Source organism: Mytilus trossulus, chromosome 7, assembly GCF_036588685.1.
Source record: "Mytilus trossulus isolate FHL-02 chromosome 7, PNRI_Mtr1.1.1.hap1, whole genome shotgun sequence".
In the NCBI taxonomy this organism is placed as follows: Eukaryota; Metazoa; Mollusca; class Bivalvia; order Mytilida; family Mytilidae; genus Mytilus; species Mytilus trossulus.
In genome coordinates, this window is record NC_086379.1 from 1,508,042 (window position 1) to 1,652,220 (window position 144,179).

General features: G+C 31.5%; 3 protein-coding genes across 5 annotated transcripts; 1 reads left to right on the plus strand and 2 right to left on the minus strand.

The window, feature by feature from the left end:
• Window positions 1-12,123: 12,123 nt before the first annotated feature.
• LOC134726087 (ankyrin-3-like) lies at window positions 12,124-42,001 on the minus strand. The gene is made up of 5 exons (XM_063590486.1): window positions 41,874-42,001; window positions 33,061-33,781; window positions 31,719-31,948; window positions 31,111-31,207; window positions 12,124-16,995 (listed from the first exon to the last, which is right to left on the minus strand). Exons 2-5 carry the CDS (start codon window positions 33,287-33,289, stop codon window positions 13,991-13,993), a joined length of 3,561 nt encoding a protein of 1,186 aa, XP_063446556.1. The 5' UTR covers window positions 33,290-33,781; window positions 41,874-42,001; the 3' UTR covers window positions 12,124-13,990.
• An 8,116-nt stretch (window positions 42,002-50,117) lies between these two features.
• Window positions 50,118-77,084, minus strand: LOC134724474 (mitochondrial Rho GTPase 1-A-like). 2 transcript variants are annotated; one of them, XM_063587504.1, is made up of 21 exons: window positions 76,758-77,084; window positions 75,350-75,408; window positions 74,808-74,889; window positions 73,908-73,951; window positions 72,580-72,633; window positions 71,960-72,070; window positions 71,522-71,572; window positions 70,147-70,248; window positions 69,567-69,608; window positions 68,432-68,488; window positions 64,443-64,551; window positions 63,741-63,861; window positions 63,195-63,279; window positions 62,435-62,580; window positions 61,775-61,869; window positions 60,840-60,931; window positions 59,872-59,994; window positions 58,963-59,088; window positions 58,200-58,396; window positions 57,506-57,574; window positions 50,118-53,246 (listed from the first exon to the last, which is right to left on the minus strand). In XM_063587504.1, the coding sequence occupies exons 1-21, from the start codon at window positions 76,798-76,800 to the stop codon at window positions 53,129-53,131; spliced, it is 1,926 nt and encodes a 641-aa protein (XP_063443574.1). In that variant the 5' UTR covers window positions 76,801-77,084; the 3' UTR covers window positions 50,118-53,128. The 2 variants fall into 2 exon arrangements, with proteins under 2 accessions (XP_063443574.1, XP_063443575.1); XM_063587505.1 differs by lacking the exon at window positions 57,506-57,574 and having other exon boundaries at window positions 76,758-77,083.
• A 23-nt stretch (window positions 77,085-77,107) lies between these two features.
• On the plus strand, window positions 77,108-109,646 carry LOC134724475 (uncharacterized). Of its 2 annotated transcripts, none has more exons than XM_063587507.1 (9): window positions 77,108-77,212; window positions 92,486-92,676; window positions 98,994-99,136; window positions 103,068-103,248; window positions 103,853-103,959; window positions 106,641-106,781; window positions 107,586-107,666; window positions 108,096-108,305; window positions 109,070-109,644. In XM_063587507.1, the coding sequence occupies exons 2-9, from the start codon at window positions 92,622-92,624 to the stop codon at window positions 109,184-109,186; spliced, it is 1,035 nt and encodes a 344-aa protein (XP_063443577.1). In that variant the 5' UTR covers window positions 77,108-77,212; window positions 92,486-92,621; the 3' UTR covers window positions 109,187-109,644. The 2 variants fall into 2 exon arrangements, with proteins under 2 accessions (XP_063443577.1, XP_063443578.1); XM_063587508.1 differs by lacking the exon at window positions 77,108-77,212 and adding an exon at window positions 86,852-86,971 and having other exon boundaries at window positions 109,070-109,646.
• The last annotated feature ends 34,533 nt before the right edge of the window (window positions 109,647-144,179 follow it).

The following is a 144,179-nucleotide window of genomic DNA, read 5'->3' on the forward strand; positions in this document are numbered from 1 at the left end:
TTGCACAATACTGTACAAAAAGAGGGACGAAAGATACCAAAGGGACAGTCAAACTCGTAAATCTAAAACAAACTGACAACGCCATGGCTAAAAATGAAAAAGACAAACAGAAAAACAATAGTACACATGACACAACATAGAAAACTAAAGAATAAACAACACGAACCCCACCAAAAACTAGGGGTGATCTCAGGTGCTCCGGAAGGGTAAGCAGATCCTGCTCCACATGCGGCACCCGTCGTGTTGCTTATGTGATTACAAATCCGGTAAATAGTCTAATTCGGTAGGTCAAATTCATGAAAGGGAAGGGGATTGTAGTTACGACGTAAGGAACATATCCGATATCTTTTGTGAAACGGTTATTCCATAACGGTCAACCAACTCGTGATGGCGTCCGTAAAATTTACGAAGAGATGATTTCAACTTCACCATTTGGAACTCTTGGTTTAATAGCTTCCTTGTGAGCAGTAACCCTCTATCAAGAAAATCGTGATAGGAAATGCAAGCACGGGAATATCGTATCAATTGGGAGATATATACCCCGTATGCAGGTGCTGCTGGAATGTTGCTACTTAGAAATGGAAAGTTCACAATTGGAAAGCTGAAATCATCTCTTTTGTCGTAAAGTTTTGTCTTCAACCGACCCTCATTGTCAATTTCTAGATTTAAGTCAAGATATGAAGCCGACTTAACTGTATCTGTAGTATCCTTTATCTCCAATTCGATGGGATAGATGCGATCCACATAGTCACCAAATTTTGAATTGTTTAGTGAAAGAACGTCATCTATATAGCGGAACACTTACTTCTTATCTTTCTTCCTAAGAAGTTCCTGCATGAAGTCAGCCTCATAATAATAAAGAAACAAGTCAGCAAGTAGAGGGGCACAGTTTGTTCCCATTGGGATGCCGGCAGTCTGTTGAAAAACACGTCCTCCGAACGTAACAAATATGTTGTCAATCAAGAAATCAAGCATCTTGATAATATCGGTTTCAGAGAATTTTTTGTTTGAATCAGAATGATTCTTTACAAAGTATGATTTATCCCTCCCTAAGACAAGATACTTGTATCTACGTTGACCATTCTTTTTTATGAAGCAAAGTAATACCAACTCTTTTAATTTGTCTTTTAGTTTGGAATGTGGAATACTTGTGTAAAGAGTAGAAAAGTCAAATGTTTTAATACTGTTACAAGATGAAAGAGAATTAGATTGTATGTACTCTAAAAGATCTTTGGAATTTTTAAGTATCCACATCTGATTCACGCCACCTCTAGAATAGGCAGTTTCACAATAACTTTGAAGCCCGTCTTTGATTGCTGATAAAATAGATGTTAATAATTTAGAAAGGGGTTTCGTGGAGCACTTGGAAGACCCAGCAATGTTAAGGTCACCGGTAATAACGTGGCCAGCAGGATTATATGTGAATTGGGAACTAGCACAAGTGCAATCAGGAGGTTTAGACTTGAAGTCGTCAATATCGAGATCCTGCAAAACGCGTTTGTAATTGAAAATTTTAGTTGCAATAGGTTTGGTATAGGTATAAGAAATTATAGGTACAGACTGGTCTTTGAAATAAGGAGGTATTTTCGATTGAACTAATTTATGATGAAGGATATTGCCTAGGTTGACGCCATCGAGACCTTTGTTGGCAAAGGAAAGATTTAGAAAAGATCTTTTCTTTACAATTGAAGATTTCTTGCTATTGCTGAATACTGTGCAATTGAAAATTTCTTGCTATTGCACAATACTTAATATAATAATTTTGAATCCTGATTTTGACCAACTTGAAAACTGGGCCCATAATCAAAAATCTAAGTACATGTTTAGATTCAGCATATCAAAGAAGACAAAGAATTTCATTTTTGTTAAAATCAAACTTAGTTTAATTTTGGACCGTTTGGACCTTAATGTATACCAATTTGAAAACGGGACCAACAATTCAATATCTACATACACAGTTAGATTTGGCATATCAAAGAACCCCAATTATTCAATTTTTGATGAAATCAAACAAAATTTAATTTTTGATCCCGATTTTGACCAACTTGAAAACTGGGTCAATAATCAAATTCTAAGTACATGTTTAGATTCAGCATATCAAAGAACCCCAAGGATTCAATATTTGATGAAATCAAACAAAGTTTAGTTTTGGACCCTTTGGGCCCCTTATTCCCAAACTCCCAAAATCAATCCCAAGCTTCCTTTTATGGTCATAAACCTTGTGTTTAAATTTCATGGATTTCTATTTACTTATATTAAAGTTATGGCGCAAAAACCAAGACAAATGCTTATTTGGGCTCCTTTTAGGCCCCTAATTCCTTAACTGTTGGGATCTCAACTCCCAAAATCAATCCCAACCTTTCTTTTGTGTTCATAAACATTGTCTTAAAATTTCATTGATTTCTATTTGCTTATACTAAAGTTATTGTGCAAAAATCAAGAATAATGCTTATTTGGGCCCTTTTTGGGCCCCTAATTCATAAACAGTTAGAACCAAATCTCTCAAAATCAATCCCAACCTGCCTTTTGTGGTCATAAACCTTGTGTCAAAATTTGATAGATTTCTATTTACTTAAACTAAATTTATAGTGCGAAAACCAAGAAATGCCTGTGTGGGCCCTGTTTGGCCCCTAACTCCTAAACTATTGGGACCAAAACTTACAAAATCAATCCAAACCTTCCTTTTATGGTCATAAACCTTGTATTTAAATTTCATAGATTTCTATTTACTTAAACTAAAGCTATTGTGCGAAAATCAAAAGTATTCGGACGACGACGACGACGACGACGCACACGACGACGCCAACGTGATACCATTATACGACCAAAAAATTAAATTTTTTGCGGTCGTATAAAAACTAACTGACATTTAAAACTTTTTTATAATTAAGAGTTTTCCAGATTTTAAAGACGCTTTATATCAACAATAATTGTCTCTCGAGTTTCCTGGATAGTGCGATTAGAGCCAAAAAAGGTAGAGAAAAAAAAGATCATTTGAATGACTTAAATAGACATGGTTTCTCTTTTTTATATTGATTAGACCGTTGGTTTCCCCGTTTGAATTGTTTTACACGAATATTTTTTTAGGACCTTTATAGATTGTTGTTCGGTGTTAGCCAAGGCTTCGTGTTGAACGCCGTACCTTGACTTAAAATGGTTTACGTTTATAAATTGTTACTTGGATAGAGAGTTGTCTAAATGGCACTCATAGCACATCTCCCTATATATATTTAAAACTAAGTATAGATCTATTATATATTATTTATCAAATTGATTAATGAAGTCATTATATAAATTTGGACGCAAAATTTTTTAACGTGTTCGAGTATTTGTTCAAATGTATGCCTTGTCATCGACCTGATTGCCTTTGACTGAACCGTCTATCTTTTTATTCTATACCTTAAAATACGCCATGGGTTTTACAGTTATTCAACGACAGCGGCGTAGAATAACAGAGAAAGACAAATTGAGCTATAATGAATTCATTTGTGTGTCTATCAGTATCAGTGAAAATAATTTATTCCAAAGCATTTTTTTCCCTCTTTAATGTACAAATCATCACTACAAAAAAACTTGTAATCATTATGATTAGTTAAAATAAAAAAAGATGTGTAATCGTCTACGTTCAAGATCCTTTGCAATATACATTTCTGTTCTATATAAGGATTGATGAACAGTAGTAAAATTTCTTGTGAAAGAGAATACCTTTAATCTTAAGTTCATGATAATAAGTATAAACTTTCTTTTGGACGAAAAATAAATCGACTGAGTTTGACAAATCACATTACTGTTTTCCTAAAATAACGATATCGATATTTATTTGAGTAATAGTTTTAGGCGTTTTCGATGAAGGTATATTCAGAAAAGAGCTTTTATGTTCTAAATTCACTCTGTTCAAACGAACATGAAGTATTTATGTGCTAAATCTCTCTAGATTTTTGTAAAGCATACATATCTGAGCACATTCAGATATGTACCTTTATACGATAAAGGCATAATAGAAAACTAAATACATATTTAGGTACTGTTAGGCCCAATGATCACCATCTTAATTTTAATAACTATAGATCCAGAGATCACAATATTTCTAATATCAAACACCATTAACAGTTCATGATTTGAACACGGCAACTATGCATCTATGAAAACAAATCCCGGTTTATAAACATCACACAATCAACAATACCGATAAAAGACAGCAACCAAACATCAACAAAATATATACAAAACACATTAATTCTTACCATACAACTTCAATACATTAAAAAACAGATTTCTTAATGAAAATTAAACTTCAATACAAATGAAACGTACGATAATGGTCACTGCCCAAACCTCGATAGTTAAATCTCGTGCAAACTTTCATTATATACTGACCGCCAAAACCGGTTTACAACTATTGTTAAAACACAATAGAGTAAATTACATACTACAAAAATCATACGCGAACCGCACATAAATATATTTAACTGTAGTCAATGTCGATTAGTGATTAAAATTGAGTATAAGTGTATGGAGCTAAAATAAAGTAAGTGATAGGAAACAAAAAAAATCATCATTTTCAATATTTATAAAGGGACATAGTTCATGAACGGTAAACTTGACTCTACCCAATGTTGAACTTGATCCATGTTAAGTGAAAATATGCATTATCCCCCGCCTCAGACTATTGCTAAGCTACGGTAAATTCTGCAACAAGCATGGCGAGCAGTTCTACACAGTATTAGAACATTTCTAGCATTCATGGCGATATGTGTAGTCGTATTTATGAGATATGAGGTCATAATTGAGGTCGAATTGGAGATAAAGGATACTACAGATACAGTTAAGTCGGCTTCATATCTTGACTTACATCTAGAAATTGACAATGAGGGTCGGTTGGAGACAAAACTTTACGACAAAAGAGATAATTACAGCTTTCCAATTGTGAACTTTCCTTTTCTAAGTAGCAACATTCCAGCAGCACCTGCATACGGGGTATATATCTCCCAATTGTTACGATTTTCCAGTGCTTGCATTTCCTATCATGATTTTCTTGATAGAGGGTTACTGCTCACAAGGAAGCTATTAAACCAAGAGCTCCAAATTGTGAAGTTGAAATCATCCCTTCGTAAATTTTACGGACGCCATCACGAGTTGGTTGACCGTTATGGAATAACCGTTTCACAAATGATATCGGATATGTTCCTTACGTCGTAACAACAATCCCCTTCCCTTTCATGAATTTGACCTACCGAATTAGACTATTTACCGGATTTGTAATCACATAAGCAACACGACGGGTGCCGCATGTGGAGCAGGATCTGCTTACCCTTCCGGAGCACCTGAGATCACCCCTAGTTTTTGGTGGGGTTCGTGTTGTTTATTCTTTAGTTTTCTACGTTGTGTCATGTGTACTATTGTTTTTCTGTTTGTCTTTTTCATTTTTAGCCATGGCGTTGTCAGTTTGTTTTAGATTTACGAGTTTGACTGTCCCTTTGGTATCTTTCGTTCCTCTTTTTTCATACATAGTACTTACTCTAATGATACCCGACGTTACTCTTATTGTGATAATTTGATTTATCTTGAAGTAATTGGCTGTCCTATTCTCTTACAAACAAACATTTTGAGTGAATATCTTTACTTTAAAATAAAAAATAAAACCTTTACTACGAATGGGATGATTTCGTCTTCAAAATAGTGACGTTTTGGGAAGCTGAAATGATCACTACGTAAATTATACGGAAGCCATCACGAGTTGGTTCATCGTTATGGAATATCTGTTATATAGTTGATATCGGATATGTTCCTTGTGTCGTAACTTACCATCTCGTTACCGTTTCACGAATGTGAGATACCGCATTATACTGTTTACCTTTATTTTTAGCGATTATGTCTGTTTGTTTAATTCATGCATCACTATCAATATTATTCAATTGGACGCGACTGTCGTTCAAGTGAGAGGTTTAGCGCTGTAAAACCAGGTTTGATCCACCATTTTCTACATTTATAAATGCTTGCACCAAGTCACGAATGTGACAGTTGTTGTCCATTTCTTTGTGATGTTTTTTTATCATTTTATTTTGCCTTGTGATTAGGGACTTTCCGATTTGATTTTCCCCTGAGTTCAGTAATTTTGTGATTTTACTTTTCTAGTAAGTCCATTCAAAATACATGCATTGATATTCTTAAAAATATATTAGTAGTATTTTTTACTTTTTGAAGAGGTTATTTTTGGGATATGAAAAATTATGTGAGTTTTGCTTGCTTTTCTGGCCCTTTCAAATATATTTACAATAATGAATTTCCGGTACTTTGCACAATTGTGTGGAACAGATGTTTTTGTAAATGATTTATTGGCCGTAAATGTTCATAACTTTTTGATGTTATATTTGTTATTCTCGTGGCATTTTGTCTGATGCTTGGTCCGTTTCTGTGTGTGTTACATTTCAGTGTTGTGTCGTTGTTGTCCTCTTATATTTAATGCGTTTCTCTCGGTTTTAGTTTGTTACCCCGATTTTGTTTTTTGTCCATGTATTTATGAGTTTGAACAACGGTATACTATTGTTGCCTTTATTTGACAATAGAGTTTATCGACAGTTTGTTGGTACGATCTGAATAGTTAACACATGTTGACTATTGATTTTGTATCCAGTGTGTTGCATGTATGCATAACAGACTCTATACCGTTCGACGCACAAGGTCTCTCTTTTATGGGGTCTACTAGTATTTGATTTTCTCAGTTTTTTTGCTTGCTTTAGTAATTTATACCTTCTAATTAAAATGACAAAATTCGAACATCAGTTGACTACTTTCACCTTTATTTTCACCTGTCTTTGCTGATTTGGAGAGCTTTGTACGCAGAAACATGTTCATCATGAATCATTTTGCATGTGCCAGATCGAAGTCAGTAGCCAGCAATCCAGTGGATATTGTAGGTTGAAGGAACAAATCAGACTGTTGAATTGTGCGTTTTGATCTATTTCAATTGTTCAGGCTGAAAACGTGTATATCCAACTATACGGTTACAGGTTTGCTCATTGTTGAAGGCATTACAATGACCAATAGCTGATTTCGTTCTCCGATCTCTGGTGAAATTTTTTTTCTGTTGACAGTTATACTACTATTATGTTTATCTATAAATAATTCAAAAAAGACAATTTGGCATCTTTTCAATTGAAATAGACTAGTCACCCTTTCTAATTTTTAAAATGGTTTTGTTAAAAGAGTATACCAAATATACAATACTAGATGAACATCAATATGTTTTTTATCCCTCCACTACATTCGTCATATACAAAAAAATGTTTGAAATTATAATTTGAAACTTTTGCTTACTGTTTAAAATCCAAACACACATATTTATTAATAGTTCAGAGAAAATGAACACCATACTAAACTCCAAATTGTACACAAGAAACTAAAACTGAAACTAACAAATGCCAGAGGCTCCTGACTTGGGGAGGCGCAAAAATGTGTTGGGGTAAAACATGTTCTTGAGATCTCAACCCTCCTCATTATACCTCTAGCAAATGTAGAAAAGTAAACGCATAACAATACGCGCATTAAAATTCAGTTCTAGGGAAGTCCAAGTCTGATGTCAGAAGATGTAACCAAAGAAAATAAACAAAATGACAATAATACATACATAACAACAGACTACTAGAAGTTATTTGACATGCCAGCTCCAGACTTCAATTAAACTGATTGAAATATTATGTCTTCATCATATGAATATCAGGCACAATCCTTCTCGTTATGGTTTAGGATCATACCATTATAACATATATATGCGAAGAAAATAACCCGTGTTATGCCAACAACTGTTTTTTTAATAGATGTGTTTAGTTCCAATGCAACGACCCTAAAGGTGAATCATTAAAACAGTATCGTACCTATATCCCTTGTAAATAAGTATATGTAAAGGTTTTGTTAGCTTCTGAGGTGAATACTGACATTTGTGTGCTTGATAAAGAATATTTCCATAAAAAAAATGGATGTGAAATACCTAAACGTATTAGAAGTCTGCATGTTAAGCTATATTTACGAATGATAAAATTCGCATCTGATGCAGCAAAAAGGTACCTTTTATGTTATTACACCGATGATAAAATTCAGTAAATGTTTTGACTAATTTGTGATATCGAAAACCTTAATGTAATAATTTTCAGTAATACATACATTTCTATCTAAAATATTGTTACATACACTAGCGAATCGTACAAGTTGAGATATTTAACACCGTAAGATGCTAACAAGGGAACGACACCATTTAAAATGGACAATTAACGATAGGAAATGAATAATAACTGTTCTCAAAAGAAGCTATTATGAATTGCAGCTGTTATTAGGGTATTGAATTCTATACACACTGATTTCGTAGGAACTGACCAATATTTGGAGTCATTATACATTGTAACCTTTCTCAAGTGCAATAATATAAAAGGTACCATTTTGCTGCATCAGATGCGAATTTTGACAATGAATGTCTTTTTAGATTTTATCCATGTACTGTGAATTTAAAAATTTTAAGTTATTTGGGGAACATTTTTAGTGTATAAATTTTAATTGACTCCCGTCTGGACGATATCTGTTGAGTAGGTGTTCCATAATTAGAAGGATTTACGTATAGAAGAAAAAGAAGAAGAAGATGCCCAAGACCAAAGTATTTGAATATACAAAGCTTAATAATAAAAAGGTTGAAAACCAACAAACAAAAAAGGACAAATAAAATAGCTTTTTCTGAGGTTTGAGGGAAATGGGAAGGGTCAAACCCATAGCCTAAAAGTACTTCACCTATGTAGCTATTAAGCTACTTCTGGTTGTTCCTCATACCTTATAACAAAGATTTAAATGAAGGTTGTTAAAACTTAAAGAATTTGATGTTTTTCTTGATGTATTTTAATGAAATGATAACACATCGTGGGTATTTTGTTTGGTCATTTTTCATTTTCAGGTATTTCATTCCAGTTTAACATAAGACGGCAAGTCGGAAGTTTTAAAAAGTTCAGAATAACTGGTAAGCCATTTGTTTTTATTAAGCAAGCTCTATGTTGTTTATTTATTATATTTATTAAATTACGTAATTGAAATTAACCATTATTTCAAAATATGCTTGCTTTGGTGTTGATATTGTATATTAATGCTTACTTACTGATCTCCACATTTCAAGTTCAACACTTAGACAACTTTTGTCATGTAACTCTGAAAACTGTGCTTATTGTATTCCGGTGGTATGTAATGACATCATCATACGTGTGCTATCATAATGTTTACTGAAAAACCTCATGTGTATTTCTAACTGATAAAAGGTTTTCACTATAATACATTTGGAAAATTGGCACTTCGTTGCCCTTTAAATATATGATACATATTAAATTCACAGAAAGTTAAGAATATTTTCTATAGTTGATTTCCCCTGGTAAAACAACTTAAGTATCTTAAAAAGTTTTATGAAATCTAATTTGTGCATTCATGCAGCAGACAAATGTTTTGAATGTTTTAAACCTGGTCTGTCTATTGTAATTGTAGGTTATCATCACATGTTATATCCATATTACGACATACTACTTGAATAATGATACTTAGTGTAAACAATATTTTATTAAAATCAAAGTGCTGGATAGCACCTCTGGAAAGTTTGCAACTTTAGCTGTGTATTATTCTAAAAAAGGTTATAGACGTGTATTATTTCAAATATGTATTTCATCACAGCTTTGATGTTTTAAACTAAAAAGTTTTGATATTTTCTTATGATTGCAACCTTAAACTGTCATGACTGTAGATCTAAAATAATGAAATATACATGCAGAAAGCTCTGTTAATTTCTTTAAGTACCCATGCCATGTCAACTTCAAGGGCCTGCGAATTAGTATTCTATTGGTTTATGTCCTTCATATTTGTATTTAACACGTAAGGTTATTTTTTGTTTGAATTGTTCCATATGTTTCATATCGGGGCCTGTTAAAGCTTTCTACATGTATATGGTACAAACATTTCTCATTATTGACGACCTTTATTGTGGCGTATAGTTATTAATACATTTTCATTCTTTGAACTCTTTTTGATAGCATTGGTTCTTTGCAAAAAATACTGCATCCTTACTTATAAATAAGACAGTTACAGTAACTTAAATCAATACGACTGTAAAGAAAGTGAATTTATATTAAAGGCTTTTATCAAAAATAGGGAACATGTCCATTGGACTCAAATGATGCCCTCGCTAGCATTAACGTTATAAACTCATGAACTGTAAATGTGACACTACCAAAATTTTTACTTGATCTGAATTATGGATTAATAAACATTGTGTATTCATTCTAGTTATACAGTATTGTGCAATAGAATTGTAAGATCTTGACATTTGTTTTGTGTCAGAAACCAATATGTTATGTCAACAATTTGATCGCAATCCAAATTCAGAGCTGTATCAAGCTTGAATGTTGTGTCCATACTTGTCCCAACTGTTCAGGGTTCGACTTCTGCGGTCGTATAAAGCTGTGCCCTGCAGAGCATCTGGTTTCATTTGTAACAAAGCACAACCCTAGAGCAGTAAAAATAAATCAACAATTTCAAACTTGATCACTGTTTGTGGTAATGAGAATTGTGTATAAGTTTCAGAACATTTGGTTAAGACAAACTATACTTAAGAGAACAGAAACTTAAATTTCCAGCAACTTTTCTTTTTGTAAAGTAGCATTAAACACTAGAATGTAACGCAACAAAAATTCAAACTTGACTTGTGAATTGTGGTTATAAGCATTGCGTATCAGTTTCATACAATTTGGTTCAGGCAAACTAAAGTAAGAGAACAGAAACGAATTTTGGGATATATACGGAGGTACTTATAAGTAAGGGAAGAATGTACATACTAACAGAAGAACAAGGATAAAACTCAATACGGTGGAAGCATAACAACAGCAGTATGACCACATGAATAAAAGGTTTATATACGCTAGATTCATATTTTTTTTGTTGTAAGCCATTCGTTTGATATATTATGGTAATCATTGCCTCTGTGTTTGGATGACAAAGCAATTGAATTTCTATTAAATAGGGCATGCTATGCACGTGTTTGTCTGTAATTTATATAAATTTTGAGGTGAAATGCAGCCATTTAAGCCAAAGGGTACACATCATCATAATTTCATGAACCTTAATCATTTCTACAGCACTTGTCTTCATACCCTGAGCTATGTTATTCAAGAAGTAGATGCTGAACTGGTTGCTTTTAATATGGATGCTATATGATACGAATTTGCGATAATACACCAGAGGTGGCATGGTATGATGTAAATCATTGGAAGAAGACTGAAGAATTGACGTTGGGTCAATGTTTTTCTGCTGTCAGTTTGATCCACTTGAGCATGCTGAACGAGTGAAGGCCCTTATATCCACATTGGAATGTATTTAAATAACGGAATTAAAAGTTTTCAAATGATTTTTGGCATCAAAACCTTTCGACAAAAACAATGCATTTTAAAATTATTCTTTTTTATGAAAGCCGGTACCGTATTTACCTGTACTCGTCCATTACTGAGACATTAGACATTAGACATATAATTATCGAGTATTTTATATTCTATTATCTGTGTTTTGTTAAACAAACCTTTATCACTTGTCAATTTATCCAACGGCTTGCACCTCATTCCCGATTTTTTCGATACTCTCGGGCTTTTACAACGTTTACGTACGTACATAGTAAACAGGTGAAAGTAGAGCGGAAAATGTTCATTCATAAAGTTTTTCAAAATGACGCAATCTGGCGTAGATTTCTTGTGATTTTCACTTCAGCGTATGGCAGATCCGCGAAGTAGTGTTTGAGATACTCATTTTCAAAATGAAGTTAAATTCATCTGAATCATCGGTGAACATTCAATTCTTTTTTATTAAAGCTGTAATCTTTTCAGTCAAATGAGAAGTCACTCAAAATTTTGAAAGAACCTCCCAAGAATTAGAATTCAAACACTAGTACTAGTACTAAATTATCTCGGATCAGAATAAATGGCGATAATCTGTCACCATAAGTTTGAGGCCGACGGCTATGGAAAGTAGCAATAGCAAGCTATAGCAAACTTTCCAAAAAATACAAATGCACTTTATTAACACATTCCAAAAATAGGATTTCAAAACAAGCAATAAATACTAATGTTAATCTTATTCCTTTTACCAATTATACTTGTACACATGGTATTTATAATAAATAAATATAGCGACAAAATGGTCATTGCTTTATAGTGCTAAACAACTTTATGTTCTTTCAGACACTGACATAAATATAGATTAGTACAGAAAGTCATACCGATGAAGATCACACAACAATATTTGAAAAAATTAGAACTATATTGGTCAATATTCATAATGCGTCTCTAATTGAGGAGCTTAAAAGATTTGCGTAAACAAAAAAAGTTTTTAAAAAGTGACGGAGCTTAATCATTTGTGTTGATTTGGAAAGTAGATGACTATTGACTACAGTGGGACATATAGTGACAAAATATAACCTCCCCTGTGGATACGGAGAACTAGATCTTCTCAATGTTTGTCTCATTTTAGCAAGGACGCTATCAACTATCGATTCATGGTAAAACGTACTGGCAAATTGTAAAAATAGAAATAAATTAAAACAAAAACAGAAAACTTCCAGTCATTTTTATTCTTTTCCATCTTAAATATCCCACAATAAGTACAACAGGCTATAGATTCTCAGAATAAAAATGGTCAAAAATGATGCTACGCGAATAAATTTCTAGAGTATCAATTTCAATTATTTATTTTTTACTATTTTTATACTTCTCTTACACATGCTCAGCTAGACCAGAGAAAGTCAGGAACAATTCCATAGGAATTGATTGATTTGTTCATAATTATAAATTAACAGTCCTGGTTTTTATGGTGAGTTAATCGTTAAGCAGCAAAGATTTTGCCTTTTAAAATTAAGTTCTAAGCAAAAGCAAGAATACCTTATACCGATGTATAAACATTGAATTTGAATAGATCGTGAAGACAACAAATACGCGAACAAAACTCGTGACGACCATTTCTCAAAATGTGTATACAAAATAGAAGAATGATAACTTCTTTATAAAAAAAACGTTCTTTTTGATTTTTTAATCTACACAGACAGACTTTTGTTATGTATATATTCACGAAAATCAATAGTTTCCATTGAATATACATGTAACATCAACAAAACGTTGAGCTCGATATCTAAAAAAAATAAGCATACTTTGAAAAATTGAAACATACAAAGGACTTTTTGAACACTCAGAAAATTGGTGATTTGAATGAACTTTCGATTTTCATGTACATATTTTTTTTCAAATTTTTCTATCAATATGCAGCAAAGATAGACAGTTTTTAAATTTCAATTCCGAAAGCTTCTTAAGCAATTATCTCGCTAAATACTACATATAAAACATCGTGTATTTTCATGTATTAATTATAACACAGTTTAACAAATGATTTTTCTGTAAAAATAAATGTATAATTATTATTTAGAAATACTTTCTGATCAGTATCAACACCTGTATTGTTTTATTTTGGAATATCTCGAAACTATTATTAGAAGAATGAATTTTTCTTTCACTGTACATCCCACTAGAATAAATGTGTAAAAACTATGTAGCTATCAAATGTATAAATCTTTTAAGAACTTATCGTGTGAAAAGTATTTTTTCACCACAGGGAGCCACATCACGGAAGGATTTTTGGTGTATGCTAAATTACGGAAACACGAATCTCGCTTCGTACCTAGAGAATTTAACCACACTTGTGAAAATGTCTCAGCTGCGAAATGAGCTATCAAACACATCCAAGTTTACGATATGGACTGAGCTACAGAATAAAACGTAACCATTATCGCCTATGGAAAATAAATTTTGCCTCTTGGTCCATCTAATTCATCATCACAACTGAATAAATGGTAAATCACGTAGGCAAATAGGATTTATCCCTTGTTTCTGCACTTATCAACGTCTGCCTCGTTGTCTATGTACATCTCTACTATGCTTCATCACCGTTTTGATTTATCAACGTCTGATTGATATTCACGTAATATATTAACTATTTCAACATGATTCTTATGAAAAGCTATTTGCAAGGGAGACACTTCATTCACATCACATTTATTAACGTCTGCCTTGTATTCAAGTAACATCTTAACTATATCAACATGATCCTTCTGACAAGCTATAAACAGAGGAGATACTTCATCCTCATCACATTTATTAACATCTGCCTTGTATTCAAGTAACATCTTAACTACAGCAACATGATTCTCCTGACAAGCCATAAACAGGGGAGATACTTCATCATCTTTACATTTATTGACGTCTGCCTTGTATTCAAGTAACATCTTAACTACATCAATATGATCCTTTTGACAAGCCATAAACAGGGGAGATACTTCTTTAGCTGTACATTTATTAACTTCTGCCTTGTATTCAAGTAACATCTTAACTATATCACCTTGATTCATTTGACAAGCCATAAACAGGGGAGATACTTTATTAGCTGTACATTTATTAACGTCTGCCTTGTTTTCAAGTAACATCTTAACTACAGCAACATGATTCTTCTGACAAGCCATAAACAGGGGAGATACTTCATCATCTTTACATTTATTGACGTCTGCCTTGTATTCAAGTAACATCTTAACTACATCAACATGATTCTCCTGACAAGCCATAAACAGGGGAGATACTTCATCATCTTTACATTTATTGACGTCTGCCTTGTATTCAAGTAACATCTTAACTACATCAATATGATCCTTTTGACAAGCCATAAACAGGGGAGATACTTCATCATCTTTACATTTATTGACGTCTGCCTTGTATTCAAGTAACATCTTAACTATATCACCTTGATTCATTTGACAAGCCATAAACAGGGGAGATACTTCATCCTCATCACATTTATTAACATCTGCCTTGTATTCAAGTAACATCTTAACTACATCAATATGATCCTTTTGACAAGCCATAAACAGGGGAGATACTTCATCATCTTTACATTTATTGACGTCTGCCTTGTATTCAAGTAACATCTTAACTACAGCAACATGATTCTTCTGACAAGCCATAAACAGGGGAGATACTTCATCATCTTTACATTTATTGACGTCTGCCTTGTATTCAAGTAACATCTTAACTACATCAATATGATCCTTTTGACAAGCCATAAACAGGGGAGATACTTCATCATCCTTACATTTATTAACGTCCGCCTTGTATGCAAGTAGCATCTTAACTATATCAATATGATCCTTCTGACAAGCCATAAACAAAGGAGATACTTCATCATCATTACATTTATTAACGTCTGCCTTGTATTCAAGTAGCATCTTAACTATATCAACATGATTCTCCTGACAAGCCATAAACAAAGGAGATGCTTCATCATCCTTACATTTATTAACGTCCGCCTTGTATGCAAGTAGCATCTTAACTATATCAATATGATCCTTCTGACAAGCCATAAACAAAGGAGATACTTCATCATCATTACATGTATTAACGTCTGCCTTGTATTCAAGTAGCATCTTAACTATATCAACATGATTCTCCTGACAAGCCATAAACAAAGGAGGTGCTTCACCCTCATTACATTTATAAACATCTGCCTTGTATTCCAGTAACAGCTTAACTGCTTCAGTATCACCTTCCTGTGATGAAACAAATACAGGACTTACACCATCAAATCTACATTGGTTAACATCTGCACCATGAAAACAAAACCACTGAATCAAAGAAAGGTCACATATAAAACAACATTCCAAAAGTGCATTATGTTTGTGTTTGATATCAACAGTTTGGGCTAATTGTTTTTGATATGATAAATCAAGTGTTTCCACAAAATTCAGCAATCTTTTTCTGAAATCTGTTTTTTCCATATTTTTGTTATTGAACACTGGCACAACTCTACCATTAGACCAGTCATCAACCATTCTTTGTATGTACATTTGATGGTATTTTGGTGGTACAATAATGATAAACTGTTCCGTATCGTCTTCTCTTTCGAATGAAAATCGTTCGCTGACAAACTTACTTTTTGAATTTTTAATCAAACACTGAATTATCATTTTTCCAAAATAATTAGATAAAAAGTCGAATAGTTTATCATGTATTGTTTTATAAACGCCATTTTCTTTTTTCAAAAAAGTGTGTTCGAGTGTATGAATTTCATCCAATAACATTAATCTTGATGTACTTCTTTCTAACCTACAAGCCTCACACGTGTTCCTTATGATCTTTTTTGTTTCTTTATCGTTCTCTTCTGTTAACACTTTCTCCTTTAACTTGTTATTAAACATGACACACAATGCCAAAGCACAGTATTTTCCGAAAATTTCTTTCTTTTTAAGCTGTTCGATTTCTGCTTCATACACTGAAAATGGATTCTTGAAAAATGATGTAATACTGGGTTCAGTGTTATCACGATAAAGTTTACATAGAAGCGGAAAACATTCATATAAATGACTATATTGGATTACCTGTGAAGCTTCTGTTTCCAGATAAATTTCCGCTATTGACGTCTTTTCAGCCTGTGACAAGCATAAATTTTCAGATAACAAGTTACATACATTGGTTTTGAAAATAGAAAGCGCTTCAAATTTGTTATCGTTGTATACTTGTATCCTACAAGCCACAATAATTTTTATGAGTGATTTTCCAATTAGTCCTTCAATACGCGTCATAACTGGTTCCCAATTTAAAAGGTCTGACTGGTTGATAGAATATGTTCCACAAAAGTTATCAATTACAAACAATGCTTTCTGATTTGGATTATAAAACTCAACAATGTTATGAGGATTGGTTACAAAAAGTACATCAAACCCTTCTTCTGCCATTTTTAAAGCTACATGTTGTAGGATTGCTGTCTTGCCAACACCAGAACTAGCAGTTATGGTGACACAGCTATGTTTTTGGATACATTTTAGCACATGTTTTGAAGCTTTAGTCTCGATAAAGTACTCATCATTCTTTTGCCACTGATCCAATATTTGAAGGATTTGTACTAAAATATAAATAAATCAATATTATTGGTTGTTAAGAAAATGAAAACGTAAAAAATACTTCCAAGTTAGTATTTAAATTTTTTCTCACATTCTCTCAAATAAATCATGTTTTAAGTCATATTGAACAAACCAAAAGGAGATATGATAAATAATAACCAGATGCTCCGCAGGGCGTAGCTTTATACGACCGCATAGGTTGAACCCTGAACGGTTGGGGCAAGTATGGACACAACATTCAAGCTGGATTCCGCTCTAAATTTGGATTGTGATTAAATAGTTGACACAGCATAGGTTTCTGACACAGAATGAATGTATTCAAATGAACTTAAAATTTTTGTTTTCTCTTAGAGCAATTCACTATGCTGTTGAATATTAATCCTCTCAAAAAAATGTTTGAAGAAGTTTTCTTTTTATCTATGAAATTTCAAATGAGAAAAATTGAACCCAATTTTTTAATCACATCCCCCTTTCCCTTATTCCAAAACTAATTTCAATTAAAATATTCTAATGGAGTTTGCAACAATTACTACTCATTTAAATACATCATAAAATATTAAGATGTAAAAAAAACTGCTTGTTATCACTGAATGGTAAAGATTATTTAAATTTATCAGTTGGTAGTAAAAAGTGAATATACATTGTATATTGTATATAACAAAGATTTAAGTTGATTCTGGACAAAGAAAGATAACTCCAATTAAAAAAAATTCTTGCAGATATTTCTTGCTTACTATACTGGACAAAGAAAGATAACTCTTAATTAAAAAAAAATTTGCTATTTCACAATATTGTGAAATTAGATATTTCTTGCCATTGCACAATACTGTGCAATTGAAAAGACTTGCTATTGCACAATACTTAATATAATAATTTTAGATCCTGATTTGGACCAACTTGAAAACTGGGCGCATAATCAAAAATCTAAGTACATGTTTAGATTCAGCATATCAAAGAGGCCCAAGAATTTAATTTTTGTTAAAATCAAACTTAGTTAAATTTTGGACCCTTTGCACTTTAATTTAGACCAATTTTAAAACTGGACCAAAAATTAAGAATCTTCATACACAGTTAGATTTGGCATATCAAAGAACCCCAATTATTCAATTTTTGATGAAATCAAACAATGTTTAATTTTGGACCTGGATTTGGGCCAACTTGAAAACTGGGCCAATAATCAAAAATCTAAGTACATTTTTAGATTCGGCATATCAAAGAACCCCAAGGTTTCAATTTTTGTTAAAATCAAACTAAATTTAATTTTGGACCCTTTGGACCTTAATGTAGACCAATTTGAAAACGGGACCAAAAATTAAGAATCTACATACACAGTTAGATTCAGCATATTAAAGAACCCCACTTGGTCAATTTTGATGAAATCAAACAAAGTTTAATTTTGGACCCTTTGGGCCCCTTTTTCCTTAACTGTTGGGACCAAAACTCCCAAAATTAATACCAACCTTCCTTTTATAGTCATAAACCTTGTGTCAAAATTTCATAGATTTCTATTAACTTAAACTAAAGTTATAGTGCGAAAACCAAGAAATTGCTTATTTGGGCCCTTTTTGGCCCCTAATTCCTAAAATGTTGGGACCAAAACTCCCAAAATCAATACCAGCCTTCCTTTTATGGTCATAAACCTTGCTGCCGTTTCATAAAACGATCGTTAGCGTACGTTTGAACGTTAACCAAACGTAACGCTAAAATTCCGTTTCATAAAACAGTCGTACTTTGCGATAGTCGTACATTGCGTGTGAATCGCGAACGCTATTTACGTGTGGTTAAACCTGTCGCAAAGCGATCGTTAAATAAAAGATGGCCGTCGCCTTGCATAATTTGGGGTACAACCGACGCCGAATTTTTAGCCGACACGGGGTTTTCAGGGAAGGATTGAAATCAGTGATAATTTAAATGACACATATATCATATCTCGCTACCGTCTTGGTAGACCAGGCATATTTAAGTTTGCAGATACGTTTTTAACACGCCTTGAAAAAACGACTTTGGTAAATTTCTCCAACTTTGACCTCCTTTCACGCTGACTTTCGAATAAAACAAAAGAAAATTGCGTGCTATGTACTTACAATTCATATGTATAACAAGTGATTTCAACAGAACAATCAGAAATATCTGGACCAAACCATTTGTTGGTGATATATGAACACAAACATCTACACAATACATTTTATACCAATGTTGACGCTACTAAAAGGTGTCTTCTGTCACGTCCGCGTGTTTGGCAGGGAGTGCTTGTTTGTCCAATTATAATAACTCCGATTGAAATTTTATATTTTTCTTTTTTTGATTTCGAGGGCATTTGAAACTATCAAAATCTATCAGTAGCTGTTAATTTAAAAAAAAACAGCACTCTTTCATGAAGATATGGGAAAGGTATATTTATTAAAAAAAAACTTGTCAGATTATTTGATACTGTGTGGGATTCAATATTGAAGTTCCGACGTTGGATAACAGTTGCATGGATTTCGTGGGTACTAACCAATATTCTAGGTCAACGAATTATTTTTTTTCTATAAGCTTCGTATGCCTTAATTGTTAAAACCTCGAAATCAATAGATGAAAAATAAACATAAAATTGGAACTTGAACAATCAAATTTCGGGTATGCAACATCACAGAACGGTCCTAAATCCCTTTAGAATTGTTTCAATAGTTATATAGAATAGAAATCGCTTTTGCAAATGTTATTATTACTATGAAAATGAGTTTGGTACGATAGTCAAAAACGGAACAATTACCGAACATAACCTAAATAGTGGTGCCTTACAGTTTTAAATATAAGAAAAGAGCGATATAAACAATTAAAAGAAAGCCATTTAGTTTAAACATATTTAATCTGCAAAATAGCAAAATGGATAGAGATATGAACAAAGAAAAAAATATTTTATAATGACGATAACCGAAAAAGCTTCCATGTTATAAGAAAAATCGGAACCCTTTCTCTCGCGATGTTATGCTGCTGTCAGCGTAAAAGTGTAGTGTTAACTGAAAGAATAATCCATTTATCAGTAAACTACAGAATAAAAAAAAACTTAGATGTTATTTCTTGGTTTTCAAGATGAGCTTCTATCTAATTTCCATAACAATCCATGAAGGTTCACTTTGTTATGTCAAACAATATAATCCAATACTTTCTGTAAATGTGAACTGGTATATTCAAAGTCCATTCATCAGAAATATACTATCATGTATAAATAAAAATATATATATATTTTCAAACACTTGCTTCAGACATTTTAAAGACCCATTCAAAAACTTCAGCAAAACTCTAACCCTAGACTGTATCTACTTGTTAATTGTAAAAAAAAATCTATTTACTAGTAAACAAACGGACTGAAATGAAAAAAAATATTTTCAAACATTCACTCTGGATACTGTCTTTTGGTCATAAACAACTTCTGTCCAATTTCATGAAATTATATGAAGGGCTGACAAAGTTACTGATGTCTAAGACAAACTTTAACAAAAGTCTGCATCTAAATGTGGGCCCCGACGTCGTAATCTATTATCGGTATGTCCCGCTTTATTAATAAATTTCGCAGGCTCGACAAAAAGGGTGGAAATACAATGTACATGTAAAATGATAAGATTGGTCTGGATTGGCATGAGAGAATTTAAAAAATCATCATTTTTTTTTATTTAATGTTTTGGATCGTTTTTTTACAGTAATTCTGACATAAGATTGTAGGGACTCAAAAATGTATAGTATAAGAAAGTTGTCTCATTGGCAATTATACCACATCTTCTTACATCTATGTCCTTAAAATGTAAGGTCACCATCAACAGCCAAGTAAAGCTCAAATGTATCACGCCATTATTCCGATAGCTCATTAGTCCCACAGCCCATTTCCCCCACAGCCCATTTGTCCGACAACCCATTAGTCGGACTGTCCGACAACCCAATATTCCAACACTTTTTTTAGAAAGGTGGTATAATAATTAGATCAGCATTGAGACATTACAATACAATTATAATATTATTATCATTATGTTATAGTTATTGATCAAGCAAGTCGGTATATAGAATTTAATCTGCACAGCTCATGTGACCCTTATTAACCCGAACGACGTAGTTCGGGTTAAAGGGTCATCCTGAGCGCGTGCAGATTAAATTCTATATACCGATTTGATTGGTCAATAACTGTTCTAACACATGACGTCATAAATTTACGTAAACGTTTTAGATGTGGACAATTTTCCACAATACACGGATCCTCAGAAAGGGGGAAATACGACTTTCATTGGTAAGTTTTAAATTGACAACTTTTTGGGGGTTTAGACTTTTTGTAAAATTGCGATCTTAATGTTTCTGTTTAATCTATTCCCAGTTTTTTTTTTATTTAATAAGTGACGATTAAGACTTTGACAAATTGAGTACTTTCAAATCGTTGTATGAAAAAAATTATAACTGAAAGGGTAATTGAGTTAAAATTAAATGCTTTTGAATTTCTCTCCATGAATGATATGCTTTAATAGAGAAAGATAAACCGAGGAAGATGTTATATTACCTAAATTTTAAATTTTGAATAAACAGAAAATACATTTCTCTTTCCAATCTTTTCCTCCCCCTCCCCCAAATTCATTGTATCTATTTTCACTGTATTTTTTTTAAAGCACGTCCATCTAATTCACTGTATTGTTTTATTAAGACACGTCTATCTAAATGAAGTCTGATTAACCTCCAGCTAATCTCCTTGTTTTGAATAAAACTTAAATATAACCCCTTTAAATTCGATCCAAAAATATGGGGAATAGATATTGAAAAAGTCGTTATAAATTCCATTGAGTCTAAAACTAATCCAAATTAGATTTCTTTTATTCGGATATTCTTAGAAATAATATTTCAGGCGGAAATGACCAAAAATTATTTTAATTATCTTTCTGACTTTAAAACACTGATTTAAGATTTATGTTGTACGCAAAATATAATAAAAAAATTATGTTCAAGCTAAGATGAAAAAAAAGGATTGAGAAACCTTTGTTTCCCTATTTTGAGACTACGATGTTTGTACAAAGTTCAATTTTGTCGTTCTTTCAAGGCAGATGTCGGATTAAGGGGTTGGGACGAACCTGTCGTTTACCCTAGGATTCGACAAAGTATCGTGTTTTGCCTTATAATCGTCATTCTAATGCAACAACGTTTGAAACGTTCATTTTGATTGGATAACGTCACTTTCTTACATGGCATCAATTGACAATTGATGCTATGGGACGTACGCGCAAGCGCAGACGGCATATGACAGATTTTAAATACATGTTTAAACGTTGTTTTCTGTCAGTTTCATTAGAATGGAGATAACAATATTGTATTTTAAGCTCCGACGGCATCAATTTGGGATTTGATGGTCGCAAATACCCGTTTACTGTCTCCGCTAACGCGTCGCCAGTAAACTTAATTTGCGACCATCAAATCCCCAATTGATGCCGTCGGAGCTTAAAATACAATACAGTTATCTCCTAAATATTGTAGTTTAGTCTCGCTACACTTGGTGATATATTTTTTTTAATTTGATAGAATAACGCCCCTTTCAAAATCTAGGAACCGCCCCTAAAGGTGAAATAGATTTGAACTGTGCATTATATCTAAGGTAGTTAATGCACACCTTTGCTGTGCATTATCCAGATTATAGTACAGTAAGAACAAAGAGATTTTGCCCATGTCATGTGTTATCACCATTGGTCTAAGTCAGAATCGGAGCTAAAACAAAATAGAAAAAATAACTACTAACGGTTTTGAAATCAAATTACAATATCAAGACCTGTTCTACACAAGTCAAAATAACTTACAATAAAATCATCATTTTCCCCATAATAGTAAAGTTTTCTTTTGTGAAAACATTGAAACAAATTTCGAAGATTTGTCATGTTTATCTGACTTTTTAAAGTTCTGACAAGTGCACTCGTTATTGGAAGCTGTTTACTTTCTTCATATTTCGTGGATTCATATTCCCAAACATGATATTCATAAAATCGCACGGTTGTCGTATTTGTAGAAGCTGGAAATGCTAATCTTTTGGAACACATATTTCGTCATATGTGTCATTTTATTTTATTTGGACCTGGACTGTATTTGTGTTTTTGTTTTCAGTCTCATTTTGACTGACGCTACATTAGTGCTAATTTCAGCGACAAAATTAATTTAAACAAAACTCAGATAAGTGATAAAAGGGGAAGAAAGTGTAGCGACCAAAGAGGGCGGGAAGTGTTATTCAATTCTGACATATTTATTTATGTAGTTAATATAGGTGAAACCTCACTCCCCTGATACGTGAGAGGGAGAAACTGAAGATCTTAGACTAATGAAAAATTATAGATCAAAACAACAACAAATAGGAGCGAACTAGAACAGCACAGAATGACAATGTACACACAAACACCGAAATATGAAGATCAATAAAATATCAAGACCCGTAATACGAAAGAGGGACGAAGGTAAGGACTGAGCAGTTGCATTAAGCATGTGTATAAACTCCAATATACTGAGACAAATATCCCGCATGAGAAGAAGAATCGAAATCCAAACGGATTATTACAAATATTATAGAGAACGGAGTTGGTCTTTTTTATAGTAAGTTTACACATACACTGAAAATAGATGCATTGTAGGAATAATGAGCTGTCGGGATATTAGGCTGTCGGAGTAATGGGCTGTATGAATAATGCGGGTTGTTGGACTAACGGGATGTCACCATATCGGCAATGATATAGCATACATTTGTACATCTTTCTAATTAATAAAATTTCTTTCGCTTCATTGTGAAAATGGAACTTAAAAATTGTGAAAACGTTATTCATGCGAAAGCCATGTAAAAGAGGATCGTAATGGGGTACCTTTATGACGAATAACGGTAAGAACAATCTTTCAAAATGACATAAACTGTAATATTTGGTGCATGACCATTTTCTTAATGACGTTTGAAAAACGACTGCGTTTGACAATTTTTTGTTTCCCAAAATAACTGTAACGATTAATTATTTGAGATCTCCGAATCTCGATAATGCGGTGGCATTATTCGGCTACGTGTATGAAAGAACGAGATAACTATCTTGTGGTAACGACATATAAAGTCTACAGTCTGTGATGTACTGGTTGTCGTTTTTTCCTGTATATTATCATATCTATTGATTGCTTATTTGTTGAAGGCCGTACGGTGACCTTACATTTACGGCATTTGGTCTAGAATGGACAGTTGTCTTATTTGAAATCATACTGTATTTTCTTATTGTAACAAGAAGCGACAAGGAGAATAAATTTAGCGACAAGAAAACTTAAAAAAAAAATATTTTGATATACGGGCATGCAGTAATAAAGTTATTTTCCTTCTTTTTTATTTATCATATTGATAGATATTTCGCTGTGATATAACGTTTTTAATTTGTACATGTACTTGTGTTTAAGAACAATTATATATATTTATTTTATAATTTTTTTAACACTCTCATTGTCTAAAATATGATAAACTCACTGCATGCAAAGTGCTTTATTCTTGAACCAATGTCCAGAAAAGAAAATGTTAATAAAACGTGAATATTTTGTTTTGTGTATTGACTCATTAATCTCTTGAAACCATGAACAAAGCAATAACAAAATACAGTACCTATCCTATTAAAATAGTTAACAAGCATGGGTAATGCTAAAATAACTAAGTTATACCAAAGGATTAAACGAATCTCTTTTTTGATAACGTTAAATGTTATAAACATACGGCAATTTAATACCACGGTCCCACTAGGCCACGATCGCACTAAGATCTGTAAAAAAAAATGCGAATTTCGATGATCTTAGTACGATCGTGTAGACTGCAGTAAGGTGGTATCACGGTCGTGGTGAGGTCTTCAAGATCGAGATGAGCGTGGCCAACTTTAAACATGTTCAAAACAATCGTGGTGCGGTCGTGATAAAATCAGGTCGTAGTAGAAGTGTAGTAAGAGCCTAGTAACGGATCGCAAAGGTCGCTGTAACATCGTAGCGAGAGCGTAGCGAAAGCGTGTTTCTATTTGGAGAGACTGCGCTACGACCTCACTGTGACCATCTCGTTTTCACCACGACCCAACTACGCTTCCATCACGACTATACCAAGCTGTTACCTCAACTGGCAAAAGTTAAGACACGTACTGTACATGGAGGAATTTTTGTGCAGTTAAAAAAATGTTGCCAATATATTTTAGCAGAAGCAGAGTTATGAAAGTTAATCAGATATTCACACACTTTTAGAGAATCGTGTAGCAGTCATGTGTCCTCGTGTACGGTGAAGTAGAGATCGAAGAGTGGTCGAATGTGGTCGCGAAGGGATCGGGTATTGGTCGAGTTGGTCTGGGATAAAATAAATATAGAAGTCGCAGTGATCTTGAAGCGATCGAGCATTGGTCAAGTTAATCTGGATATGATCGGACATTAGTCGAGCAAAGGTCGAAATGATCGAGTACTGACCGGTAAAACTTTTGTATTCCGATTGAACTCGATCTCTACACGATCCTTTCCCGTAGTTTGTCTTGATCGAGTTGGGCTGATCGGCAGTGTGAACCTAGCTTTATGATTGATTGCTTGTTGTTTTCTGAATGTTCAGTGGTAATATTTCATGCTGAATAACGACAGAGAGAATAACTTTCAAACAATAATTTTGATGCTGCATAGACAGCATGCTTTGTTGTTGAAATGAATTTTCAAAAGTCTAAAATAAATACATGTTAACAAAACCAGGACAAGAGAGAGAGAGAGAGAGAGAGAGAGAGACGACAACAAAAAAACCCAAAAAAGATTTATACCAAATATAAAAATATTTTCCATAGATTTTTTATTCATATTAGGCAACCCTCTTTTTTGGTTGGTTGTAGCATGTTGATCTCACCGACTTTGTAGTTTTAAAGGAGACCACTAAAATCGACTTACTAAATAGAATCTCCTTGTTGATGATCTTATACTATTAATATTATCCATTCTTTTCTGTTTGAATATCAGATATTTATTTGAAACAAACCAAGATATATCATATGGTTTATAGAATAGAAAATAATTACCCCCCCCCCCCCCCCCTAAAAAAAGTACCAAAAAAAAAATGGCAATAAAAAAAGAATAGAAAATAACGGATTCTTCTGATTAATACATGTATTTTAATTATTCAGCAATGATTAAGAAATAATTCATGGGGGCTTGAATATATCGTTATTTTACCACGGGTTGGCCCTTTATGACAAATATTTTACCCTGAGCGATAGCGAGGGGTAAAATATCGGCATAAAGGGACAACCCGTGGTAAAATCTAGATATATTCAAGCCCCCATGAATTATTTCGATTCTAATAGGACAAATACGGCAATTGTTTTGGATCGAAGCGCTCTAGTTGGAGGCCATTATTTGCCGTTCTCACAAATTAACTCACTTTTAGATTGGCGTAAAAGAACGGAGCAAACAGAAAAAGTGACATGCTCAAACTATTCACAAAACTTATTTAGATAGATTTGGATGAATTTAAATGATAATTAACTTATATGTCTTCTGTGTATAAAAAAATGGGCGTATACCACATTTTAGCATCGTTTGTTGACGTTTCCTTGTTGTGATGATTTTCGTTATCAGAAGCGTGTATTTTCCCGTAAAATGCTAAAATTATAACGTCATCATTCTATGACGTCGGGTACTTCATTCATAAAAAAACATATGACGTGGGAGTACGATCGGAACAGCCAATGCAATATATTCATATTTTACCACGGGTGTGTACTCAAAGCGTTTGAAGGACGTCATGTTAGAATAACATTTTATACCACTGATAAAACAATTCATGACAGAGGTCAGACCAGAGACATATCATATATATGTCTCTGTAACAATTGAGCATTACCAGATTTGAAATTTTAATTATGAAATGCATATCATATAACAATATTTTTCTCAATAAATGCTGAAAGATAAATATAACATTCAAGTATTTTTTATTAGAAAAGAAATTATAATATGATCTGATATAATTTTCCCATTGCCTTTCTTGATTATCTATCGAGGTTATTCATCCCCGACTTGATTGCATGTTCTAAATTTTATCGACGAGAATCTCATTCTGGGCCGCGAACTTTAACGGGATTTCACGGAGTTGCCAATCTCTGTGTATATATGTCTCTGGTTACAGTAATAGAAAGAAAAAAATGATAAAAAAGCCTAGTGATAAATTTCATGCGTATGAACCGCTTATTTGGAATTATTTTCACCATTTACGTTCAGCGTAGAATATTTGGGTACTCGCGAATACAACCTAATTCTAGTGATCGAATTTTCATTCTATCAGATATCATATTTGTATTATGTCGTCTAACCAACAGGACTATCTCTGTTATAAAACTGAACGTTCAGCTTCTCAGTACTAGTACCTCATATCACAAATCAAATATGATCAAATATACCTTATGCCATCTTAACTTCTGTTTCATTATCCGAGATATTTAAATTAAAACGAAGAAAGTAAAATAGTTTTCCCTGTTTAAGTTTTTTCAGATGCTATCAACATTGACAAATAGTACCCTTTATGCAGTTCAAAAATTGTTACATGATGTCTTCTTACGTCGCCTGAATTACAATTTATGTATTTTTTTCTGTAATTTATTTATATTTGCCGTTCATAATAATTAACTTATAAATGTTTATTTGGCATGTCATACTCGATAAAATTGCGGACGTGAAAGAAAGCACTCTTTACCAAAACGTCAACGGTGATTACATTCCACGGAGGTTACATTTGTTCATTCATTTAAGATATAACATAACTGAAGATAAAAGTTGTACTAAAATTAAATGGGAATTTATTTCAAAAATGTGTGTTTGTTTAAAATAGACCATTCAACGGAGATGTGACAATACATGCAATAGACTTTCAACTTATCTACTACTTTATATAGGACTTGCATGGATATTATTCTTTTACTTATATTAGAAACAATTTAAGTAAGTCTACCTTTTTGGAGAAACAATTATTACTCTGGCTTTCTTGGATTAAGACACTTACTATCCGTCGTTTACAAGCATTTTTTTCTCCAATGATAGAAAGTGCGAAATCCTGGGATTCCCGTTCTAAAAATAAATAGCGATTGTATAGCGATCGAAAATTCTAACGATTCGTCAACGTATGCTTTATGAAACGCACGTAAACGTAATCGTTATGTAGTCGTTAGTTACACGCTAAAATCTACGTTAGTCGTTATTAGCGATTGCTTTATGAAACGGCAGCCTTGTGTTAGAATTTCATAGATTTCTATTCACTTTTACTAAAGTTAGAGTGCGAAAACTAAAAGTATTCGGACGACGACGACGACGACGACGACGACGACGCCAACGTGATAGCAATATACGACGAAAATTTTTTCAAAATTTGCGGTCGTATAAAAATGGAATTACATGCACTGGAGATACATTTGAAACTATGAGAGGAATGAACTATGTGTTTCTTCGTGAAGATTCATTCAACGCTTCACAACCCTCTGTCAAAATTCCAAGTAAAATGTAAATCCTACAATGTATGCATTACAAAACCCTTAATTATGCATATATTTTCACATTATATTTAAATAAAGGGGCAGTTATACTAATATTCTAAATGACAAGTGATTATTTTCAGATTTGCAATGCATCCTATCCAAATTTTAATTGAAACTTTCTAAAGTTAAAATACAAAAATGAACTTCATGATGTTTTTATAGTATTGTATTTAATTTGTTCACCAATATAAGTCATAAAGTCATCTGAAGCAAGTATCATGTTAAAGAAATGAACGTATCAATCTTATCATTCATACTAAATTAAGGCATTAATTCGACAATAGTTTACATAATTTCAAATGTCATTTATAAATTAGATTGAAAAATAAAGGCTACAAAGAAGAACCAACGTCATTCGTGAAAAAAAAAAAAAAAGACCGAATGTTGAAGGAAAACTGTGATTGAAAAATGTTAATAGAAGATAGTATGAACTTATCTGAAATAAACTATGTCCTCTGGACATGATTTTTTTCATATTTTCTTTATAAATCTATAACGTAAAAACGTCAAACAGATATTGCCGCCGATGAGTTTGCTGAAATAGATTCGATGCTACTTCCGGTTGATCGTCGTTCAAAATTGTACAGATATGAATGTCCAATAATCGAATTCCAACTTGGCTTGGGCAGCAAGCAATTCATAGAAAATTCCAAACCCAAACACTAACTGAATTTCATGGTTAGTTATTATTGCATATTACCAGGTCAAATAGTTTTTGGTTCTCAGATATTAATGTATTTTTGAGGATGTAATCAGGTAAAATAAAAAAAATCTCGAATTTAGAATTGATGCTACAAAAAGGTAACAGTAGAGACACTAACTATTTAACACAACTGTCATATTCCTGAGTTAGAACAGAACAGGACAAAAAAAAACAAATGGTGGAACATGGTTTAATATGAAGCCAAAACTTTCGCCATATGAGACAAAGTCGAAACATATCTCTGAAATGACAACACTACTTAATAGCAATACAGCACACTTACACGCAAGAACATTCATCACAGGGAAAAGCAAAAACAAATAATATAAAATTCGACACAACATGCAAACTGCAGAATTATAACGGACATATTCCATCAACGACAAACCCTACAGGATATAAAAATAAAAACAGTGACGCGCTGAGGTAACTAACCTGCAGTATGGAATAAAATTGATAATGGAAATGGGGAATGTGTCAAAGAGACAACAACCCGACCAAAATAAAAAAAAACACAACAGCAGAAGGTCACCAACAGGTCGCTTCATACAATTATTCTAACCATACTCGTCCAACAAAATTTCATGACAATGATGTTACGGAAAACCAGATCGAAATTTATTATTATATGGATAATCAACGAAAAGTCGTAACAGATAATCCACCGAAACCATAACAGAAACATCAAAAGTGAATACATGAATGTTGGATATGTTCCGGACCATATAAGTAATTGGACCGTACGTGTACAGTCCGGACTTTATACGTATACTCGTACGGTTCGAACTTACGCATACGGTCGAACCGTATGAGGATACGTGTACGGTCCAGTTGATCATACATGTTTTGTGAACATATGGATTAAATTTAAACAAACATTTACCAAAACCTTTTTTTAGTTATACAAATTGTTATTATAACAAAATTGTGAATAAGCGAACACTTGAAATTAAATATTTGTTTAATTGCATATCCGTGAATTCTATTGTGTTACTGTGGCCGAAGGTAACACTTGTTTCTAATAAGAACAAAATGTTTAGTTATTGCATGTTCCTTTGCGTATGCATTTCTTTTGTTAAGTTCATAAATATTCCAAAACAATTGTCCTACCACTTTATGTTTACTTCATTTAACTTAAATTTCAATGATCAAACAGTTACTGAGCTGCAACTAATGAATTACTGGCCTGAAAAATACAGGAGATTAACAGATAAAATAAGTGTGATCTTTTTATAAAGTTAAAATATTACGTTTTTATGTCAAATGCTGTTTCTCTTTTTATATTAATTGGAGATATAAGTTTTGTTGATCTGTTATATACATTTGTATCTAATAAACTTTACCAACGTCTCAATATCAGTCAGACCGTACGAGTACGGTCCGACTGTATGCGTATTTTGAAAAAGTACGCATACGGTCAAGACCATACGCGTACGGTCCACATACTCATACGATCTTGAACAGATATGCAAACTATTGTGTTTTCTATACGTCAGAAGACCATTAGTTAAGGTACAGAATTAGCAAATGATATTGAGAGGTTACTCAGCGCCAATTCAAAACATTTACTATTTCAAAATGGCTCAAACTTAAACTTATATTTGCATTGGTATCACTTGGGGGATCAAATCGAAAGAAAATAAATCTAGAACCTGACTAAATTTTGGTAAATGACATTTAATGGGCTTGACGTCTTACATGAAAATAAGAATTCAGTTTTATGGAATACAATACTTTATCCTGTATAATAGTGAAAAATTAAAATGTCCGAACATTTGACGTTAATTCCTAAATCTCACCTTAGTACACCCTTAGGTATATGGTAATAGTTTTTATCACTACTTGCTAAAGTTTTTTGTCCAAGATCTCACCTCTAATATTCCAAGGTACTGTTGATTGGTCTAAATGTTTTGATCTTAGCTCTTGACATTCCTTACCCATATCCAGACCACCAAGTCTCTTCGCAGCCTTTAAAAATTGAAACATTACATGTAAAAATCATATATTCGAATCAAACAGTCTATACACAAGTAGATGCTATTATAATCATTACAATTTAAAAAGAACTAAATATAAATTTGTATTATAATTTAATAACTGTGTCTTATTCTGAATAGTCATAATAGTAGTAGATGGATCACTAAAGTTAATACACCATTTTGAAACCAAAACTCTATCTTAATTTCAAGACCTTTTAAAAAAAATGAACATTAAAATATGATATCAGGTTCAATGTGCAAATCAATATTTATAATTATCTATATGAACTATGTAAAGTTCGTACTGTTCAGGCAATTTCTGTATTCGAGTAGTTGTTGACATAACTGAATTAAAGGCAATCCCTCCCTTGATATGACGAACAAAAAAACAGAGAAAACTAGATAAGTGATTACTAGGAAAAATATGTTTTTTTGTTTTTACCTACTACTAATTAATGTTTTATTACAGTTGAGTAAAAAACGTGAAAAGGTATTCTTACTCCACTGATATCCTCCCATGCAGTAACAAAGTCTGTAGATTTGATCTTTCCGTCTCCAAAATGAGCTAGGATATTTCTATAGTGTTTGATTCTTGCCAGATCAGCCGTAGGTGTGGTATCTGTACTTAATGGTAGGTAGTCATATCCACCTGTAGGCGGAGGTAGGTTTGTCAAATTCCTGAGTAATGCTATCATTAATGTGACATCAAAAGTGTTAGAGTCTGGCACACCTGTAACACAAACATAGGTATATAGATATAGGAAGATGTGGTGTGAGTGCCAATGAGACAACTCTCCATCCAAATAACAATCTAAAAAGTAAAACATTATAGGTTAAAGTACGGCCTTCAACAGGGAGCCTTGGCTCACACCGAACAACAAGCTATAAAGGGCCCCAAAATTACTATTGTAAAACCATTCAAACGGGAAAAACAACGGTCTAATCTATATAAACAAAACGAGAAACGAGAAACACGTATATATTACACAAACAAACGACAACTACTGTACATCAGATTCCTATATATTCCATTTAATGAATCAATTAACACAAATATGAATTTTGCATTAGAAAAGAGGAACGAAAGATACCAAAGGGACAGTCAATCTCAGAAATCTAAAACAAACTGACAACGCCATGGCTAAAAAGGAAAAAGACAAACAGAAAAACAATAGTACACATGAAACAACATAGACAACTAAAGAATAAACAACACGAATCCCACCAAAAACTGGAATTGATCTCAGGTGCTCCGGGAGTGTAAGCAGACCCTGCTCCACATGTTGCACCCGTCATGTTGCTTGTGTGATAACAAATCCGGTAAATAGTCTAATTCGGTAGGTCACATTCATGAAAGGGAATGGGATTGTAGCTACGACGTAAGGAACATATCCGATATCATTTTTGAAACGGTTATTCAATAACCAGATAACGATCAACCAACTCGTGATGGCGTCCGTTTCACAAATGATATCGGATATGTTCCTTCCGTCGTAAATACAATCCCCTTCCCTTTCATGAATGTGACCTACCGAATAAGACTATTTACCGGATTTGTTATCCCACAAGCAACATGACGGGTGCAACATGTGGAGCAGGGTCTGCTTACACTTCCGGAGCACCTGTTTTTGGTGGGATTCGTGTTGTTTATTCTTTAGTTTTCTATGTTGTGTCATGTGTACTATCATTTGTCTGTTTGTCTTTTTCATTTTTACCCATGGCTGTGTCAGATTGTATAAGATTTATGAGTTTGACTTTCCCTTTGGTATCTTTGGTCCCCCTTTTGCAGACTAGAACCTTGAGTCACCAGAATCAAAAATATAGTATTCATGTTATACATACCAACACGAGGAAACAGTAATTTCCATTGAGGTCCATTGATAACACATTTATTTTTTAAGTCAATCAGCTTGCCAGTTTCCTTTTTAATTGTAGCATCTAGGCAAACAGGAGAAAACTCTTTGTCAAATAAAACTCGTACAGCTCTTGAAGAAATTCCTGTCATCAATAAGTGCATTCTTAAATAGTTTTCTTCTTCCTCTGTAACATGTGGTATTTTGACAGTTGACATTTTGTTGATTTATTTTTTCTATATCTAAAAATCGTTATAATTGTCTACCTTATTTCATCATGAAGGCAACAAATAACGAATGTTAAGGATCTTTTGGTATAATCATAGTCTAGCATAATAATGATTCCTACTCTTGCATGCGTTTGCTACCTCGTTTTGTTGATATTTACGAGGAATTATCCTTAATATTTCAAAAAGCTGAGGATTGTTGTAACTGTTGTCCAATTGTTCAAATGTTTACTTGTTCAGAGGAGTATCTCTTTCGTTGTAATAAAGTATTTTCTGAATCAACGAATAAGGTTTTGAACCAAATTCATGCAGGCTTACATGTTAAAACATTGTGCCTGATAGTTCCAATGGAAATTATTTCTCAGAATTGTCTAATCTGCTCTCTTGCTAATCCAGTTAAAATGATGTTCAAAATCGACTCCTTACTTATTGGTACTGTTATTTAGAATTATCTCACATGCTGCTTTTTAATTCCACGATAAACTGTAAATTGAAAAGGTAATGTTAAAGAATGACACGTATACAAAAGAAGATATAGTATGGTTGCCAGTGGAAGTCGTTTGTTTATTTGTAACATATTTGCTTTTCGTGAATTTTTTTAACATAAATAAGGCCAATTTTTTTCTTGTTTGAATCGTTTTACATTGTCATTTCGAGGCCTTTTATAGCTGTCTATGCGGCATGGGCTTTACTCATTGTTGAAAGCCGTACGGTGACCTATAGTCGTTAATTTATGTGTCAGTTTGGTCTCTTGTGGAGCGTGGTCTCATTGGCAATCATACCACATCCTCTTTTCATATTGACAACTCTATACAAGAAACCAAAATGACACATAAAAATGAATAACTAAAGGTCAATGTACTTCCTTCAACAAAGCCCATACCATGTATTTATAAAGCTTAAAGCTTTGTACTATGAAACACAGAGCAAAATAAAATTCATCAATGAGACAAACAAATGCAATAGCACACATATATAATTTAATAGATTGGTCAATTTCAAGTTTTAGTTGAGACAATATTTTGTCATATTTTACACTAAATCTATAGACTTGACAAACTATAGTTGACATCTAAGTAAAGATTTCTGAGAACATAATCATGAGAGGAATAAAAAGTAAGCTGACTAATCAGTGAATGAAATATAGATCATGGGACCCTGGTTGTGAAACATACTAATATATACTTGAATTGAATGCACAGGCTCAAGAAAATAAATTTGTGATTATTGGAAATATCATAATCACATTGAGATTCAAATCGCATATATTGCATGTACAGGAAATATTCGGTCAAAATTTTCTATAGGTTTTTAAAAAGATCATGAAGCTATGATAGCTGCCATATGACCTTTAACATTACACACCAGATGATTGCTTTGAGTAATAGGGAAGAACAATTCAAATAGATACTATTTGTGGAATTCATTCATACATTTTTGAATAATTCAACATTATCAGTCGAATTGTGTTTTACAAGGAGCCAGTTTTTAACCCTCATTTTGATTCTTTATTTACCGGCGCTCGAATTAGCGGTTTTACATCTTACAAAGTCTACTCGCAGTATTTTGCAAATACTTTCGCTCTGTTAGGGGCCTTCTTTCAGTTGCAGTGAGGTGAGAGTTATTTTGCTCCTTGACGGAAGCATCAATGTGACTTTGAGATGAAAAGAGTTTATGAAGCGCTGTTCCTTTTTGACGTGCATGTACTGACATTTTGTCATTAATGGATACCCACTATACATTTTTTCACCAAGTGTTACCAGCATCCTCAAAAATTTATTGATCGATATAATGAGAACGAACTGACGGTTACTGTAATCTACTGTTGGCGGTATGCTGATTTCAACATTGTGCAATGCTCTTCAACAACTTGAGGTTCGAACTTTTTGCCTTTGTAACTTTTTTGATTCGAACGTCACTAATGAAATTTTTGTCGTGAAAAATGTTCCTGGTATCTTTAATAAGTTTATTATTCCTGCAAAAACATATCTACCTCAGTTTTGATTATTCTTTTTTATTTTATTACAAAGCTTTCTGCTATCATTTTGAGTTCTAGCATGTATCATCCTTGCTTAATGTGTTTCAGTTTGGGTTATTTTAGGAGGGAAACGAAAATGAATAATATTTGCTATTCACTATCAATTAGTATACAGTGGCGGATCCAGAACTTTTCATACGGGAGGGGGGGCGCTGACTGACCTAAGAGGGAGGGGGCGTTCCTCTTATGCTTCAGTGATTCCCCATAAAAGCAACAATTTTCTTTCAACGAAATTGGGAACAGGGCCCCCAGGCCTCCCTGGGATCCGCCTATGGTTTACTATCAACGGCTGCCACTGTGGATATATTTCTGTATGCTTACATACATTTACTATGAATAATATGAATAACTGTATTTGTTATAATTTACTATAAATTCCAATGGTTATCTATAATATGTTCAAAAAGTACTGAAAAACAGAAGGTATAAAAACCAGTATTTGAAAAAAAGGGGGAGGGAAAAAAATGTTCCCAGTCCCTAAGTACCTTTTGACTTTTGATACCTCTCCTGAAATTCTCCAGTCAGTATATTTCCCCACGATTTCACGTTTGTGTTCTAGTATCACAAGTTCATGAAAACTAAAGGGAGGTTATGATTTAAGATATACACCCGTCACCAAAGTTTGATAACTGTTCAAAACATTGTCTGAAAACTGAAATATCCTCCCTTTTTATACGACCGCAAATACTGAAATTTTTTGGTCGTATATAGGTATAACGTTGGCGTCGTCGTCCGGCGTCGTCTTCTTCCGAAGACATTTGGTTTTCGCATTATAACTTTAGTATAGGTATATAGAAGTCTATGACCTTTAACACAGGGTTTATGACCATAAAAAGATGGTTGAGATTGATTTTTGGAGTTTTGGTCCTAACAGTTTAGGAATTAGGGGGCTAAAAAGGGCCTAGATAAGCATTTTCATGGTTTTCGCACTATAATTTTAGTTTAAGTTAATAGAAATCTGTGAAATTTTGACACAAGGTTTATGAACACAAAAAAGAAGGTTGGGATTGATTTTGGGAGTTGAGGTCCCAACAATTTAGGAATTAGGGACCAAAAAAGGGCCCAAATAAGCATTTTTCTTAGTTTTTGCACCTTAACTTTAGTATAAGTAAATGGAAATAAATGAAATTTAAACACAAGGTTTATGAACACAAAAGGAAGGTTAGGATTGATTTTGGGAGTTGCGGTTCCAACAATATAGGAATTAGGGGCCAAAAAAGGGGCCAAAATAAGCATTTTTCTTGGTTTTAGCACCATAACTTAAATAGAAATTTATGAAATTTAAACAAAAGGTTTATGACCATAAAAGGTAGATTGGGATTGATTTAGGGAGTTTTGGTCCCAACAGTTTAGGAAAAAGGGGCACAAAGGGTCCAAAAATTAAACTTTGTTTGATTTCATCAAAAATTGAATAATTGGGGATCTTTAATATGCCGAATCTAACTGTGTATGTAGATTCTTAATGTTTTGGTCCTCGTTTTTAAATTGGTCTACATTAAGGTCCAAAGGGTCCAAAATTAAACTAAGTCAATAATTGGGGTTCTTTGATATGCTGAATCTAAACATGTACTTAAATTTTTGATTATTGGCCCAGTTTTCAAATTGGTCCAAATCGGGGTCCAAAATTAAAGTTTGTTTGATTTCAACAAAAATTTAATTCTAGGGGTTCTTTGATGTGCTGAATCTAAACATGTACTTAGGTTTTGATTATTGGCCCAGTTTTCAAGTTAGTCCAAATCGTTGTCATGAAAGTTTTTCCTTCAAGATCAAATGGTCACTTTTAGAAATTTCTTCACTTAATCAGGTCATTTAAGGTAAACTATAGAGTTCTAAACTCAGTGGCGGATCCATAACTTTTTGTAAGGGGGACGCTCCAGCCACACTTCAGTGATTCCCTATATAATCAACAAAATTTTTCCCACAAAAGGGGGCCCGGGCCACCCAGGATCCGCCTATGAAACTGATCTGTTTCTCGAATTAAACAATTTTTAAAGTATCAAACAAAGAAAAGTAACGCATAACGGGCATATCTCGGGAACATTTAAAGTGACGCCAACTTAATTCAAACTTGATCTCTGTTTTGTGGTAATAAGCATTGTGTATATGTTTCATAACATTTGGTTGAGGCAAACTAAAATTAGAAAATGACAGACATGCGTGAAATTTATGATATAACCCCCCTTTTTTTTGGCGATCAATGCATTTGAATGGGGACATGCAATTAGACCCCCTCCCCTTTTGTCCTGGGTTAGAAACCCCTTTTTAAAATGGCTGGATCCGCCCCTGCCAAATGACCCTTCCATGAAATCAAATGTAAATATAGAGAAACATAATTGCTTGTATATAATGTAAGAGTAGTTCGGGAGTAGACCAAGTGACCATATTTCTATTCCCCAGTCACCCTTAGGGGTTCTTTTGTGAAGAGCAGAAGCTCTTAAAGTATCAGTAGGAGACAAAAATCATTTTGAAACCGTTGTTGTTTATTATATTGATTGTCATTAAGCATAGTTTTAAATATTAGTGACTTGGAATAGCAGTTAAATTCATTTCATTTACATTTTTAAAATTTAAGGTTTTTGTTGCCATGACAACAAAAACAGGTTTTATATTCTACCTTTTGTAGTGGGTTCATATATGTCTTAAACTTTAATCAATTTAAGGCACAACACCAATTTCATGTTATGATTTTGTGACAAAGTAAAATCTTACCAGGAAAAGTAGTGTTATTCATGTGTCTTTCAACATTTGATAACATAGATTTTGTTGCCATGGAAACTGAAATGGTTCTAAAATTATTTTTTCTAAATAAATTTCAAATAGTGTCTGTACTTATATCATTATTATGAACACCACCAATTGCATAATATAATCTAATGACAAAATATAATCTTACTGAAAATAGAAGGGAATTTCACTTTTTTACAATTATTTCAAATATGAGTTTTTTGTTGCCACGGCAACAGAAATTTGTAATATATCACATTTTTTAAGAGCTTTCTGTGATATCTATATTCAAATTATTATTAGGCACACTTTTTATTTTTATACTATTATATTGTGACAAAATATAGGTTTTCTTGGAAAAGTAGTGAAATTCACATTTTTGGAGATTTTCAAAAATAAGAGATTTTTGTTGCCATTGCAACAAAAAATGGGCGCAGATCCCAAAATTTTAAAAGTTTTTGTTAAATGAACAAGTATACTTTGGATAGTATCATGCACAGCATCAATTAAGTAATTGAATCTGGTAACTGAAGAAATTAAACGATCTTAAGCCTAAAAAATCACAGTTTTTGAGAAATAGCAAATTTGCATTTTTTTCACATTTTCACATCTATTATTTCATTTTATTGATATCGATTACTTAAATGTTGATAATATGATATGAAAATGTATGAATTGGTTTGCTCAAAACATATTTTGTTTTATTTTTATTGTCAATCCTAATAAAATATATTGACATTTGAAATTTGTTGATTTTTGACATATTTAGCCCTCCATTTTAGGTAAAAGTACTGCCCTGGTTACCATGGCAACCAGTACAATTTTTGGAAAAAAAGTTCCAAATTTTTTTTTCAGGGGTTAATCCTACTACTGTGATAAAATTTCATGTCTTTTTGAAAGGGTCATGAATCACCCTCTGCCTGCATTTTACAAAGAGCTGTACTTAATACCACGTTTACTGTTTTATGTGATATACATTTGACGTGGCTCGGCACAGCTGATACATTCCGTCAATGTATTTGTATTATCTTTCATTTTTGTTGGTATGTGCGACTTTTTGAGTTTCTTTGGTTCGTATGACGTGACTCTGTACTTGTATAGATCCCGTCATTATGTTATTGTTTTATTATATGTCATCATGCTTTTGTTCCATTATAAATTTGAAAATACTTTGGACGACAAACGAAAAAAATACTTTACTCGCATAGTGGAATTAAATATATGTAGATTCTTAAAAATTCTAAAGAGCTTCTGAAATGTCTAAATAATTTTAAATATTTGTCAGTTTCTGAAATTAGTTCTAAAATAACTTCTGATTTCTTAACCCAGTACACATCCATTCACCATGTAAATTTTTTTTTAATACTTTGAACGACAAAATTTCTTCCTATTTGACGTTCACATTTACTGACGTCAGACAGGCGAAACAATAAATGTGATTTTTAAAATATTATAGATGTCTTTTGTGCTTTTTTAAATATTATAGATGTTTTTTGTGCTTTTTTTATAAAAAAAATGTTTGTTTTGAGATTGTGACACAGTCATGACACCTGTACCCATATTGTGACTATTAGAAGTCGGACATTCAAAGACGTATCGTATTTGTATCTGATACGTTGACGTATGTGCACGTATCTATTGGTTATAGGTAAAATACATGTAGCAATCGAGAATAGGGAAAAGAGTTTGGAAAAAGTGAAAGGTTGATGACTATTTTTTGGTCTCTTTCATTTTTTTACACCTGAATTGTTTTTTTTAATAATTGGTTAATAGATGTATTATCTGTGTTTATATTCTTGCTTCTTGTATTTCAAATCCAGACTTCTTATATCTATTGTTACATTTATTGCTCTGAAAGTGATGTTTCTACGATATTTTTTCACACGATACCTACAATACATTTATGAAAGCATGGACGACAGCAGAAACTAACATCTACACACATTTAACAATCACGTGTTTTGAGTGTCAATTTATATACTTGTATATGTTTTAGCACTTCATGTTAAAACTCATTAGAACCACATAGGAATAAAGTTGAATTATAATAAAAATAAGGTTAACGTTAACTAAATGTATACGCGTACTTTAAATTTGCGAATAAATTGGGACTGAATAATTCAACATGGTCATCACCCTTTCCCTATTTGATCGTATTCTCGAAATTTTTATTCCAGTTTTTGACTCAAACTTTAATTAGCTATCATTATCATTTCAATTCATGCCTTAAAAGTGTTGATCGATGGTTTAGATGTCGAGTGTTTAGATATAAAGGAATAATTCTTATATCATTTGCATATCTAGAAATACTCGAATTGGATTGGTCAATTATAATTTTTCTCTTGGTTTACACTTCGATAAACCATATTTCCAAAACTACTTTTGTAATTTATTCTTGCGCGATACACATTCTTACAGGGGTATTGGGATTTTCAGCAAGTGTAGATTATAGAACAATTGCATAACAGTTGTTTCTATTCTAATAAATATATAACAAAAACAAAAAGAAATAAAAGAAATGCAATAAGGCTTCAAAAATGTACAAAAATAAAATTTCAATAAAATTCCGGGAAATTTCACGTATGATTTGGCGAATTTAAGAAATGGCAAAACACGACGTCATACGATTGAACACATTCAGACGGAAGATTATTGTGTTACTTGTACGCTTCAAATTCGGATAGCATCTAATTAAAATGAAGTTTTTGAGGTAGGTGCTATTTCATTTTAGATTCTTCGGACTTGTATTCAGTTTGTGAGTTATTCGCCCCGGTTTACACATCAATTACCTCTAGAAAAATGTGTTTAATCCTATAGTGAACATAAATTGAAAACTATCGTTTAATTAAAAAGTGAGTTTATGACCGAAAGACATATAACATAGCAAACAAAAAGCCATCAATATGTATTATTTAGACATATAATCAATTTGTAGCAATAACATGAATAACCAATAGATACATTCACATACGTCAACGTATGAGATACAGATATGATACGTCATTAAATGTTCCACTTCTAATTAACTATTAAGTCTGTTTTGTTGACGCATCGTTGTGAATATAACGGAATGGGATGCGACTGTCATACAAGTGAGAGGTTTAGCGCTATAAAACCAGGTTCAACCCACCATTTTCTACATTTGAAATGGCCTGTACCAAGTCAGGAACATGACATTGTTGTCCATTCGTTTGATGTGTATTATTATTTAATTTTGACATATGATTAGGGACTTTCCGTTTTGAATTTTCCCTGGAGTTCCGTATTTTTGTGATTTTACTCTCTTAAGTATGTGGACTACTTGTAATAAGATTAAATTTGATTCATAAGTTCGTTATTGAAGGTCCTAAGCAAGCTATACTGTTAGTAGATATCAATATACTGAAATTATTTAAAATATATCCATCAACAACCCACAAACTTATTAAATTATATCTTCCATTCATACTTATCGAAAGAAAATAAATCATCTCTGACATTATAAAGAAGGGTTAATTCAAATTAATGATTTGAGACAAACATGAAATTATAGAAGAATATGTTCATTTCAGTACATTTCGTATGACTGAAATTTAATTATCTCTGGAGCATTGAAACCCCGTATTGCCAGAAAAACTATGTTAAACTAGTTCTACCTTATCAACTTTGTTGAAAATCATATGAATGAAAAACATGAGCACATTTGAACACAAAAGATTCCATAACATTCTGATCAGAAACCCTCAGCCACCTGCTTTATAAAATATTTAAAACCTTAGTTTCACAAATTTACATTGAATGTTTGAAACGTAAAACCTAATTAAATATACGTACCTCCTTATTTAACAAACCCACTCAGTTCTGTTTATGGCAACCACTATTTACATATATTTCGCAACATATTTTAAATACGCAGAGTTGGTGACCCGTTTATAACGGATCAATGTTAAAGTTGAATTTCATTGTGGCGAATAACCTGTAAATCAGATATGTATTCCTTATAACTTTACCTTTAAACAGCGATTTAAATTTTATAAATAGAAAGAAGTCATGAATACGACATGAATAGAAATTCTGAACTGTGTCAAGTATTTGCGTTTTTATCTCATTGCTCTGTAAATATTTATCAATCCTACATCTTCGTAATTTTTATTCTAAAATTAGAATTCAACAACAACTCAAAAACAGCTGTTTACACCTTCAAATATACTCTTGACCACAGACAAACCTGTGCAATTGGAAAAGTTTTAAGATGTATTATCAATTAAACATAACATTTCAGTGTAGTTCGGGCTATATAAAATCGTTTTGATTAAAGGCGTAAAGTTCAGATGGGTAGAATCTTTGAGATCCCCTTCACTGAAAATAAGAACTACACAAATAAAACCACAAAGGGAGCTTTCGGGTATCTTAAAATAATATTAGAAACCCCTCCCCCAAGGCGCTACTTGAATGTTGGTTTCCAGAAAATGGAAAGTTCAATATTTAAATTTAGATCATTTCTTTTGCCATAAAATTAGATTAACAAAACTACAAAACTGCAAGGACAAGTCAAACAGAAAGTACTTATGGTGCTACTTTTGTCAATATCAAAATGGTAATAACGCTTCGAGGAGTATTTTAAAGTCTGAGGATTGCACGGAATGTAATTATATTTGATTGATATGTTCCTTATTACATGTCCTCTACAATATGTACAAATAAGATTTAAAAGCTCTTAGTAAATATCACCATATTGATTAAATTATTAATCAAATATATCCAATCCATAAATATGATAAATAAACTACTATACTTTCTCTCTTCATACATGTCATAAGATCGAAATCAATATGAATCATTTCTAAAATATTAAAAAGAGTTACTTCAACATTTATGTTATTTTATTTCAACCATATTTACCTAATTTTAAATTTATTAAAACGCGCAGGAAATATTAAGAAAAATAAACATTATCAATTATTTTACTTTGCATAAAAAAACTTGAAATTTCATTCATCACCCCCACTGAGACCTTCCTTATAAAATATTTGATGCCTTAGTTTACACAGTCAAATTGTTTTGTAAACCTATAAAAAATTAATATACATGTATATAGCTCCTTATTTAATATATCCATGCACCTGTATATATGGCAAACATTATTACATTTACACTGCTTTTCCAAAATCATGGCATATTCCTAAGTGATCATCCGTCTATACCTGATCAAGGTTAAATTTAAACATTTAAATTACATTGTGAGTTTTCAAAAACTGTTCCGGATGGATAACCTGTTGATATGACAATATAATATATGATATAACCATAACCGAGTGTTTTAATTTTTTGTGAATTTGTAATGAATAGAAAATGTATTTTATCTTAATAATCTGTTATCGGTTGAATTATAATTAATTAGACTTTTCTTCAAGAATATCCGTTTCAAGAAGATAAAGATTGCGACCATTCAGAGAGGAGTTGTAAACTTAAGTTTTTCGAAAAATATGTCAATATCAAAATCGTTATAACGATTCGAGAAGTATTTAAGCGGTAAAATGGTCAGTATTTCATAAACCTTTTTTTTTTAAAGTCTGTGGATTGCATGGAACGTAATTATATTTGATTGATATGTTCCTTATTACATGTCCTCTACAAAATGTACAAGCAAGATGTAAATGCTCCCAGTAAATATCATCATATTGATTACATCAAAAATCAAATAAATCCAATATGATAAACAAACTACTATAGAAATATCCTTTCCTCTCCTCATAAGATCAAAAGCAAAATGAATCATTTCTAAAATATTAAAAAAGAGGTACTTCAACATTTTTGTTATTTTATTTCAACCATATTTACCAGTACAGGCGATTATTGTTATTCGTAATATTCCTCAAACTTGTAATATTACAACAAATAGTAACATTACAGCATTGTGTAATATAAGGCCTATATTACAAACCAGATGCTCCGCAGGGCGTAGCTTTATACGACCGCAGAGGTTGAACCCTGAACGGTTGGGGCAAGTATGGACACAACATTCAAGCTGGATTCAGCTCTAAGTTTGGATTGTGATTAAATAGTGGACACAGCATAGGTTTCTGACACAGAATGAATGTGTTCTAATGAACTTATTTTTTTTGTTTTCTCTTAGAGCAATTCACTATGCTGTTGAATATTAATCCTCTCAAAAAAATGTTTGAAGAAATTTTCTTTTTATTTATGAAATTTCAAATGAGAAAAATTTAATCCAATTTTTTTTAATCACATCCCCCTTTCCCTTATTCCAAAACTAATCTCAATTAAAATTTCTAATGGAGTTTGCAACAATAACTACTCATTTAAATACATCATAAAATATTAAGATGTAAAAAAACTGCTTGTTATCACTGAATGGTAAAGATTATTTTAATTTATCAGTTGGTAGTAAAAAGTGAATATACATTGTATATTGTATATAACAAAGATTTAAGTTGATTCTGGACAAAGAAAGATAACTCCAATTAAAAAAAAATCTTGCTATTGCAAAATATTGTGCAATTAGATATTTCTTGCTTACTATTCTGGACAAAGAAAGATAACTCTAATTAAACAAAAATTTGCTATTTTACAATATTGTGCAATTAGATATTTCTTGCCATTGCGCAATACTGTGCAAATGAAAAGACTTGCTATTGCACAATACTTAATATAATAATTTTAGATCCTGATTTGGACCAACTTGAAAACTGGGCCCATAATCAAAAATCTAAGTACATGTTTAAATTCAGCATATCAAAGAACCCCAAGATGTCAATTTTTGTTAAAATCAAACTAAGTTTAATTTTGGACCCTTTGGACCTTAATGTAGACCAATTTGAAAACGGGACCAAAAGTTAAGAATCTACTAAAGTTATTGTGCGAAAACCAAGAATAATGCTTATTTGGGCCCTTTTTTGGCCCCTTATTCCTAAACTGTTCAAAACCAAAACTCCCAAAATCAATCCCAACCTTTCTTTTGTGGTCATAAACCTTGGGTCAAAATTTCATAGATTTCTATTTACTTAAACTAAAGTTATAGTGCGAAAACCAAGAAAATGCTTATTTGGGCCCTTTTTGGCCCCTAATTCCTAAAATGTTGGGACCAAAACTCCCAAAATCAATACCAACCTTCCTTTTGTGGTCATAAACCTTGTGTTAAAATTTCATAGATTTCTATTCTCTTTTACTAAAGTAAGAGTGCGAAAACTAAAAGTATTCGGACGACGACGACGACGACGCCGACGACGACGACGACGACGACGCAGACGACGACGCCAACGTGATAGCAATATACGACGAAATTTTTTTCAAATTTTGCGGTCGTATAAAAAACTTCGGATACAATTTATAAACTAGATACCCTAAGGAACATTCAGTTAAAGTTTGGAAGTATTTGGCCGAGTAGTTTCAGAGGAGAAGATTCTTGAAATAGTTTACGACGACAGACGACGGACGACGACGGACGCCAAGTGATGGCATAAGCTCACTTGGCCCTTCGGGCTTGTGAGCTAAAAAATTAAGTCCTGGTATCTATGATGAGTTTATTTCTATGTTGTGTCATGTGTACTATTGTTTGTCTGTTTGTCTTTTTCATTTTTAGCCATGGCGTTGTCAGTTTTTTTTCGATTTATGAGTTTGACTGTCCCTTTGGTATCTTTCGTCTCTCTTTGATGGGAAATTAGCTCAAGAATTAGAGCAATGTTGATAATAATTTAAAAAATCATCATAAAAATTGAACAAATACAGCCGTTTATTTTTATTTGTCTTTGAATATTAATAACTTTTACTTTTTAGTCCATTTATAAAATTGAGAATGAAAATAAGTAGTTTATCAAAGAGACAACCTACCGGCCATAGAGCAGATAACAGCCGATGTATGTTGGTAGGTATGTAGGAATATCCCTCTGTTTAGTTTTGCTCATACATTGTTGTCAATATATTAGAGTTCTATGCGACTGTGATGTACTGAAGGAATTTTCAAACACAACACTAGATTATTCTTTTTTATTTCCATTTTAAAATCGGCAATACGTGCCTTATTGTCTGAATAAAGTTTGCAGCTCAAAAGTTTAACTGATGTCATAATTTTTAAATCATGTGGTATGCACTGAAACCCTGGTTTTCATCCTAAGCAATAAATGTGGCACCGTGGAAGGCAATACTTGCCTGCAACCAACGCCTATTTGGTTGCCAGAAATGTCAACCAATTTAGCTGGACCTGTTTTATTTACCTGTATAACTAAACATTGAAGACGAAGATAACTATATTTTTTTTGTTTCGTGTAGCTTTTGCGTGTTCCTTTATCTACGATTATAAAAAAATAGTAATCGGTCTTGAATTTTGACACATATCAAGAAAAATTTGAAAAAATATTGAGCAATCATTTGTTGCAATGAAATCATATGTAAACAATCACGTAGTTGTAATTTTTTCTAAAATCATTCAGTCTAATGCTACATGTGTGTATTACAATAAAATCTCTTAGATTTAGAATAAATTTTAAAATCTTAATGTATCATAAATTTGATAAACAAGAGTGCACACACTGAAATGTCTCGTCTTCTTTATTATACATTGATATTATGTTGATAGTCCTAAATATAAAGCCTCATTAAAACTGTCGAATAAACATGAACCAAGATAACTAAACATATACCAATGAACCATGAAAATGAGGTCAAGGTCAGATGAACCATGGCAGGCAGACATGAACAGCTAACAATTTTTCCATACAACAAATACAGTTGACCTATTGCTTATAGTTTAAGAAAAACAAACCAAAACACAAAAAGTCAACACTGAAAAATGAACCTTGAAAATGAGGTCAAGGTCAAGGTCAAATAAAACCTGCGCTACTGACATATAGATCATAAAATATTTCTATACACCAAATATAGTTGATTTATGGCATATAGTATTAGAGAAAAACACCAAATCTGAAAAACTTTACTTTGACCACTGAACCATGAAAATGAGGTCAAGGTCAGATGACATCTGCCGCTAGACATGCACACTTTCCAATTATTCCATACAAAAATTATAGCAGAACTATTGCATAAAGTATGAGAAAAACAGACCAAAACACAAAAATCTAACTATAACCACTGAACCATGAAAATGAGGTCAAGGTCAGATGACACCTGCCAGTTGGACATGTACACCTTACAGTCCTTCCATACTCCGAATATACTAGACCTACTAGTTATAGTATCTCAGATATGGACTTGACCACCAAAACTTAACCTTGTATACTGATCCATGAAATGAGGTCGAGGTCAAGTGAAAACTGTCTGACGGGCATGAGGACCTTGCAAGGTACGCACATACCAAATATAGTTATCCTATAACTTATACTAAGAGAGAATTTAACATTACAAAAAATTTGAACTTTTTTTTCAATCAATCACTGAACCATGAAAATGAGGTCAAGGACATTGGACATGTGACTGACGGAAACTTCGTAAAATGGGGCCTCTATTTACAAAGTATGAAGCATCCAGGTCTTCTACCTTCTAAAATAAAATTTGTAAGGGTTCTGCAGAACCCAGTGTCTCGCCTTCTTTTGCTGAAAATCACAAGCTCAACATAAATGAGAGGGGGGGGGGGGGGAAATATTCTTCTTGATACTATCTTTTGATTGTAAGAAGCTTCTGTTCAAGTTTGGTACAAATCTAGGATATTTTATGAATCTAATAAATGTTTTAAAACTTTAACTGCAGATTGTATGTAATATTAACTAGAAGAAAAACTATGTCCATTTATAAGTAAAATACAGATACACAGGAACAAAATATTAATAACATTTCTTTCTAAATACTAGCTTTTGATCATAAACAAGCTTCTATCTAAGTTTGGTACAAATAAAAAGTAGTATAAGAAAGTTATTAACTTTTTAATTTGTTTTACCACAGAGTGAATGTGTTGTTTCTTGGCAGAAAATCTAAGTCCATTTATTAGTAAAATACAGAAAAAAGGATTTATTATTTTACAAAGTTTACTTCTGTATATTATCTTTTGATCATAAACAAGCTTCTGTCCATGTTTGGTACAAACCCAGGATAGTTTAAGAAAGTTATTAAAATTTTAAAAACTTTAACCACAGAGTGAATGAAATGTTTCACCGCAAAAAAACTAAGTCCATTTATAAGTAAAATACGGAAAAAATGGAATTTTATTTTGTAAATTAATTTCTGGATACTATCTTGTGATCATAAACAAGCTTTTGTCCACATTTGGAAGTATTCCAGTATGGTTTAAGAAAGTTATAAAAATTTCAAAAACTTTAACCACATAGTGGATATTTGTGGCCGCCGCCGCCGACAGCGACGGAATGTAGGATCGCTTACTCTCGCTTTTTCGACAAAAGTCGAAGGCTCGACAATAAAGCTTTAAAGAAGTGAGCTAACGCCGCCGCTGCCGGATCACTTTCCCTTTGTTGAGCTTTCTGCAACAAAAGTTGCAGGCTCGACAAAAAAAAACCCAACTTTATACATGTACAATATAACAGAGTCAATCATATAATTTCTAAGATAAAAATTACAGGTGAAAATAAACTTGCTTTTATAATAATAGTCAGGTGTTTGAATTGCATGTGTTCACGAAAAAGTTTTGTTTGAACTGCATATGTTTGTACAATAGTTCTGTTTGAATTGCATATATGTGTTCGCAAAATATTTTTTTTTAACTTGACTTCCACTTACCTCCTGCCAGCAAAATAGCATATTTTCTATTATTCCAGCACCGGTAACAAATTCACTATATTGCTTGTGTCAGGAGTTTTGTCCTCGAGGGTTTAACCAGCCCAGTAGTCAGCACTTCGGTGTTGACATGAATATCAATTATATGGTCATTTGAATAAACTTCCTGTTGACAACACTTTTATTTGTTTGAAAAACTAAGGATTTTCATATCCCAGGATAGATTACATTAGCCATAATTGGTCCTTAATGCTCTTCAACTTTGTACTTGTTTTGCTTTACAACTATTTCTAATCACTGATAAGTCTTATGTAGACGAAACGCATGTCTGGCGTATTAAATTATAATCCTGATACCTTTGATAACTATTGCCAACTTGAATTAATATATTTTAATCAGAGCTGGCAAATTTTGCTATTTTGCCAGTGCTGGCAAAATAGCCAATGCTTATTTTTTTGTTTATTTTCTCGTCATCTTTTAAGTATTTGACTGAACGCCCTAATACTAAGAACTGAGGTTGATAGCCTGAAAGGTCAAAAAACGGTTTACACTTCGTCTTTATAAATACCCTTATTTATCATAATTTTTCAACTGAAAAGAATAATATCAAATCAAAACGATAGCAGATCAACAAATCTAGTGAATAACACATTATCTAATTTGAATATCACCAATAACCAAAGAATAAGTCTTGTGAATTAGTTATATAGTGGTGAATAACAGAACAATCAATACTATTGCAGTGTATTTATTTTATCTACATTAGCTAGAGGTAAAGGGGGAGGGCTGAGATCTTACAAATAATGTTTACCACACTGTATGTTTGCACCCGTCCAAAAACAGGAACCTCTGGCCTATGTAAGTCTTGTATGATTTTCAATTATAGTTAATTTATATCTTTTGGAGATAAAAATGACATCCATTATCACTGAACTTGTTCACTTTGTTGTTTAGGGGCCAGATGAAGCATGCCTTTGTATCATAAAAAGTAAAATCACAAAAATACTGAACTCAGAGGAAAATCAATTTGGAAAGTCCATAATCACATGGCAAAATCAAAAAACAAAACGCATCAAAAATGAATGGACAAGAACTGTCATATTCCTGACTTGGTACAGGCATTTTCAAATGTAGAAAATGGTGGATTAAACCTGGTTCTATAGCGCTAACCCTCTCACTTTAATAACAGTCTCATCAAATTCCGCTAAATTTACATGATGCGTGAAATAAACGAGATGCTGTCTTTACATGGTGTGTCCAAAGTTTCCTTTTGTTTATAACACTATAAGCAGAACAGTTATTTTCTTAATAGAACAGCTTATATCAAAAATTGCAGAAAAGGTATGGTCATCATCAATAAGCAGAATGGACAAAATATTGTTTCTTTTAAAGTTTTATTTTCATCTTCAGTATCTTTCAGACATGTATAATAAAACACAGACCCAAATATGACTAACAATGTACATAATTACATAAATAGTTTGACTACATCTAATAATATATACATTCATAATCTAAATTTGTGGTTAATCTGAACAATATCAGAACTTATTTCACGCTCTATTGCAGACACTCTATATGGCAGATAAAACATTGCAATAGGATCTTATCTATAGGCAACCAATAGCTTTTTATTGGTTTCAAATTACCGTGCACACAGGAAAGACTGTCATGCACAAAATTTGTTTCATAATTTTACATTGATTTTTTGGGTCCAATCAGTTTCATTTCAGTTTAAAAATAAATAGGAGTCAGATTTTAAATCAGGTGCAGTATGTTTAACCACTTATATCTAATAATAAAAAAACCAAGAATGTGTCCTCAGTACAGGAATGCCCCACTCGCACAAATTTCCTATGTTCAGTGGACCGTGAAATTGGGGTAAAATCTCTAATTTGGCATTAAAATTAGAAAGATCATATCATAGTGAACATGTGTACCAAGTTTGAAGTCGATTGGATTTCAACTTCATCAAAAACTACCTTGACCAAAAACTTTAAACTGGAGCGGGACGGACGAACGGACCAGAAATCATAATGCCCCTATACTATCGAAGGTGGGGCATAAAAAAACATTATATTGCTTACCAACACATTTTCTTCCAATCTTTCACCAAACAAGCAGGAAAAATTATATTATACAAGCACTGGTTTTCTGTCAAACTTGAGAGTCCTAACATTTTCAGAAATTCAAAATTTATAAATATACTTCACTTTAAAATCCTTTTGTAAGCAGATACATTTCACTCTTGTTTAGAGTATTAAAGTACTTAAATTTCATATAGATTCCTTTTCTATTGAAAAAGGTGTTCTCTTTAATAACCATTTGTCGGCACAATTTCTATCCCTTATTGAAACAAAATTTGCTTAGGATTTGAGAACTGTACATTTGTACTAACTGATTTTTTTCCGATTAATTTTGTGTTCAGTGACAACTAGTTTTGAACTAAGCCACAAAAATAAAGTTAAACCATATTAATGACCAGTAAGAAATATGGACAAAATAAAACCATCATAGTATTATCAATGACAAGCGTTAACAGAAATCTTTTAAAATAATGTGAATTCATTAATTTTGATAGGAAAAAATATTCATGGATTAAGGAAAACATATATGTTCTTGCATATTCGATTTTTTGGTTTTATGAAAGCCTGCATACAAGCCTATAGAAATTTGTCATTGATTGAACATTTAATTTCGTGGTTTATGCAAAATTCCACAAAAATTGGTATCCAACAAATACTTATGAATCCACAGTAAGAAACATAAGGCAACCCTGATTATCAGAGGTAAGACATACAAATGATAAGAAAATGACTCTTGGCTAATGTTTGAAACTTTTTGTAAGCATTCTGTATTTTATTTTGAAGAAATTATTATGCAACATTAACATTTAATTGATCCCAAAAACATGAGAAAGATAAAATGGTCATGGCATATTTCTAGATGTTTAATATGTTGTTAGGTCATTTATGTGTACCCAATATTCCCTTTAATGCTGAGTTCACACGTTATTCGATTTCAATTCGCATTAAATAATTAAAATTAGTTTAATTCACATTCGAAACATTTTACGCCCTAACGTCAATTCTAATTCGAATTGCAAAGTGGCTTTAAATACTGTCCAAATAACATTACCTTTTAATTCGTATCAACAAAAGCGTATTTCTAATGCAAATTAGATAATTTGAAATTAAAAAAGAAGAGTGTGAACGTGATTAGCAAATTCGATTTGAATTCTATTGGAATTAAATGTACATGTGCTCGAAGCATAAATCATACACATAATGCATTAGGCAATGTAAAAGTTTTGGAAGTTAAATATGAGATTTTATGCAGTGAGTAGAATACATAATGTGAAAACCTTTAATTAAACACAAAATCTATCAGTTGTATGGTAATATTATGACATAAGATCTTCATTAATAATCCTACTTGAGAATAATGAGATTTGGGTGAAAAAAACTGGACAATATATATAGATATTTTTTGTAATTATATATACATCATAATTGACTGTTAAATAAAAAAGAAAAGGCTTCAATGCATTTGATAAATATTGTGGTTTCAAATCTATAAATTGTGGCCCATTTTCCTTCAAAATCAAGACAATTATACTATTAAACTAAATTTTATCTTTAGATTTTTAGGGCCACAAGTGCTTTTTTATGGATGTTTAGATATCTCGAAAAAAGAATATTGATAAAAAGAGAGGATTTAACATTTTTAATCACACTTTAAAATTGCAAGAAGTGTTTAAAAAAATATTTGAATATGTAGATAAACCTGAAACTATTAGAGAGTACTGTCGTTAGAAAAAACCATAAAAGGAGACCAAAAAGACAATTCAATTATTCAGCCTCTGAAGAAGGAACATCCAAGGACTGAAACACTGTTCAGGCTTTATTATCATCAGGCGCTGTTATTAAGTTATATTGGAATATATTTTCCTATATTTTATACCCAAACCATTAACTTTTCTTTTTATTCTGTTCCAGCTGATCACATTACATGGTTAAAATCTATTTAAATAACAACCTGATTTGATTTGAATAAAAGATGAACAACACAAACATTTTATAGCTAGGAAGTCATTGAAACCCAAATTTTCTGACTATCAGTCATAAGAAGCTCTTTAGCAAAGATTGAACAATGCATGAAGAGTGAACTTTACTGTTTTACAGGTGATATCTATCAACACACGATTACTTCCCTTTCATAACTTTTCCTTTAAATCATATTTGAATATAATTTTGGAACTAACAGTTTCTAAAACTTTCTGAAAATCTTTTTTGTCCTTAAAGCAACATTTGCATTGCTTGTGCCAAGGACTCATGATTGTTTTTTGAATGCTTTCTGTAATTTGTTGAACTAGCACTAAGTCGCTGTTATCGGAGAGCCTTTGTAATTCTGTATACTATAAAACCAAAAACTGACGCCATGGCAAGTCCCACGCCAATTTTCATAAAAAGTCTATCGTTCTGTAAAACTACATCTCTCACATGTCTGAAATAAAAAGAAAAAAAAAGATTATTTATTTTATAATTTAAATAACAGTAGATTAAAAGATTAAGGATTATATGACAATTACTCAAAATAACAACAAATAAAGTTTAAGATTAAGATATTTCCATCAATATTTTTTTGTTAATCATTTCCATTGTAAAACATGAGATGTTAAAAATTTCTTTTGACATTTATCGCAATGTGGACCTGCTAAATGTTAATGTACCTAAAATACAAATAAAATAAATCTTCTTTTTTACAATTGTTTTGCTTTTAATTACCAAAACCTAATCTTTTACCATGATTTCTTAACCAAGCTCTTTCAAACCATTATATGAAAATAAAATCTCAAGACAGGAAATACAACTTTTAAAGCTCCATCACTAATCTAACTGTTTTCTAAAATCCTGTGTATTTATGTTACACAAACTAGAGGCTCTAAAGAGCCTGTGTCGCTCACCTTGGTCTATGTGAATATTAAACAAAGGAAGCAGATTGAAAATTGACTATAAAGGTCAATAACTCCTACAGGGGTCAATTGACCATTTCGTTCATGTTGACTTATTTGTAGATCTTACTTTGCTGAACATAATTGCTGTTTACAGTTTACCTATATCTATAATAATATTCAATATAAAACAGCAAAATTTCCTTAAAATTACCAATTCAGGGGCCGCAACCCAAAAACAGGTTGTCCAATTCATCTGAAAATTTCAGGGCAGATAGATCTTGACTAGATTAACAATTTTACTTCATGTCAGATTTTCTCTAAATTATTTGGTTTTTGAGTTATAAGCCAAAAACTGCATTTTACCCCTATGTTCTATTTTTAGCCGTGGCGGCCATCTTGGTTTGATGGCCAGATCACCGGACACATTTTTTAAACAAGAAACCCCAAAGATGATTGTGGCCAAGTTTGGATCAATTTGGCACAGCAGTTTCAGAGAAGAAGATTTTAGTAAAAGATATATAAAATTTACGAAAAATGGTTAAAAATTGACTTTAAAGGGCAATAACTCCTAAAGAGGTCAACTGACCATTTTGGTCATGTTGACTTATTTGTAAATCTGACCTTGCTGAACATTATTGCTGTTTACAGTTTACCTATATCTATAATAATATTCAATATAATAACCAAAAACAGCAAAATTTCCTTAAAATTACCAATTCAGGGGCCGCAACCCAAAAACAGGTTGTCCAATTCATCTGAAAATTTCAGGGCAGATAGATCTTCACCTGATTAACAATTTTACCCAATGTCAGATTTGCTCTAAATGCTTTGGTTTTTGAGTTATAAGCCAAAAACTGCATTTTACCCCTATGTTCTATTTATAGCCATGGCGGTCATCTTGGTTAGTTGGCGGGGTCACCAGACACAATTTTTAAACTAGATACCCCAATGATGATTGTGGCCAAGTTTCAAATAATTTGGCCCAGCAGTTTCAGAGGAGAAGATTTTTCTAAAAGATTACTAAGATTTACGAAAAATGGTTAAAAATTGACTATAAAGGGCAATAACTCCTAAAGTGGTCAACTGATCATTTTGGTCATGTTGACTTATTTGTAGATCTTACTTTGCTGAACATTATTGCTTTTTACAGTTTATCTCTATCTGAAATAATATTCAAGATAATAACCAAAAACAACAAAATTTCCTTAAAATTACCAATTCAGGGGCAGCAACCTAACAACGGAATGTCAGATTCATCTGAAAATTTCAGGGCAGATAGATCTTAACCTGATTAACAATATTACCCCATGTCAGATTTGCCCTAAATGCTTTGGTTTTTGAGTTATAAGCCAAAAACTGCATTTTACCCCTATGTTCTATTTATAGCCATGGCGGCCATCTTGGTTAGTTGGCGGGGTCACCGGACACAATTTTTAAACTAGATACCCCAATGATGATTGTGGCCAAGTTTGGTTAAATTTGGCCCAGTAGTTTCAGAGGAGAAGATTTTTGTAAAAGTTAACGCCGGACGACGACGACGGACGACGACGGACGACGACGGACGCCGGACGCCAAGTGATGAGAAAAGCTCACTTGGCCCTTCGGGCCAGGTGAGCTAAAAAGGACTACTAAATTTGTAACATGTATCTTTTTTACAAAAACATGCTATATGTACATCCAAATATTAAATTTAAATTCTGAATACACACAAAACAAGTAAAATCATGAGCAGCTATTTAATATGAATATCTATATTTTAGCATTCAAGTACAGCACACTTTCTCTTCTTTTTAAATTCCTTTATTAATATACTATCAATTTATAAGTCTACAACGCTTGTCTTTTTGAAACGGAACAGTAATCATCTTTAAGTGAAAAACTTATAGTAATACTGATGCATTTTGAACCTCAAATCAATGTTTGCCTCCTACATGAGGTTAAATTTCTCTGAACAACTGTATTACTTTTATATACAAGCTTGACTGGAATTATTTTCCAAATTTGGTAGTTCCATAAAATGTTAATATTATGAAGTGAAATATGTTAAATCTGACCCCATAAAAATGTGTAACCTGTTTAAAATGAACACTTTGTCACCTTTGCTTCACTGAGCCTATAGTTAGTATCACATCATGTTTTGAAAATTCGTTTGCAATTCAAATTATTTAATACCCAACACTCATCTTTTCGGAACAAAATTTGTAGTTCAATAAGGAAAAGTTTTAGAAAAGTTTTAGCCTTGTTTTATCATGTTTATGTTAAAAAGATTAAGAAGGCCTTAAAATATATAAACCAATGGATAGCAGAGTAACAAGGAATAATAGCAATAATGAAATATGAGGTCAAAGATTAAGGCATTAATTAATGATATAAACTTCATTAGTTTGATGAAAAAAGTTATACATGTATTTTTGAAGCGAAATGAGCTAATTTGGGTTTAATTAAGCAATGCACGAGGTTAAAGGGGCATAAGGGGTTAAAATTCATGATAACCAATTTGACCCAAATTCTAATAATTGATTTATAACATAATAAAACCTTTATCCAAATAACAAAAAGTCTAAGAGTCACAATTAACAATGCAAGGTTTAAGGTACTGGTATTTCAAAAGATTGATTGATAGATTGTTGATTGCTTAACGTCCAGTGGCAAATATTTCATTCATATTCAGGACAAGAACAAGTTCACAATAAATACAAGAGGAAACCTTTTTTAAATATACAGCAGTGTTTCTTTAACATGCATGAATAAAATTGAGAATGGAAATGGGGAATGTGTCAAAGAGACAACAACCCGACCATAGAAAAAACATCAGCAGAAGGTCACCAACAGGTCTTCAATGTAGCGAGAAATTCCCACACCCGGTGTCCTTCAGCTGGCCCTTAAACAAATATATACTAGTTCAGTGATAATGAACGCCATACTAATTTCCAAATTGTACACAAGAAACTAAAATTAAAATAATTGAAGCATGCAATTCTGTACAATGTCCATAGCTTGTCTATCTTTGTCATAACCTGACAACACTGGTGGTGTAAGCAACCCATATCTGGCAAAAAGGGATTCACTAGACAGTTCTGTTGGTAATATGTAAGTCTGACATTACAATAAATTTTGTTATTAGTTTTAGTTTCTGTTTCCAGGATACAGTTTAGTTACTGGTTAGTTTGTATCCAGCTTGGCTCTATATATAATGACATGAAAAAGGACCAGTACAACACCTCATGCTACAACATACAGCCTGACATTTTTTAATTTCTTTTTTTTAAAAAGGAGTTATTTCCCTTTATTTGTTAAATACTAAAAAAAATTATGATCTGCCTTTAAAACTATCTTTCCCATATATTTTTTTTATTTTGTAAAAGATAAAAATAATAAAGCTTTAACCCTTTCATTATACAATATTTTTTTTGTCACAAGGTCAAGTTATTTTAATGACATTAAGATAACTTGACCTTGTGACCAGATTAGGATATAACTTTCGAAGCTATCTAAAAATAGTACATTAGTTTTAGGTCAAATTCTGCAAGAGTTTTAGACTGCTATGAACTTCACACCAAATAAGTTCATAATTATTCTAAATGTGATATTACGTTGAAAAAAACAATAAAATAAGGCTAGATTATAAAAGTGATTTTCAGGAGTCAAATTCAAAATTTGTCAAAAAATTTATTTTTAAATAACAAGGGAAATAACTCTCTTTTCTAGAAAAACAGGAAACAAAGAAACATGATATATACACAATTATAAACATATCCAAGGAGAGTACATGCAGCAGGCTACAATATATAGATAAAATGTTTGAGACCTGATTTTTTCTTCAAGCCAAAGTGGATTCTGCCGAACCAGTAACATGTGCACGAGTCGTTTGAGATTTCTGAAGGATAAGGACATTGATATAGAGAAGCATAAAAAAAACAAAAAAAGTTTGTTTTCGTCAGGCAAAGTCATGCAATTAAGAGCTAATGAATAATTCTGAACCTCCAGCTTATTTTTAAATGATATTTATAAACAGCTTTTTTTCATTTATAGAATATATTTATGACTATTTCTCTGTAAAAGCTTTTAGAACTATAGACTATTCCATAAAACATAAATAAAACATCCCCTTCTTATCCTCCCAAAGACTTCTTAATGGAACAGCCCTTTAACATGAACATGTATAAAATAGACTAGTACACAACATTAAACATAAATAACTAATTGTAAAAACACTTGTTCATAAGAATTAAATATATAAAGAATTATACTGTTATTACACCAAATTAAGACTAAGTCTAATAGTTGGTTAAATGAGTAACTATACTCTTCTCAGTAATATTTCAAACTTCAAATTTTGAATTAACTTGTTTAATAATTTCCTAATGTAATTACTATTACACTGTTAAATATGTGTGAAAAAAGTAATGATGAAAATATATTTCAAGATGGCCTTCCAAATTCATTTACTGAAAAGAGTAACTTAAATTTGAAGTTGTGCATGTCACAAGACCATTACTTACGGATATGCAGCCATCGTAGCTAATTTGATATAAACATCTTTGTTAATTTTATCTAAACAGGCAAAGTCTTCTGGGGGTGGAAGTTTGAATTTTTGACAAAACTGTGCAGGAGTCATTTCAAAGTCCTGCCGCACTGCAGGGTATTCTGTTTTTCCAGCAACAAATAAAACTGGTATTCTACTGTCTATAAAATGTTTCTAAAAAATAAACAAATATATTTTTCACAGATATTCAGATATATCATCGACAAATAAGTTGTAAAACAGTTTATAGTGTTTTTTTAAAATTCCAAGAAAAATATATCTTTATAAAATAAGCTAACTTAAAAGAGGCATAAACAAGAATGTACCCCCAGTACACAGATGCCTCATCTGTACTTAACTATCATTTTGTATGTTTTATGTTGGCTTTAAAATTAGAAAGATCATAGGGAACATGTGTACTATGTTTCAAGTTGATTGAACTTCAACTTCATCAAAATCTGCCTCAACCAAAAACTTTAGCCTGAAGCGGGACAGAGGGAAGAATGGATGAACAAACGGTCACACATAATGGTCCATAAATGGGGCATAAAAATGAACAGATGTTCAAATTATCTCCCTTAAAATGATAAAATACATTCAGGCAAACTCTAGTAACTAATATCTTATGGTGAGAAGAAAAATATGAAAAGCCTTCAGCATTCAGGCATATTAATTAAAAGACTGAAAGATTGGGACATCATATAACAAATTGTACAGAATTGAATTGTAAATAATCCTACCAGATACATTTTAGCACAGAATTCAAATGACCGAGGGTTGGTCACATCATATAATAAACAAGCTACATCACAATTCATCTCTGTCGGGTTTAACATATCACTAACAACAACATCTACTTCATGTAACTGCAAATAAAAACAAAACAAAATAATGAAATTTAAATAGCAACACTTTAAAACAAGAAAGCTTTACAAATATTCAAAGTCACTGAACCATGACTGAACATTTTGCTGAAGGTACATGGTTAAACAATCTCAAAATAATGCAATAATGAAATACATGTATGCAACAGTCCATCAGTTTTTTTTTTATTGATGATGGAAAGTCAAGTAAAACTTAACTTTTTTAATGTTATGAGGAAATAATAGTGGCCAAATTATTTGAATATAGATTTCTATTTGGATTAAATATTCAACAATTATTTTTTTCTACACTGTTATTTTGAATATTAAAAATAAATAAAATTATGTGCAATCTTTATACTAATGTAGGTGTAAGGCATAACACAAACAAAGCAGTAATGTTTCTATAAAGTAAGATAAAATATTGTAGCTAAATATACAGTTAAAGTGAAAAGTAGTGACATAAGAAGTAGATTGAGAAATTCTGAAAATGTTAATGTTCTGGAGTTCTAATTGGTCCAAACATCATCTATGAGGATTGGTAGATAAAAAACATTAAATCATAAGGATGGAAAGGAAGTTATTCTATTCAGGTATTGGTATGGATTTTGCTCATTGATGAAAACCTATAGTTTTGAACTTCCTATGTCAATTGGTGTCTGTTGGAGAGTTATCTCATTGACAATCATACCACATTTTTTTATTTTCATAAACATGATATCATTTAGTTCAAGTTCAGAAGTCTATAATAATCTGTAGATACTTTAATCAAAACTTTTGACTTACCATTAAATATTTTTCTTGACCATAGACCTGTACAGTATTGATTGTAAAAGTAGATAAATGTTCTTTCTCTAACGTGGCTAAATATCGGAGATTCCGTCCTAAATGACCTTGTAATAACGAGGTCTGAAACAAATATTCAACCATTATAATTTATTCTTATGCATATTAATGAAGCTAGAAAATGCTATATATAACATTACCATATAATATAATATCAAATCTTACCATTACAAAACAAGAATGTGTCCACAGTACACGGATGCCCCACTCGCACTATCATTTTCTATGTTAAGTGGACCGTGAAAATGGAATAAATTCTCTAATTTGGCATTAAAATTAGAATGATCTTATCAAAGGGAACATGTATACTAGGTTTCAAGTTGATTGGACTTCTACTTTATCAAAAACTACCTTGACCAAAAACTTTAACCTGAAATTTGCACTATCATTTTCTATGTTCAGTGAAGTTAAAACTCTAATTTGGCATTTAAATTAGAAAGATCATATCATAGGGCACATGCATACTAGTTTCAAGTTGAAATTCAACTTCATCAAAAACTACCTTGACCAAAAACTTTAACCTGAACCGGGACAGACGGACGAACGGACGGACAAACAGACGAATGATGCACAGACCAGAAAACATAATGCCCCTCTACTATCGTAGGTGGGGCATAAAAAGCTAGGTGTCAGAAACATATTTTTGCCATTATTCAGGACACCAATTCCATGGATTGTGTGCACTAGCTCAGACTTTGTGAGACTGATTAAAAAATGTATAAATCAGCAGAGGTTTCTTGAATTATCATTTAAATAGCGATAATTTAATTTGTGTAACTCACTTTTATCATTGACACTAAATGCAAACATTGCTAAGATCCTTAAACTCTTGAATGTTGTGCATGTTGCTAGCTTAAATTCCACTTGTTTATCATACAACTGTATAATCATGATAATAAATTACATACCTTGCCCACAGACTTAGCACCAAGCACATGACATCTAAACACATTTCTGGAGGTATGTTTCTTGTCTAAATCTATTTTCTTATCTCTAGTGACTATAAAACAACAAACATTTATTTAATGAGAATAATTCCAGCAGCTTTATTTTTCATTATACATAATCTGCTAATCAGAATGCAACAGAAGTACAATTATATTAAACTTTCTGATTTTTTTAATTTCTTCTACAGTTAGATGCATTCAATTTGTCTTATTCCTAGATCAACATCCATTGATTTGTTTCCTCAAAGTTCTATAATATATTTCATATCTTCATGCTAAAAATCTTACTAACTTGTGGATGTCTGATTATGTAATGTTCATGCATGTGTGTGTATTGGACAAGACATAGCTGAGTCAGAGGCGGAATTCAGATATTTTCATAAGTTGGGGCCCACTGATTGATTAAGTATACACATTATTGCTATTTGACCATCATTAGTGGGCATCAAAGAGGTTCTCATTTCAACAACATAATAGAAAATATCTGACGCAACAATGAAAAAGTGATTGTTGTATGTCAATAGTTTTAGCAGCACACATTCTCTGTTCAAGCAGCACTGATTTCCAAATAGGGATAAGGTGTATTAAATTTCTACACAAAATAAATGCAAAACCAAATTATCCTGGTCAAACATGTTATTTGTCTTTCAATATGTTGATTGATCATTGGTGGTCAATGCCACATTCAGCACTTTTTCTATGGAAGTTGCACTTTTGTTTAATAGGTGAACACTGTGTGACTGATTTTAAAATGTACAATTTAGTAGCAATTTTCTTTCAATTGAAAATGGAGATAACAGTTTTGTATTTCAAGTGTAATTGACACATGCATGGTCTCTGATGTCAGCATTGTGATTTTTGATATTTGATCATATAATGTTTTTGTTTTTACTTACCTTGAATAGCCGAAACCTGACTGTCATGTAAATACTGATAACCTAAATAGGCTAAAAATTCTATAGTTCTAGGTACATCCAGAAGTGTGGTCAGTCTGAAAATATATAAATTTGACAAATTCAGGTACAAGTCTAAAAGTGTTGGTTTGAAATTATAAAGTTATGCTAGTTAATATTCATTTGGAGAAATACAGTGTCATCTGGTACTTTTAAAAAATATGCACATGATTTTGGGTGTTCTTTGGTTTTGATTTGTATCATAAAGTTGACTTTATTCCATGTCAGGTTTTTTTTCAAATGGAAGCCATCTTTGATTTCTTGAAGTCATTTTTTGTCACTGAAAATAATGGCACATATGGTATCTTAAATCAAAATATATTTGAATCCTGCTTTCCATAAAGTTTGGACAGCGTTCCCATAGAAATTCTCTTACAAATCATCATAAGAATCATATGTCCAACTTTTGTTCAAAGATCAGAAATAAATGTGTACTTTCTCGCAATTCATATTTGTAGATAAAGATAATATGCTATTCTCTTCAAAATACAAGCCTGCATCTTTTTCTTCAAATAAACCTTACTGAGTATGATAACCATGTGATGTTTTATATCAAATGGATGTGGCGGATAATATAAAACTTCATAAAAGTTATTAACTTACGCCCACTGAGCCAGATAACCTTGCGATGTTATCCAACCATTAGGATTGGTACAGACTGTATTATTAACATCTTGTCCCCATGGCATCACAGGACAAGTACTAAATAAGTTCTGTAATTCTGGTGGTGACAAGCACCCATCACTATCCTGAAAATAACAAGAGTAGGAGTAAAAGATAATAGAATTTAAAATGTTGCAGGTATGATAATGTACATTTTTAGGCTAATCAAATTTAAAGTCAACCATGATGAATAGGATGACATTAGTGATGATGATAATGAAGGAACTGTACAATTTGTATATTGACTGCAAAACTTTAGATAAAGTTGCTCAAAAACTAAAGATAAAAGTTTTTCAATCCTTAAGATAAAGTTGGTCAGACTAAAGATGAAATTATTTTTAAAACATTTTGAAGATTTTAAGCATTGTATAATTCATAACTTCTACATAGAAAGGTCTGTAGGGACCCCTATTCTGACTTGCTCATACTGACGTTTAAATTTGGTTGATCCGTTGTCAAAAAAGAATCCACCTGTGTCACATCAACATGGTTGCCATGGGAGATAACTCCAACTTAAATTATGTCAAAACCTATCTATTTACAATAAGCTGTTCCAAAGATCAAGGGAATTTATGTTAATAGTTATCAAAGTTACCAGGATTATAAAAGTTTTCTTACATATTTTGTCCTGTTTGTGTGTCAATAATAGTATGATAATGTATAAGCTATTGTCTTACAAGTTATATTACCTAATACTTACTTCATCATATTTATTGAAGACCATTTTAAGAAACTGTATCCCTTGTAACGTTAACTCTGTTGTGGAACCAGATCCAACCATTATTCTGTAAAAGAAAAGAAATTTTCAAAAACTGATCTGTTTGAATGTATTGGGTAATCAAAAACTAGGTAAACATAATCTTTTGATCTTAACTGGTGTTCATATTTTTTTCTTTCAAAGATTCACTATCTTTCAGTCAATTGCATAAAAGGAAAACAAAAATTGACCTATTTAACCTGGATTATAATTATTTTGTATCATATTTTGGTCAAATCAGTAAGCAATTCCAGTATTTAACTGATATGTTGCTGAAATTTGATTGAAGATTTTTTGTTTCATTTAAAACATTTAGTTTGGCATTTTTTAATTCATGAATACTGTGGTAGTTAGTATTCAACAAAACAATCAAATGAAGAATTTCAGTCTGACTTTTCTAAACATATAAACCTTTGTACAAATAATTCAAATCCAAATCCAGATTTGAGATATAAGAAGTTAGTTGCTAAAGTATAAAATAAAATTTACTTTGGGTATAAAAAATCTCTTGTGAGTTGCAATCGATCATCGTAACCAAAAGCCCTCATAACTGTCCATGTTGTCTCATGTCGACCTCGTTGTATAAATAATGTGTGTAGAAATAAAAATCCTGAAATGAAATTGTTATTAAATATTATACCTTTGAAACACTACAATTTTGAAATAATGTATAGAAAACACGTCTCCAGGTTTAGGATTTTCTCACTGTTGAAGACCTGTGGTTGCCTTGTGCTATTCTAGGTTTCCCTTCTTAATTTTCTTATGTCCCTAAAAAACATATGATCTTGTTTTTTTGGTTTGATGCCATATTGGTCCAGGTTCTCCTTTCTATAACAATTAGGCTGATATGATGCAGAATTTTTTGCTGAAAAGTCCATTTGCCAATTACTTCCCTTTGTCAAGTGTAAACTGGTTCTATATCTGACAAATTTGGCTTTTGCTCTATATGGGACATTTGGCTTTTGCCAATGCATTGCATGATTTTGCCAATGCATTGCATGATGAGTTGAAAGTGATATATCTGTGGTTTGACTAATTTTTCATGAAAAATAATTTCTGATGTCAAAAGTATTAAGCTTAACAACAAATTAATGTAGTTAAAAAATTTGAAAACCTAAAGAATTCTTTAACCAATGTTCTCAAAAATGAAAACTTGAATTGGTGGTGTGATACCTAAATATAACAACATACCTTTTAGCGTTAAGGCATTTTCTTTGACCCCATCAGTTATATTTCTTTTCACAATTGACTTCACATCATCTAAGGCTTGCTGATGTAGTGGTGCATTAAAACATTTCCTCTGTAAAAAATAAAGGAGAAAATTCAATTAACAATATCACATGAGAATGAAAAAGGGATGCAGATTATACATGATCAAATACCGTAAATCTCCTTTGAAGTCAGAGAAAAATTTAAATTATACAGTGTCCTGATCATGCTGATAGCAGCATTAACTATCATTCTGAACTTTTTGATCACACAGCTTATGGGTTCATATATACTGATCAAGTAACCAATCATAATGCAGGGTTTTATAGCTGTGATATTTCACTTTGTTTTTAAATAACAAACAATCTAACAGATAGACTAGGTAAATGCAGTATACCTGCCACTCTGGTAATGGGGCTCAACGAGTATAAAAAAAAAAGAAACTGACATGGGACACATACCATGATTATGAAAACTAGAAACTTCCCCAGTTTTAAGTATTATCTAAGCTTTTAGTCACAACAACCAAAAGCAGAAATTCATTATACCATGATCAACATGCCACAATATCTCACACCTGAAACCACCTCTGAATTACAATCATGCTTCAGTATTAACATCCCTGATATTAACGGTTATTATCAAAATGTACAGCTGAAGCAAATACTAACAAGAATGTGTCCAAAGCACACAGATGCCCCATCCACACTATCATTTTCTATGTTCAGTGGCCTAGGAAAATGGGATAGTCTCTAATTTGGCATTAAAACGCAGACGGACAAACCGAGGGACAGACAAACAGACTGGAAAACATAATGCCCATAAATGGGGCATAAAATAAACCCATTGTTAATCCGGTAAACATAAAAAACACCATTAAGGTGGTACCCAACACTACAGGGAGAGTAAATTCAACAGAACGTTTTAATGACGTTGTGTTCTTAAGCCAATAATAAGCTTCTCAATGATCAAAATAAGTGTTTGTCAAACTGCTATATAACCAGTGTATTTTTTTCTGATTAAACGGTTGGTTCAAATCTTTTGAAATTTTTATATTTTAGTCAAAGGGTCAAAGTAATAATTGTCAAAATTTTTAGAAAATTAAACGAGCCAAATTAATTTTAGTTAAAGTGTTAGGTACCACCTTAAGATAATTTAATAGGACAATTGTTACTGCTTGATAATAATCAGTCTATACATTATGGCTTATGTTTGTGTTTGTGTAGGATCAATAAATACATCTCAGGGCTTTCATAACTTGCTTTAGACGTGGTATGGATCATTGTTAATGTCAGTATGATGTCTATAGTTGCTATTGATCCACTATATCATTTGGTTTCTGGTGAAGAGTTGTCACATCAGAAACCATAATATGGGTTTGGTAAATATGTAGGAATTACCGATTGAAGAAGGTTGTAGGGGAGATGTAAACTGTTGCTTTAATAAAAATTTGTAATATAAATCAACAAAGAAATCATCAAATGTAGTAATTCATCCTCAGTGTAGAAGCATTTTTTACTAGTCTATGACTACCTCTGAATATAAAGCAGTGGATCTTTAATTGAAGACAAATGAATTCTATGCATTTCTGTAATACAAAAGCTGTGCTGCAAAATATTTGGAACATGTAAACAAATGAGTTTTTTCTTCCCAAAGAAAAAAAAAGTTCTTATATAATTAGAGACCTGAAAAAATTGCTTATAGAGAAGTTGAAATGTTAGCAAGCTTGCCTGCACTATCATGTTATTACAATGTAACGATTCGTCAAGTGATGTAACTAAGGCTAATTAAAGCTTGCTGTAAGACCAATGCAAAGTGCAAATCACCAAAGCTTATCAAATAGGAGCGGATTGTCTGAAGAAAGACAATCATTTACTGTTAAGTGTTATGGTGTACAAAATTTTAAGTCTTAGATTTTTTTATTAGTTTTTTATGTACTATATTTTTCCCCACCCTACAATGCACAGACCTGTAAACTCTAAACTAACTGTATTAACATTCAGTTGCCAGAGTAAACAATAGTGGAATGTGGGCAGAAGTTTTTATACCTCTTACTCAACTCCCAAAACTGATAAATACATGATATCTGTCAACTATGCAGCTAAAATCTGAGAAGCAGCCATTGCAAAAGCAAAAATTTGTATATAACTCTACCTTTCAATGATTTCTTTTTAATACTTTTCTTGTTGTTGCAAGTCTGTCAACTTTCAGTAATTTAGTTATCCCTAGATTTGGCAAGCCACTTAACCTCAAGGCTTCACCCCTGCATTTGCCGAATACATTATTCTTAAACCCCTTGCCAATCTGCTGCAGCAATAAGCTCAGCATAATGTCTTTAATTTTAGACATTTTTGCAAGTTAAAACTACAGGATAGCCGCAATTGCTAGCAAGTTAACCATTAAAGTCTTATAAAGTCACCTTCAACTCTGTATATATCTGAAGTAGGAACAGTTAAATTCATACAACGTTTAATGTAATCATATTTGTACACATACATGTAAGCCCCTTTTCACAATCTGTTGATTTTATTAGAGTTATTAAAAAAAATCAAAGACGGCTTAAATTATAATTCTATGGTGGGTATAGTATTTCTTGCATGATCACTAAATTTTAACATGACAGTTCAATAGATAACAGTCCCAAAGAAGATATCCCAATTTAATTGGACACAATATTCTGAATATGAGCAGACATTACTTCTCAATGCTGCATAACTTGTGCAAACAAAACATTATATAATAATTTTTAAGTCTTGGTTTTACCAAGATAGGGATCAAAGCCATGACCTTGTGCACTTGAAGTCTGTATGCTACCAAGAGAATGATCATGACTGTCATACCTAATCAGAAATAATTAGATAGCAAACACCAAAAGTAAAAATACTCTGATACAAAAATTAAATATTGAGTATGTTATTAAATCAGGTGTTTATTTTTAGTTTTTTTTATCCACTCAAAACCCAGAAATGAAGCTCTAATTAGGTAAGCATCATTACTGTGCAAAATATAGTGGAAATAACTGTGAATAACTACCGCACTTGGGTATAATTAAAAGAACTCAAACATTCACGGGATTCTAAAACCACATCAGATTGTCAAATCATTACTTACGGACAAAAACAACTGCAAAATACCAAATCTTTTGATTCTGCATGAATTTATTATTGTGATTGTTGGAAAGTACTTAAAATAGGCCAAACTATAAGATAAATTATTCAGATTTCAGGAAATGTTGCATTCATTTGACATGTTTGATGATATCGAAATTTGATATGTATTTTTTTACTTTTGCAAAACCTACCCTGCAGCTAATTTCACTAAAAATTCTTAATTGAATATTACAATATATAAGTCCCATGATCCTTTAGTAGTAATTATATTCTAAAATACAAAATCACCCTTCTCCCAAAAAAAAACCCTCCTCTATAAATAATAAATATTCTATTTGTTTTCCCTGAAATATAATTCTTAAAATGTTTCAATTTTAATATAAAAGCAGAAATTTATATCCAGTTGTATCATAATTCTGACAGTAATTTTTTTACATTAATTATGTCTATAACATGTATAAGATATGGGTTATACTTCAACGATACATCAGCCAAACAACATATAAAGCAAGAAGACATCTAGAGGTCAACATAGTATCTATCATACATGTCTATACAATATGCCATACACTAAATCAGAATGAATACAGAATATTAGACAAAAAAATAAGCAATACAACAGTAGGGATATTGTTATTATTCCTGTAACTAAATCCCTGCACTTGACAAAACCTAAGGAATAGTGTTTTTACCTACTTAAGTCACCCAACCTTCAACACTAAGCAAAGCAAAGTATCATGATACCTCTCAATGTGTTCGAGACAGTCATCTTAGCTAAATATCTTTAAACCACTTAGAGTTTATAAAATAAATCCTTCAGTATCTATTGTTTTACAGATCTTTGTTTGTGTATTCATTTACCTGAAACAAATGGACTTCATCATCGTTCAGTAAATGGTCATTATCTAGGTCACAAATCTGAAAAAAATAGTTTTAAGATAATTTAAACAGCTGTAAGTTAGCATGAAAATTACATGAAATTATTCATCCTTTAGTAGGAGTAAATAACACTATTTTATATCTAGGTTGTATTTTTACTAGTTACAAGAATGGAATATTTAAAATTATTCCATATTGATAAATATTAGTAGGTTTTTCTATATGAATGGGATTTTGAATAAATAAGCATAATCACCTGCGGAAAAGGGATATTCACCACGCAAAATGTCGCGTGCTTTTACGTGTATAATTTTGGTATAAAACGTTTGATGTACAATTGGTTTTGGTAAATATTTTCCATTACATTAATTTCTCTCGGAATATGGAATAAAACAATTACTGTCTTTTGTTTCGGTAAATATGGGGTTTAATTGACTTTTAAAAAACTGATATTCACTTCGGCCGTCAGCCTCAGTGAATATCAGTTTTTCAAAAGTCAATAAAACCGCATATTTACCTCATCAAAAGACAGTAATAGTATAATCTCTTTTTGGGTGCATTTTGGTTATAATTATTTTTTTTGAATTGCATTGTTTCAAAATGTTCTTTCCTGTTCGAGTATTAAAAGGTAGCTACTTCTTGATATCAATATATCTTTCTTAGTGAATGTTTGAGAGAAACAAATAAATTGAATTCTGATGCATTCTGTGTTTAATTTTCAATTTTTTATATCTTTATATTACTTCATAAATTTGGATGGTATTCTATTTAACATTCAGACACTTAAATTTGCGGTAATAAAACATCTGTCATGTTGCAAGCATGGTCCTCCAAACAACAATGAACATTGCTACATGGAAAATATCAGGGTTGTTTTCCCAATAAAAACATTGCAATAACAGATGTACAATCAAATCTGATTAGTTTACTACAATGACCAACTAACCTTCATCAGTGTCAGCTCAATAAATGTATGGTTGCGGATATTGGCCTATTAATTCTGTGCAAAAATTATATTTTCAAATTTTCTGTGTTTTATGACAATAACTCAACTATGAAATTTCAAACTCATTAATGATGTAAATAAACCCTTGGAAGACCAGTATTAATACATTACCTTGAATACTCTTGTTAACGCTTTCTTACACAGTGGTGTCAGCTGAAAAAAATAAATATATGCTTTAAAGTGTGAAAGGCGGTCAAATATAATTAAAAAAAACAACAAAAAAACAGAGAGCTAACCAAAATCAAGAACACAGATTTGACAATTAACGATACAAATGTAATATTTTACAAAATTTCCATGTAAAAAGGACAAGTTCGATGAGTACCCATTTTGGCACCCCCAATTTACTCATTTTTCAAATTTTTTAATGTCCTTTTTTACTGTATATCATTTTTGTTTTCAGGTTGCCGTTTTTCTCATTTCAAATGTTTTACATTTTGCTTTGTTGGGGCCTATTATAACTTGCTATGCAGTATACCTTTGGCTCATGATTGAAAGCTGTACCGCCACTTTAAGTTGCTAACATCTTTGGCTTAAGACTTTCATGAAAAGTTGTCTCATTGGCAATCATACCCAATCGCCTAATTTATTTATAACTACGAATAGTACAAGTAAATTAAATGATTTTGAACCATCCTTTTTGGAAACTGTTAGACTTTTTAGTTCTTGCAAATTTCATTTTTGAACCAACCTCTTTTTCTTCAGGATTATATACAGGGGCTGTGGGATGCAGTACTGCTTTCTGTGCATAGTAAAACATCTCACTTATATTTTTCAGCGTTCTTGCCGAACACTACAAAAAAGCATTTATAAAACATGATGTATTTAAGAACATAGAAAGTACTCTTTTTTTCATGGGACACAAATTTTAGCAAATATCCTATTCATGTTCATGCTATTCACAAATTTTGTAATACCAATAAATCACATTTTCTCCTATTTTTTTTTATGTATGAAAATACAACGGAAAACTTGTTGAATAAGAATTGAAAAAAATATATGGAAATTTGAACAACTAATTTCAATTATATATATCATAATGATTGTACAAAATGTATTTTTTTCAGAAGAAAATTGAGGTTTAAATTTGTCTTAGTAGGTAAGTAAATATAAGATTATTAGCAAAACAAATCAATTGATTAAAGCTGCCATTGGGAAACCAGAAGTTACTGATTTACGTATTACTATATTATGCATTAAAGTGAGTAAAATCCTAATGTGTGGTTCAAATGTTTCAAAAACATTGTTCTTTAGTTGTGCAGCAGTTGTTCTATTAAAGCTCCATTTTTTTTAAATCTTTGTTTATCTGTACTAATAAATATAGGATTAAACGCTTTTTTAAAGGAATTTAATCCTTTGAATTCTTTAAAATTGGAGAAAGGGTATATATATTTTTTACACGCCTTACCTTTATCACACGTAAATTGTATATTTATGTCATTAAATAGGCCTGGCGCATGAATTTATTTGTTGGTTAACGCAAAAATATGTCAACGAAATTTATTACGTGAAATGTCTGATTAAAAATCAACTGCAAAAAGTCTTATTTTCATTCAAACTAACGTTTTTGTGGATTATTTAATTAAATTATGAAGGTGCAGTGAAAATAAATTTTGAAAACATCAGTATTATTATCGCTGTCATCTTGATTAAATTGGTTACAAAAAGAAGTTGGTCATTGTCGTCTATCAAAAAATAACCAACATTAAGATCATTCTCTCGACCAATCATATCAACCTATTCCCTAATATGCAAATCATATAAGAATGATATTAAAATAATCATTTAAATATGCATATCATTAAAAATTCATATTGATGTCTGAAACCGCAAGAAACTATAGGAATGATATTATAATAAAAGAGTTATTTCTCTTGTCCAACAACCAAAGAACTAATTTGAATCAAATTTAAATACAAAAGTATTAAAAAAACAATCTGGGTATGGCAATAAAAAGTTTTGAATAATATGAACCAACACTTTTGCAATAAATTGTGTTAAACCCGTTCATCAGCATGTTTTGAGGAAATATTGTCGATGTAAAAAATGTATTTTAATTTTCTCACCTCAACACATGTTTCCACTTCAGCAAAGTCATTCAAGATAGGCATCATGGTCTGAAAAACAAATAAAAATAAATTTTCTAAACAATTTTGTCAGAACTATAAGTGAAATTTGTTCATGAGTTAAAAAGTGCCACCCTTCTTTATGTTTAATTCTGGAACAGCCCTCTCATTGAAAATTGTAAGGGAAACCACATTCTAATTGCATTTATTGGTAAGAAAACAATTGACTACAATAATAAATACGCAAAAAATATTTGAACTGGTCATAAAAAACCTCATTTATATGTACAATATTTGATTCAATATGCTAATGGTTGTCACCATCACAAATCTGCCAGAAATGCTACTGTAAAGATATTTGCATTATTTCAAAACCATTTTAAATCAGATATATCATATTTAAAGATTTATAAAACTAAATAATATGGTGGTTCCTACCTCCATTGTACTGAAATCCAGTAAATCTGACTTGTTTCCCACTAATATAATTGGATTACTGTGTTCCTCTCCTCGACATTGGCGAATATAAGGTAACCAAAATGTGGTGATCTGAAAAAGAAAAAAAAAACTTGTAACAAGTGATACATCTACAGAGTAGAGGTTTAAACATATTCAACTGTCCACAATGGAAGTCAACACAGTGTGGGCAAAATCATTAAAAAAGTCACAAGTGGAAATCTTTCAGATTTTGAGTAATTTCCTTTCACAGAATTTAAAAAAAATGTAAATAGCTACTCTTCTTACTTAAATTTAAACTAACCAAATTAATACATTTAGAGTCTCTGATTAGAGAGCCTAACTTAATAGTAGTGATGAATTAAGCAAGTCTAAACAAAAGTATAATTGTTTTATGATATATTTTTTTAAAGTCTAGAGGTCAAATTATAACGAGTCAAATATGGCTTTTTTAAGATATGTCTGTAGACCTCCAAATATGCTGGCAAAAGGGAAGTTATTCTTCTTCAAATTGCACCAATTCAAACCTATCTATAGAAATTCTTCTGCAACAACTGCAAAAACTTATGTTGCCATTAATGAAATGAAATGTCTGTACTTACTCTTTCAATCGTATCTTCATCTTCCACAGAATACACCAAACATATAACATTGGACTATGTAAAAATAGAATGAAAAATCTTGGTACATGAATGAATATGAAATAATTAGCTTTAAAATATGAAAAACAGACAAGAGGAATATTTTATTGAGTTCAACATAAAATGATATTTGCTGATATAATACATTTTTCTTCAATTTTTATTTATGAAGCACCATTCTAAACAGTGAATTCCACTGCTAAACCTTTAAAATATATATGGAAATAATACCAATTTACTGGGTTTTTTTTAAATCTAGCAGCCATTATTTCCTGCATTCTCTGGACCAGAACTATGTGAAACTATTTCAGTATTTTTGTTCTACAAGGATGGAGAGTATAAATCTGTATCATAACTCAGAATGTGTGAGATATCAAATGAAGCATGAGCAAAGCGCCCAAAAGAAATCTTGGAATTATCCAATTAGAGTAGAAATTTAGCAATAGGAAATGATAGGTAACAAATTGCTAAAAGTTGCTTCAGGTGTTTTTTTTCATGCTCATTGCTGACGCACCGCTGACCTATGTGAAATTAGGCTTGGAAACCCAAACATGATTGACATCAACACATTCTTTAAGTGCCTGTCACAGGCCAGGAGCCTGAAATTCATTGGTTGTTCTTTGTTGCTGAATGTAGCTGTAATTCTTAGTTCTTGTTTTTTTACTTAATTTAGCGTGTTATTTTTCTCCTTCGATTTGTTTTGCATTTATCATTTCAGGGCCTTTTATAGCTTACTATACAGAGTGGGTAATTATCATAGTTTCAAGCTGTATTGTGACTATTATTTGCTAAATTCTATCTCATTCAGTATCTGATGGAGAGTTGACTAATTGGCAAACAACCAACATCCTTTTTTTTTAAATAGCACTCTCTTAATATTTGGCATGTAATCACAGCCTAAACATGATGTGGCCATGGTGGCTGCATACGTTCACATCCAAACAACAAGGGATGCCCAGTATGTGTAATCTATTCTGTTACTCTTAGGTCTAGATAAGACCAAAATAAAAATAGGCCTGTGTCCAGTTGCAGGCCTTACATAATCTGATTGGTAGGTTGGCAAGAACTTTCTTAAATATTTTTTTCTTCAATCTTTCTTTGTAGTTCTTTATACTCTTGTTAAAATCTTTTTGAGTTTGAAACATCATAAAAGTTTGTTTATCAAGTTTTTTGTTGCATTTCATCATGTTCATCAACCAAACTGTGAGCTCTCTAGTGAAGTCCAGCTACAATGTATGGTTTATTATCATTTATGGTCACAAAAACACTTTAATAAAATTACAATTTACCTTTACAATTTCTGCCTGTAAAGTTTCTTCATCTTGTTCCTGTGCTATAAAAAGAATTTTACTTTCATTATAGCTATTGTACATTATGACTGAGTACTGTCAATTTATGAAACTTTTGTGTGCTTTTTTGTTGCAATTATAATCCAACAGACAAAAGTGCAAGATTGGTTATTACAATTTCAGATTAGGTTTCATACAAGTAATTCTGTAAACAAAAATGTTAAGAGTAAGATTTTATTTTTGCAACTGCTTTTTCTGTCTTAATTTACCCTTAGAACATGTAGAGCTTAGTCCAAAAATAAAATTAAAACCTAAGATGTGACTAACCTTTCCACCTAAAAAGCAGCCTAAAAAAATTGTGACAAAAATTGTTTCAATTTTTTTCTCAAGTGTGTTTGTGTGTGCTAACAAGGTTTTTTTTGTAGATAACATATGTAACTAAGCTTTTTGGCAAAAGACATAAATCCTACGTACTTACACAACCCTACAAGGCATAGGAAAGTAGGATAGGAAATATTAAACAAAGAATACTTTCTTTATCAAACATTACAAACAAATTCAGAAATTTAAATAGTATCTCCTATACTGTAAACCAACTTATTTTCGCAGATACTTTATTTCGCGTTTTACCCTTTGCAAACTATTTGGCGGCTATTTATTTTCACGATTTTCTAATTTCTGGCTATAGTTTAATAAGAAAGATCTGAGTTTTACACATTCGCGACGATTTATATTCGCGTTAATTTTCTACTCGCCTAAGTCGCGAAAATAAATCGCTCGTAAAAATAAGTTGGTTTACAGTATAACATGTACAATGTACATGATATATATATGAATTGCGCTCTAAATGTCTTTTGGGTGTATGACGTTTAATATATAATAAGTTTTTACTGTACGTACAACTATAATCTACTATATGTGTAGGAACTCTTTCTGGAGTAACATCAGCAGGAATAGTGATTTCTTCAGCTTTGGCTGGAACCTGAAAGAGAGATAATAATAATCCATGAACACACAACTTGGACAAATCTTGATTATCTCCCATTGCTATTACTCAATATTTATTTGTCAAGTATTATTTATTAGCTTGGGAGAATTGCTGTTTACTGTCCTTGACCTTACTAAATGCTAAAAAATAGAAAAAAAGTAAACTTACACAAGTTTGAATTGAACATGTCTTGAATGAAGTTTTTATAACATTTTTCCTATATATGAAATCACACTAAGAATAAGTTGCTATATATAATAAGCAGTTTGTATGCAAGAAGCAGGAAACAAATATTCCTCATCACTTTTGTTTATTCCTACATATTTGTTCATGCTTATTTTATACATTGTCTCATTGGCACTCACACCACATCTTCTTAAACTTATGATAATTGGAGGTCAATTCACATTAAAAAAATGCATTTCAGCCATTATGTAAGTAAATCATTCTTTACCTCTTCAGGAAACTCTTCACTGACAAGAGTCAATATCAAGGATGTCTTTCCAACTCCAGCTGCAAAAAATGAAAACTTATTATATTAACTGTTTATTTGTACTAATATTAGGAATACATTGTACACTGAAAAGGCAATAAAGTACAGACTGCTGACCTACATGTATGTGTAGTGATAATATGAAGTAATCTTGACTTATATTTTTGTAAGTGTAGTGCTTGGAAAAATGCTGATATCAAAATAATTAAACTTGTGGACTTCCAAGTGTTTGCATTTGCCATGTAGCAGACAATCGACGTGCATGATAGGAAAAAAACAAACAATTCAAAATTTTAACACTGATCAACTGGTTTAAGTACAAGACCGTGCAGGTTCAAGTAGGTTATCCTAATTACTGAATTCATGTGCATCAGAACCTGTGAAAACCTTGACAGATTGTTGATATTTACAGAAAGCGCTATTTCCATGATTTCAAGTTTTATCATGTTTATTGAGGTAAAAAATTGATATCAATAGTACATGATTTAATCATTTTAAAGAGACTTCTGCATCCTGTCATGTTAATAATGTATTGTATTGATAGGAAATCATACGTGAAATTTGCACATTTATACTTATAGCTCTACTGAGTTCTAAATGAAATGAAAGATACTGGCTAAGTTGGTCAAAAATGTAATAACACGCTTATGGTATATTTATCTTTGCTGTCACCATGGGGTTAATTAACAGATACTTGTTTATTTTGCAGCATTGTAGTATTAACATTTGAGGTCAAGTTCCTGTTAATATATATAATTTTGTAGCAAATTGTAGAACTTGTAAGATTCATCTAATCAATGTTAATGTGACAAATTATGGCTCCAATCCGTTCCTTCAGCTCAGTGCAAAGCTTCAGATTGAATGGTGGAAAAATTATCCAGGTTTTGAAAAGGTAGAGTTGTCCAGCCCAGCTACCAACCATTGGAATACACCTTATTGCTAATCATGTAATCCCAGCTGACCTGGACGCTTGTCAGAACTTTCTTCTTCCAGTTAAGCGGCCGCAATCAACCGTCTGATTATTCTGCCACTGTAAATTCAAATTTTTTTTTCACTTTTCCATTAAGACATCAGATATTTTGTATTGTGACGTCAAAATTTTACCGGAAACTGTGTGATATCCAGTAATGGTGGACAAATAGCGATAAGGTGTATTAAATTTTACACAAATTATGTCACTGACATAGTCCAAATAATTATGACGTCTTGACGAAGTAAGGCGTCAAAGAAAAAAAATATAATAGCCTTTCAAGAATTCATAATTATTTGGACTATTAATTCACTGACACAGATTAGGACAGTAGCAGATCCCTAGTTTATGCAATCTTTTGGTGGAGAATGTTTAGAAGATTAAGAAAACAGAACTTACGATCACCCAGCAGGAGAATTCGAACATCACTTTTTGTTGACATTGCAAACGCTCACAGAAATAGTACAAATATTTTTATGGAAGGTCACATTGCATTCATTTCCATGCAAAAACAAGAGAAACGTATTATTCGTGAATGTCTGATTACTGAATTGAAGTTTTGATCAGATTAATCACATTTCAACAGATGTCATGTAAGTCATAAATTTGCATTAAATAATAGAAAAGCATGGGAAATCGCATAGCATTGAGCACGATGCTTTTTAGAAGGGGAGATCAATGTCGTCCATATTTAATGAAATTGATTTCTCGGGACTGTCCTCATAAAATGATACTAAAGTCTAGAGAGTTATTTGAAATACGGAAGTAAGCTTTTGAATGCGTACGCGCAGGGCGGAAGTAACGACGAAAGCGTCTGCAGCAACCTTCTTTTTTTGTTACGACGTGAAAGAAAAGTAAGACACATTTACATTACACTGCTTAAGCACTATTTAGAATACCAAATGCAACATGAACTATTGGAAAAAGAAACAAAAGTGATTTCGACCAATGACATGTTTTTTTTTATTCCTGAATCATTTGAGAAGTATTGAACTTAAAAGTAAAATCAACTTTTAAAACGCAAAATATCTCATGTGTAACAGGAGAACTAAACTGGTCCTCCGTTCCATCTATAGCTTTGCACCAAAGGAATGGGTAGTAGCCATTGTCACATTGGCATTAATTGGACAGGTCAAACAAATTCAACGATTTGCATATAAAAATTGTAGTGTCTAGTGATTTCTGTATTCTGTAGGTGTCCCTGTTGACACTGGATTGTCTCCCTTGTAATTATTGAAATCTCGCGTGTATATATTTCACTCTGGTAAACAACTCACTTGTACTTTAAAATATATACTTTTAGGTGGCAACTTAGTCCAAATAATTATGACGTCTTGAAAGGCTATTATATTTTTTTTTCTTTGACGCCTTAAGTAAGTAAATTTTATTTGGACTAGTGGCAACTGTGCTTTACATAATTTGACAAAAATTAAAAATATATACATTTATTAATTAAGGGGAAAAAACATTTTTTTTTAAATAAATAAATTAATATTTCGTTAATCAAACCGGAATCGACTCGCAAATAAAGTCACCCAACAAACGCATTAGTGTTTCATTAGAGATGGATACATTGTTTTTTTTTCCATTGACAATAAAAGTTCCAAATCAATATTCAGAGCTCCAGATAAGCTGCGTAATTTGCGTGATCACGCAATACAAATAATAAAAAAACCAATGCAATTGCCCAGGGAAAGTTATGATGATAACAAGACTCAGTTGGTGTTTTTAGGAAGTGTCCATGGAACAAACGGGCGTGTGTGCGTATCTTAACAAGAACATTGCTAATAAACACGGGGTTTCATCAAAAAGGTAATCAGTTAGAAAAAGTGAAAGGCCAACCCATAATGATTAAGCATCAGAAACCAAAAGTTCTAATAAGGCCTTACAGGGATCTCTATGGCCTGTTTAACGATGGCGCCCCGTCATCGTTCAAATGTCTTGCGCCATCGTACAATTCTCTACCGCCATCGTTCAAAACTGTGATCGTTTTTATAGCCTGATGCCATTTTTTTAGCAATTATAATTGAAATGCATGTAATTGCATAACCCTTAGGCTTTTTTTATAGTATAATCCAATACAGTTCAAACGCCTGAGGGATATCCGGATTAAGATCGCTAATCACTTGCACCTGAGCTTGTTCAGGTAGATCAACAAACCAGACAGGAGAATATTATTTGAAGATAGACGATTCATTTGTCGAATTATTTAACTAAGTTTCCGCAAAATGCTTATGATTATTCAGATTAAATAAATTAATTAATAATCCAGTTACAAAGTTTAACAAGTCGACCACATGCTTTTATTTTGACTTATGCAATCAGCATCCCCCTTTTTAAGAAGTACAAAATAAGACATAAAACAGTAATTATTATTTCATCGCAAATAACTCGTGTACTGATGTATTGTAACGATATTATAGAATTACTTTAAAAGTTAAAAAGTAAAAACTTTTAATATTTCCTGTAAAGAAATATCGTATCGTAATTCCGAATTCATTTGGTAGTTTACAATCAAATTGATACATCCGCGTTTCCGGTTTCTATTCAGACTGGAAAGATGCATGTTGCATAGCATCGATTTGCTAGATAAAGTCATTAAAAACCTTTTCATTTGACAACGTTTACTTTACAAATCTTTTTAACCTTTTACATAACCCGTACGACTTGTTTTGTCGTTGCTGCAAACAAGCCATACTGGTAATGGGTCCATGACTTCTGAATTTGACAGTGTTTGTGAAAAATAAGCTCCACATGATTTTAAACCCCCATAACAATTACCAAAAATAGCAAAAAAACTACATGGTGACCTTCGTGATAGCTATTGGTCATTATCGAGTAAGGGAAAGGGAGGGGGCATAAGGGCTTGGCCTTTGAAGGCCGGTTATAAACGGTTATGATTAAAAATATATATATACTTCTTTATAGAATTTATAATGAAAATTCAAATATATATAATTTAAATAAGCAATGAATTAGCATGTTCACCTATCCTTATGTGGAGGTATGAAATACTTTCGATCGCGCTACACTGTATGGCGTAGATACAGTTTATGATGGTGAAAGTTCCTCCATCGTTCAATTTTCATCCATGGAGATCCCTGCCTTAATTTAAAAGACAACTAAACCCAGATTTATGTAAATTGAATAAAACAAAAACATTCAAGTATAATTAGAGTTTATATACTATTTTGTTTTTCATTTTACGGTTAATTAATGAATACACACACAGGCACTGGTCTCAGAACTTATTATATAAAGGTAGAAGAAGAGTGCCTGTGAATACACATATGGACCATAATTTGCTATTGGGCTCGTTTCCTATAACTATAGAAAAGTGATAAAATTGTGAATTACTGTAAGAAAAGTTGTAACTACATCTAAAGATGCCACTATTTTTATCAACATACAAGTGTATGCTACTCTTCCCTAGAAAAAAAATTGGAATTAACAAATTTCAAAGATTATACAACCGTATTTTTGTGTTGTTTCTCGCGTTTCTTTTTGCTTCCTAAGTGCATAACGCTGACTGATTTATAGATAATCGTCACCCGCAAATTCGTAACTTTTGGTTTCAAATAACAAAGAACATCGACCAATAAGAATAGTGAGAAGAAAATACCAAGAACTATTAGTATTTCTGTAGCAGGTGTCGTTATTTTGGTTTCCCATTTCGTAACACAAATTTTAAATGGTGTAATCTGCTTTGTTATAAAAGAATGCTTTGCAACAATATGCAAATATGAACTCTCGCGAGATGTTTACATTCTTGTTTTGTTCTTCGTAATAATTAAGTTAGAAAATGACGTTATCTTTATGCTTTACATTTCACACGTAACAGAAGTCAAGTTATTTATTAAAATTGTTTTTGTCATTGAGTTCTAATCATTTCCGGTCATTCGTGAAACATGTGACTAACATGTGATCTAATCATTTCCGGTCATACGTGAAACATGTGACTAACATGTGATCACACCCTTGCAGCCCGATATACAATAAACTAGGTCTAAACATTGTTTTTGTTTCCAACGGGATGTTAGCAAACATAATCTGTAGACTTGTTTCGTCTTGTTTAAAAAAGGAAAATACAATTTCCAAAGAGAATGCGCCTGCATGTGTGGAAACCATGTAGATGGTGTACAGGTCACAAATATCACATGGTGCCTATTTTAAAGATTCTAATTCCAAGTTAAAAGTTTTTTTTCTTTCCTGGATTTAAAGAATTTTACATTGCCAATGATTTGGAATAAATTGTATATAACTGGAATTTCAAAACCAAATATAAATACTTTTTTTGGCTAAAACATCAAGATACAACGATTATGGTATCCTGTATCAATGAAGAAAATATGGAAATTCCTAAATAAATTGTACTAATTGTTTTCAAAACAAGCACATATTTAGGAGTTTTATGATACTGTTACATTTAAGATGGATTTTAAGAAAAAGTATACTGTTCAGCTTATTTGAAGCAGATTTTGCAATAAAATACAACTAAAAAAGTGCTTTCCCTTTCTTATGGTTTCCTGTCATGTTTAAAAAAAACTTTAATTTAACATTGAAAATAGATTTTAAATATTAACATGAAGCAAGTATCACTAGTAATGGTGTTCATTTATGTCTTTTGAAATATATTGTGCAAAATAAAGAAAATAAAGATTGGTTTCCTGTTAAGTTTCCTGTCACATAAACGGTGAATCAAAATGTATTAATTTTTTCTCGAAAAACTCAATTGTTCCAATAATACTATTCTAACACCAACACAACCCTTAGAATAAAAGTTAAAGTTTTAGAACTTATAAAAAAGGATACAAAAAGAAACCAAAGGCCGAATATCAAATTATGGTCCATATCCGTTTTTTCTTAGAAAATACAAAACTGGCAGAAGGTTTGAAACGAGACACAAATTAAACCTACAATTGCTCCTCAGTGCATAAACCAAATAAAACAGCTACCAAAAAACCCTCACCCTAAACCAAATAAAACAGCTAAATAAATATGACAAAGAAAGAAACATATTTAAGATGGGGAACAATCTGGGGTTGATATTGCCTAAATGTTCAATATTGTGTTAATGAAAAAACCCAATACATTAAGGAGCTTGGTGGTGAAAAAACCAATTTGATATAAACTTGTCAAAGGAAAAGTAAACTTTTACCAGGCATGACTTGAAAGGAAGTACTTTATTGATTTTAGCCCACTAAAGTAGGTTAAAATGTGGAAACCATGTTGATGGTGTACAGGTCACAAATATCACATGGTGCCTATTTTAAAGATTTTAATTCCAAGTTAAAAGTTTTTTTCTTTACTGGATTTAAAGAATTTTACATTGTCAATGATTTGGAATAAATTTTATTAAACTGGAATTTCAAACCAAATATAAATATATTTTTTTGGCCAAAACATCAAGATACAACGATTATGGTATCCTGTATCAATGAAGAAAATATGGAAAGTTCTGAATAAATTGTACTAATTGTTTTCAAAACAAGCACATATTGAGGAGTTTTATAATACTGTTACATTTAAGATGGATATTAAGAAAAAGTATACTGTTCAGATTATTTTAAGCAGATTTTGCAATAAAATAAAACTAAAAAAATGCTTTCGGTTTCTTATAGTTTCCTGTCACGTTTAAAAAAAACTTTAATATAACATTGAAAATAGATTTTAAATATTAACATGAAGCAAGTAACACTAGTAATGGTGTTTATTTATGCCTTTTGAATTATATTGTGCAAAATAAAGAAAATAAAGATTGGTTTCCTGTTTGGTTTCCTGTCACATAAACGGTGAATTAAAATGTATTATTTTTTTTTCTCGAAAAACTCAATTGTTCCATTCATACTATTCTAACACCAACACAACCTACAGAATAAAAGTTAAAATTTTAGAACTTATGAAAAAGAATACAAAAAAAAACCAAAGGCCGAATACCAAATTATGGTCCATATACAATGTATATTAGAATATTAATTTTCTTAAGAAAAGCATTCTGTAGGTGAATAATTGTTAACACTGGATTGTTCCCCTTGTAAATATTTCACTCTAGCTGGTAAACAAGTCACTTGAACTTTAAATATACTTCTAGGTGGCATTGTGACTGAACTTAACAAACTTAGAATAAAAAAACATATACATACATCATGAAATATAACAATTAACATGCAAGAAAGAAAAAAAAGAAAAAAATATTAATAATGTTTCTTAGCATTTTGCTTAGTGAATAAAAGAGCACAGTTCACAGATAAAGTCACCCAAAAATAGCATTAGTACTGTGTTTCGTTAGAGATGAAGAAGTTGTTGATTTTTTCTTTTGACAATAAAAGTTCTAAATCAATAATGTCAGAGCTTACCAGATAAGAATTCACAAATTGGTTTTTTTACCCACCATTTTTTTAATATAATTGGGTGATAAAGTTTTTTGATTGCATTATCAATTCTAAATTCACCCCTCATGTTAATATCAAATTGGGTTTTTCACTACCAAGCTCCTGAATGTATTGGTTTTTTTCATCAACACAATATTGAATATTTAGGAAATATCAACCCCAGATTTTTTTCCATCTTAAATATGTTTCTTTCTTTGTTTAGCTGGTTTTTTTTGGGTTATGGGTTAGGGTTATTTGCTAATTTGTTTTAATTGGTTTATTCACTGAGGAGCAATTGTAGTTTTAATTTGTGTCTCGTAACTCGTTTCAAACCTTCTGCAAGTTTTGTATTTTCTCACGAAAACAGAGAGGTGTATTCACAGGCACTCATCTTATACCTTTATATATAATAAACTCTTGAGAACAAGGGATGTGTGTGTATTCATTAATTGACCTTAAAATAAAAAAAAATAGTACTCTTATTATACTTGAATGATTTTGTTTTATTCAATTTACATAAATCTTGGTTTAGTTGCCTTTTATTAGATATTTTGGTTTCTGATGCTTTATCATTTCATAATTGATTTGGCCTTTCACTTTTTCCAACTGATTTCGTTTTTGACAAAACCCTGTGTTTATTAGCAATTTTCTCGTAAAGCTACGCACACACGCCCATGCTTTCGATGGACGCTTCATAAAAACACTGACTGAGTCTTTTTATCATCATAACTTTCCCTCAGCTTTTCAAAAGAAGCAGAAAACATGCTTCTTTTCAATATTTTTACTGCACATTCACTTTGAATTCAATGTATGTTATAATAAATCCCGAACAATGTGAAAAAAAATATAGGGATGCAAGTTACGAGAGAGTTTGTGGTCCCGAGATTCAAAATATGCAAATATTTGAATATTTCCACCTTCTTTAAAGGAGATCGATGTTTAACATTTATAATTAGTAGCCAATCACGATTACATGTTACATGATACACGCTAATTGGATAAACGCCGAGAAGATCAAATGTTTTAAAAAACACGTGCACATATTGAGCAACGGAAAACTCCAATAGGGACCCATTACAGCTACTTGATGCAGGGATCTATTTTTAGAACAAAAGGGAATTTCCAATTATAGATATTATCAAAATAGATTTACGCTATGACTGTAAACAGATAAGGATAAATAATGCAAACAGCAGCCAATAAAAGGGTTGAGAACTCATGGTTTTTGAGCTCTGAATGTAATGATCCTGTGTTAAGGAATATTTCATGTTTTAAGTTTCTGTCTAGCCTCTTCATGTTTTTCACAAAACAGTAAATTATTATATATAATGTTCCACAGTTTCTAATTGACCACATTCACCTTTGTATCTAAATTGATTTTGTTTTTGGTAATTTCTTCAAAGGAGAAACTATGACCGTCACAGATCTTTAATTTTTAATAACGTTTGCTGTTTTATGATCTGGATAATCAAGTGATGATTTTTGGTTGACATTTTGGTGGAAATTGTAATAAAATCTTCCTGTATCAGAATCATCGATGTTGCCACTTTTTGTCGAGCCTTTCGACTTTAGTCGAAAAAGCGGGACTAAGCAATCCAACATTCCGTCGGCGGTGTCGGTGGCAGCATCCACAAATATTCACTCTGTGGTTAAAGTTTTTGAAATTTTAATAACTTTCTTAAACCATACTGGATTTCTACCAAACTTGGACAGAAGCTTGTTTATGATCATAAGATAGTATCCAGAAGTAAATTTTGTGAAAATAAAATTCCATTTTTTCTGTATTTTACTTATAAATGGACTTAGTTTTTCTGCGGGAAAACATTACATTCACTCTGTGGTTAAAGTTTTTAAAATTTTAATAACTTTCTTAAACTATCCTTGATTTCTACCAAACTTGGACAGAGGCTTGTTTATGATCATAAGATAGTATCCAGAAGTAAATTTGGTAAAAATAGAATTCCATTTATTCCGTATTTTACTTATAAATGGACTTAGATTTTCTGCCAGGAAACAACACATTCACTCCGTAGTTATAATTAGATTTAAAAAAAATTGATAACTTTCTTATACTATTTTCAATTTATACCAAATTTGGACAGAAGCTTGTTTATGATCAAAAGCTATTATCTAGAAGGAAATTTTGTGAAAATTTTGTACCTGTGTATCTGTATTTTACTTATAAATGGACTAAGTTATTCTTCTGCTTAACATTACATCCATATAGTTAAAGTTTTTAAAACATTTATTAGATTCATAAGCTATCCTTGATTTTTTTCCAAACTTGAACAGAAGCTTTTTACAATCAAAAGATAGTATCAAGCGGAATATTTTTATTGATTTTTTCCCTCATTTTTGTTTAGCCTGCAATTTACAGAAAAAGTAGGCGAGAAGCTGGGTTCCGCGGAACCCTTACAAATTTTTATTTACTAAAATCCTTGCTGTTGTTTTAATATATATCCTCAGTCCTAAGTCATGTTAGTGACTGCAATATGGGCTTATTTTTTCAAATTCATTTGCCTTTTTAGCTGCTTCTTTAGCTAGTTTGTCAGCTATTACATTTTCCTCTGAAATCTGCATGACTTTTGGTCTATTCAAAATTATTTTTTATTCCATGGTGTTTTTGGATAGATTTAATAAGAGAGATAATATTTCATGAGAAGTGGATCTGTGATTTACAATTTTCCAGTTATAATAAAATTCCAATAGTTGATTGACTGTCTGAAAATATTTTTACTTCTTTTATTATTGTTTAACTCTGAGCACTAACATAATCTAAAACTGATTTAATTGCTTCAAGCTAGATGCCAAATAAATTTAACCCCTCTTTGATACTGGTTGTTTTAGTTCTGTTTCTGTATTGTTGAATATTACAATTGCACCTGCTCCACAAGGTCCTCAGTTGGATTGGCAAGAACCGTCTGTAAAGGCAAAAACAGTGTTAAGTTTGTTTAAAATTGAATTTGTCACTGTATTTTCTTGTCCGTCTGTTCTGGTTTTTTTTAGGAACCCAGAAAACGCCAATATTCGGGTGGAGATTTTGATGCTTGTAGACCATTAAATTGAAACTCTGAATCAGGCTCAATGTCATTAATACTGATATTAGTTTCATTTTTTATGTTTTTATACGCTCGTCTTTAGAAAGGACGTATTATGGTATACCGTTGTCCGTCCGTCTGTCGTCCACTGCGTCCACACTTCGGACAATAACTCAAAAACACTTTCACCAATTTCCATGAAACTTTAGTGAATTGTTTATATCTATTGACGTAAGCTCCATTTCTTTTTTTTTAATTTCAGATTTTAAGTTTTGGATTTATGGGGCTTTATTCATATATAAAGGGGGGATTTTCAAACACTTCGGACAATAACTCAAAAAGGCTTTCACCAATGTCCATGAAACTTTGGTGAATTGTTTATATCTATTGATGTAAGCTCCCTTTCAATTTTTATAAATTTCAGATTTTACATTTCCGTGTTATGAATTTTTATGCTTAAAAAGGGGGGATTTTCCAATTTTGGGACAATAACCAACACTTTCACAAAATTTTATGCAACTTTGATAAATTGTTTATATCTATTGAACTTAATTGTGCCAATTTTTTGTGCATTTTTATTTATTATTTGGGGGGGGGGGGGGGGTATTTGACAGGGCTCACACTATTTCTAGTTGATCATATAAATTCGTTTAAAGCATAAAAGACAAGTTAAAAGAGCAACAGGCATATCATGCGCTAAAGCGCAGCCCTTTATTTTGCTTGTTGCAACATTAATACAACCTTGATATATTTAAATCGGGATTGTAAACAATGGTATAATAAGTCAAATTCCTAATTTTTCTCAAAATCTACCCAAAAAATTATTATGAAGATTTTCTGTTCAATTTCTTTAAATCTATAATTTTACCTGGCAGATATTTATGACAAGTTGAAGTTAAAGGGGTGTTTGTTGTTGTTTTCTAAATGCTTCAAAAGTAGAAACTAATACATCGTTTAATAAGTCTATACTGACCCTGTTTGAACTTTCAGTTATGTATGCACATGTTGTTGGTAAACAGACTTTTTACAAACTTAGTAAAGAAATACATTGTTTAATCAGGTTGAAGTAAGTAACAAACGCTGAATGACAAACTAGAGACACATCTTTAGTGTCTTCCTGCTATTCCTACAAACAAAGAACAATACATGTTGGTATCAGGTGGTGTTCTGTTGTTTTAGCAATTTAAATTAGATTGAAATTCAGGTAAGATCAGGTAATCTGGAAGAGATAATTACAATGATAAAAAATAAATTAAAAAAATTAGATGCATTACAGAAACTATGGAATTGAAAAAACTCCCAAAAATGAATGTATTTTCTGTTAAAAATATAATAAGATAAATTGAAAAACATAATAATGAACTCCAAATTCAACTTTTTTTTTTTATTATATATATATCTTTCAAGGGACATTACATTGAACTTTATTAATAATTTTGACTATGTTCCAGTGATATTGTTTGCCTTAAATTAGTGGAGAATAAAGGCTTTTTCCCCTGGAGAAGAATCCCAATTTGAAAAAAAAATGGCTTAAAATGATTCCCAAAAAGACAATTTTTTTCCCAAACAGTGTTGTCTCAGTAGAAATTGTGCATCAATTCAAACTGAAAAACACTCATTTAAACATTTTTCATGCCTAAAATGACTATATTTGCAGATTTGAGGGTCTATTTATGTATCATCACTGACAAAATGAGGTCTTATTTTAAAGCAGGGTTTGACTCTTGAAAATGGCTCTGTAAATTGAAGTTTCAGTCAAATTCATGGTTAATTTTAAATTTCCCAATTTGATGAAAATGACGCATATTTCCCAATAAAAAAGGGTAGAGGTAGTTTGAAAAAAAACAACAATATCACTGTGTTCTATTTAAATTGCGTTGATGCTAGAATAAATTCTATAAAAGTGTTATCTATAGCTAGTTTATGTAAACTTTGCAAATGTATGTTAGATACAAATGATCAAAACATGTGAGTGCTAAACCGTTTGCATCGTTTGTGTTATAAAGAAATGCACTGATGAAATCTGTTTATCTGTTGGATTAAAACAATCCTCAAAATTAATTAATTTGTTAACAGAATCAGTCAGTCCACATTTCAATTTTAATAAATTTATCATACAATCACAAATTGCAATGTTTTTTGGAACAATAACAGCTCAAATAATTAAGATTCAGCAAAATCTTTTAAATTCTGCATTAAAAGTCTTTCTAATTAAAAAACAATGTTTTGGTTTTCTCTAATTTCTAGTTTACCAAATAATATTCTCTTAACTTAAGAATTAAAAGGAAATGTCACAGTTAACAAGAAATTTTAGGTGAACTTTCAATTGATCTTTTACTCAAACAGACGGAATTAAGTTTATTGAAATTCATAACAATGAATTCAAATAAAATTTTTCATGCACTTTGACTTTTAAAGATCCATTGAAAATTTTCAACTCTTATTTTTATGTGCAGTCCTTTAAATTTTTGAAATACGTGAAATCAATTTTCTAATTTTACAATAATCATGATAATTTAAAGGAAAATTTCACAATAATAGCAAGTTTCAACATTGTCAGAATATGATAACATCTGTATGTCGTTGATCTTTAAAAGGTTATTTAGATGTTTTTGGCCATTTAACTAATCTATATTTGAGACTTATTAACATAAGGATTAAATAAGTCAATGTTTTTTGTTGAGCTATTTTAAACTGTTTACATAGACCTTTGCCAAACAGATTATTTTTGTAACCTGCTTAAAATCGGGTATTAACATTTGTCAATATTTTGTCTAAACTTTATAGTTTAGGTTAAATTAGGTACATGTAAAGGAATTTTATATTATTTGACATTATTTTGAACTTTTAATTATTGTGCTGATGTTGAGAAATAGTCGGGAGACAAAATCCGATTGTCGTTTGAGTTAAAGGTTGTGCCGATAAGATCATTAAGATACAATCTGACTTTGAAAAGTGTCGACTTGGATCAATATATAAATAGATAAAAGTGAAGACAAATTATATTGGAATTTATTACTAAACAAGCCTAATTTAGGTATTTATAACAATTTTTTGTTTCTCAAATGATCACAAGTCGGGCTATTTGGACTATTATTGAATATATACAATGTAGATAATATGGTGAAGGTTTTAATGGTCTAGCTTTTGTACTGTTCAATCATGGAGGGAAATTCTCAGGGTCCCAGTAGACCTTTGTCACTTATATTTCAGCTGAGATAGATGTACATGTATTATAGATTCCATAACTGCAACAATTGTGTTACAATATAATTTCCACTTGAGACAGTGAAATTTTAATCTTTAAAGCCCATAGCTTGCCGAGCTTTTTGAATGATTAAAATCTTCATGTGGAGAGTGGTGAAATATTTAAATACATGAGTTATAGTGGTCGAATCTGTTTCTCTTAAATGATCCTTTTAAAAAAATTGCTGAAAGTTGTGTTCTATTTAAGAAATGACTGTAATATTTTTTCTGTCTATGAAGAAATAACATAAAAAATTTGGTGTACACTGAATAACTCGCGTAGTGGGTTATTTTACAGTGTGCACCAAATTATTTATGTTATTTCCAATAGACCAAAAAAAAAATACAGTCATTTCTTATAATTTAATTCTAAATTCCATTTTTAACCGTAGAAAACCATAAAAATTGGTTGATGATGTCACGGTCTCATGACTAAAATATGTCAATGAACTCATAACAAAATAACGTCAGCCAATCAGAAGACTCAGTACATCCAAAATTAAATTATACATGTATATACATTTTTTTAAATGAATGTGACGTCATCAGGTATGTTCACCTTTTTAGCTCACCTGGCCCGAAGGGCCAAGTGAGCTTTTCTCATCACTTTGCGTCCGGCGTCCGTCGTCGTCCGTCGTCGTCGTCCGGCGTTAACTTTTACAAAAATCTTCTCCTCTGAAACTACTGGGCCAAATTTAACCAAACTTGGCCACAATCATCATTGGGGTATCTAGTTTAAAAATTGTGTCCGGTGACCCAGCCAACTAACCAAGATGGCCGCCATGGCTATAAATAGAACATAGGGGTAAAATGCAGTTTTTGGCTTATAACTCAAAAACTAAAGCATTTAGGGCAAATCTGACATGGGGTAATATTGTTAATCAGGTGAAGATCTATCTGCCCCGAAATTTTCAGATGAATCTGACATTCTGTTGTTAGGTTGCTGCCCCTGAATCGGTAATTTTAAGGAAATTTTGTTGTTTTTGGTTATTATCTTGAATATTATTTCAGATAGAGATAAACTGTAAAAGGCAATAATGTTCAGCAAAGTAAGATCTACAAATAAGTCAACATGACCAAAATGATCAGTTGACCACTTTAGGAGTTATTGCCCTTTATAGTCAATTTTTAACCATTTTTCGGAAATCTTAGTAATCTTTTAGAAAAATCTTCTCCTCTGAAACTGCTGGGCCAAATTATTTGAAACTTGGCCACAATCATCATTGGGGTATCTAGTTTAAAAATTGTGTCCGGTGACCCCGCCAACTAACCAAATGACCGCCATGGCTATAAATAGAACGTAGGGGTAAAATGCAGTTTTTGGCTTATAACTCAAAAACCAAAGCATTTAGAGCAAATCTGACATTGGGTAAAATTGTTAATCAGGTGAAGATCTATCTGCCCTGAAATTTTCAGATGAATTGGACAACCTGTTTTGGGGTTGCGGCCCCTGAATTGGTAATTTGAAGGAAATTTTGCTGTTTTTGGTTATTATATTGAATATTATTATAGATATAGGTAAACTGTAAACAGCAATAATGTTCAGCAAGGTCAGATTTACAATTAAGTCAACATGACCAAAATGGTAAGTTGACCTCTTTAGGAGTTATTGCCCTTTAAAGTCAATTTTTAACCATTTTTTTGTAAATTTTATATATTTTTTTTATTAAAATCTTCTTCTCTGAAACTGCTGTGCCAAATTGATCCAAACTTGGCCACAATCATCTTTGGGGTTTCTTGTTTAAAAAATGTGTGGCGTGACCTGGCCATCAAACCAAGATGGCCGCCACGGCTAAAAATAGAACATAGGGGTAAAATGCAGTTTTTGGCTTATAACTCAAAAACCAAATAATTTAGAGAAAATCTGACATGAAGTAAAATTGTTAATCAGGTCAAGATCTATCTGCCCTGAAATTTTCAGATGAATTGGACAACCTGTTTTTTGGGTTGCGGCCCCTGAATTGGTAATTTTAAGGAAATTTTGCTGTTTTTGGTTATTATATTGAATATTATTATAGATATAGGTAAACTGTAAACAGCAATAATGTTCAGCAAAGTAAGATCTACAAATAAGTCAACATGAACGAAATGGTCAATTGACCCCTGTAGGAGTTATTGACCTTTGTAGTCAATTTTCAATCTGCTTCCTTTGTTTAATATTCACATAGACCAAGGTGAGCGACACAGGCTCTTTAGAGCCTCTAGTTTCATGACGTATCAATAGGAAATTCATCAAAAATCAAGAAAATTTAACATCATAATTAAATTTTGACCAATCATTTGCTGAGAACAGATATTTCACTAGTGATAAGAAATATGTTTCTCACACTGCTCAGGAATTAGAGAAACTAAATGTTCACAATTTGCTTCACCTTAAACACTGCATGGGCGGGGTAGAAATATCAGCTGAGTTACATGTATCACTTGAATTTTAATTTTCTTCCTTATCCATATTGTATTGGTAATTCTTTTTATATTTTGTAAATAAAAAATTACATAGTTTTTCAATTTTTGAATGAAAATATTCACTATTCAGGGTGGGTTAGAAAAAAAAGATTGTTTTATATAATTTTTAAATAACTTCAGAAAATGAGCCATATAAAAGACAAATTTAAACAACTGTATTCTGTTAGCTAACTAAAATATTTAGTTCTCTCCGTTTTGTAGGGCTAAGCGGGCTTAGTTTGGTTGGAAAATTTTAAATACATGTACATCATTTTGACTATACATTTCTTTTTTTTATATTGATAAGTTGCAAGCCGCATGTACTAGGGGTTTTCAGAATCTTTCCACTAATGTCCAATATTAAAGTTTAAATTTGTACAGTAATATTAAAAGCAAATTTTATTCATAAGCCAATAATGAATGCATTGAAAGTAATTTTAAATGAAATAGAATTTTATTTATTATCTAGTCAGGCAGAAAATAATAGTTGATTGTTATGAGGTGATAAAAAATTCATTTGACAAACATCCTTTTAAGATAGATCCTATTTCTTAATTCAAAGTGCTCAAGCGTGCTCTGAATAGCTCTGAATAGCTCTATAATGAATTATTTGTATCTGTACCTCTCTATACAGATAAAGACATCTCTAATAATAAAATCGAACGTTTATTTAAGTCAAACTATCTATTCATTGTTGTGAAACATAGTTATTATATTTTTTTTGCTGATCGTTTGTTCCACAACAAGTCATAATTTTGCAGTCATTACTCCCGTTGAAAAATGGAATGTCGGAAGTGTCAAAAAACACTTTCATGTTTTGAAGTAGAGCATTAAATTACATTTAAATTTGCAATCAATATTTGACTATTAGTATAATGACACACTGCATCAGGTTACAGAACTTTAAATTTTTACATACAAGTCGGACGTAAACAAGTTGATACAATTCACATATTTAGATATGTAGATAAGTTATTTGTACTTTAAAAATAAATATATTTTTAATAACGTCATTTTTATTTTTCAGATTTTTTATAGCAATTTGGTTGGGACATGCAAAAGTGATAACATTATTGTGTAAATAGGATATTCACAAGGACTTCTCCTTTTTCCATTAACAATAGACTTTACAGGGTGTTTTATAAAGCAGTATTAATAAGATAATGGCTCGTAGAAATTTGGAGAAACATTTACAAGCAGGCAAATGTATAGAAAAAGGTAAGTTTAGCTAAAGTTTTAACTTTCATATATAAATTATAATAATATAAGACATGTAAGGCATAACAATGAATTTTTCTTAAATATAGAATATATATATGTGAATTAAGCCATAAAAAGGTTCATTTTATTTTATATGAAATTTACTCTTTTCACAGAGAATGTTTCTATTTTATATATATCATAGATGTGTTTATAATTTACCTGATTTCAAAGTTTATGTTTAATCATTAACTATTTGGATTATATGCCAGTCTGGTTTTGACCCTGATTTCATAGTTCACTGAATTTTACCACATATCATAGGCAGTTTAAGGGGGGGGGGGGGGGGGGGGCCTTTTTTTGTGAAAAAATTCGGTTGCTTATATAGGGAATAACTGAAGTGTGATTGGAGCGGGCCCCCCTCCTCTGTCAGTCAGTGGGCCTCCACTTATGAAAATTCCTGGATTCGCCACTGTATATTAACTTCTGGTCTGACATCAACTTGAAACTAAAACAAACATTAGTTCACAATGATGTGAAATATTAAAAATATATACCAGTTTAGGATTTGCTCCCAACTTCAAGGTTCTTATGGAAAACTCAAGCTGATAATGGGGAATGGTTTAAATCAAACTGAGGTTAAAGAAACATAAAACTATAGTGCAAACAGGAAATGTCAAAGAGACAACTATACTCAACCAAAAAGCAGAAAACAGCCCAAGGCCACCAATGGATCTTCACTGCAGGGAGAATATCCTGCACCAGGAGGCGGGCTTCAGCTGGTCATTTAACAATAATGTATACTAGTTCAGTGAAATAGACACCACACTAATAACGCCAAACCAATAATTGAAACAAATTTTTAAAAACGCACACAAGACTAACAATTAAGGCTAGAGGAACTGCTTTTTAATTACCCTCCCCTTATACCTCAAGCTACATTATGTATATACTAGCACCCTTTTTATTTTTAATACAGTGACCCAAAAAATTTAGCCATTGGTTATTTGTATAAAACATTTTTTTTAAAGAGTTCAAATGGATCTTTCTAGTACAATCTACATTTGTAGAAATTGAAAACATTTACCAAGTAGAAATTAAAAGCTCTTTGCCAGTATTGACATTGAAATTGATTGTCCCTGCTGGTTTTGTTCATAAAATTGATTCTCAGCATTAATTGCATTATAAACAGTCAAGGAAATGAATTTGATATATATGCAAAAAGCATGTTTTTACAGAACACAGTTTTGTAAATGAAATAGATTTATTGATAATTAATAATTTAACTTGCAGGGTAAAAGAAACTATAAACAACACCATTTCCCAATAAAATTAACAGCTGCAAAATTTATGCCTTTTAATTTAGATATAAACTGATAACAAATCTTTGAATTGGCTGTTTGCATTGATAGATGCATACTTTGGTTGCAGAGTGCAAAAAAATTGTGCAATTGAATTTATAAACTATCAACTTTTCATCAATATAAAGTTGGTCTTATGCAGTCTGGGTCACAATAAGTGCATTGACAAATATACAGCATGCTGTTCAATGTTTACTTTTAGATCATTAAGATTTTAAGAAAGAATTGACTCAGGCAATATTGTTTATTTTGATATAACAGGTGGGTGGTTGTTGAGACAGTTTAGTATTTTCTAAAGATATCAATGGTAACTTATCAACACCTATATATATATATACATGTATGTAAATGTACATTTAGATATAAGAAGATGTTGTGTAAGTGCCAATTCAATGAGACAACTCTCCATCCAAATAACAATAAAAAAAAAAGTAAACCATTATAGGTTAATGTACGCCCTTCAACACGGAGCCTTGGCTCACACCGAACAAAAAGCTATAAAGGGCATATATTTGTACATATGATAATTTTATATCATTTATATATTTCGGATTATAGTTTGACATCCGTTTTCACTGAACTATACAAATTTTTGTTTTGGGGCCAGAGGCAGAGCACACTCCCTAGGATTTTCATTATCCTGTAATCAATCAGGACTCAAGTTCATTTTGTCTCAGAAAAAGAAATAACTTTTCAATGAACGCAATTTACAGAGTTTCAAATAGGAATTTTCTAGAAAGTCTGTGCATGTACAAATGATGTATAACATGTATAAAACTGTATATATATTTTAAAAAAAGAATTAAAAAAAAAAAAGTTTTGACGACGAAAAAGTGGTTCATGCATTACATAATTTCTTTTTATACACACGAAAAGATGTAAATTATTTTTTTGCCAATTAAAGTACTGTAAATTCATATTTAGAGTTTGGTTTTTTTTTTGCTGATAATGCGACTGGTTGATCAGTAGTGCAATAGTAAGAACTGGCATTCTGATATCTGATGTAATATATGTGTGCAGATATTCCTGAAATCACAACAATCAATAGATATCTATCACATATATTGTCAGTGCTTCTAAGTCACTAGCCAGTCAACACTAAGGTTATGAGTTTGAACCAATAAATGCTCATGCGGCTGCACTTGACTCCAGTCTTCATTGACTAGGATAATTGTCAGTTTTCCTATTGAGGGTGTGGTTTTCTGTGGGCACTCACAACTTCCTCCACCATTAAAAACTGTTAGACATGAAGTAGCCCTATAATATACTGTAAACCGACTAATTTCCATGAGCAATTTATTTTTGTGACTTTCGCAAGTAGAAAAATAACGCGAATTTAAATTGAATATGTAAAACTTATTTCACTATATCAAGTTAATTAGAAAACCGTGAAATTAAATTGGTGCAAAATGGACTTGAATGGGCTGAATGCGAAATATTTTTAAGGTATCCGCGAAAATAAGTTGGTTTACAGTATATATAGTGCTACAAAGTTGCATTAAAAAAACAAAAAATCAAAAATCAAATCCATTCTTCATAAATGGCGATAATTTCTGAATCTACAGTAATGCATTCAAAACTGACACAAGACTACATTACCAGCAGGTGTATAACTTAACAGTTTATTTCACATCATAAATTTTATTTTAATGTACTGGAAAATTTAAACAGATTTAAATGATCAGACAGGGATTACATGTACTTGAAACGCTCATACAATTTGTCTGTCGAGATTATAAAATAGAAAAAATATCAACTCATTGTGTCTTCCGACAGATTAAAATTTGTTTTTTGAAATGAAACCTTGAATTTTAATTCTGCTATTGATTTTGTTGCAATGAATTTAAATTTGATAGATTTGATGCATATAAATGATATTGACTTGATATTTGCACAGAATTTTTCTCATTCAATATTTAACACATGTATGTGATATATGTTACCTTCTATAGTGTTTATCATGATTATCGGCAGTTGCATTGCATACTTAATTTATTCGTTCAATGTATGCTTACTTGTTTTTGATAATATGTCTTTTTGATTGAGTTAAGCCATTTCAATTGATATATTTTTAGTGAGTCTTTCTTTCTTGTAATTTTTTAGGTTAGGGTGAAGGTTGGCGCCTGTTTAAACATTTTAACAGCTGTATTTGTTTGCACCTGTCAGAAATGTGTTGATGTGGTTAATAATTATTAATGTTTCTATTTTCTTGTTAATGTTTTTTATATAGATTAGACCAATGGTTTTCCTGTTCGAATTGTTTTACACTAGTCATTTTTGGGCCCTATATACATTGTGTAGCTTGCTGTTTGGTGTGATTTACTGCTCCCTGTTGAAGGCCATACTTTGTACTATAATGGTTACTTTTTACACTGTGACTTGGATGGAGAGTTGTCTCATTGGCACTCATACCACACCTGCTTATTTCCTAGTTTTAACTTTATTATCAGGCCAAGAAAAGAATACAGTATGTTTCCTTCTTTAATGTACATGAAGTTCAGGTCTTACATTCCATATCTCCTTTTAGTTGGGGCCTTGGTGGCCGAATTTTCTAAGTATTCTCACTTCTGTATTAATAGCTATAGCTTGTCAACACTTTAGATTGTGAGTTAATTCCCACATTGATGGTACGTTTGACTCCAAATTTAATTGACTAGGAAAGTTCCAACTGAAGGTTAATTGTTCTCTCTAGAAACTCTGAAATCCTTCACCAATTATGAATAAAAACTGACTGCCATGAAATAGTGCAATAGTGCTGAAGTTTGCTTTTTAACACAAATCAAAGTTTTTGAGGTATATATATCACCCTGTTTTCTGTCTGCCCATGTGCCTTGAAAGAACTGCTCCCCCTAAACAGCTAAACCAATATTGATGACACTTTTCACAATTGCAGAACACTTGCTGAGGATATGCAGTAAGGAATACTGATATCCCAATTTCTGTATGTGAAAGGGGAGATAATCACATAAATTTTAACTTCAATATTGCACTACTGTTTATTCTTTTAGTGATGATAGGTATAATGATGTTCAACTAAGATGTGCTTTTTACATAACAAAATATCTGAGGATATTTTATTTGAAATCTATCTTCATTCTAGAATTTTTAATAAACTCTTAATTTTGAAAATTTGCTGTTTAAATTATTGCTTAAACAATTGAGTTTCCCCTGAATTTTTGTATGGTCTTTGGTGTCTCCAGAAACCCATATATCCAAGTTTGGATTTTTCATATACCTTTATGGAGACAATTACTGTAAATTGAACAATTATTATGCTCCCATCTTGGCTCACAATTTGCAAAGTTTCCTGCATCCTCTTCCATTTACTAGATTTCATTAATAAATTAATGACTTTAAAATTGTAGTAGTTGCATAACTTTTCTGTTTGAGTAAGAATTTGAGGAAAACGAAAGAGGTTTCAGAGATATGATTGTTAAGCTTATAATGTTTGTTTTAAAGATATGAATTTCTGCAATAGTAGCTGTTTCAGCTATCTATCAAATAATATAAGAATAAGAAGATATGGTATGATTACACAGAAAAACCAAATGACGCAAATCTGACTACATCCAGTAGAAGGCAATCATTACAAAAAGTTTCATTTTAAAAGTGATTTTGTTATTAAAAACTTTATTGAAAGTGATTTATTATAATAGGTTACAAACTACATTTGTAGAAAATAATTTGTAGTACATTTAACACCAGGTAGTAAATAACTTTAAGGATAGTTAACACGTTTTATGACAACTTTTATTACAAATTGGACCAAATATCTTTATTTATAGATGTTCATTACAGTTTTATTTGAACATTGTAATGTATAAGCACTCAGTTGCTTAAAACTTGACACTAGAATTATTTATTATTATTTCACTATAGTTTGTATCAGTACAAACAGCTCATAATTTAGGTATTGAGATTAGTGGAAACCCTGATTGTGTTTCAGGGGCGGATCCAGCCATTTTAAAAAGGGGGGGTTCCCAACCCAGGACAAAGGTGGGGTTCCAACTATATGTCCCCATTCAAATGCATTAATCGGCCACAAAAAAAAGGGGGGTAGTTCCACCCCCCCCCCCCCCCCCCCTGGATCCGCCACTGGTGTTTCTCAGGACTTGCAGGCTTTCAAATTTCAAAACATTGAATTTTTCGAAAAACTAAGGATTTTCTTATCCCAGGCATAGATAACCTAGATAACTTAGCCGTATTTGGCACAACTTTTTGGAATTTTGGATCCTCAATGTTCTTCAACTTTGTACTTGTTTGGCGTTATAATATTTTGATATGAGCGTCACTGATGAGTCTTATGTAGACGAAACCCGCGTCTGGCGTACTAAATTATAATCCTGGTACCTTTGATAACTTTTTTCAAGCACAATTATCATACTCAAAAACAGTCTGCACCAAAAACTTTTTCAACTACTAGTCCGAAGACCAATATTTTGACATTTTTCTTATTGGACCAAACAAAGTTTTGCAAAAACTAACTAGTCCGAACCAAATTTTACTAGTCTGGGGCATCGGACTAGTGGCTAACCGTGCAGACTGCTCAAAAATCAACCAATCAAAATACTTAATTTGGTGCTTATAGAGCACAAATTTTGTACTCGAGGGAATGTGTAAAAACTTATGACTGGCATCTAGGCCTGATCCTCACTGATCTGACATTGGTTTCTGAAAATGTTCAATGCCTACCTTGATACAAAACTAAGTTTGTATATTTCAATATTGATCTTGATTTTAAATCACAAATACAAAATATAATTCCCCTAAAAAGAAGAATCAAGAATGGTATTTATTGAATACTTACCTAAAGTTTGTGAATATAGCTGTGTTGCAGGCAAAGTCACAAATACTTCTAATTTTATGATTAGCAAATGTTTCTTGTGAAAAGTCAAGTTACATTCATCGATACTAACTATACAGTACCTGGAATACTGACCTTTTTTTAGTTAAGCTTTGTTTGTATACTTACAGGTAGACCATGGCCAGAAAAATTCTCCAAGGTAGATATTATTAAAGAAATTCCCTTTGACAGTGAGTTAGGTGGAATCTGGAGTCTACAGTATTCATTTGATGGGGAAACATTAGCTGTTGGATACGGCAATGGTGCCATAAGGGTAAGATTTTATTTTGAAAATTATGAACATATTTATAATAACTTTGTTCATTCTGTTATATTTTGAGATCATATATTCAATAAGGCCTATACTTTTAAAAACCAAACCAGCTTGACAGTCTTACCATAGTGTGTTAACCTCCTGTGCAGTCGGTTTGATTCCCAGCTAAAGACTTGAAAATTAGGAGATAAGGCCACACCAATTTGATTCCTTGTTCGAAGGACCCGCCCGCACCTATTTTTTTTCAAAACAGATTTTTTTAATTTTTATTATATTCCCTCTTCCCGCATCCGGAAATGTAATCATGTCCATTTCCCGCACAGTTTTTGTTGTTGTAAATATTATAAAAAGATATCAACATTTGTTTTAAAATCACAGTCTTACCTGTATATAACAATTTTAAACATAAAAGCATGAAACCTATTTTTCCAAAGTGGGAGTGCTCCGATATAAATTTATAACAGCGGAAATACCTGTAAAGAACAAAAAAATGTTTTTTTTCCCCCTTACTTATATTCCCTATCAAAAAATGTTCGTTGTTAGAATAAAGTTCAAAGAACTTCTGAAGGATTTGCCTTCAACTGCAATTATATTGTATGCTGGCGAAACAAAACTATCCTTAGCCGCTGCATGTTTATGCACCTGTCCTGATTGATTCAGGGGCCTGTCGTTCAGAAGTTATCGTTTGTTGATGTTGTTCATTGGTATTTTACCGTTTGGATATATAAATTAGATCGTTGGTTTTCCTGTTCGAATTGTGTACCCTAATAATTTTGGGGTCCTTTATAGCTTGCTGTTTGGTCTGTATCAAAGCCCTGTGTAAAAGGCCGTACTTTGACATGTGTTTGTCATCATCAGGTTGAGAACAACGGTCCCTCAGACAAGGGGTCATTTTACTGATGTAGAAAAGAAAATAGAAATACCAAGGGTTTGTATTTTTGTCGAGCCTTCGACTTGAGTCGAAAAAGCGAGACTAAGCGATCCTACATTCCGTCGGCGGCGTCAACAAATATTCACTCTGTGGTTAAAGTTTTTGAAATTTTAATAACTTTCCTAAACCATACTGGATTTCTACCAAACTTTGACAGAAGCTTGTTTATGATCATAAGATAGTATCCAGAAGTAAATTTTGTAAAAATAAAATTCCATATTTTCCGTATTTTACTATAAATGGACTTAGTTTTTTCTGCGGGGTAACAAAACATTCACTCTGTGGTTAAAGTTTTTAGAATTTTAATAACTTTCTCGAACTATCCTGGGTTTGTACCAAACTTGGACAGAAGCTTGTTTATGATCATAAGATAATATCCAGAAGTAAATTTTGTAAAAATAAAATTTCATTTTTTCCGTATTTTACTTATAAATGGACTTAGATTTTCATTACATTCATTCTGTTGTTAAAGTTTTTAGAATTTTAATAACTTTCTTAAACTATCCTGGGTTTGTACCAAACTTGGACAGAAGCTTGTTTATGATCATAATATAGTATCCAGAAGTAAATTTTGTAAATAAATAAATTCTTTTTTTTCATATTTTACTTTTAAATGGACTTTGTTTTTCTGCGGGGAACCATTACATTCACTCTGTGGTTGAAGTTTTTAAAATTTTAATAACTTTCTTAAACTATCCTGGGTTTGTACCAAACTTGGACAGAAGCTTATTTATGATCATAAGATTGTATCCAGAAGTAAAGTTTGTAAAAAGATTACTCCGTTTTTTCTGTAATTTACTTTTAAATGGACTTAGATTTTCTTACAATCATAAAATAGTAACAAGAGGAATATTTTTATTGACTTTTTTCCTCATTGTTGTTGAGCTTGCGATTTACAGCAAAAATAGGCGAGACACTGGGTTCCGCGGAACCCTTACAAATTTTTCTTCTATACAAAACCTTTGAAAACTTAGAATTTTGTACTCAAAAAGAGGAGAGTTACATCATATTTTAAACAACTTTTTCTAAAGGAGGGGTCCACTTACTGTGGGTTCATTTATTTTTGTGGGTACCAATTTTCGTGGATTAAGGAAAACTTGCATATTCGTGGATATTTAATTTCGTGGTTTTGCTGAAGTCTGAATATAAGCCTATAGAAAATGTATCATTCGTTGAACATTTGATTTCGTTGTTCACCTGTACCCACGAAATCCACGAAAATTGGTACCCAACGAATAATAGTGAATCCGCAGTATTTTGAATAATATTAAACTGTTAAAAGTAAATGTGTTAACATGGTTAAAGTCCAGGAATATTACAAAATTCTTGGACATGTTTTGACCATTTTATACCAGATAGATATATAGTTCTTTGAGAAAATATGAGCCCTTTTGTACAAACAAATATATTATAACTTATATTGATCCCTCATAAAACATGTAAAAGGGATATTTATAACATTAAGGGGTTGCCCCCAACATGCCAAAACTAATTATGACTAAGATGGAGAATTGTCCCATTGTCAGTCACACATACATAGACCAGATTTAAGTATTTCTTGGTGAACAGGGAAAAAATACTTCAGAAATTAAAGAAATGTCTAAGTACAAGTGATAAATCAAGTTTTAATATTGTCAAAACCTACCATTTTATGTTTACAAAAAAAAATTATAATCGCGTGCCTTTACTTTTCAAGCTTCGCCTCAAAAATTTGCAAATTAAATATTTTTTTATTAAAATTTTCAAATTGCTCGCCCCAAATTTTGGAGTCCAAAAATCGGTAGAACAAGAAATTAAATTGGTGTGGCCTAACTGTATTGTATTTTAAGCTCCCACGGCATCAATTGGTGATTTGATGGTTGCAAATAAACATTTTCATAGCAATCAATTGTGAATGGATGCCATGAAAATTGGTGACGTAATCCAATCAAAATGAACGTTACAAACAACATGAACAATGTTGCATTATAATTGGTATTTGCTGCTTACAGCATTTTGAAATATAAGCAAAGACTGTTTAACTCAAAGTCAGAACAATATGTCCAGGGAGGGTGACATGTGTTCCTGCACACTGTATATTGTGAACTTAGCACATTAAAAAATCCCTCTCAGCATGCTGGTCTAGTACAAAGATGGGTCTATATTCATATATCAAATATTATGTTCTTGTCCTAAATGTATTTAATTTGCCGCTGGACATAAGTAGCCATCCTTTCAATTTTAATGCATCAGGCAGCACTGTCTCTTTTTCAAAATTGTTTTAAGTTTTATCTCTGATACTCTCTGTTTGTTAATATGTAGCTATCCTCTCAACAATACCTACATGTAAAACTGAAAGTTATTCGTCAGAAATATCAAAACTTATAAGGATTATTCACAAAACTGAACTTAAGGTGGCTTGCGGGTCGAAATCATCATTTTATTTTAATATAGGATTTCCCTATAATTTTCTACAAATGAACTTTATCTTATACTTAATAGAAAAATAAAATAAAAAGATGGGGTCAACATTCATTTACGCTCACAATCTGCCTTCGAAAGAACCATACATTTTTGTAAGGTTACTTTTTTTCTGTTGAACTAATAGGAGAAAAAAATATTGAAATAAAAAAAGAACTAAATTACAGAAATCACTCAAATTTTACAAAAGTTTAGTTTAAGTACAGCTTGTTTGAAAATAATAATAAAAAATATAGGTCACCTATGAGTTAAAAAAGATATTTCAACTTTAATGCCAAAAATTGTCATTTTTGCACCAAAGGGAGATAATTTGGAGTTTTTTCACTGATATATATATATATATACATTTTAAAAGTCATCTGGGGGCAACACAAATTGATTTTTTTTAATGATTTTTGTACCATATGAAAAAGTAACAACTAATAAAGGTAATAAATATAATTTGTAATGAAAAATAATTGTTTGTTTTTTTTTTCGAAATTTTTAGACTCTTGAGCCTCCTTAAGCATTTTTATCTTTTTTATTCTCTTTTATTTTCAGTTATTTAACGCAACCACAGGAGAACTTCTTAAAGACTTAAGAAAGACTAGATATGGAGGTTTCCAGATAATGTGTTTGCGTTTCCATCCTAAGGAGCACCACATATTGCTAGCTGGTACATCTGAAGGCCTTATATTCTTATGTAATACACAAGATGGAACAGTCACAGAAAAAATCACAGGTAAAAATAGATTGAGATATATATGTGAAAATAATCACATTGCAATCAAAATTCTTTTAATCTATATCAATTTTTAATTACCAGAAAATTCTTTTACTAAAGACTGATTTTTAACGTCATTAAATGCTTTTTAGGCTAACTGGATACCTGCATTTTTGAATGGAACACATTCCAATCAAGAAATATTTTGATTTGATCATTTAAAACATTTATCTAATAATTTGTAAGGAAATTAACCTCATTAGACTATTCATCTCTTTGCTCAACATTCTGACATAGATTTTATGAACAACAAAAGCACAAATGACATCAATAACACCACCTAAAACCCAAAATTCTGTCAGAAAGATAATGATTTGTAATATGAACCAAAACCAATACAGGAATTTGCTCATGGCTTACTCTGTGACAAACAAACTAAACATTATGGAAGATTCACTTGAAAGATGTTTTAGTTTGAATTAGAAGAATTGCTTATATTATTATATATATAAAAAAGAAGATGTGGTATGATTGCCAATGGGACAACTCTCCACAAGAGACCAAAATGACACAGAAATCAACAAATATACCGCCTTCAATTATGTTCTTTTTTTCTTTACAGAGAAGAATAATGAAATCAACTGTTTAGATTTTGATTGTGAGGGTTTTAACTTTGCAACTGCTGGAAAAGATCTCAACGTTAGAATTTATGATACTAAAACATTTCAAGTAAGTTATAAAAAAAAAGAGGTTAGCCCTGTGTTACCTTCTACTAATATTTGAAACTATTTAAAGCTAATAAATCTGTGTTTGCTGGACATCTGACTCAATTGAACCTTTGTATGAGCCCACATAAAACTTATTACCACAACAATTTTGTTCCTGTTCCAAGTCTGTCAGTCTTGACCATGTTTTGTTTGTGGTTGTTTATCTAGAGTTTTTTTTTTTTTTTTCTTTCAGTCACTAAGTTTAATTTTTATTTTTATCATCCATTTATCAGAACCTAAAATTGTCATTGAAAAACGGAAAAATAATAAATAGTTAAAAAGCTGTCAAAATGTTTTGTTAAGAAGACTATAATTCCAATTTATAATTTAAAATTTAAAGTGTAGATGAATCTATATAGACACAAAAGATCACAGAATAAATTTTTTAAGGGGAATATTTATGACTACAGTATATCCATTGATATCTTTTAACATCCAATTATTAATCTATTTGTTGTAATATTCCAATAAAAAAGATAAAAATTTAATGTGACGAAAATTTAAATTTAAAAAAAAATCCAATTATAACTGCATTACTTAGAGCCATTGACACATATTATGAAGATGAAGTTGTTGTGTCTTTTGAATATTTTAGAGATGTTGATGTTTTATATCATCTGTAATGAGAAAATAAGTATTGTAGATATCTAAAAACTTTTGTATATACTTTCCATTGGGACATGCCAGCCCAATGAGAATTTTTTATACCATCACAAACTTAAGCACTATAAATAAAAGCTAGGTTGTGTTCAATATCATAGTGGCCACTTAGTTCTACGTAGATTTGTGACTATTGAGCGAGTAGCTAGCCAAGCTTCTATCAATATCTATGTAGCAGCTTGGCTAGCTACTCTTTCAAAAGTCATAAATCTACGTAGCCCTATGTAGCGCCTAAAATATTGAACATGACCATTGTATACTTAATGTGACAGCAACTCAACAAACCAAATAACCAAAAAACTAAGAGATAAGTTCATTATAGTCTTTTACTTTACAATATGTCTCAATTGTCTTGGTTCTATGAAAATGTGAATGAATTATCAGAGACTACCAGAGATTAGTCATAAACACCAATTTACAATTACTTAATCATGTGATGTTAGAATGTAAAAAGATTTTATAGAATTATGAAATATTTAACTTTTTATACATGGGAACAGTCTTCAACCAAACAAACCTTGCATTAAAAATCATAAAAATTCAGAAATTGGGCTTTTTTATGGCCCCCTTTGGTATGCCCCATTTAAGGGCATTATTTTTTATGATCTGTGCGTCCATTTGTTCGTCAGTTCATCTGTTCGTTCATCTGTCCTGCTTCAGGTTTAAGTTTTTGGTCTACATAATTTTTGATGAAGTTAAAGTACAATCAACTTGAACTTAGTAAACATGTTCACTTTAATGCCAAATTAGAGATTTTATCCCATTTTTACAGTCCACTGTACATAGAAAATAATAGTGCGAGTGGGGCATCCGTGTACTATGGACACATTCTTGTTTTAGGCATATAATTCCTTTCTTGCTGAAGTACATTTATACTAATTAGTTGTTGACTTATTTAGATATTCATGCTATATTTAGTATAATGAAGATATGATCTTGATAATTAACCAAATACCAATATAAATGACATGTATTGAAATAGATTTAAATGTTTATCTGATTTAGTTAAAGTTCCTAGACTGTTATAACACAATCTTACCTGCCTTAAAAAAACATGTCAGTAGCAGTTACATGTATAGACTGTAAACAATCTCTCAAAATATCACATGTGTGTAAACAAAGTTTGCATTTTTAACGTGTCTTGGTCCATCTAGCATGTGTCTAGAGTGCTTGGTTAACTTATTTGTATGAAAAAAAACACAGGATATTATATAAATATGAATTTCTTATCCAATATGCTGTTAGACTAAAATTTACAAAAAAAAATCAAAAGTTAAAATCAATAATACAATACATTTAAAATAACCACTAAAAATCAAACATCAATGCATTTTATCTTTTTATTAATAATTTGTTTGACCATTTTAGGGTCTTTTAGTTCTTTGTTTAAATATTTTCTGTGTTGTTATGTTGCTGTTGTACTAAAATATATACAATGCATCTCATTTATTCAAACTACAGTATGAGTGAAAGGAGATGTTAGATGTATCTCATTCAGGCAGCAACCCACAAAGAAAAAAGGGACAACTAGATGACAAAAAAAATCATGACATATATGCAAAGATAATTTTAATTATTGTGCATTATTATTTTCAAAACTGTTGATGCTAGATTTTAAAACTTGTGCCTAAAATTAGATTTGATTTTTTTTATAATTAGACAAAACCTTTGGTGGTTATGACAGCACACAGAACCCAACAGAGATTGCATCATGTGCCATGAGAGTTTTATTTTCTGTGTTGTTATGTTGCTGTCTTACTAAAATAAATACAATTCATTTCATTTATTCATATTTCAGTGTGATTGAAAGAAAATGGCTGGTTTATCTCATTAAGACAACAACCTATCTAAAAAAAAAGGCCATCACAATACATTGATATTTTGAAGATGATGCATTATTATATTCAGAATCAATTTATCCTCTGAGGTGCTGATGTTAGATTTTGAACATTTATGTAATATGTAGATTTAATTTGTTTGTAGTTAGACAAAACATATGGTGGTTATGACAGCACACAGAACCCAACAGAGATAGCATCATGTGCCATGAGAGTTTTCAGCCTGAAATATCACCCAGATAAACCTAATATATTTGTTACTGGTGGATGGGAAAACCACTTAAAGGTAAAATATCTACTATTTGTTTTCTTGATGGATGTTGTAAAATCAGAGTTTATTGAAGAAATATGAATTTTGCTGTTTCTATGCACAATTTAATTAAATAAAAAAAGCAACATGTCTGTTCAATATAATCCAAACTCCCTGAGTTACAGAGAAGAAAATTTTAATTCACAAAGTTTTCAAGCAAAAAAAAATTTTGAATTGAATTATTTGTTTGTTTGCATTAGATAAGAAATAAATGTGTTAAATTTCAAGTTGAATCTGATTTAATTACTTTCATAAATATCCATAAAATTGAATACACAAATGAGGAATGTATCAAAGAGACAAAACAGTGAAGGCCACAAATGGGTCTTCAATACAGTGAGAAAATCCCACACCCCAAGGCATGCTTTACCTGGTACCTAAACAAAAATATGTACTAGTTCAGTGATAATGCAGGTCATACTAAACTCTCGAAATATATAAATGAACTAAAATCAAAAATCATACAAGACTAACAAAGGCCAGAGACTCCTGGTTTGGGACAGGCGCAGACCATGGCATGTTTTTTTGAGATATCAACCCTCTCCTTTACCTCTAGCCAATGTAGAACAACACACAGTTTAACTCAGTGCATATCTAGTCCTGCTGTTAATCTTTTGGTAAAGTGTATTTATAGCAATAAAACCTTTCTAAAAATGTAAAATTGTGATAATAGAACCTCATGATGATAATGAATCCACAGTCACTTTGAATATAAGTTTTTGTTAAATGATTAAGTAGTATCATGAGTATGTAGTAACTATATGTGAATTTATTTTATAGATCTGGGATCACACTACAAATAATGGTGTACAAAGAACGATGCATGGTCCACATATATGTGGTGATAGTATAGATCTTAAGGTTTGTTACTAGAAAAAATAATTATTAACACATAATGAATACAAATAATTCATTATGGCTAAAGTAATAAGTTACTGAACCAAATTAATTGGGTGGATAATTTATTTCATGTGTTACCCTTTCTAGTCCTTTTCACAGCTATTTAATTTCGGGATTTTCTAATTTATTTGGTGTTAAGATCTAAGTTTTGCATATTTGCAACGATTTATTTTCGTGTAATTTTTCTTCTCATGAAAATCATGAAAAAAGTTTGGTTTACAGTATCTCAGGTTACAAGTTATTGCCCTTGTATTTCAATTATTACTGTTTTTTTCAAGCAGAAAAAGATCAACAGTAGCTATAGATATCAAACAAGAGATCTGCAAAATAAGATCATCAAAAAGGTCAACATGACTTTTCCTATATTTATTCTATAAATGTTTTATACAGGAATGGTCTGTTTTAACTGGTTCCTGGGTTGGACAGAGTGCCCTACAAGAATGGGACTGGACCTCAGGAAAGTCCAAAGATATACCATTTGATTTCAAAGGTCACAATGGTGCTTATTTATATTGTGCTCAGTATTGTGACAATGATGTCGTGATGGCAGGAGGCAGTGGTACTAACAGTGTTCAGGCAATAAATAAAGCAACAGGCGAGGTAAGATTTTTTGGGCAGGAGTATTGACTGTGTCGGGCAATAAATAAAGTGACAGGCAAGGTAAGATTAGGGGTAGGAAAATTAAGGGTTAGGTAATGAATAAAGTAAAGGGCAAGTCAAGATTTGGGGGCAGGAATACTAACAGTGTTCAGGCAATACATACAATGACAGGCAGGGTAATATTTGGGTCAAAGAGTGCTAATTGTGGTGAGCAAAAAATAAAGTGATGGGGGGGGGGGGGGGGGAGAGGGTAAGATGTATGGCAGAAGTATTAACAGTGTAAGCCAATGAATAAAGGGACAGGCATTTTATGAATTGGGACAGCGGATACTAAAGGTGTCGGGTAATAAATAAAGTCACAGGTATCAGATAGTTTTTTTCAACAAGTTAAAGGCAATAAATAAAAAAGATGGAAGTTACATGATAAGAACCACATAAATTTTCAGTAAAGCAAAATCAAACCTAAGACTTAAAAATTGTTGTTTCTCTGTTGGTCACATGACATTAGGAAGTTTTATGTAATGAGCTAAGAATGATCAGCACAGAGTCAGGATAAAATTACTTTCTCAAACATAAAACTATGTGAAATAATCCCTTAGAAATCAGTAGAAGAAAGAAAATTATAAAATTTTAAACAAACTTTAATGTTTTGTTTCTGCATTATAGGCATGTGACTTGTTATATTATAGTTATTTCCAACATTATCTAATATTTCTAATATTGCTTTACCTTCATAACAGTTTGAATATTTTAAAATTTTACAGAAAATTGGAGAAGTTCAGATGAAGAGTGCTGTCCATGCTTTAGATACTACAATGGGAGGAAGATTATTTGCAGTTGGTGGAAAGGAAGACAATTTAGTGCTTGGTCGATTGTGTTAGAATCAATAATAACTAGGGATATTTATCACATTTTTTAACTTAGAAGTGACATTTTAACATGAAGATGGTGCATCATGATCATTGAAGCCTGGCCATATCTATTTAGAGAATAAGACACAATTGTGTGTTTTTTGTGCTCAGCTTCACTCACCTTTGACGGTATATTTGTTAATGGTGTATGTTACTGCTCAGCTTTACTTGGTTTCATCGAGATTAGTAGTCCATAGCCTGATGTTACGTGTTTTTTGCAAGGAATTGTAGAGGACTACAAAACATTTGTTTTACCTTGAATTGAATTAAGATCTCGATGTTGATTTTTTTTAATTTACAATCTAAAGGACTGATGTATTTTGAACAGTACTCTATCCATTGATGTTAGATGTATGAAAAAACAGCTTTTTCACCCTGTTCATTCTCATTGATAAATTCCGTCCATTCTCTGGTATCTATGATATGCTACGCTCATAAAAGTTCTATTTTTTCATGTAATATACATAATATATATAAAAGTACAGTCTTGTATTGCTATATAAATATTAACGTTTTGATATGACATGATCTGATTTTGAGTTATCTCCCATAGCAGTCATTTTGTAAATGGTTGATTTTTTTTAATTTTCTGACCAAATTGAAACAAGTCTGATAAAAGATCCTAACAAGATTGTAGTGATGAAATAAGAAGGCTTAAATAGATTAAATTAATCAGAAACCAACTTTTTAAAATAGATTAAATTAATCAGAAAGCAACTTTTTTTAAAAGACAAATGGGAAGTAACTCTGGCTCATATTGTGTCAATTGAAAAACATTTTTTCTAACAGTTTGTCAAATTTTATTCTGAAGCTCAGTATGTAAGTTTTTTTTAAATTTTTTGGCAAGACTAATTTTTTTCATTTGAACAAAAAATAGAAATTAACAGACAAAAACCAAAAATAAATGTTGAGTTTACACTAGTACTGTAAATTAAACCCTGAGTTATAACTTTTTGTCTGGTTTTTGTGTTTACTGCTTGAAATTTGTGAAACAATCATTATATTATTGTGTGGAGTTTATTGTATACATATCATAGAATAAATATTTTGGTGTGTGTATTTTTTTAAACGTACCCAAGAATTTACTGCTTTTTAAAAGAGATATTTGCCTATATCAATACAGGTGCCATATTAATTAAATTATTAGGTCTCCTTATATATTTACTCTGTGAACCCAGTTTAGATTTAAGTGTGTTGTGTAAAAACTTTTCTTAGAATTAAATAATCAACTATTTTTTGTATATAGAACTAAAAATGTAGAAATGGCATAATTGTTTTTCATATCTTTTCTCTGTACTTTTACACCAGAAATAAGTATGGTATTTATCAATCTTCTTGTAAGTCCATGGTTCTATTTTATTTTTTCCAAGCTGTCAGAACAGTGCGTCCAGGTTAAGGTACCCGATCTTTCTTATGAATTAATGTTACATTAATACTTTGCACATGGAGAAGTTGTGAAGGGTAAATTCTTTTGGTGTGAATAAGGTACTTTCATATGGAAATCAAGATTTTGACATCAAAACATTAAAACAAATATTAATATTGCCTTTTTTTTTACTAAAATCTTCAATTTATTTGATCTACCTCATTTCATGATTAGGTTAAGTTAGAATTAGTGGTATGAAAGTAGCATATATGATATTTTGAACAGAAAAAGCAAATACATACAGTCAAATGCATGTGTTAAAAGGAACTAATTGAAACAAAAATTGACAAAAGTTTAATACTAGTATATGAATAGTGCTAAAGTGTTTTAGTGCTTTTTATACGACCGCAAATTTTGAAAAAAATTTCGTCATATATTGCTATCACGTTGGCGTCGTCGTCGTCGTCGTCGTCGTCCGAATACTTTTAGTTTTCGCACTCTAACTTTAGTAAAAGTGAATAGAAATCTATGAAATTTTAACACAAGGCTTATGACCATTAAAGGAAGACCAGTATTGATTTTGGGAGTTTTTTTCCCAACATTTTAGGAATTAGGGGCCAAAAAGGGCCCAAATAAGCATTTTCTTGGTTTTCGCACTATAACTTTAGTTTAAGTTAATAGAAATCTATGAAATTTTGACACAAGGTTTATGACCACAAAAGAAAGGTTGGTATTGATTTTGGGAGTTTTGGTTTCAACAGTTTAGGAATTAGGGGCCAAAAAAGGGCCCAAATAAGCATTATTCTTGGTTTTCGCACAATAACTTTAGTTAAAGTAAATAGAAATCAATGAAATTTAAACACAATGTTTATGACCACAAAAGGAAGGTTGGTATTGATTTTGGGAGTTTCGGTCCCAACAGTTTAGGAATCAGGGGCCAAAAAGGGACCCAAATAAGCATTTTTCTTGGTTTTCGCACCATAGCGTTAGTATAAGTAAATAGAAATCTATGAAATTTAAACACAAGGTTTATGACCATAAAAGGAAGGTTGGTATTGATTTTGGGAGTTTTGGTCTTAACAGTTGAGGAAAAAGGGGCCCAAAGGGTCCAAAATTAAACTTTGTTTGATTCCATCAAAATTGAATAATTGGGGTTCTTTAATATGCCGAATCTAACTGTGTATGTAGATTCTTAATTTTTGGTCCCGTTTTCAAATTGGTCTACATTAAGGTCCAAAGGGTCCAAAATTAAACTTAGTTTGATTTTAACAAAAATTGAAACCTTGGGGTTCTTTGATATGCTGAATCTAAAAATGTACTTAGATTTTTGATTATTGGCCCAGTTTTCAAGTTGGCCCAAATCTAGGTCCAAAATTAAACATTGTTTGATTTCATCAAAAATTGAATAATTGGGGTTCTTTGATATATGCCAAATCTAACTGTGTATGTAGATTCTTAATTTATGGTCCAGTTTTAAAATTGGTCTAAATTAAAGTGCAAAGGGTCCAAAATTAAACTAAGTTTGATTTTAACAAAAATTAAATTCTTGGGCCTCTTTGATATTCTGAATCTAAACATGTGCTTAGATTTTTGATTATGGGCCCAGTTTTCAAGTTGGTCCAAATCAGGATCTAAAATTATTATATTAAGTATTGTGCAATAGCAAGTCTTTTTTGTGCAATGGCAAGAAATATCTAATTTCACAATATTGTGAAATAGCCATTTTTTTTTTTAATTAAGAGTTATCTTTCTTTGTCCAGTATAGTAAGCAAGAAATATCTGCAAGATTTTTTTTAATTGGAGTTATCTTTCTTTGTCCAGAATCAACTTAAATCTTTGTTATATACAATATACAATGTATATTCACTTTTTACTACCAACTGATAAATTTAAATAATCTTTACCATTCAGTGATAACAAGCAGTTTTTTTACATCTTAATATTTTATGATGTATTTAAATGAGTAGTAATTGTTGCAAACTCCATTAGAATATTTTAATTGAAATTAGTTTTGGAATAAGGGAAAGGGGGATGTGATTAAAAAATTGGGTTCAATTTTTCTCATTTGAAATTTCATAAATAAAAAGAAAATTTTTTCAAACATTTTTTTGAGAGGATTAATATTCAACAGCATTGTGAATTGCTCTAAGAGAAAACAAAAATTTTAAGTTCATTTGAATACATTCATTCTGTGTCAGAAACCTATGCTGTGTCAACTATTTAATCACAATCCAAATTTAGAGCGGAATCCAGCTTGAATGTTGTGTCCATACTTGCCCCAACCGTTCAGGGTTTAACCTCTGCGGTCGTATAAAGGTACGCCCTGCGGAGCATCTGGTTTTATTTATATCAAATTAAGTTTTAACATTATTTATAAAATTCAAAACCTTTAAAAAAATTGTTTAAATATCTAATTATGTGTGTATGTATTTTCATAAAGAAGTTAAAGGAAGCTCTAAAATTACTATAAAGTAATTCTGCTCTTAGAATATATTCATGTTGTTAAAACTGACATATCATATTTTATCATTCCTTATGTATGAGTGATTTTAAAACAAAATGGTTGTGATTTCCTCAGTACTTGTTGTATATTTTTTATAAATGTGTATTTATTCTGCATCCGTCCACTTTACCATTACATTAAAAAAATATTGTTGCATCATGTGTATTTTAAAAGATTATTATATTTTTTAATATATTATTTTTTGTGTCAGTCTATTTAAAGAAAAAATTCTCTTTAATCAAATAATAAAATAAATCTGTTCAGTACTGAAAGTATTTTTATTTTGCTTTGCAGAACTTAAGAAATGTTGAAAGCTAATTTTCAGATTTTTTAGTTTTAAGAAATATGTGCCTTGACAAAATAAATGAAAGCATTACATATTTTGTATGTAAAGTACCCATAGTATGCATTCTATATTAAGCATCGATTTTGGCTTTTTTTCTGGTTAGAATATCATTCCACGGTGTATAGACTTGCTAATAAATGCATTAAATAAAACATTTAACACCTTAACTTGGATTTTGTTGTCTTGCCTGCAAAAAAAGTCATAGAATACCAGATATAGGGTTGCTAATCTGGTATGGGCAGAGTAAATTAATTGCATAAAGCTTTATATTTCAAGAGTTAGAAGACCTAAATACTTCTTAACTTGTATTTAGGTGCTTCTGACTATTTTGGAATCAAGCGTCACTGATGAGTCTTTTGTAGACGAAATGCACATCCGGCATAAATACAAAATTTAATCGTGGTATCTATGTTGGGTTTCTCTTCATGTCTATCAGACACAGTATAACTGCACTAGAACTCATTTGATGAACTGGTGATCAAGGTAATAGACGTTTCTCAAATACTATAAGCAAAAAACAACTCCTTTTGGTGTATGGAATGATTTAAAGGTGTACATGTCTGTCTATCTGGAACGTATCATCTGACCTGATATATTTCTGGTTGTTTATTGCTCAATCTTCAGTTTTCATAGTTTGGTCTGTTTCAATTAGAAATATGTCAATTATATTTGGTGAATGGGACATTGTCATGTGTACTTCTGCAATGTTTATTGAAACTTGCCCCTATTTTCATTGTTCAACTGTCAATATTGAGTTATTGTGAATAGATATGTTTCTTAGATACTATATGCAGTAGGTCAACTACATTGATGTATGGAACAATTGTAAGATGTACAGTTTGGCAGTGATCATATGACCTGGACTCGTGATATGTATATCATTGATAATGTTAAGTTAATGCTATACTTGCAGTAAAAACTTTTAAAAATACTTTCAACATTCAATAAGTCATCGATCTGAAAAGCATAAGAACCATCTCAGCATGTGCAGTCTTACATCTTCCGTAGCACATGCGATCACCCTGATTTAGGTGGGATTGTGTTGCTCAGTCTGGTTTTCTATCTTATTTTGTATGCTGTTGTTTGTTTGTCCTTATCTTTGCCATGGCATTGGTCAGTTTATTTTCACCTTTGCCTCTCTATTATTGGAGATGCATGGTATTAAGATATACAAGTGTTTACTATCAGGATTATACTTTGTCAAAGTTATCTCCCCATTACGCCAGTCAATTATTACAATTGTAACCAGATGCTCTGCAACCGCAGAGGTCAAACCCTGAACAGCTGGGACAAGTATGAACAAAACATTCAAGCTGGATACAGCTCTGCATTTGGATTGTGATTTAATAGTTGACACAACATAGGTTTCTGACACGGAATAAATGTGGTCTAATGAACTTAAAAGTGTGTTCTTGCTTTTAAGCAATTCACTATGTTGTTGAAAATTAATCCCCTTAAAAAATAAAATTTGAAGAAATTTTCTTTGTTTATTTCTGATTTAAATTTGGTTAAAATTAATATTAGAACTTCTAATTTATTTTTACAGTTAATCATCTCAAGACAATTATCATTGCTTAATACATAATTTTCAAGCAGTGTAAAGGAGGTAATTTAATATATATATATATATAACAGTATTCTTACACTGCTTTTAAATTGTCTAAATTGTCCTAAAACTAGAAAACTCTTGTTTTTCACCTCTTTTGCCCCTATTTGCTGAGGATTTGAACCATAACCCCCATAACCGTCCCTTAGTAGTATGGAAACTTGTGGTATAATTCCAGAGAATTTATCAACTTAAACACAAGTTATTGACTGGAAACTACAAAAATGCATATTTAAGCCCCTTTATCTAGGCCCCAACTTATTGGACTCCCTAAGGAGCAAGAACCCCAAATCTCAATTCTCAATTACAGCCTTTCCTTTGTAGTAAGAAACCATGTTGGTAATTTCAAAGAAATCCATACACTTAAACACAAGTTATGTCTGTAAACTAGAAAATGCTTCTTTTTGGCCCCTTATTCTAATTGGGTTTGGGAAATCAACCCAAACTCAATCCCACATTCCCTTTGTTATATGGAACCCTATGGTACAATGTCAGACAGATCTATTCAGTAACACAAAAGTTATTATCCTGAAACTAGAAAAATGCTTGTTTTTGGCCCTTAATTCCTAGACTGTTTGCCTGATACATTGTAACCCTTAGAATGAATCCCAACCTTCTACTTATTCTATTTAACATTGTGGTACAATTATAGAGCAATTGAAATACTAATATACAACTTATTGTCCTGAAACTAGATAAATGCTTGTTTGGACCCCTTTTGGTCCCTAATTTTTAAACCTTTGGGACCAAAATCAATTCCAACCTTCCTTTTGTGGTTGTATAAACATTGTTTTCAATAGTTGATTTCTATTTACTTATACTAAAGTTATTATCCGGAAACCGTCTGTCTTCAGACGACGCTGGCGACGACGTGATACCAATATATACGACCAATTTTTTTTTAATTTTATGCGGTCGTATAAAAATGAAAGTCATTGTCGGGATGACGTACTGACAATTTAGCTCTTGAAAACTGATAAGTTATTCCACATAGTATCAGTACAATCCTTATATGCCTGTTGTATTATAAAAAAAATAAAAATATATCTACTAGCTAAGGAGCATAATTTAATGTACTTTAATGCATTTGATCAAGTTATTTTACTATTTTCTGATCAGTTGTCAAGGTGAATTTTCGAAAGTAAAATTAAAATAAAATCTATTTAAATATTTGATGGAAGGGCAGACTAAAATGTTCATAGGTTGAAAACTTATTTCTCAAAATAATACTTACAAACATAAAGCTTTTTGAAGTTATGCCTTTTTGCTGTACAATTTTGTATTTTTTTCACTTTCGATCTTTTATATCTGGGCGTCACTGGTGAGTCTCGTGTGGACTAGACGCATTTTTGGCGTATTGAATTTTAAACCTGATGCTTTTTGTTATCTATTAATCATGCTTTTCTTTGTCTAATATGTTCTGCTTTTTATTTGTATTGTAGTCCTGTAATATTTTGTTTTCATTTCAATGTTATATTTAACTGTGCCATTAAAGTGCGAGGTTTGGCATGCCATAAATCCAGGTTCAACCCACCACTTGTATTCCCCTTTAACAGTGTCCTGTACCAAGTCAGGAAGATGGCCATTGTTATATAATTGTTCGTTTCTGTGTGTGTGTTGCATTTTAACGCTGAGTCGTTTGTGTTTTCTCTTATTTTTGAGATAAGACGTGGCACGGTACTTGTCTATTCCTAATTCATATATTTGGTTTTGATGTTATATTTGTTATTCTCGTGGTGTTTTGTCTGTTGCTTGGTCCGTTTCGGTGTTGTGTCGTTGTTCTCCTCTTATATTTAATGCGTTTCCCTCGGTTTTAGTTTTTTACCCCGATTTTGTTTTTTGTCCATGGATTTATGAGTTTTGAACAGCGGTATACTACTGTTGCCTTTATTTAAAGACCCACCAGAAAAGTCTCTCGTCAATTACATTTAGTAAATGAATTTGTAATTCGAGTGGCACGCCTTCTCTGTTGTAAGATAGGTATCTCACTTGACCCAACATGTTTTTGTGTCAACCTTTAGCCTAAATATATGAATATAATAGAATTTGAAATGAGATGATATATCAAATCGTTTCTTTTGTACGTTTTTCAAGACAGTATAGTTAACTAAAACACGCCCGAACTTAAGGTTCATTTGGACCCTTTGACTTAAATAGCTGAGTTTTCATGATCACCTCAACATTTACTCAAGAGTACAAACAAACCTGTGCATTTGGAAAAGATTAAAGGCATAGCATGTGCCCTAGATAAATAAATTTCAAATATGTTTTATGTTTTAGAAAAATAAAAACTTAACAAGATTTTGCAGTGCACTTATTTTTTTCATTCCTCCAGAAGGTGCCAAAATAAACTAGTTGGGAAAGAGGTTTGAGAACATCCCCACAGGTAATTATTGAAGTGATCTGTATTGATTGACACGTACAATAGATCATACATGACAATAATTGGTGATTTAAACTGTGTACCTGGGTGGACCATATCAAGGGAATCTCAACTGTTTGTTAATTTTCTCATCTTCTGCAGAGACTAAAAAAAGTGCACTGAAAAATCCAGTTAAGATTTGAAATTTCTATATTCATACAATGCATTAGATTTTTATTCTATATCTATGCCTTTAAACTTTTCAGTGCTTGTCATACATGTAATAGGATCATAATTTTTATATGCCGAAACCCATTTGAAGTTAGACAAAAGAAATGGAACTCTTTGTGAAAGAATTGAAAGTATTCATATATACCTTAAAACTTTTATAGATACACAGGTTTGTCTATACTCAGAGTAAACTTTGAGATGAATACACAACCATTTAAGCCAAAGGGTCCACATGAACCTTAAAAAGGTGAACCCTACTATCTATTTTCGATGGAAATATTGCCTGCTTTTGGAATTTCACCAAAAGCTGTCATCGGGTACAGATATGCAAATTGATGCTTTAATTAAGGAGATAAATTTATCATCTTTCTTTGGAAATTTTATTCTGCAAAAGGAGTAAGTTTGGTAAGTGCCATATTTGGCCCCAATTATGAAGTTCATTGTTACAAGACAATAATTGTTTAAAGTTACCTTAAAGACATGTGAGAAAGTTAAACAGAGCTGTTTTTGTCAAAGTTTTTTTCTAATACGTTGATTTTTACATCCCAAAAAGGTCAAACTAAGGGATTTTGGTGAATTTTGACAAAATCAGCTGGATTTCAACCAAATAGAGGATCAGGAAATATAGAGCGCAGGCGTCGACAACCTTAATATTCAAATAAGACATGTTAAATGTCTTCACAACCATTATTTTAAAAGATCTTTTTGTCGACGTTTGCGCTCTGTTTCCTGTCACATAATCTTTGGAAATTTACCCATTTTCATTGATTTTTTCGTGAAAAACTAATATGAGTACAACTTGTGACGTCATAATGAAACGCAGACACGTAAAATTTTCAACAGAATGGTTCATATCCTATCTTGTTAATGTATTATCTATAATTTATCGTGATATTGGTCAATAAATCCACATTTGAAATTTTCGCTAAAAAAGGGGCAATTTTAGGATCTTATCGAACATACTCCTTTATGCCAGTGTACAAAAAAGATACACGAGAATTTGCAATTTTCACCCACGACTGTTTTGTGAAAATTTGTCTTAATAATTCAAAAGTTGAAAAATATCTCGAATTTACGTAAAACACATGAATACGATGCATAAAATTCTAAATTAGGCATACATTAAAGGTTTAAAGCCCATAGAAACTGATGTAAAGTAATCAAATTTACTAACCTCGCCTTTTTACTTTTTCTAACAAAGAGTTCCATTTCTTTTGTTGAAATTCAAATGTGTTTCCGTCTTTTAAAAAATTACATTTAACGAAAAAATATCAACGTTTGACATGTATGAAAAGCACTAAAAAATCAGGTGTCTGAATAAGGACATGTGCAAACAAGTTAGTGCAGCGGTTTTAAACGTTTTAAAACAGGTCAAAATGAGTTTTTTGACACTGATCCAATAATTTTCCTTTCCTTTTATGAAGAACAGCGATCAACGCTAGAGACACAAGAAGTCTTTACACCATTGCACCATTAAAGTAAGTTTTGATAGTTTTATTCTTTTATGATTATTTCCTAATTTTTATATTGATTTGTTTGTAATAAAATATGCATGTCTCACCTAGTTTCGATTGATTTTAACGACTCAGTGATGCTTAGTGTGGATAGTAAAAAAAAAAATTCTCTGAGTCGTTCAAATCACTCGCAACTAGGTGAGACAATACAGCAATGATAAATTATGTGTAGTATAAATATAGAAAATTGATTATTTGAATCAACAACAAACAAAAAATATCTGTATCATTGATATACTCAAGCACCTGTGGAACAATTACTAAAATCTTTTATATATGATTTCAAATAGTAGGTTCATAATTATAGCATTATATGGTTCATACCATGAGATAGTTTTAATAAATTCTTAGATTTGCCTATGGAACATACAGGGAATGATTGGATATTTAGTATGCAGCTGTATTAGTATTGGCACATCTCATTACCATGGAGATTATTTGGCCCAGCTCCCTCAGTCATGGTCTATTGATTGTGAAACTTTAACTTAGTTTTCATGTATTAGTTTGTAATTTGGTCGGTTATGGGGAACCACTAGTGGTACGTTGATATTATTAGGTATAAAGTAGTATTAGCCTTGACAAGTCTCATTCCTATGGAGATTATTTGACCCCGCCCCATCTATTATGGTTTATTGTCTTTGAAATTTTGCGTAGTTTACATGTATAAGTTTGTGTTTTTGTTTGTTGAAAGGGAATTACTTATGATAAGACAGTGTTATGGGTATGCAGTTATATTATGGCATTGGCACATCATTCCATGGAGATTGTTTAGCCATGTACCTTCAGCCATAGTTTATTGCCTTGGAATATTTGCAGAACTTACAGGTTAAAGTGTTGCTATTTTAATTTCAACTTTTGCAATAATGAAATTTAAAAAAGACGAGACATAGTTCAGTGTTATTTACTTATTTATACCATGTAAAGATGCACATTTGAATATTTAAAACAAGATTGACATTGACAAAAAAAAGAAAATGTGGTATGCGTGCCAAAGAGACAACTCTCCATCTAAGTCACAATGTGCATGCATACATGCATTTATTCTTAGACAATAATAAGAGTGCATGTCAACAACGGTTACACGTTAACATGAAAAACATGGTTATAATTGGTTAGCTTCAAAATATTTAGTAATAGCTACATTTTGTAATATGAACATTTGTGCATTACATATTGGTTAAATTACTACGGATTATAGGGAAAATGCATACTAGTATATAACATATATGGAACCTTGTGGTACAATGTAAAAGAGGTCCATACAGTTATACACTTTTAAAATGTCCTGTACCAAGTCAGGAAGATGGCCATTGTTATATAATTGTTCGTTTCTGTGTGTGTTGCATTTTAATGTCGTGTCGTTTGATTTCTCTTAATTTTGAGATATTAAGATAAGACGTGGCACGGTACTTTTTTATCCCAAATTCATGTATTTGGTTTAGATGTTATATTTGTTATTCTCGTGGGATTTTGTCTGATGCTTGGTCCGTTTCTGTGTGTGTTGCCTTTCGGTGTTGTGTCGTTGTTCTACTCTTATATTTAATGCGTTTCCCTCGGTTTTAGTTTGTTACCCCGATTTAGTTTTTTGTCTATGGATTTACGAGTTTTGAACAGCGGTATACTACTGTTGCCTTTATTTGTTGTCCCGAAAGTACAAAAAAATGATTGTTTTATGCCCCTTTTTGGCCCTTAATACCTAGATTGGTGTCCCATAATCCTTAAAATATATCACAACCTTCTACTTTATGGTATGAACATTGTGGTACAATATCAGAGCAATTGAAATACTAACCTGAAAATAGATAAATGCTTCTAAACCGTTGGGACCATTACCCCCAAAATCAATCCCAACTTTCCGTTAGTGGTTACAAACATTGTGTTAAAACTTTATTGATTTCTATTTACTTATACTAAAGTTATTATTCGGACAATGACGGCGGCGACGCAAACGACGACGTGATACCAGTATACGACCAAAATAGAATCGCGGTCGTATAAAAAATAAATGAAACCGCAGAAAGTTAATATGATACTTGCAGTAAAAACTTAAATACTTTCAATATCAAATTAATCAACGATCTCAAAAGCATTTGAACCAATTCAGCATGTGCAGTCTTACACCTTCCGTTGCACATGTGATCACTCTGATTTTGGTGAGGTTTGTGTTGCTCAGTCTGGTGTTCTATGTTATGTTGTGTGCTGTTGTTTGTTTGTCCTTATCTTTTTTGGCCATGGCATTGGTCAGTTTACTTTCACCTTTGTCTCTCTCTATTATTGGAGATGCATGGAATCAAATATCAAGATATGAAAGTGTTTACTGTCAGGATTATACTTTGTCAAAGTTATCTCCCCTTTACGCCAGTAAATTATAACAATCGCAAAAATGGAAGCCATTGTGGGATAATGCGCAGATAATTTAGCTCTTGAAAACTGATAAATTCATCCACATAGTATCATTACGATCCTTATAAGCCTGTCGTTATTTCAAGGACAAATGTATCTTCTAGCTATTGAGCATCATTTAATGTTCTTTTATGAATTTGATCAACTATCGTCTGATCAGTTGTCAAGGGGAATTTTCGAAAGTTCTAAAATATTTAAAAAAAGAACAAGAAACCTATTGAAATATTTCAAGAAAGGACAGGCTAAAATGTTCAGAGGCTGAAGACTTATTACCAAAGATAAAATGTACAAAAGATAAAGCTTTTTTAAAGTTATACCTTTTAAAGATCAACCAAAACTACTTTTAATAAATAGTTTGTTATTCGAACATGCCTTCTCTATTGTTAGAAAGATAATTCACTTAACTCAATATGTTTTTGTATCAACCTTCAGCCTAAATAATAGAATATAATGCGGAATGATGTATCAGATCGTTTCTTTTATATGTTTTCAAGACAGCATATATAGTCAACTCAAACACGCCTGAACTTACAAAGGTGAAATCTACTTTATATTTTCGATAGAATTATTGTCTACTTTAGGATTTTTTTCTCAAAAAAACTGTCAATGGGGACAGAGATGCAAATTGATGCTTTAAAAAGATATATTTGTTATCTTTCTTTGGATTTTTTTTTTGGCTGAATGTCTGCTTGTGTACAAAAATAGATCAATGAGAATTTGCACCTCCCGCTATCAATTGTTTTGTGAAAATTTGTCTATATAAATTCAAAAGTTTACAAATATATCGAAGATCAGTACACTAATTTACGTCGTAAAACACATGCATAAGATGCATAAAATCTTAATTTAGACACCCATTAAAGTTTAGAAGTCCATAGAAATCGATGTAAATAAATAAAATTTACTTACTTCGCCTTATTACCTTCTCGAACAAAGAGTTTCATATTCGAATGGGTTTCTGCCTATTAAAAAAATACGAATAACGAAAAGTATTAACCTTTAAAAAATCAGGTGTCTTGCATATGCAAACAAATGCAGCGGGTTCAAAGGTTTGAAAACCGGTAAAAATGATTATGTTGAATTAAATTCTTTGGAAAAATAACTCAATAAATAATTGTCATGTTATGTATTACTAATTATAGATTTCAAAGTATGCCTAGACTTATTGTTGTATAGGATACAAAATATCTAAATAAGCTAAGTCACTGATCCATTCATTTTCCTTTGTTTTTTTGAGAATAGAAATGATCGACGTTAAAGACACAAGAAGACGTTACACCATTTCAATTATATAAGGTAAGATTGATTGTTGATTTAAATATTCAATTTTCTATATGTAAACTACATATATATATCACTTTTATGCATGTCTCACCTAGTTTCGGGTGATTTAAACGACTCCGATATTCTTAGTATGGATAGTAATATTTTATTTCTCGAAGTCGTCCAAATCACTCGAAACTAGGTGAGACATGCACCGTAGTGATTGATATGTAGTTAAGATATAGACTTTAAATGAATTAATCAAAAACAAACACATTTTTTATTTTATTTTTATCATATACCCAAGGGCCTCTTGAATGAACACCATATTCTTTTAAATATGATTTCAAATAGTAGATAAATAATTATAGCAGTATATGGTTCAAGTCCTGAGATAGTTTCAATAAATTCTTAGAAGAGGTTTTGAAGAAAAAGCAATATAAAATTTCATGTTTGCCTATAGATGGAACACACATGAAATAATTGGTTACTTCGGGATACGCACAAAATAATGGTTTGTTTTGGATACATACACAATAATTCAGATTAAAGCAAAGTAGAGTATGCACATTAACACTGTCATTTTAAAGATTCTAATGAAATATATGAGAAATGTTCATTATATTCTAATTTGGATGTTAAAATGAATAGCCAATACATAAGTGCATGCATACTGAAATCTGAATATGACACAGCCAATGATTTGCCAAAGTTAATTAAAATACATCATTTGTACACAGTTTTGTGCAAACTAAAAAACATTTCAAAATATTCTGTTGAGCGAGTGATGAGCGGAAGCGAACCAAACATGTGATGAAAAGACAACTTGAGTTGGGTAGGTGTTGCTCAATTTTATGATTTGTTTGTAATGATTTCTTGACTGCTTTATCTATTTTGTCTATTTTACGGTTTTAATCCATGTTCTTACCTCGTTTAGTCTTACTAATGATATTTTATTCCCTGCGTACGATTTCGTTTCCGTCTTTTCTATTATTACAAATCAAAAGGTTATGGCGAAATTCCATTATTTAAGCTCGACTTAACTAGGAAGTATTCTTCTCGATTCGAACAGAATCTCTGCGATCAACTAGAATAGGACATAGTAATGGTCTTTAAATTGCAGCAGTCTTGGGCTTCCCAATCCGTTTACAAGGTAGGTGATTGCTTCTTCTGTTTGGTTATTATTTTGGTGTTGCAATTAAACCAGCGGCAACAACATCAATATATTAGTGAGACAACAATACGTCAAAAAGCTGCCGATGCAGGTAGTTCAAATATACTCATCACAGATACCAGTATTAGATTTTGTATTTACGCCAGACAAAAGACTCATTCGTGACGTATAAAGTACGAAGTTGAAGAGCATTGAGGACCAACATTTTTAAAGTTTTTCCAAATACAGCTAAGATAATCTATTCCTGAGGTAGAAAAGCCCAAGTTTAAAAAACAAAATTCAAAGCTGAAGTTTATACAACTCATAATGTTTATAGGCCTTCCACTGGAGATCACTGGATGATCGGACCAAGACAAGAGGTACAAATGACAAAATGTACAGTTTACGTTTGTCATTTCTGAATGATTAATTAAGTTACCATTTTTCGCTAAAATTATATTTTATGAAACATTCAACATTATATAATTATGTAATTTCTCTCGACAAACCTGGTGGTTTAACAAAAGCAAGCTCGAACATTATTGACTGCAAGAGGAGTTCAGCTGTAAAAGGCTTTAAATTAAAAAAATGAACGAAAAACTAACATATAGATATAGATTTATATAGATTAAACCGTTGGTTTTCCCGTTTGAATGGTTTTACACTAGTAATTTTGGGGCCCTTTATAGCTTGTTCTTCGGTGTGAGCCAAGGCTCCGTGTTGAAGACCGTACTTTAACCTATAATGGTTTACTTTTTAAATTGTTATTTGGATGGAGAGTTGTCTCATTGGCACTCACACCACATCTTCCTATATCTATGTAACACAAAAACAAACGACAACCACTGAATTACAGGCTCCTGACTTGGGACAGGCACATACATAAATAATGTGGCAGGGTTTAACATGTTAGCCCATTATATATATAGTGGTGTATCTAGTTTTTTTCTATCATTTTACTTCAAATGTAGACTCAATTGTGTTTTGAAATTTTGTAGGATTCATGAATGAACTTGTTTTAGATGGCAGAAGGAGGGTTTTCGATTCTCAACCAACCAATTGACCAATTCATACAATGCATCCACTGTAATATGTTTTTCGAAATAGACAATTCCGATTATCGTGCAGTATTGTCTGCAGAATATAATCTTGATAGGATAAGCGATACGGCGGCAGGAAATGAATATCTTGATGAATGCTACTTTGACACGGCCAATGTTTCATGCAAAATAAGTTGTCCACATTGTGATAAAGATTTTGAAACCGTTGCACAGGTATCTGCAAGTCCAATATGGAACTATGATGAAATTTTGGAAGGAAAAGCGCCTAGAATCTGTCATTTCGAGGATGTAGAAATATTAAAAGTCTCCATGTCGTTTGATAAAACAAATTCAATTCAAGAGTGCTTCAAATGGGATATCGACAATGAACACCCTGAAGATTTTGAATTGAACGCCCAAATTGGTATTATCGTAGTGCCTAGCTCAATTATTATATTGAGAATTATTGCAAAGACAAAAATGAGTAAAGGATTTTGCTATCTTGGATTACAAGAAAGTACCGGTCATATCTTCAGGCCAATCTTTAACACCTCCAACCAGCAATGTTGCTGGCATACAAATGCAGAACTAATGTTTGGTATGCTGTACACATTTGACGTCATAGTTTATCCCAATCCGATTAAGTACTTCACGCCATTTCCACATCGTAATGAAGACATGATTGTTAGTGGATTCGGCTTTTGGGGCGTGCCAATACCTAATCCTGTGAACTATACAACCTTATTACATTTGGCTAAGAATGATGTCAGGGACATTTTTAAAGATATCAAAATGAAAAGATACGTCAACGAAAACACAAAATGCAGTTCGGTGGGAATATTAAGGTCGTCCGCCTTGATTGCATTCAATCCTTTTAAACAGAAATATTATTGTAAACTAAAATGCAAATCTGGTGTGTACGTCTTGCCAATCACTGCAACCCAGTATACTAATATCGGTATATCATATACGGATGCAGTAATTGTTCTTGGATTAGGTCGTCCTTATAAAGGGATAAACGATGAACATGACCCAGCTAGATGTTATTTACTTGTTGTTGGGATATATTTACCAAGTGGACAAATTGCTCTACCTCATGTTTTGGGTTAAAAAAGAAAGAACTTCCTCGAGTAGAGAAAATGATTCTAAAATATATAATCTATACAAGTCTTATCGGTATGACTTAAAAGAGCTAAATGTTGAAGGCCTCACTGTGACTTTCAGATGTAGAACTCCTTATCATTTGAGTATTTAAATATTGTTCATTGTTATAAAAACTAAAAAGAGGTAGGGATAATTTAGCCGGTTTTTTTTTCTCACAGAAGGGCCAAATTCAAAAAGTGACGACAGAATAAAATTTACTATAATTTTTTTTAATAAAAATGCTTTTTGATCAAAATCTCGATTTACATATATTATGATACGTGTGAATAATAGTTATTTTAACCCTCAAAAAGGATGAAAGGCCAATATGCAGAATTTCTGGTGTTTTAGGTGGGAAAAACAGAGAAATCCCCCCAGAAGGACATTTCAAACCCCAAAAAAGTTATGTTCTTTATGACTGTTATAATTCATACTACTTGTTCCCTGAAAAAAATGAAATTGGTTTAATGTGTCCTTATTACATAAAAAAAAACTTTTTAAAGAACATCTCTAAATTTTGATATAGAAATATATCCAAGATAAGCAATGCCGTGGCTTCCTCCATAGCAATGACGCCCAAATGTTGCGGGTGTAAAAAACAAATAACTTAAAATAAGGCCATTGTATACAAGTTTCAAAACAACAAAAACTATTTTTCGAAATCTTATTTAACATGGTATTATATGTAAATTAAATCATTTATAGGGGTAAGACAAGGTGATATTTTAAGCCCAACATTTTTTTTAAAAATATTTATCAATGATCTACCTGACAAGTTTTTATCTTGTCCCGATCCAAATAAATATTAATAACCGCAGAGTAGACTGTCTTATGTATGCTGATGATGTAGTATTTTTCCCCAGAAACACAGGAAGGCGTGCAAAGAGAATTAATATGTTACATGATTATTGTTTAGAATGGTGTTTTGATGTTAATTTAAAAAAGAAAAAAAGTATAATTTTTAACAAGCTGTTTACATTTTGGAGGTCAAGAGATTGAATTTGCAAAATTATATAGATATCTTGGAATCACATTTACATCTAGTGGTATATTCAAATAGATATAGGAAGATGTGGTGTAAATGCCAATGAGACAACTCTCCATCCAAATAACAATTTAAAAATTAAACCATTATAGGTTAAAGTACGGCCTTCAACACGGAGCCTTGGCTCACACCGAACAACAAGCTATATAGGGCCCCAAAATTACTAGTGTAAAACCATTCAAACGGGAAAACCAACGGTCTAATCTATATAAACAAAACGAGAAACACGTATATATTACATAAACAAACGACAACTACAGTACATCAGATTCCTGACTTAGGACAGGTGCAAACATTTGCAGCGGGATTAAACGTTTTAATGGACCCAAACCTTCTCCCTTTTTCTGAAACAATAGCATAACATCACAACATAGAAAAACATACGATAAAATATCAATTGGCAGACTTAACTCAATCAAAAAACGTATGATTACACAATGAAAGCATGTTTTAAGCTACAGAGATGCTTGTCATCCTTTAACCTTAGTATTGCCACTTTTTTACATCTTAGTAGTTTATGCTCATACAATTAAACCCATACTATTATATAAATATATGAAGATGTGGTGTGAGTGCCAATGAGACAACATTCCATCCAAATAACAATTTTAAAAAAGTCAACCATTATAGGTCAATGTACGGCCTTCAACACGGAGGGCTCACACCGAATAACAAGCTATAAAGAGCCCCAAAATTACTAGTGTAAAACCATTCAAACGGGAAATTATATGCATGGCAGTGAAATATGGGGAATATTTCGAACTGATTCAGCTGCATGTTATAAAGATAATGATTGTGTATTAGAATACTTTTTGGTCAGGAATCATCTGAAAAAGCTCATAACAATTTTATGAAATAAATTCTTGGTGTAAACACAAAGTCAAGTAATATAGTAGATGTCCTATGTATTTTAATATAATTTTATCAAAGTTAAAATACTGTCATAGACTGGAACGTTTAAAAGAAGGATTATTATTTGATGCATTTATATGTTGTAAACAGTTACAATAAGTTCTAATGTAAATACATGGTATTCTAGTATAGATTATATTCAGAGAGAGATTGATTTACCAAAATTTGACCAATCAATTGGTTCTTTATGTCAGTATGTTAAAAATAAACTATGTAAAAGTTATTTAACATTTTTGGAATAAACTGATGTATCATACAATTAACTCCGAAAAATGGAAGCTCGGTTCTTATTTTTCTATAAAAAAATGTTTTAAAAAAGAAAAATATTTAGAAATATAAATCAGTTTTTTAGATGGTCTTTCCCCTCCAAAACATGGATAATTGATTTTTTGATTGATTGATTGGTTGATGCAATTGGTTGGTTGACTGGATTACTAATTAAACTCTTTGATTAATTGGAAGTCTGCATGGCACTCTCTTAGCTTGGTCTAGGACTTAAAGTCGATCGTCTGACCGACGACGTGGCTGCGTATTTATACATCTTGCACGCTCAAACAGACAGCCTAAGGATATTCTTAAGAATGAAAGTCCTCACATCTTCTTTTATTTTAAATTTACTCTAGTTTATATTGGAACTCGTATTTTGTGGTTTCTTTTACATGCTGATTGCATTTTCTTCGAACTTGTAGGTAAAAAAACTGAGTAACTTTTTGTCCTGGAAGTTTCACATTCTGTTTTGGGATATGGAATGTTTTATTCTAATTTTAGGTCCGCGCGTGCGATGGTGTTTTGAAGTCACGTGACGTGCAACTATATATGTCTGGATATATAATTTCTTTTCAGGGGAGACCGTTGAACAGAGCACATGTGTATTGATTAGAGTAACACGATGACTATTCATAATATTGCAACTTTCATTCATTCATAAATACCTATAGAGTTCAGAGTTCACGCATGTGTTGTGTTGATGGACATAGCAGATAAGGTCGCGTCGTATTGCTTTATGTATTTGTGTTGATTACTTAGCTCTAGCATTATATCATGTTAATCAGTACACATGACTTGTCTCTTAGTTAATATACATAGGCTACCAACGTTACATTATTGGTTTTATTATTTACAGGTCATTGATAATGGATCATGCATGCATCTTACGTTCACATGTCTACGGGAGCACAGACTTATATTTTACTGCATGTTTGGAAATTTGATTGTAGGAATTCAGCTATATTTACGAATTTAGGAGCATTTTTTTACGTCAGTGAATTTTATTTCTCAATCAAGCGCACCGCACCTTACGGGAATGTTTTTTTCTTGATTAATTTTATATATTTTACAGGTAAACTAATGTTGTTCAATGCATTCACACAAACATATTGCTGTTATTTTACTATTCTAACAAATCGTTATTTCATTAATTTCAGAAAACACATGAATTGGAGCCGATTTTTGCCTGGATGAATTTCTATTTTAGACTTTTTTTTATTAGAAGGATTTCATTTTTTAAATTAAAATGTACACGACTGAACTTCAAGGCGAAATAGGATTCCTCCAAAAAGAAAGAAACCAAGAAAAAAAAGGGGAGGTGTCTGAGGATGGCTTACCTTGGTTGATAAATCACAACAAGATGCATGTATACATCATGATAGCTGCACAGGTTGAAGCTAAAATTAGTTCATTTTGTTCATTTTGCCGTTTCAGTGGCAGGGAACCCCTTAAACCATGACATGTACCATTTCCACAAAAACTTACCGCCAATATGATGGCGCAACATACATTTTGGTCCAATTTTTTTCAAACGTCTTCCTGTTTACTTGTTTCAAAAATAATACTACAAATTTATTTGCTGAAGGCAGATAACTCATTTAAAATTTTGAGGAATCACTTTGAACCAAATTAGCAAAAAATTCTAGAGGATGACACGAACAATTTGTAAAAATAATTTTGTCAATATCTTTTTTTGTTACAAAGAAGATGCACAAAGATGATAAACAGTGTATGAGGAGATAACTCTTACAAGGAAAATTGTTCGTCTTAGCAGGATGAAATTTAAAAGCGTATAAACTGTGGGATACTATACAAAACATATATAAGCGACATAATGCAAAACAAAAATTTCAAAATTTGGCGGAACAAAAATTAAATAATAATAATCAGAACAAATACAATAGGTCTTTCCACAGAAAAGTGGAAAGACCTAATTACCTAATTACAGGACTTCAAAAAAAAGACAGTCAATTTGTAAATTAAGAATGAGCGCTCACTATTTAAAAATTGAGACCGACAGATATTCAAAAATACATATAGAAAGATCTCAGCGTCTTTGTTCTAATTGCTCACTTGGTAAAATTGAAGATGAGCTTCATTTTTTTATTAGAACGCCCTCTTTATGATATTCAAAGGGACGATTTTTTTCTAGACATTTCTAACAATCGTTATAATTTTATATACTTAAATAAATCTTCTAAATTTGTATGGATCTTGACCCAAGAAAATGTTACTCTTATGGGAAAAAAACTGGGCTGATATATTTGTGACTGTTTTGAATTAATGAGATCAGGTATGAACACTGACACTAAGTCAAGTAAATAATTTGAGACTAAATGCATAATTTTAAAATGTAATTTTAATATTCTTTTATTCACAAAATTATGTGGTTTTTTGCTTGATTCTGACCAATGCTTATATTCCAAATATATATGTAAATGCCGCTATTATTGTTGTTGGTACCAATTACTTAAATCAATTGTATAGATGATTTTATGCCCTTTATATATGGGTGAGAAATACGTTTGCGTCAAAAATGCGTCCTTTTGCGCCACTTTTTTTCTCCAATGCTACGTTGGCACCACCTGTTTTAAAATTACATGGTATCATTTGCGCCAAAAATAAAACATACGATTGCGCCAATGAGAAGAAAAATTACTTCCCTGCTCCTTTTTTTCGGACTTGGAACCGACAGTTTACACGACAAATATTTCCTTTCCTGAAACATATCTTCTTCTAACTGCTGCTGCATAGGTATCAAATGTAGATAGTAGCTTGTAACGTCACTTTATCGTCCAAAAACACAAACATTGAAGGATGAAATGCATATAACAGTTTATTATAATGCCCGTGGAATGCTCTGCCCCTTTATTGGTACGTCTTGTTGATAGTTTCAGCCCACACGCATGGTGGAAACAAAGTACTGTGTCATCAACATATGTGACTAAAACATAATCAGCATATGCTTCTATTTGCTTCTCTTTTCTGGTACTTTTGATAACTATTTACACCACTAGGTCGATGCCACTGCTGGTGGACGTTTCGTCCCCGAGGTTATCACCAGCCCAGTAGTCAGTACTTCGGTGTTGACATGAATATCAATTATATGGTCATTTTTATAAATTTTCAGTTTACAAAACTTTGAATTTTTCGAAAACCTAAGGATTTTCTTACCCCAGGAGTAGATTACCTTAGTCGTATTTGGCACAACGTTTTGGAATTTTGGGTCCTAAATGCTCTTCAACTTTGTATTTGTTTGGTTTTTTAACTATTTTGATCTGAGCGTCACTGATGAGTCTTATGTAGACGAAACGCGCGTCTGGCGTATAAAATTATAATCTTGGTACTTTTGATAACTATTTACACCACTGGGTCGATGCCACTGCGGGTGGGCGTTTCGTCCCCGTGGGTATCACCAGCCCTGTAGTCAGCACTTCGGTGTTGACATGAATATCAATTATATGGTCATTTTTAGAAATTTTCTGTTTACAAAACTTTGAATTTTTCGAAAACTTAGGATTTTCTTACCCCAGGAGTAGATTACCTTAGCCGTATTTGGCACAACGTTTTGGAATTTTGGGTCCTAAATGCTCTTCAATTTTGTATTTGTTTGGCTTTTTAACTATTTTGATCTGAGCGTCACTGATGAGTCTTATGTAGACGAAACGCGCGTCTGGTGTATAAAATTAGAATCCTGGTACTTTTGATAACTATTTACACTACTGTGTCGATGCCACTGCTGTTCGACGTTTCGTCCCCGAGGGTAGCACCAGCCCAGTAGTCAGTACTTCGGTGTTGACATGAATATGAATTATATGGTCATTTTTATAAATTTTCTGTTTACAAAACTTTGAATTTTTCGAAAACCTAAGGATTTTCTTACCCCAGGAGTAGATTATCTGAGCCGTATTTGGCACAACTTTTTGGAATTTTGGGTCCTCAATGCTCTTCAACTTTGTATTTGTTTGGCTTTATAACTATTTTTATCTGAGCGTCACCGATGAGTCTAATGTAGACGAAACGCGCGCCTGGCGTATAAAATAATAATCCTGGTACTTTTGATAACTATTTAAATCAGGAACAATTTTGGAACATATGTGACTAAAACATAATCAGCATATGCTTCTATAAACTATTTACACCACTGGGTCGATGCCACTGCTGGTGGACGTTTCGTCTCCGAGGGTATCACCAGCCCAGTAGTCAGCACTTCGGTTTTGACATGAATATCAATTATGGTCATTTTTATAAATTATTCTGTTTACAAAACTCTGAATTTTTCGAAAACCTAAGGATTTTCTTACCCCAGAAGTAGATTCCCTTAGCCGTATTTGGCACAACTTTTGGAATTTTGGGTCCTCAATGCTCTTCAACTTTGTATTTGTTTGGTTTTTTAACTATTTTGATCTGAGCGTCACTGATGAGTCTTATGTAGACGAAACGCGCGTCTGGCGTATAAAATTATAATCCTGGTACTTTTGATAACTATTGGCATATCTTTTATTAAATATTCAGCAAAGCAATATTTTTTCTTACCCTCTCAGTACATGGACTGTCAATGAATTTTAAGTTATTTCTCTCAAGATGCTCATCTCCATTGTTAAATATCTCCGAACATATGATATTTTTAAAGTCAAAAATAAAAATAAATATACATGCAAATAATTCATACTTATGTAAATTGGCGTAAATGAGTTCCGAATATTGGCGCAATTGATACATTTAGAAAACAAAATTTTGCGTAAATGATACCCCTGAAAAAAAAACAGTAATTGACGCAAAAAGGCCTGCTGCCCTTTATGGGACCTGTAATTTGGGAAATAAAAATATTCTATTCTATTCTATGTTACAAATGCAGTCAACAGCAATGTTGTCGCCAATTCACAAACAAATTTTTACCACCGTCCCTACACCGGCATTTCGCCATCAAAAAATAAAACAACACAACAGAACAGAACAAATCAATTACACTACAAATCGTGATTGTAGGTAAAACATCAAGAAGCTGTTGCATCTGTATCACAACGAAGGGCTGATTTGTTAAAGTGCCATAAAAGGCAATATAACATGTTTTAGTAACACAGGGTGATCTATGACCAACTGATGTAAGATGTTCTCCGGTAAAAATATATACATGCGTTATCTTATCATTTCTTATAGACGATACAACTTAATTAAGAACATTATTTTGAAATTAAAACTGTTATTAATTTGTAAAAACTGCAGAAATGAATATTTAGCACCTATTCAAACATATGGAATGATAATATACAATATGTGCGTCAAAACCTCGCACTTATATAACTTTTAAATCTGGCTTTTCGTCCCCGAGGGTATCACCAGCCCAGTAGTCAGCACTTCGGTGTTGACATGAATATGAATTATATTTTTTATAAATTTCCTGTCACCAAACTTTGAATTTTTGAAAAAACCTAAGGATTTTCTTACCCCAGGAATAGATTACCTTAGCTGTATTTGGCACAACTTTTTGGAATTTTGGCTACTCAATGCTCTTCAACTTTGTACTTGTTTTGCTTTATAACTATTTTTATCTGAGCGTCACCGATGAGTCTTATGAAGACGAAACGCGCGTCTGGCGTATAAAATTATAATCCTGGTACCTTTGCTAACTAATTAAATCAGGAACAATATTTGAAAATAAATTTGCACTCACATTTATCACAATTCAGATGTGGAATATTACCTTTGAGGATAATATATCGAACGATATATTGGTGAACGACAAGTAGAAAGCATATTTTGCACTGAAGATGTGTCCGAAACTGACATGGACATGTAGATTTTATTATGGTATTCGAGAACATGTGTTTGGTGAATTTGATTTTCATAATAGTTTCTACTTTCTTTATATCTATGGACAATAATAAAAAATTAAGCTTACATTGTTAATTATGAGTCTTACTTGAAAACTAGCCAAAAACATCGAACAGGCATTTTGCAAAAGACGCAATTCTGTTAACAAATAGTTTGATATAAAATGTATTTTTAGAATTAACTTTCTTCAAGAAAAAGATAATTTCGTGATTATTTTTTTTATTTTCAAGATAGTGGTTAGGTAATAATTTTTTGATATACTTTGCTAGCATATTTGTAGATATCTCTACCATTTCTGATGTATTTATTATTTCTTTTATACATTTTAGAATACTACAATGAGTGTAAGTATATGTGTGTTGAATTGTTCTTACATGTGCTTCTATGTGCTTTTAGTTATGAGCTGGCATCTGTTAATAATTATGCAAATGAGCAATGGATTCAAACTTAAAACTATAAACCTACATGTTACTCTCATTTAAATGATCAAAAATATAAAATATCTTGCTCTTTTTACTTTTAAAAAATAATTAAATATCCAGGAATCAATGAACAAAATTGAAAAAAAAAAAGGAAAAAAAAAAGGGAAAAGGGAATCAGTTCTCTTTTTTCAGACAGCTTTCTAAATATGCACTTATATATTTATTTTTCATGTGGATATTTAACCACGGGCTGAAATGTTTAATGTCTTAATTGATAAATTATTTCGGAGGAAAAGTTATAGTCTAGGGTTGAATCCAAGTTGTATTTATTGACTACAGCCATTTTATTTTATTTGCTTTAGGCTTGACATGCTTACTTTTGTAACTGTTGAAACATGTTTGCAATTGCTTGTTTTCATTTATATGAAAGTGCATGCTACTTTATGCTAAATTGTTTTTTTTTGTGCTGCTTTGTTCAATTGGTTTGGTATTGCAGTACATTATGTACAAGAAATTTGCATCCTCGTTTTAAATAACCAACATACATGACTCGTTGCTCGAAAAAGGAAAACATTTTAAAGTATCAAAATATGTGTCCATTTTATGGTTATGAGACCAAGGTCTTTCTTTGGACAATTGTGAAAAATAATACCCTAGGAATAACAAGAACAATTATATAACATTCAAATTAAGACTTTGATAATAGCCATAGAATTACTATGCTGACTAAAATCTTGACTAAAATATACATGTTTGCAATCTTACAATTAAGGGGAGAAAATATTTTGGATTATCTCTCTTTGATTGTTGAAATTTAGCTTGAATGGGTATACATTTGTTAGTTTTTTTCTCCAGTAACCCCTTTCTTTGGAAACAGGTAATCCAAAATTTGTTTTTATTTATAAAAAATCAGAAAACATATCACAATATTACAATCATGATTGTTGTTACTCTTGCTTTTTTTATTTATTTCAATTCTTATGATGTTTGCACAATGTTTTATAAAGATTTATTTATGCATGAAGATAGATTTATATACCAACTTGTTTATTCATATATAATATTACAGTTTTGTATTTTCATAGACAGTTGTATGAGTCAAAGTGTGATAAAAGGAATAAAAATTATAAATGGAATGTTTATGCTATATATATCTAGCTATTTAAATGACTAAGGATTCTTTAAAAATTTTCTCATACAACTGTCAAGGTTTAAATTCTAGAGAGAAGCGGAGAGATGTATTCGAATACTTAAAATCAAAGCTCTGTCATATTTATTGTCTTCAAGACACACACTTTACTGAAAAAGATGAATCATTTATAAGAAACCAATGGGGAGGAGAATGCATTTTTAATTCTTTTGCTTCAAATCAAAGAGGAGTTGCCATTTTATTTGCAAATAATCTTGATTTTAAAATAAATAAAATAAAGAAAGATGATAATGGAAATTTTCTTGGTGTAGATATTTCAATTGAAGGTAAAAATATAACACTTGTTAATTTATATGGACCAAATAATGACTCACCATCTTTTTATAATAAAGTTAATGAAATAATAGAAAACTTTAATTACCAACAAGTTATTCTGACAGGGGATTTTAACTTAGTTCAAAATCAGGCATTAGATACATACAACTATCTTAATATAAATAATCCAAGAGCAAGAGAAAAAATCTTTGAACTTATTGAAACTTATGATCTAATTGATCCCTTTCGAGAATACTACCCAGACAAGAAACGATTTACATGGAGAAAAACTCATCCTCTGAAGCAAGCTAGGCTTGACTTTTTTCTTATATCTCGAAGTTTCTATCAAAATGTAAAAGAAGTAGAAATTCAACACAGCTATAGATCTGACCATTCACCTATAGTTCTACACTTTAAAATAAGTGATTTCAATATTGGGAAGGGTTTGTGGAAGTTTAATAATAGTTTATTGTACGATATGGAATATGTTAAATCTGTTAAAGAAAAAATAAAACAAGTAAAAGATCAATATGCAACTTTAGTATACAATAGAGACTCTCTGGACCAGATTGATTGCTTAGATATTCAATTTACAATAAATGATCAGCTGTTCTTAGAAACATTAATGACAGAAATTAGGGGTAAAACAATTTCCTTTGCATCATATAAAAAGAAAGAAAAAAATAAATTGGAAAATGCTTTAATACATGAAATTCAAAAATTAGAAGAAAATATACAAACCACAGAAGCTCTTGAAGATCTCAACCAAAAGAAATCTGAATTACAAATTTTAAGACAAGAAAAAATGCGTGGTCACTATGTTCGCTCAAAAATGCAATGGGTAGAAGAAGGAGAAAGATCCTCAAAATATTTTCTCAACTTAGAAACCAAGAACTTTGTTAATAAAACAATTCCAAAACTAGTCAATAATGAAGGCTGTTTAATAAACAAACAAGAACATATTTTATTGGAAGCTAAAAACTTCTATAAAAATTTATATTCAAAGAAAGATACAATAAATAGTGTTGATCTCAATAAGGAAATTCCATTTTTAGACGTTCCCAAGTTAACAAATGAAATAAGGGATACCCTTGAGGGAAAAATCTCCTATTCAGAATTAACATCTGCTATTAAAAGAATGAAAAGTAACAAAAGCCCAGGATCTGATGGATACACCAGTGAGTTTTTTAAATTCTTTTGGATAGATTTAGGTAAATTTGTTCTTAGATCAATCAACTATGGGTATAATATGGGTGAAATGTCAGTATCCCAAAAAAGAGGGATAATTACTTGTATACCAAAGGGAGATAAACCAAGACAATATATGAAAAACTGGCGACCAATAAGTCTTTTAAACACAATATATAAACTAGGGTCTAGCTGTATCGCAGAGCGTTTGAAGTCTATTTTATCACTTCTCATAAATAATGATCAAACAGGGTTCATTCCTGGTAGATATATTGGTGAAAATACTAGACTAATTTATGATATTTTATTGTATACAGAAGAACATGATATACCTGGTATTCTCCTCCTTATTGATTTTGAAAAGGCGTTTGATTCAATTTCTTGGAGTTTTATTGAAAGTGTATTAGACTTTTTTAATTTTGGGCCTTCTATTAAACATTGGATCACTACTTTTTATACTAAGATTCAATCTGCAGTAACTCAAAATTGCCATCTCTCAGATTTTTTTGAGATTCAGAGGGGCTGCCGACAAGGGGATCCCCTATCACCTTATATATTTTTACTATGTGCAGAAATACTGGGTATACTTATACGAAATAATGACAAGGTTAAAGGAATCACTATAGATGACTCAGAATATCTCATATCACAATATGCAGATGATACCTCTCTTATACTTGATGGATCACCTGAATCTTTGGATGCATCTCTCCGTACTCTAGATAAATATGCAGATTTATCAGGTCTCAATATAAACTTAGACAAGACCAAGGTTGTTTGGATTGGGAAGAAAAGGTTTAGCCAAGAAACTATGTGTGTCAAGTGGGGATTGGAATGGGGTTCCAGCAGATTTACACTTCTTGGGATAAATTTCTCAGTGGATATTAGTGAAATTGAAAATTTAAACTATAACCCAAGGTTAAAAGAAATTGAAAACATTATAAAAACTTGGACTAATCAAATACTCTCACCAATTGGAAAAATTACAGTGATAAAAACACTTATAATATCAAAATTAAACCATCTATTCCTATCCATACCTAGTCCAAATAGCACAAAGCTGAAACATTTTACTGAAAAAATATTTTCCTTTATTTGGGATAACAAACCAGATAAAGTCAATAGAGACACCTTATCCAAACCGCACTGTTTAGGAGGACTAAAAATGATAAATATTGAAAACTATATAAAAGGTCTTAAATTAACCTGGATAAGAAGAATTAATAGAAATAATTCAAAACTAGTAAAACTATTCCTCTTTTCAGAAAATTTGAATTTTTTGGAAATGCAATTTCTTGGTCCTTATAAAAAGTTGAATAATCCATTTTGGAAAGAAGTATTTGACGCTTGGCAAGATCTACAAAATGTACAAAATAACTGTCAAATTAAAACATGCCCTTTATGGAAGAATGATAGAATAAAGATTGGTAACAATCCAGTACTATATAAAGATTGGACAAAAAAAGGGGTTTGGCTGATCAATGACTTGTTACAGGAAGATGGAAATTTTATGACTTTTGATCACTTTAATAAGGTATACAATATTAAAACTAATTTTCTCACATATCAAGGCCTAATTTCGTCAATCAAAAAGTATTTAAAAGAATATCAAATATGTCCAAATGACTTAAAGAGAGAAAACGGTCCTGTTTTGCCCTCAGTGTTAAAGGTTTTTTTTAAATCCCAGAAAGGTTCAAAAGATATGTATAACATTTTGAATGGTAACAAATCAAATCCTAAACAAAAATGTGAACAAAAATGGTCATTAATTCTCAATGCAAACTTCAATTGGAAAAATATTCATGTACTGCCCTTTCATATAACAAAAAATTCAAAATTACAGTGGTTTCAATACAGAATAATACATCGAATCTTAGGCACAAATGAACTCCTCCTTAAAATTAAAATTAAAGATACAAATATTTGCAGTTTTGGGTGCGGAGGGGTCGAAACAATAGAACATATATTCTGGACGTGCCCATATATATCAAAATTATGGGAAGACCTTAATTTCTGGATATTTGAGAAGACAGAAATAGAACTAACTTTAAATATTGATTTGGTTTTATTTGGTATTTTAACAAAAACAGATAAAAATGATATAAGAAACATAATACTTCTGCTAACAAAATTCTACATCTATAGAAGCAAATTAGCTATGGAACAAACCAATATAATAGCACTTAAAAATTATTTGAAGGAAAACTTATTGATAGAAAAAAATATATTCTATAAAAATAAATTACTCAGTAGGGCAGAAAACTGCTGGAACCCCTGGACTCCTTTACTATCATAAAAACAAAAAAAACAAAAAACAAATAGACTTCACATATAGTGTATATATTTCATATCCAAACAGCCTCTGTCTTAAAATCATTATCTGCAATGTATCAAACTATTTTTTAGTGTATATAACTATTATGCATACAAATGTGTGTAACCTATTATGTTCATGTGCAAATAAGGAAAAGAGAAATTTAATATAGAAAACAGTATATATATTTTTCAAAACCTGTGCATTTGTTATACAAATAATTGTATTTGAAAATCTCATTAGTAAACTTTGTTCTGTTTATTTTTCCTTTTTTTTTTTTTTCTTTCAAATATTGAAAATTGAATGTATATTACTAACAAATACTAACAACTGTATAAATATGATATTTACTAATGTTAACGAGGCCGGGATAAGGTACCGGTACTTGATGTTTTAAACTAACAAATGTACAGATTTCATTAAAATATGATAAATTTAAAAAAAAAATAATTTTTTGATTTTCCCATATACGAGTATTGCTTATAACTTTACTTAGTTTTTCTTTCAGTTTCTATTACATACAGTCTTCAGTTAAAGTTTTTAAAACATTTATTAGATTCATAAAACATACTGTTTCTTTTCCACACTTGGACAGTAGCTTATGTGACGTATAAAATTTTCTGACGTCAGGCACTCAAATCAATTAATGTGTTCGTAGATAGACATGATAGAAGATGTTTTTGTGTTCGGTTAAATTGTCCCCTTTTAAAATTGTTATACGATGATGACTGATGTACCTATATTTTGACTATTTTATTAATTATGACTGTTTATTTAACGCATCATGTAAATATAACGGAATTTGATGAGACTGTTATTAAAGTGAGAGGGTTAGCGCTATAGAACCAGGTTTAATCCACCATTTTCTACATTTGAATATGCCTGTACCAAGTCAGGAATATGACAGTTCTTGTCCATTTGTTTTTGATGCGTTTTGTTATTTGATTTTGCCATGTGATTATGGACTTTCCTAATTGATTTTCCTCTGAGTTTAGTATTTTAATTTGTGATTTTAATTTTTTTTTATATTTGCATTTTCTATTAAATATTTTTTGTGGGATGAATTAATGGGTAAATCATCAAGGATTGAAAAACGTATCTTCTTTATAATTTCTATTTCAGTACATGTTTGTTTCAACACTTTTATAAATCTATAGATTTGATTGCATACTGTATTCATTTTTTTCAAGCATAGCGTTTTTCATACATTTCAATCTTTTTAATTCCTATATCAGGTCTTCAATTATGATCTTGATAGTCTCATATTTGATCTTAACTAGTGTTGTTCTTGTATGAAATTGGTGAATTATTGACGTTTTGTTTTCGTCTGTATTTCATATAATTATGTAACTACCTATGGACTTTTTTTTATTGCTGTTGATATACTTTGATGTTGTTTAGAATATGTAAATATGTTAGTCTTCATATATATGGAGGAAATAAAGATAATCAATCAATCAATCGGTTCCGCGGAACCCTTACGAATTTTTCATCTTATTCATTTATGCATAAGCGTTAGGATGTTTTAAAATTTGTCCCTTGTTTCTTGTGGAAGGGAATACTCCCCATAAGTATACACTCCTTAATTTGTAAATGCAAATTCTTTATTTGAAACATGCAATTTCTAAATTTCGAATTTTCTACAATTAGATTTCTTAATTTGTATCATTTATTTTTTACATTCGTTACCTGAATTTCTACATTTCTTGATTTATGTTATATAACTTTGATAAAAGGGGGGATTATTGAACAGTATTATGAAAGAAACTATTCTACTTAGAAATTGATACAATTGTTATCTTTACAAAATATTAAATGACATGACAATCTTGGGTTTTGTCGTTTTCATTTATGTAATTTAAATAGTTTAGACATCATTCCTTTGTCAAACCTATAATTAATTGTATGAAACTTTGACAGATCAAGAGGTTTTCTTGAAAAAATTAATGGCTGAGGTTTAAATTAAAAAATATGATATATTAGTATTTTACTGGTAAATATAGACTTAGTTTATTTGCAGTTAACATTTACATACCGTATTAAACTTTATGCATTTATAAGCATTGATGGATTAATATCAAACTTGGGCAGAAACATATTTTTAAGATCAAGAAATAGTACAAGTCTTAGATTTCAATATTTTATAAATATCTTGCACTGTAAATACTAAGCAGCAATCGAAGGCCAGACATAGGATGTTCCGCTGAAACTTTAATATTTTCTTCTAACATTTTAGTGTGAAATTCCGTTACCAAAGCAAAGAAATTATCAATTTATTCAGACTTTTACACAAACTGGCTAACCAATGAAATGGTATTGAAAATCTCTTTTTTTTGGTTTTAAACTTTTGTTTCCTGCACAACAACATTGGAATTGTCATTGCTTTGTTAGAGGAGACACATTTTGTATCCACAACTCTTCCGAAACCCATTATAGCATTGTATTGAAACCTACTCAACATTTAAACAATGTACAAGTAATATTTTGCACATCTTCAAGTTAACATCTCGTTCTCCTCCAAAGCACATTATTATAAGTTGATTAAAATGTCCCTATAACTTTCACAAAACAACGCGCGTAAGTGCATCATCTCCATTATTATATCTCAATTATTTTTTGGTTTACCTTTACCAAACACTCATTGACTTGAAAGTGGTGGGGTATCATTTTGTGAGCTTTGCTCATGGTATCTTTAACTTCATTAACTGACTGCATTCTGACAGGATGAAATTGAGTTACCTTTCTTTATATGCTGATTTTTCCTTTCTCCTAACATGACCAGCAGGAAAAAACTCAATATACTTAAAATAATATCATATTACCACTTTGTATTAATGGGTAAATCATCAAGGATTGTAAAACGTATCTTCTTTATTATTTCTATTTTAGTACATGTTTGTTTCAACACTTTTATAAATCTATAGATTTGATTGCATACTGTATTCATTTTTTACAAGCATAGCTTTTTTCATACATTTCAATCTTTTTAATTCCTTAACTGTAAATCTATTATGCCATTCCACTATCTCACTGAAAACAAAGACACCAGCAATATGTATAAACTATATCAGGTCTTCAATTATGATCTTTATAGTCACATATTTGATCTTAACTAATGTTGTTCTTGTATGAAATTGGTGAACTATAGACGTTTTGTTTTCGACTGTATTTCATATAATTATGTAACTACCTATAGACTTTTTTTTTTTATTGCTGTTGATATACTTTGATGTTGTTTAGAATATGTAAATATGTTAGTGTTTTGTTCTTGATTCTGTTCTTATAATATGTATTGTAAAATCTTCATATATATGGAGGAAATAAAGATAATCTATCATTCAACTTATCAGTTCCGCGGAACCCTTTCGAATTTTTCATCTTATTCATTTATGCATAAGCGTTAGGATGTTATAAAATTTGTCCCTTGTTTCTTGTGGAAAGGAATACTCCCCATAAGTATACATTCCTTAATTTGTAAATGCAAATTCGTAATTTGAAAGATGCAATTTCTAAATTTCTAATTTTCTGCAATTAGATTTCTTAATTTGTAACATTTTTTCTTTACATTCGTTACCTCAATTTCTATATTTCTTGATTTATGATATGTAACTTTGATAAAAGGGGGGATTATTGAACAGTATTATGAGAGAAACTATTCTACTTATAAATTGATACAATTGTTATCTTTCAAAATATTAAATGACATAACAATCTTGGTTTTTGTCGTTTTCATTTAGATACCAAGATAAAAAAAAATCTAGACAATAATGCCTTTTTCAATCTAGGTAAGCTGAACAAAGGTTTCGTTTTGATCAAAACACAGTATCCAACGTAAAGGTATGAAATACCCCCCCCCCCCCCCCCCCCCCCCCGTATTTTGACGTTATTATGACTTCTTCCAATTGCTTCAGTCAGGTGTTAAAGTTTAAATAATTGAGACATCATTACTTTGTCAAACCCACAATTAATTGTATGAAACTTTGACAGATCAAGAGGTGAAAAAAATTAATGGCTGAGGTTTAAATTGAAAAATATGATATATTAGTATTTTACTGGTAGATATAGACTTAGATTATTTGCAATTAACATTTACATACCGTTTTAAACTTTATGCATTTATAAACATTGATGGATTAATATCAAACTTGGGCAGAAACATATTTTTAAGATCAAGAAATAGTACAAGTCTTAGATTTCAATATTTTATAAATACCTTGCACTGTAAATACTAAGCAGCAATCGAAGGCCAGACAAAGGATGTTCCGCTGAAACTTTATTATTTTCTTCTAACATTTTAGTGTGAAATTCCGTTACCAAAGCAAAGAAATTATCAATTTATTCAGACTTTTACACAAACTGGCTAACCAATGAAATGGTATTGAAAATCTCCTTTTTTTGGTTTTTAACTTTTGTTTCCTGCACAACAACATTGGAATTGTCATTGCTTTGTTAGAGGAGACACATTTTGTATCCGCAACTCTTCCGAAACCCATTATAGCATTGTATTGAAATCTACTCAACATTTAAACAATGTGCAAGTAATCTTTTGCACATCTTCAAATTAACATCCTGTTTTTCTCCCAAG

Bases quoted from the DNA above. Each gene is read 5' to 3' on its own strand.
- LOC134726087 (XM_063590486.1), bottom strand. From the start codon at position 33,289: ATGTCAACTGTCAAAATACCACATGTTACAGAGGAAGAAGAAAACTAT. The intron at 31,208-31,718 runs GTAAGAATACCT...CAATTTTTAAAG, and splicing joins CATGGGAGGATATCAGTGGA to GCTGCGAAGAGACTTGGTGG. The intron at 16,996-31,110 runs GTGAGATCTTGG...TTTATATTTTAG, and splicing joins AGTACCTTGGAATATTAGAG to TACAAATCCTTCAAATATTG.
- LOC134724474 (XM_063587504.1), bottom strand. From the start codon at position 76,800: ATGTCAACAAAAAGTGATGTTCGAATTCTCCTGCTGGGTGATC. The intron at 70,249-71,521 runs GTGAGAAAATTA...GCTTTTTTGTAG, and splicing joins AAGTGGAAACATGTGTTGAG to TGTTCGGCAAGAACGCTGAA. The intron at 68,489-69,566 runs GTAATGTATTAA...TATTTTTTTCAG, and splicing joins CGTTAACAAGAGTATTCAAG to ATTTGTGACCTAGATAATGA.
- LOC134724475 (XM_063587507.1), top strand. From the start codon at position 92,622: ATGGCTCGTAGAAATTTGGAGAAACATTTACAAGCAGGCAAATGTATA. The intron at 103,249-103,852 runs GTAAAAATAGAT...TTTTCTTTACAG, and splicing joins AGTCACAGAAAAAATCACAG to AGAAGAATAATGAAATCAAC. The intron at 108,306-109,069 runs GTAAGATTTTTT...AAAATTTTACAG, and splicing joins TAAATAAAGCAACAGGCGAG to AAAATTGGAGAAGTTCAGAT.